This window comes from Anomaloglossus baeobatrachus, chromosome 5 (assembly GCF_048569485.1).
Source record: "Anomaloglossus baeobatrachus isolate aAnoBae1 chromosome 5, aAnoBae1.hap1, whole genome shotgun sequence".
NCBI lineage: Eukaryota > Metazoa > Chordata > Amphibia > Anura > Aromobatidae > Anomaloglossus > Anomaloglossus baeobatrachus.
Window position 1 is genome coordinate 409,572,963 of NC_134357.1, and position 136,006 is coordinate 409,708,968.

The 136,006-nt window shown below is 51.0% G+C and overlaps 1 protein-coding gene across 5 annotated transcripts; it reads right to left on the minus strand.

Moving 5' to 3' along the window:
• Positions 1-2,654: 2,654 nt before the first annotated feature.
• Positions 2,655-104,348, minus strand: KAT7 (lysine acetyltransferase 7). Of its 5 annotated transcripts, none has more exons than XM_075350223.1 (15): positions 104,212-104,348; positions 102,091-102,238; positions 97,587-97,763; positions 97,172-97,411; positions 96,324-96,406; positions 96,053-96,142; positions 95,643-95,741; positions 95,449-95,559; positions 44,692-44,883; positions 12,059-12,148; positions 11,789-11,929; positions 11,323-11,416; positions 11,096-11,242; positions 10,818-10,924; positions 2,655-8,383 (listed from the first exon to the last, which is right to left on the minus strand). In XM_075350223.1, exons 1-15 carry the CDS (start codon positions 104,224-104,226, stop codon positions 8,282-8,284), a joined length of 1,836 nt encoding a protein of 611 aa, XP_075206338.1. In that variant the 5' UTR covers positions 104,227-104,348; the 3' UTR covers positions 2,655-8,281. The 5 variants fall into 5 exon arrangements, with proteins under 5 accessions (XP_075206338.1, XP_075206337.1, XP_075206339.1 ...); XM_075350222.1 differs by having other exon boundaries at positions 96,053-96,160; XM_075350224.1 differs by having other exon boundaries at positions 96,053-96,160; positions 102,091-102,250.
• Positions 104,349-136,006: the final 31,658 nt, after the last annotated feature.

Sequence of the window (136,006 nt, forward strand, 5' to 3'; positions counted from 1 at the left end):
AATCTCGTGCGTGCTTACCATTCTCGCCGCCTCATCCTAGTGTATATGTCTCGGCTTCTGACGCGCACTGCGCATGCTCAGAAAACGCCTGTGGTTCTGGTCATGTGCAGTGCGCGTCAGAAGCCAAGAAGCAAGCGTCACAACGAGAAGGCGACGAGAATGGTAAGCACGCACGCGAGATTCTGAAGGAGCAGATGTGACGTCGCGCATGTAAATCCATCATATCACACCCACTGGGGCGTGATACCCTGAAAAGCATGTAGACGCCCACAGGGCGGTGAGACGCCCAGGGGGCTAGAGACCTGTGCTATTTACATAGGACATATGAAAGTAATAAAACATATTTTATTACTTTCATATTACACAATATAACAGCACAGGGGTGGGTAGGAAGGGGTTACTAGCACACAGGCTCCTGTTTGTAGGTTACAACGCTTTTTTAAACTGACAGGTTCCTTTTAAGAAAATAAAATGCAATTATTAAAACTTTGACAAAAGTTTTTTGTTTTTTTTTTTTTTAAACTACTTCTTGCCCATTCTACTCTATGGGTAAGCTGCCATATATGTCTGCGGTTTTTGCAATAAGGCTGTATACATTGAGTGGAAGGCACTCTATAAACATTCATACATCTGTTTTTTGCTCAGACAACACACTGACCCAAAGTTTTATTGTTCCATACATACAATGCTATAAAATATGGTTCCAGTCTCCAGCCAACCAGTATCGGGCAGGTCCTATTCTCATCCAGTTTGCAGAGCAGATTCCACCATTAATGTTTATAGAAATCCTTGCAACAAGTTACAGACTGTAGTGCAAGTAAGGAAAAGAAAGTAGCGTCTGAAAAAGTGAGTGAGAGTTTGTGGGGAACCTCCCCCAAGGACCTTTTTCCGATTCCCAGGGACCTTAGTGTTCGGGCCGGCGGATCAGTTTTTACACACATCGGCCCTTTAATTGCTTCTTGCATTGATTGAATGGTGCAGCACATATAATGAAAGATTACGTAGCGATGCTGGCCATTGCCACCAATATTAATGATGGCGTCACACGGTACGATCCATCATGTGATCGCACGAGCGATCGTACCCATCCCCATCGTTTGTGCGATACGGGCAATTAGTTGCCCGTGTCACACAAAGTCATTAACCCGTCATACACACTTACCTCCCGGACGACGTCGCCGAACATCCTCTTCCTGAAGGGGGAGGGACGTTCGGCGTCACAGCGATGTCACAAAGCAGCCGGCCAATAGAAGCGGAGGGGCGGAGATGAGCAGGACGTAAACATCCCGCCCACCTCCATCCTTCCGCATTGCCGGCGGGACGCAGGTAAGCTGCAGTTCATCGTTCCCGGGGTGTCACACGGAGCGATGTGTGCTGCCTCGGGAACGACGAACAACCGGAGCACAGAAGGAGGACCGACATTTTGAAAATGACGGGACAATCTATCGTGCGATCGCGCAAGCGATCGTACCCGCCCCCGTCGTTTGTGCGTCACGGGCAACTAGTTGCCCGTGGCGCACAAAGTCGTTAACCCCGTCACACGTACTTACCTCCCGGACGATGTCGCTGTGGGCGGCGAACATCCTCTTTCTGAAGGGGGAGGGACATTCGGCGTCACAGCGACTTCACACGGCAGCCAGCCAATAGAAGCGGAGGGGCCGAGATGAGCGGGAAGTAAACATCCCGCCCACCTCCATCCTTCCGCATTGACGGCGGGACGCAGGTAAGCTGTGTTAGTCGTTCCCGAGGTGTCACACGGAGCGACGTGTGCTGCCACGGGAACGACAAACAACCAGAGCACGGAAGGACCAACATTTTGAAAATGAACGACGTGTTAACGAGCAACGATAAGGTGAGTATTTTTGCTTGTTCAGTCATTCGGAGGTGTCACATGCTACGTTATCTCTGACGATGCCGGATGTGCGTCACTAAAGACGTGACCCCGACGACATATCGCCCGATATATCGTACCGTTGACGTCGGCATTAGAGTCAAAGGATAAACAATAGTTCAGTTTTTAAACACATAAGAGGGAGGGAAAAAAAAAACAAAAACTAATGAAGTCTTGCTACAAAACACATGACACTAGAGGAAAATGTTCCATTTTACATAATGTGGAAATTGACCCAAAATGTGAGAATGTAGATTTACAGGAAAGAGCTAAAATGGAGTACCTGGACCCCCTCTATCAGATTCTGTTCATCTAAAGGATGAGGAAAAAAAAAATCCACAGTGGCGAATTTGTTTCTGTAGAAACGTGTACCCCAAAGTAATGCAAATACAATACAGCTCCTCCTACCTAGAACTGTGCAACTACTTTAATGGAGGGACAAAAAATTAATGTTTAAAATACATAAATGCTTGTGTCAATTGGATCCTCTGATTCACCAACGCCATGTGGTTATCCAGGTGTATGGATATTATGACCTATATATAATTGGGTATTTTCTACCTTTTGGTCATTAATCATTATATTGGAAGGTTTGTTTAAAATAGGTTGGATCTCTATTTGGTTTGTTTGGATTGCACCTGTTACACCTTATTCAGTGTGGTGTGGCTATTGCACATTTTGTGTGTGTGTTTTTAATATTTGTACTAATAAAATTTCTATTTTGGGAATCTTTGTGACTAAATAAAGACTGGCACAGGAAACAGTCAGCAAGAAGAGTGCATGCTTTATTGAGTAGGCGATATACAGCTATCATATTAACAGAGATTTCACGTAACGGCCTACAGCAGAGAACATAAATAAAGTCTATTATCCAGTGCAAGTAATCGGCAAAGCTGCACATCGGGGGTCTTTGCCAGAACGGGTGGAGATCCTGTTACCTATCGGGCAGACAGAGGAGGCAGGACTGCAGTCTCCTGGTCAGGTATCACTGGAAGTACAGGCTATTATAGTACATGGCATTGTATACAGCAATGGGCACTGGTGTCATGAGCGCAGAACATGGTGGGAGTACATCCTAACACGGACTTCAGAGGACCGAATAGTCCATAAGACTGTGAAAGCCCCTAGAATCTATAGAGCAAAGGACAGGAAATCTGAGCAGCAGCATGGTGATAAAGGGGTTAATAATAATGACGCAAAGCACTGCCATATTCCCTTTTTGTATAAGCTGGAAATAAACAGCACCGCTCTGCTTCATGGACTCGTGTGGCAGCTGCAGTGCCAGACAGCCCATATGTGTGAGTGGTGCTGCGTGTGAGGAGCAGAGAAAGCACAAATGCCAGCAAATATGTCAAACCAAACTTGTCACTTAAAGGGACTGCCGCACATTCAGCGCAGTCTGATCTGCAGGCAGCATGTTAGAGCCGACAGTCCTACTCCATGATTACCCGCCTTACATGAAGGACTTTGCATAGAGCTGTCAATCACCATTTGCCTACCGGACTCCTAATCATAGAAAAGGCAGCCATGTAAATAAATATAATACAACTTATAATTAATAGTTTCCCATAAAACAGTACATGGCCCTGCTCAGCTCCTCCGGCTCTAGAACATGCTGTCTGCACATCACACTCACAAGTAAAGGTTGCCCTTTAAGCCCTCACACTATCTAGGAAGGTTACGGGATGGGAATCGGATGGCGCTATAAAAGATCCAAATGACCGCTCCGGACGCTATATTGGGAGCGCTGATACACAAGTGTCACTTTTCAGGAGGTAAAAGGAATCTAATCTGCAACATAACTAGTAATTCATGAAACCCTCTGCTTATTCTGGGATTAGTAATCCAGTGGGCAGTCCTAATCCACAATTAGGAGATAACCTCTTTATAAATGCTTACAAAGATATCAATCAAAACTATAGGACGGCCCCCTGGACTCCGGACCCCAAAACAGAGGTTACTTTGGGTTTCCCAGCTTCGCGCTGTATACCTTTATACCTCGCTGCCCGCAGATTGGCCTGCATTGTCCACATGACAGATTCTCTTTAAAGCGATACTTTAGCTAAAAGGATGATTTTTTTTTCATACTGATCTTGGGACTTTTTGGTTTCTCATCAGCAGCAGCAAAAAAAAAAAAAAAATACAAAAGGAAAATCTCTGATGCCGATTGAGCTTTCTGTCTGTTGGAAGCTTATCTAGACTGACAAAAGAGAAAAGAAAAAAAAAATATCATCAACTTCACAACTTGCTCTAAATCCAGTGGGTATGCTGGCAAGTAATAATATGATGTGGCTCAGTGTGGACATATCCAAATTATCCACTGACACTGTCCTTTCAGTAAGGCTAGGGTCACACTGGCGTATGACTCGCATGAGTGCAATGTGAGATAATCTCACATTGCACTTGGCTCCATTTAAAAAACAATGGTGCAGCTCAGATCTACGAGTTTTTTGAGGGGGAAAAAAAAAAAAAAAAAAAAAAGGTTCCAGCATGCTGTGATTGTCTGTGAGAGTCGTGTCACTCATGCCCATACAAGTCTATGGGTGCCAGCAGACTGCATTCGGATGACATCTGAGAACAGTGTGATATACTCACAGGCTGACAATGAAGGAGATTTAGAGATCACTCCCTCCCTCTCCTCTGCAGCTGTGATCCAATCCCAGTTACATGACACTCAGCTCACACTCGCTGCAGAGCAGAAGCCGAGGGTCATTAGTATATCGCATCCGATGCTATACGCTAATGTGACAGGAACCCAAGAGAGGATGAAGTGTTCAAACACCTCTGGCTTCGCTTATCACACTGGAAAACGCCGAAAATCCAACAAGTTGATGACTTAGGAATATCAGTGAGACTGCGTCATACCAATATCTGCTAATGCCACAATGGAACGTACATGAGAGAAAATACTTAGGTTGTGCGTTCCCTTTTGGTTTTGTAAAATGTTATTTTTGAAAAATCTTATTAAAAATATTTAATAAAAAAAAAAATACTCAGATTATCACCCAGCACTGCTGTACAAATAGTACACTGCTCTACAAGAAGGACACCATGTAAAAAAAACGTAAGGGGAGGGGGGGGGGGGGAATAGGCACATGAAAGATTTCACCTGGCATCAGGTTGCTTCACATTGACATTTCAATAAAATTGTCAAAGGTATTTGAAAAAATATTTTTTTTCTCCAAGAAACAATGCACCTGTAGTCGGAGCCAATTATGATATAGCAGCTTACCTCCAATATGAATGGTGTTGAATGACAACTAGAAACAGCCTGAACTCCACTTAATATAATTTGTATTATTTAATAAGATACACTGTCCCTACTGCCTTTCTTCTGAAATTCTCCCTCCAGTATGTTTCTGTGCCTCCTGTATGGGTGACCAAAGGCTATAATAATAATAATAATATTATATATATATATATATATATATATATATATATATATATATATATATATGCGCTTTTCACATGGCTCTTTAGGCTTAATCTGACCACCTGCAGTACTATGGGAATGTTTTGTCATAGCATATGGCCCAAATATTATCTAAGTGGTTGATATCTGTGGTCACTGATCGTTGTTCTGTGCCCAAGAAAAGAGCAGCCTATGATACAGCCAGAAATGGTGCACGGGCGTTGTACAACTTGTGACCGGACGATAGGGGTAGAGAAGGGTTGGATGATACTATGAAGAAAAGGGTTTCTTCTACTACTCAAACTCAACTAATGCAGACTGCTGACCCTAATCCATCACTATGGAGCCGCCCGTGATAAGGAGAGGTTTATATAAAAATAAATCAGCACTATGTCCAGACACCGCACTACTAAGCTCTATGGGCTGGGGCTGGTATTGCAGCTCAGTCACATTCATGCCAACTACAAGTAGCCGTCCCAGACACGGCCCATATTTCTGATAAAAAGACCTACATTTGCTCACTTCAAACAATCCTCATGGAAAAAAAAAAAAAAGCTGTTGGACAAACGTGACTTAGTAGCCAACACAGCCTCTTTGTGCAATTTAAGGTTACATTTTTTAAAATATTTTCCAGTCATTATACTTTAAAAAATAATTTTTTTTGGCAAGTAAAAGGGATTTTGGGCTCCCCTCGCCCCGGTAGTCTGATCGCTCCTCCTCTCCTCACTGTAGTATGTGGAATTAGAAGATACACTCCTGCTACCACTGCATTTACACAGAATGGACACAGCCGTGTGCGGTTTTCTCTCTGGGACATCACACTGACCCCATAAAGGGTCATTGGTTCATACACCCATCCGGTCCGTGGGACTCACAGCGTCCTATTCTCATCCGTTCTGCAGATAAGACTCAGACATTAAGTCTATGGGGATCCATTATATGAGGATGACACACAGGACAGACTTTAGTGCAGAGTTCCATCCATATTTCATCCGTTTTCAACTGATGCATTGTTAATATTCAATGAATACATAAAAGATCCAACAGTCGACCTGTGTCAGTTTTAAACATCGGATAAAGGGAAAAAAACGCAATACGGAGATAAAACGAATCATAGATGAGAGGGAAAACGGCTTTACATGCATGTAAACACAGACTCGGATGTGTGAATGCTAAAGCAGGATACCAGTGGATTCAGCCGGTCCATGCAGAGAGGTGACAGGACCAGAGAGTGTGCGGTGTAGTTCCCCTTTTGGGGGAGGAACAATCAGATGTTATGGAGAACCCCTTAAAATCACATTATACTATATGTATGTACAACTCATATATGCACACACACTATATACAGTACTGTGAAAAGGCATATGTGGGAAAAAAATACTGCAAGTCAGAAAATGTTTAAAAAAAATGCATATACACACACTAATTTATATCTATATATATGTTTGCAGTTTGTTAATTTATAAAAAGAAAAAACTAATTGAACAGAAAAGAAAAGTCTGAATCATCAATATTTGGTGTGCCGGCAGCTCTTTGCCTTCAACACAGAATCAATTGTTTTAAGTACATATGCATACAGTTTGTGAAGGATCTCTGCAGGAAAATTGTGCCAAACATCTTAGAGAACTAACCACAGACCTTATGTGGATGTAGGCAGATAAGCAGGGAGGCATCAGATGGTCCCCAAATTTATTCTACAGCAGGAGAAGGACCTCAAACAGACAGAACCAATGTTATTAAGAAAGATAATCAGCTTGAACATCAAGATGTCCCTGAGGCAATTACATGTCTCCCCCACAGAGCGCTGATCTCAATATCAACAAATCTGTCCGGGATTACAGAAAGAAGCGACATCCATAGAAGATCTGTGGTTAGTTCTCCAAGATGTTGGGAACCATCTCCCTCCTGAGTGCAAGTGTACCTAGAAGAATTGATGTTTTGAAAGTAAAGCGTGGGGAGTCGGGACATCAAAAATTGACTTGATTTAGGTTTCTCTTTTGTTCATTCACTTTCCATTTTGTTAACTGATAAAAATAAACTATTAACTTTGATAGTATTCTTAGCTGACAGCATTTTTTTCCCACACCTTCCAAAAACATATGCACAGTGCTGTATATATAGCTGGAATTTGGTACCTATGGACAGTCTTTAGGATGCTCCCAACATAAGCTGATCTGAGTTGCCCCCTAACTGCAATCTGTGAAGGAATTCAGTCATGAATGGTTTATTATTTCACAATTCTCATTGAAATCAATGGCCTGTCCATGTAAAAATATAGACCTACTGGCTCCTACAAATGGAGAGCCGCTCTTTGCTCCAGGTATCTGCTCCTGGCTATAGATATGGACCCTTTAAACCTATATGTATGTAGTGGATTTGGAGTTCTGTATTGGAAAAATCAGACCAACAGTCTATTGTGTGTAGGGGAAGTTGATTACCCCAGATTGCACTTCAAGATGATTTGCCATTAATGCTGACAGCATGTGATTATCCAGAAACAGAGGCACGTGCTTGGCACATACATCCCTGCACAGACTATAAATGTGAAGAGCAATGTACATCGAGCTCCCATTGACTACGGTTCTGCTCTGCCGGTGTACACTGTACCCAGCACCGAATTCATTACCCATACATAGCTAACAATACTCAGCCTCTTCATTTCCCTTACACATTTAATTCTTGAAGATGGAAACGTTGAAATGACACTTGATGGCTCCAAGATGGCATTAGGAGAACACATCTCTTAAGTGGAAATGAATACAAATTCTGAATGCCCTTGTTCGTCCCGGCATACATCCACAAGCTGAATGCAGACAGTGGTCTGATGAGGGATGAAGAGGACCCCAGGGGTGGAGTGTGGTTTACCAGAAGAACTAGAGCTTGGTGGGAGAAACCAGTTGTGTGTCATTTCATATTAAATATACATAGATGACGAAGGAGACTGCAGACTGTGGGGCTGGAATATTAAAAGAAAGTGTTCATGTTCCTTTGGGGGGTGTCCATTTCAGGCACGTCGGGTCCATTGCCTTATTGCTGTTGCTTCTCTTGGCTTCTTTTGCTGCCCATTCATCAATCAAATCCTTTGTAGAAAAAAAATGAATTGAGAATTACATTCAAGAACTGAGAAGGGTATTCCCATCAATCTCTGGGGCCCCCACGAATCCTGAGAATGGGGGGGCTCCAGCGCTGGTATAGCATTGCAACCCCTATGTTTTTCTCTACACAGTAGACCCAGAGAACACTCAGGGAACCGTGACCAGAAACATTCACTCGATTGAGGTGGTGTTACAGGTATCAGCAGAGGGTTGCTTCCCACTCATTTTCAGGACTTAGGGACCTATGATAAAAGGACTATCACTAGGATAGGGGAGGAATAAAAATGCGGTAAACACAGGTGAAGACGCCCTCTGTTGTCAAATATTGGTGATATTAGTAGGTCTGAATGACCCCCAATATGGTGGCCTTTACTGCACCCAGTTGTCACAATGCTTGCACAAACCATCAAAACTAGGTTCTAGTGACACAGGTGCGTTCTTTATGGGTAAGCAGCATTTTACTCTCGTGGTCTTTTCATACAGCACCTTCACCGTTTTGCCTCTCCTCGTACATGTATAGCACTTCTGCAATATTCAATCACACTATGTGCTATGTTCCTATAAGTGTATTTGGGGGACATCTAGTGGCGATATAATGTACAGTCACTAAGCTTGAAATAAAATATTTTGACTGTCAGGCTATGTGCGCACGTTACGTACTGTCCCTGCAGAAATTTCTGCAGCGATTTGAACAGCACACGTGCGCTTCAAATCGCTGCAGAAAATGTCCGTAGTGAAAAAGAAAAAAGCCGATTTCATGCGCTCTGACTGCAGCCCCTCCCATAGACAGGGTGCAGGCAGAGCGCACGGAAGAAGTGACATGTCACTACTTAGAACACGCGCTTCGGGCAGCAGCCAAAGCGCTACGCTCTAATATGCCACGTGCGCACGGCTCCTGCACAATCTCCATAGATTATGCTGGGGACGCAGGACGCATGCAGTTACGCTGCGGTGCAGATCGCAGCATAACTGCATGCAAATACGCAACGTGCGCACATAGCCTTAACCATGCTATTGTAACCCATTGCTACCCATTTCCTTATGTCCTCCCCATTGACCCAATACTATATTTTTACATGTTTCTTGATATATTGTACCAATCTTGTTACCAATAAAATTATTTATTTTTAGGTTTTCCTAAATCATTTCTGAACATATTTGCCATTGTTTTGGTCTTTTTTCCATTTAACATTGCTCACTGGGTTTTCCCATTTCTTTGGGGACTATAATCCTCCCTACTGGTCTGCATTCAGGTTTACTATATCTAACTATCAAAACATGCCTGTCTGTAAATGTGGCAGTGGAATACTATACGACTGAGCACATTTCTCATTAAGGTGCCTGTAATACTAGCTTTTCATGAAATAGCAGAATTTGTTTTATCCTAGCCCCCCTCCTCCATATATGATTGGAGAGGTCATATATACCCTATAAGTGTATGTTCACACAACAATTTTTCCAGTTGGCCAAAAATCTCTGATTTCAAAATGGAGACACTTCAGGAAACTCCTTTTCGCTGGCATTTTGTAAATCTGAAGCAAACTCGTTAAGCATTCTTGGTTGTTTCCCAGAATGCTTTTTTGGTAGTCTGTTTTTGGAGCACCGGCATTCCTAAGAACTTAGTCATGACAGGGGTCATCAGTTGACCCCTCGGCTGTCATGATAACCTATTGGCACCCAGTGATTGCGTCACAGGGCCACGGATGGGTAATGACGCACTCCCTGCTGGCAAGTGTAAGTGCGATCTAACTAGTTAACAGGCATGGGTGGATCGCTGAATCACCAGCGCCTGTTAGCTGCACATGTCATCTGATCTGGATAGCTGACATGTGCAGGGAAAAATGTGAGTTCAGCACGTCAGCTCACGTCAAAGACACATAGGTACATCCTTGGCTGTGAAGGGGTTAAAGGAATCGGTGAGAAGTTTTTTACTTCCTCATCTGAGAGCAGCATGATGTAGGCAGAGATCCTGAATGCAAAGATGTATCACTTAGATTACTGGGTGCAGACATTCGGACCCATTCAGAATTTTTAGCTGTAGCCATGTAGCAGAGCTGAATGAGCTTCCCTACCCACACCAAGCTCTGATAAGACATTGTACATTGACAGCGAGGAGTCAGAGGAGGGGGTGTGCAGCTCTGCTATGCGCATGACATGACTTTGTAGTCCAAGCAATAAGGGTCCTGCTGCTTAAATATAGCAAATAAACCACTGATATAGTGACAAGACACACATCCCTGCATTTTCATGTTAACCCTTGCAGCATGCTGACTTCCACTTACATAGCAAAAACCTGCTGACACATTCCCTTTAAGATTCAGCACAATGAGGAATGATGAGACGGAGTTTAAAGACTTGATTTGTAAGATATCATCATGCAGGACATGAATAGATCATTCTCTCTAGATGGATTCGTTACCTGTCTCTTCAGTACGAGATGCTTTCCCTTCCAATACTTCAACATCTGTAAGGCCTGCAGGGTGCTTACAATATCGACAGGGTTTACAGCCGTTTCTTGGCTAATTTCTAATAAAAACAAAAACAAGAATTCCCCAATAAATACGATTTGCAGTTTTTCAGGAGGCTTGTATAAGGCCTATAAAGCATCAGATCTTGTCAGCGAACACGGGCTCCAAAAGCAAGACCATAGGAGTTAAATCTATTGCTCCTAATATGCAGGGTAAGGTACAATCCTACCTTTAATAGAGATCTCCTTGCCCTGGAAGGTGTGTAGGTATCGTAACAGAACCTCCTTCCAGTAACTACGGTAGCTAATCAGGCCAAGGTCTGAGAGAGGCCGCTCCGGAGAGCCCACCTTTTCCTCTACCTTGGATAGTAAGTAACCTGGAAGAAGCCAGACACAGAGTGAGTTCTTGCCTTGTCTGATGAAGTCCAGGAGTGATACACGTAGCCCAGACACTTACTGAAATCTATGAGCATCTTCCCATAGCCCTGTCTCATGTACTGCGGCATAGTCAGGATACAGGACACATTGTAGTTCAGGAAAGAGTTCTTCTCCTGCAAAAGGAATGGCAAGAATAAGGCTACCGCCTACATAAGACACATTTAGACTTTTGAATAAAAAGGTTTATGACAATAAAAGGTGGTCCGTAAACAGATTTATAGTCCTACGGTGGCTGGAGTCAAGATGGCACAGAGGCCTCCATGCCATAAACACAGGGAGTTGCTCAGCAGAAAACATATTCTAATCTAAACTGATCATTGTCATGGTCACAACAATCAGGTGACGTTTCTCATCCACCCACATGTATCCTAGTACCTGGACTGTGTGGTCACATGATAGAATCACAGGACTTCCGCAATGTCAAGTCCTTGCTTTGGAACGCATAACCCATAATCATAACAAAAAAACCCCATAAGAAATCCTACCTTTGAGAAATAACCTATGAGATGGCAGCCGGTGTTGTCTGCTTCAGTCATGACATAAAACAGAAAAGGCTCAACATCGTAATAAAGGGTTTTGTGGTCTAAGAAAAGCTTGGCGAGGAGGCACAGGTTCTGGCAGTAAATCTGGAAGAATTGTTACAGCGACATCATTAGTCATCCAACAGCAATGAGATTTGCATAGAAGTTCATTAATGGCAGCCTATGTTTAACGCGAGGGTTAAATGACAAAGTCAAATCGGCTCTAATGCCAACCTTGTTCTTCTTGCCATCTACTTCAAAAACAGAGATGGATCCCTTGCGGTAGATCTCGTCTCCAGGTGGATGCTTCCAAACACACTTCGCCTGCAGAAAAAAGAAAGAGTTGGCCAGGAGTTGGGAGACATAAGTAGGAAACCCTGACAAACCTCCTGCCCTGAGGCTTTTAAGAATAAGCGAGTGACAAAGCGTTGCACTTCCCAAACACAGCAAGGCATAGAACTTCAGATTTAGTTTCACACATTGCCAACAAGAACATTTGGATACTCACAATAGAAAAAGAACATTTTCTTTCTTGGAGCCTTCCTTGGGGAACACAGGAAACGAAGGGAATTTTGTTTACTTACCGTAAATTCCTTTTCTTCTAGCTCCAATTGGGAGAAGAAAATGGGTGTAGGCTGCTGCCACTAAGAGGCTGACACTATGCAAAAAAAGGTAGCTCCTCACTGGCAGTGTACACCCACCAACCGGCTCACAGCTAAATCAGTGAGAAAGCAACATAGTAGAAAACAACATAATTGAATCTATACATAAAACCGGGTGCTGTGTCCCCCAATGAATTCTTCAAGAAAGAATTTTACGGAGAGCACCCCAAATCTTTTTTCTTTATCACTGCATCAGGGGACACAGGAAACCATGGGACGTCCTATAGCAGTCCCGAAGGTGGGCAGAAGACAAAACCCATCAAATTTGTTCTCGGGCCACTGCGGCTTACAGGACCGAGGTTTGCATCTGATGAAGCATAGATGGATAACCCTAGAGAACTTTGCAAAGGTATGAATAAAAGACCAGGTAGCAGCTCTGCAGAGTAGTGTCACAGAGGCCTGATGACGGACAGACCAGGAGGCCGCCACTGCACAATTTGAGTGAGCCGTGACCCCAAGTAGGAATGTTCTGTCTGTTAGGCCGGGGCCACACGGGGCACTAGTGCGATGCTCGCATGACACTCGGCTCGCGCTGGCAGCACAGCAGGAGCCGAGTGTCATGCTAGTGTCCCTGCGACTGCGGTCTGACCGTGCAAGCGGACCTCAGCTGCAGGGGGCGGTCTGGCTCTCGGGAGGGGCGGGCCAGCGCTGAGGAGGGGCGGGCCGGTGCTGCGGAGGGGAGGGAGGGATTTCTCTTCCTCTCTCCTCCGTAGTCGGTTATTGCGATTCCCGCTCTGCACGCACGGTACACCGGAGTACCGCGAGTGCAGTGGGATTTTTCTCTCGCCCCATTCACTTGAATGAGTGCGAGAGAAATTAGTCTCGCATTACACCTGCAGCATGCTGCGATTGTTTTCTCGGTCCAATTAGGGCTGAGAAAATCGCTCATGTGCGCTGACACACAGGCTAGAATTGGTCTGAGTGGAATGCGATGTTACAGTGCCTACAAGTAGTATTCAACCCCCTGCAGATTTAGCAGGTTTACACATTCGGAATTAACTTGGCATTGTGACATTTGGACTGTAGATCAGCCTGGAAGTGTGAAATGCACTGCAGCAAAAAAGAATGTTATTTCTTTTTTTATTTTTTTTTTTTAAATTGTGAAAAGTTTATTCAGAGGGTCATTTATTATTCAACCCCTCAAACCACAAGAATTCTGTTTGGTTCCCCTAAAGTATTAAGAAGTATTTCAGGCACAAAGAACAATGAGCTTCACATGTTTGGATTAATTATCTCTTTTTCCAGCCTTTTCTGACTAATTAAGACCCTCCCCAAACTTGTGAACAGCACTCATACTTGGTCAACATGGGAAAGACAAAGGAGCATTCCAAGGCCATCAGAGACAAGATCGTGGAGGGTCACAAGGCTGGCAAGGGGTACAAAACCCTTTCCAAGGAGTTGGGCCTACCTGTCTCCACTGCTGGGAGCATCATCCGGAAGTGGAAGGCTTATGGAACTACTGTTAGCCTTCCACGGCCTGGACAGCCTTTGAAAGTTTCCTCCCGTGCAGAGGCCAGGCTTGTCCGAAGAGTCAAGGCTAACCCAAGGACAACAAGGAAGGAGCTCCGGGAAGATCTCATGGCAGTGGGGACATTTGTTTCAGTCAATACCATAAGTAACGTACTCCACCGCAATGGTCTCCGTTCCAGACGAGCCCATAAGGTACCTTTACTTTCAAAGCGTCATGTCAAGGCTCGTCTACAGTTTGCTCATGATCACTTGCAGGACTCTGAGACAGACTGGTTCAAAGTTCTCTGGTCTGATGAGACCAAGATCGAGATCTTTGGTGCCAACCACACACGTGACGTTTGGAGACTGGATGGCACTGCATACGACCCCAAGAATACCATCCCTACAGTCAAGCATGGTAGTGGCATCATGCTGTGGGTCTGTTTCTCAGCCAAGGGGCCTGGCGATCTGGTCCGCATCCATGGGAAGATGGATAGCACGGCCTACCTGGAGATTTTGGCCAAGAACCTCCACTCCTCCATCAAGGATCTTAAGATGGGTCGTCATTTCATCTTCCAACAAGACAACGACCCAAAGCACACAGCCAAGAAAACCAAGGCCTGGTTCAAGAGGGAAAAATCAAGGTGTTGCAGTGGCCTAGTCAGTCTCCTGACCTTAACCCAATTGAAAACTTGTGGAAGGAGCTCAAGATTAAAGTCCACATGAGACACCCAAAGAACCTAGATAACTTGGAGAAGATCTGCATGGAGGAGTGGGCCAAGATAACTCCAGAGACCTGTGCCGGCCTGATCAGGTCTTATAAAAGACGATTATTAGCTGTAATTGCAAACAAGGGTTATTCCACAAAATATTAAACCTAGGGGTTGAATAATAATTGACCCACACTTTTATGTTGAAAATTTATTAAAATTTAACTGAGCAACATAACTTGTTGGTTTGTAAGATTTATGCATCTGTTAATAAATCCTGCTCTTGTTTGAAGTTTGCAGGCTCTAACTTATTTACATCTTATCAAACCTGCTAAATCTGCAGGGGGTTGAATACTACTTGTAGGCACTGTATATTGCACTCCACTCGCACCGATTTTCTCGCCGTGTGGCTTAGGCCTTACTCTATAAGCTTCCAGAATGGCAGACTGAATCCAGTGAGAGCTTGTGGCTTTGGAGGCAAGAAGGCCTCTGTGATGACCGTCCGAGATCACAAACCATAGAAACAGCACAACTGAAAGGAGCCGTCCTGGAGCGTTAGAGACGTAGTGCTCTCACGAGGTCCAGTTTGCTCAGACACCTGTCCCGAGGAGAAAAAAGGGAGACTAACAAACCAAGGACAGTACATTATTTTTGTTAGGGTGAAAAAAGGAAACCACCTTAATAAGAAAGGACTGAATCAGACACAGAACCACCTTGTCCTGGTGGAACACCAAATAGGAAGAGCGGCAAATTCGAACACTTGTATGATAAAAGTGCTAGCTATAAGAAAAGGTAACATTCAAGGAAAGGAAGGCTAGAGATTTCTTACAGCAGTTTGAATAGAGTTCTGAAGAACGTAAAGATTGAGGTCTAAGGGATCTACTGTGGGCCAGTAAGGAGGAGCAGAATGAGCTACTGCCTGAAGGATAGTTTTGATCTCAGGAGAGACACAAGATGTTTTTGAAAAAGTCATGAGGACTTCTGGTTGGGATCGCACCAGCGGAAGAAGGCTTTCCATATACAATGGTAAATGCAAGAGGATGAAGGCTTTCTTGCTTTAATCATTCTTTAGCTGACCTTAATATCGCAACTTCAATATCCATAAAAATAAATTGAGCGACTAATAATTCTGGTGGAAGAGGGGGCACTGCAAGAGAGCATATAGAAAGCTTCCACGGGATGTCCGCATAGAATGTTGATGCTCTCCGCATACCAAGGTCTTCCTGGCCAGTTGGGTACTCTTTCTGCTTTGATCTTCTTGATCAGCTTGGGGATCAGTGGTAAAGGAAAAGAAGGGAATTTTGTTTACTTACCGTAAATTCCTTTTCTTCTAGCTCCTATTGGGAGACCCAGACAATTGGTGTATAGCTTCTGCCTCCGGAGGCCACACAAAGTATTACACTTTAAAAATGTAACCCCTCCCCTCTGCCTATACACCCTCCCGTGCATCACGGGCTCCTCAGTTTTGGTGCAAAAGCAGGAAGGAGGAAACTTATAAATTGGTCTAAGGTAAATTCAATCCGAAGGATGTTCGGAGTACTGAATCATGAACCAAAAGAACAATTCAACATGAACAACATGTGTACACAAAAGAACAACCAGCCCGAAGGGCACAGGGGCGGGTGCTGGGTCTCCCAATAGGAGCTAGAAGAAAAGGAATTTACGGTAAGTAAACAAAATTCCCTTCTTCTTTGTCGCTCCATTGGGAGACCCAGACAATTGGGACGTCCAAAAGCAGTCCCTGGGTGGGTAAAAGAATACCTCGATAAAAAGAGCCGAAACGGCCCCCTCTTACAGGTGGGCAACCGCCGCCTGAAGGACTCGACTACCTAGACTGGCGTCTGCCGAAGCATAAGTATGCACCTGATAGTGTTTCGGGAAAGTGTGCAGACTAGACCAGGTAGCTGCCTGACACACCTGCTGAGCCGTAGCCCGGTGCCGCAATGCCCAGGACGCACCCACGGCTCTGGTAGAATGGGCTTTTAGCCCTGAAGGAAGCGGAAGCCCAGAAGAACGGTAGGCTTCAAGAATCGGTTCCTTGATCCACCGAGCCAAGGTTGACTTGGAAGCCTGCGAACTCTTACGCTGGCCAGCGACAAGGACAAAGAGCGCATCTGAACGACGCAGGGGCGCCGTGCGAGACACGTAGAACCGGAGTGCTCTCGCCAGATCCAAAGAGTGCAAATCCTTTTCACATTGGTGAATTGGATTAGGGCAAAATGAAGGTAAGGAGATATCCTGATTGAGATAAAAAGGGGATACCACCTTAGGGAGAAATTCCGGGACAGGACGCAGAACCACCTTATCCTGGTGAAAAACCAGGAAGGGGGCTTTGCTTGACAGCGCTGCAAGCTCCGACACTCTTCGGAGTGATGTAATCCTGAAGACGCTAGGAGCCAGGACTCAATGGCCACACAGTCAGGTTGAGGGCCACAGAAATCAGATGGAAAAACGGCCCTTGTGACAGCAAGTCTGGGCGGTCTGGGAGCGCCCACGGTTGACCCACCGTGAGATGCCACAGATCCGGGTACCACGATCGCCTCGGCCAATCTGGAGCGACGAGAATGGCGCGACGACAGTCGGACCTGATCTTGCGTAACACTCTGGGCAGCATCGCCAGAGGAGGAAATACATAAGGCAGTCGAAACTGCGACCAATCCTGAACTAATGCGTCCGCCGCCAGAACTCTGTGATCCTGAGACCGTGCCATGAAGGCCGGGACCTTGTTGTTGTGTCGTGACGCCATGAGATCGACGTCCGGCGTTCCCCAGCGGCGACAGATCTCTCGAAACACGTCTGGGTGCAGAGACCATTCCCCCGCGTCCATGCCCTGACGACTGAGAAAATCTGCTTCCCAGTTTTCTATGCCCGGGATGTAAACTGCGGAGATCGTGGAGGCTGTGGCTTCAACCCACTGCAGAATCCGCCTGACTTCCTGGAAGGCCTGACGACTGCGCGTGCCGCCCTGATGGTTGATGTATGCGACGGCAGTGGCGTTGTCCGACTGTATACGGATCTGTCTGCCCTCCAGCCACCGATGGAAGGCCAATAGGGCTAGATACACTGCCCTTATCTCCAGAACATTGATCTGAAGGGAGGACTCTACCGGAGTCCAGGTTCCCTGAGCCCTGTGGTGGAGGAAAACCGCTCCCCACCCTGACAGGCTCGCGTCCGTGGTGACCACAGCCCAGGTTGGGGGTAGGAAGGATCTTCCTTGCGATAGAGAATTGGGAAGGAGCCACCACTGAAGAGACGTCTTGGTTGCAAGGGACAGAGAGACGTTCCTGTCTAGGGAAGTCGACCTCCTGTCCCATTTGCGGAGAATGTCCCATTGGAGTGGCCGCAGATGGAATTGCGCGAACGGCACTGCCTCCATCGCTGCCACCATCTTCCCCAGGAAGTGCATGAGGCGCCTCAAGGGGTATGACTGACCCCGAAGAAGAGATTGCACCCCTGCCTGCAGGGAAAGCTGTTTGTCCAGCGGTAGCTTGACTACCGCTGACTGTGTATGAAACTCCATCCCGAGGTAAGTCAGTGATTGGGTCGGTGTCAACTGGGATTTTGGGAAGTTGATTATCCACCCGAACTGCTGGAGAGTCGCTAGAGCGACTGTAAGGCTGTGTTGACACGCCACCCGAGAAGGTGCCCTGACTAGGAGATCGTCTAAGTAGGGAATCACCGAGTGGCCCTGAGAGTGCAGGACCGCCACAACGGATGCCATGACTTTGGTGAACACCCGTGGGGCTGTCGCCAGGCCGAAAGGCAATGCCACGAACTGAAGGTGTTCGTCCCCGATGGCGAAACGCAAGAAGCGTTGATGTTCGGGTGCGATCGGCACATGGAGATAAGCATCCTTGATGTCGATCGATGCTAGGAAGTCTCCTTGTGACATCGAGGCGATGACCGAGCGGAGAGATTCCATCCGAAACAGTCTGGTGCTCACATGTCTGTTGAGCAGTTTGAGGTCCAGAACGGGACGGAATGATCCGTCCTTCTTTGGCACCACGAACAAGTTGGAGTAAAAGCCGCGACCATGTTCCTGAGGGGGAACAGGGATCACAACTCCCTCTGTCTTCAGAGTGACCACTGCCTGAAAAAGTGCGTCGGCCCGAGCGGGGGGCGGAGAGGTTCTGAAGAAACGAGTCTGAGGACGAGAGCTGAACTCTATCCTGTAACCGTGAGACAGAATGTCTCTCACCCATCGGTCTTGAACATGTGGCCACCAGGCGTCGCAAAAGCGGGAGAGCCTGCCACCGACCGAGGATGCGGTTCGGGGATGCCGAGAGTCATGAGGAGGCCGCCTTGGAGACAGCGCCTCCGGCGGCCTTTTGGGGGCGTGACTTAGACCGCCACGCATAGGAGTTCCTCTGGCCTTTCTCCGACCTGCTGGACGAAGCGGATTGGGACTTGGCGGAGGGACGAAAGGACCGAAACCTCGATTGAATTTTCCGTTGCTGAGGTCTCTTAGGTTTGGACTGGGGTAAGGAGGAGTCCTTTCCCTTGGATTCCTTAATAATCTCATCCAATCGTTCGCCAAACAATCGGTCGCCAGAAAACGGCAAACCGGTTAAGAACCTCTTGGAGGCCGAGTCTGCCTTCCATTCGCGCAGCCACATGGCCCTGCGGACTGCCACAGAATTAGCGGATGCCACCGCTGTACTGCTAGCAGAATCTAGGACTGCGTTCATGGCGTAGGAAGAAAAAGCTGATGCCTGAGAGGTCAAAGACGCAACCTGCGGAGCAGAATTACGTGTAACCGCATTAATCTCAGCCAGACAAGCTGAGATAGCTTGTAGTGCCCACACGGCTGCAAAGGCCGGGGCAAAAGACGCGCCCGTGGCTTCATAGATGGATTTCACCAGGAGCTCTCTCTGCCTGTCAGTGGCATCCTTTAGCGATGAGCCATCTGCCACTGATACCACAGATCTAGCCGCCAATCTAGAGACTGGAGGATCCACCTTGGGACACTGAGCCCAACCCTTAACTACGTCAGAGGGGAAGGGGTAACGTGTGTCAGTGAGGCGCTTAGTAAAGCGCTTGTCCGGAACCGCTCTGGGCTTCTGGACAGCATCTCTGAAGTTAGAGTGATCGAAAAACGCACTCCGTGTACGTTTGGGGAACCGAAACTGGTGTTTCTCCTGCTGAGAAGCAGACTCCTCTACAGGTGGAGGCGGGGGAGACAGATCTAACACCTGGTTGATGGACGAGATAAGATCATTCACTAAGGCGTCCCCTTCAGGTGTATCAAGGTTAAGGGCGACGTCAGGGTCATAGCCCTGAGCTGCGACGTCCGCCTTGTCCTCCAGAGAGTCCTCGAGCTGGGAACCCAAGCAGCGTGAAGAAGTCGGGGAAGATTCCCAGCGGGCCCGCTTAGTCGGTCTGGGACTGAGGTCCGGGCAGGAGTCCTCCGCGTGGGACCTAGGGCCCAACCTGGGAGCGCGCTGCGGCGCGGACCGAGAGGGGCCTGGAGGCGACGAGCTAACGGGGACCGGGGCCTGTGTAAGGACCAGTCTGGACTGCAAAGCTTCTCGCAGCTTGGCAGACCATTTGTCCATAGACTGAGCCATGGATTGTGAAAGTGACTCAGAGTTTCTCAGCAAACGCAGCAAACTCTGTCCCTGCCAACTGGACAGGGGGAGCAGGGGGGTCTACATGAGCCGAGGGGCCCACTAGTGACCGAGGCTCCGGCTGAGCAAGCGAAACAGGGGTCGAGCATTGCTCACAGTGAGGGTAGGTGGAACCCGCAGGTAACATAGCCGCACAAGAGGTACAGGTCGCAAAAAAAACCTGTGCCTTAGCACCTTTGCTCCTTGTGGACGACATGCTGTTGTCTCCTAGGAGAGTGATCACTGAGGGTATATGGGAAGGGGTATACAGCCCGACCGAACAGAAATATGTATATAAATACGTATCTATTCCGGCACCCTGGGGGGGGGGGGGACCAGCACCGGGTGACCGGTGTGGCTGACCGACCGCTAAAAAGCGGAGTGTGTGTCCTCCAGATTCCCTGCCTTATGTCTCCCAGAGCTGCAGAGCTCTTCTCTGATAATCCTCCACCGGCAGAATGCCAAAAACATGGCTGCCGGAGCTCTCAGGGGAGGAGTGGAGCCGTGGGCGGTGCTAGAAAAGTGCGGGAATCTGGGGTCCCCACAGTGATCAGTGAGGGGGGAGGAAACATACAGGATGCTCCGGCCCTCAAAGCAGACGTCAGGCCGGCCGTCCCGCCCTCACCCCTGACAGGCAGGCCCGGGGGCGGGATTTTTGCTACTAGGCCGCGATGAAGCCGGGGACTAAATTTAAGACCGCGGCCGACAAGCAGGCGCGGAAGTCCGCCGGTCTTCACAAATCAGCAGCTGCTGCAGCGTCCGGGAAGAAGGCGCTCCATGCACAATCCCCATGGGGACACAGAGTACCTTATAGATGCAGGGCCCGGTCCCTGAGGATGAATAGACTCCTGTCCAGCAGATTCCCACAGGGGCTGCGGAGGGAGTCCGGTCCCAGTGAATGGATGACCGGTCAGGATCCCACTTCTCCCAGAGCCACTAAGGGATGGTGAAGGAAAAGAAGGGAATTTTGTTTACTTACCGTAAATTCCTTTTCTTCTAGCTCCTATTGGGAGACCCAGACAATTGGGTGTATAGCTACTGCCTCCGGAGGCCACACAAAGTATTACACTTTAAAAAGTGTAACCCTTCCCCTCTGCCTATACACCCCCCCGTGCATCACGGGCTCCTCAGTTTTGGTGCAAAAGCAGGAAGGAGGAAACTTATTAGGTAAATTCAATCCGAAGGATGTTCGGAGAACTGAAAACCATGAACCAAAAGAACAAGTCAACATGAACAACATGTGTACACAAAAGAATAAACAGCCCGAAGGGAACAGGGGCGGGTGCTGGGTCTCCCAATAGGAGCTAGAAGAAAAGGAATTTACGGTAAGTAAACAAAATTCCCTTCTTCTTTGTCGCTCCATTGGGAGACCCAGACAATTGGGAAGTCCAAAAGCAGTCCCTGGGTGGGTAAAAAGAATACCCCGATAAAAAGAGCCGACAACGGCTCTCCTCTTACAGGTGGGAACCGCCGCCTGAAGAACTCGCCTACCTAGACTGGCATCCGCCAAAGCATAGGTATGCACCTGATAGTGTTTCGTGAAAGTGTGCAGACTAGACCAGGTAGCCGCCTGACACACCTGCTGAGCCGTAGCCCAGTGTCTCAATGCCCAAGACGCCCCTACGGCTCTGGTAGAATGGGCTTTCAGCCCTGAAGGAATCGGAAGCCCTGAAGAACGGTAGGCTTCAACAATCGGTTCCTTGATCCACCGAGCCAAGGTTGACTTGGAAGCCTGCGACCTCTTACGCTGGCCAGCGACAAGGACAAAGAGCGCCTCAGAACGGCGCAGTGGCGCCGTGCGAGACACGTAGATCCGGATTGCTCTCACTAGATCTAACAAATGCAAATCCTTTTCACATTGGTGAATTGGATGAGGGCAAAAAGAAGGTAAGGAGATCTCCTGATTGAGATGAAAAAGGGGACACCACCTTAGGGAGAAAGTCCGGGACCGGACGCAGAACCACCTTATCCTGGTGAAATACCAGGAAGGGGACTTTGCATGACAACGCTGCAAGCTCTGACACTCTTTGGAGTGATGTAACTGCCACTAGAAATGCCACCTTCTGCGAAAGACGTGATAGAGAGACATCCCGCAGCGGCTCAAAGGTGGTCTCTGAAGAGCCCGTAGAACCCTGTTGAGATCCCAGGGTTCCAGCGGCCGCTTGTAAGGTGGGACTATGTGGCAAACTCCCTGCAGGAACGTGCGGACCTGCGGAAACCTGGCTAGACGCTTTTGAAAAAACACGGAAAGCGCCGATACTTGTCCCTTGAGAGAGCCGAGAGACAAACCCTTGTCCCTTCCGGATTGAAGGAAGGAATGAGACGTGGGTAAGGCAAACGGCCGGGGGGTAAACCCCTTATCAGGGCACCAGGCTAAGGAGATCCTCCAAGTCCTGTGATAGATCTTGGCTGACGTTGGTTTCCTGCCCTGTCTCATAGTGGTAATGACCTCTTGAGATAACCCTGAGGACGCTAGGAGCCGGGACTCAATGGCCACACAGTCAGGTTGAGGGCCGCAGAATTCAGATGGAAAAAATGGCCCTTGAGACAGCAAGTCTGGTCTGCCTGGGAGCGCCCACGGTTGACCCACCGTGAGGTGCCACAGGTCCGGGAACCACGACCTCCTCGGCCAGTCTATAGCGACGAGGATGGCGTGGCGGCAGCCGGACCTGATCTTGCGCAACACTCTGGGCAGAATTGCCAGAGGAACGCCTTTAGGGCTAGATACACTGCCCTTATCTCCAGACCATTGATCTGAAGGGAGGACTCTGTCGGAGTCCAGGTTCCCTGAGCCTTGTGGTGGAGAACAACCGCTCCCCACCCTGACAGACTCGCGTCCGTCGTGACCACAGCCCAGGATGGGGGCAGGAAAGATTTTCCCTTCGACAGAGAAGAGGGAAGAAGCCACCACTGAAGAGAGGTCTTGGCTGCCAGAGAAAGAGAGACGTTCCTATCTAAGGATGTCGACCTCTTGTCTCATTTGCGGAGAATGTCCCATTGGAGTGGATGCAGATGAAACTGCGCAAAGGGAACTGCCTCCATTGCTGCCACCATCTTCCCCAGGAAGTGCATGAGGCGCCTGAAGGGGTGTGACTGGGCCCGAAGGAGAGATTGCACCCCTGTTTGCAGCGAACGCTGTTTGTCCAGCGGTAGCTTGACTATCGCTGAGAGAGTATGAAACTCCATCCCGAGGCAATTCAGTGATTGGGTCGGATTCCACTTTGGGAAATTGCTGATCCACCCGAACCTCTGGAGAGTCTCCAGAGCAACGGTCAGACTGTGTTGACATGCCACCCGGGAGGGTGCCTTGACTAGTAGATCGTCTAAGTACGGGATCACCGAATGGCCCTGAGAGTGTAGGACTGCCACAACGGATGCCTTGACCTTGGTGAAGACCCGTGGGGCTGTCGCCAGGCCGAAAGGCAGTGCCACAACTGAAGGTGTTCGTCCAATGGCGAAACGCAGGAAGCGTTGATGCTCTGGAGCGATCGGCACATGGAGATAGGCATCCCTGATGTTGATTGATGCTAGGAAGTCTCCTTGAGACATCGAAGCGATGACAGAGCGGAGGGATTCCATGCGAAACCGCCTGGTTCTCACATGTCTGTTGAGCAATTTGAGGTCCAAAACGGGACGGAATGAACCGTCCTTTTTTGTTGGCACCACGAACAGGTTGGAGTAAAAATCGCGACCACGTTCCTGAAGGGGAACGGGGATCACAACTCCTTCTGTCTTCAGAGTGTCCACCGCCTGAAAAAGTGCAACGGTTCGCTCGGGGGGCGGAGATGTTCTGAAAGAAACGAGTCGGAGGACGAGAGCTGAACTCTATCCTGTAACCGTGAGACAGAATGTCTCCTCACCCATCGGTCTTGGACATGTGGCCACCAGGCGACGCAAAAGCGGGAGAGCCTGCCACCGACCGAGGATGCGGTTTGGGGAGGCCGAAAGACATGAGGAGGCCGCCTTGGAGCCGGTGCCTCCGGCGGTCTTTGGACATGACTTAGACCGACATGCAGAAGAGTTTCTCTGGCTCTTCTGTGGCCTGTTGGACGAGAAGGATTGGGATCTGGCTGAGGCTGAAAGGACCGAAACCTCGCTTGAATTTTTCATTGCTGAGGTCTCTTTGGTTTTGGCTGGGGTAAGGACGAGTCCTTTCCCTTGGATCCAATTGCTCGCCCAACAATCGGTCGCCAGAAAAAGGCAAACCGGTCAAGAACTTCTTGGAAGCAGAGTCTGCCTTCCATTCGCGTAGCCATATGGCCCTGCTGACTGCCACCGAATTGGCGGATGCTACCGCTGTACGGCTAGTCGAGCGGAGCGGAGGTACGGGTGACCGCATTAATCTCAGACCGACAAGTTGAGATAGCCTGGAGTGCCCACACTGCTGCAAAGGCTGGGGCAAAGAACGCGCCTATGGCTTCATAGATGGATTTCATCATGAGCTCTATTTGCCTGTCAGTGGCATCCTTGAGCGATGAACCATCTGCCACTGATACTACGGATCTAGCCGCCAGTCTAGAGACTGGAGGATCCACCTTGGGACATTGAGCCCAACCCTTAACTACGTCAGAAGGGAAGGGGTAACGTGTGTCATTAAGGCGTTTAGTAAAGCGCTTGTCCGGAAAAGCTCTCTGCTTCTGGTCAGCATCTCTGAAGTTAGAGTGATCGAAGAAAGCACTCAGAGTACGTTTGGGAAACCTAAACTGGTGCTTCTCCTGCTGTGAAGCCGACTCCTCTATAGGTGGAGTTGGGGGAGAAAGATCTAGCACCTGTTTGATGGACGCTATAAGGTCATTTACTATGGCGTCCCCTTCAGGTGTATCAAGATTGAGAGCAACGTCAGGATCAGAGTCCTGGGCTGCGACCTCCGCCTCATCCTCTAGAGGGTCCTCAAGCTGAGACCCCGAACAGTGTGATGAAGTCGGGGAAGATTCAAAGCGAGCCCGCTTAGCCGGTCTGGGACTGCGGTCCGTGCCGGAGTCCTCCACGTAATAACTAGAGGCCACCCCAGGAGCACGCTTCGTCGCAGACCGAGAGGGGCCTGGGGGCAATCCCGCAGTGCCCGGGGCCTGTGTAAGGCCCGGTCTGGACTGTAAGGCTTCTAGTATCTTAGCAGACCATTTGTTCATAGAGACTGAGCCATGGATTGTGACAGTGACTCAGAGTTTCTCAGCTAAAACTGCAAACTCTGTCCCTGCCACCTGGACGAGGAAAGCCTGCGATTCTACCTGGGCCGAGGGTACCACCAGTGCCCCAGGCTCCGGCTGAGCGAGTGCCACCGGGCCCGAGCATTGCTCACAATGAGGGTAGGTGGAACATGCAGGTAGCATAGCCGCACAAGAGGTACAGGTTGCAAAATAACCCTGTGTCTTGGCACACTTGCTCCATGTGAACGACATGCTGTTGTCTCCCAGGAGAGTGATCACTGAGGGATATATAGCCACAAGCTAACAGTACAGCCGAACCGAGAAAAAGTATACTAATATAATATATATATATATATATATATATACACACACACACACACACACACACACAGTTCAGCACTCTAGGGGGACCAGCACCGACCGCTCAAGCAGTGTGTGGCCACCAGATTCCCTGCCTCTGGCCTTCCAGGGCTGCAGCCAGAAGTCCTCCACCGGCAGAATGTGCTTAAAACATGGCTGTCGGCGTTCACAGGGGAGGAGGGAGCCGTGGGCGTAACTAAAAAAGTGCGGGAAACTGGTGCCCCAGAGTGATTAGTGAGGGGGGAGGAGGACAGCTAAGTGTGCTCCAGCCCTCACTGTCGGCGTCAGACCGACCGTCCCGCCCTTACCCCTGACTGGCAGGCCCGGGGTCGGGAGTTTAAGGCACTAGGCCGCAAAAGCCGGGGACTAAAGTTAAAACCGCGGCCGGCAAGCAGGCGCGGTCGGCGCGGTAGTCCCGGTCTCATACCAACACCGCAGTCGCTGCAGCGTCTGAGGCCAAAGTGCTCCATGCACCGTCCCCAAGGGGACACAGAGTACCTGTAGATGCAGGGCCCTGTCCCTGATGATACTCAGTCTCCTGTCCGTCAGATTCCCCCAGGGGCTGCGGAGGGAGCCCGGTCCCAGTGCATGGTGACCGGTTAGGATCCCACTTCTCCCAGAGCCCCTAAGGGATGGGGAAGGAAAATGGCATGTGGCTCCAGCCTGTGTACCCGCAATGGGTACCTCAACCTTAACAGCACCGCCGACTTAGTGGGGTGAGAAGGGAGCATGCCGGGGGCCCTGTTATGGGCCATCTTTTCTTCCATCCGATATAATCAGCAGCTGCTGCTGACTAAAATGGGAGCATGAGTGAATGTGTGCCTCCTTCAACACAAAGCATAAAAACTGAGGAGCCCGTGATGCACGGGGGGGTGTATAGGCAGAGGGGAAGGGTTACACTTTTTAAAGTGTAATACTTTGTGTGGCCTCCGGAGGCAGTAGCTATACACCCAATTGTCTGGGTCTCCCAATGGAGCGACAAAGAAACGGCATGAGGCTCCGGCCTTTGTACCCGCAATGGGTACCTCAACCTTAACAGCACCGCCGACATAGTGGGGTGAGAAGGGAACATGCCGGGGGCCCCGTGGGGGCCATCTTTTCTTCCAACCGACAAAACTAAGTTGAGAATGCATGAGTGGATGTGTGCCTCCTTCCACACAAAGCATAAAACTGAGGAGCCCGTGATGCACGGGAGGGTGTATAGGCAGAGGGGAGGGGTTACACTTTTAAAGTGTAATACTTTGTGTGGCCTCCGGAGGCAGAAGCTATACACCAATTGTCTGGGTCTCCCAATGGAGCGACAAAGAAAAAGAGGTAAAGACGGGTGAACTGTGACCAGGGAACCCCCAAAGCGTTGGCGCTGATCACGAGATCTGGATACAAGGTGAGGAACCTTGTGATCCAGCCTAGACGCCATCAAATCATCATCAGGAGTTCTGCATCAGAGTCAGATTTGGCCGAAGACTGTCAGATTCGGGGATTACTCGCCTGCAACGAGGCCCTCACAGCTGAGAAAGTTGGTGGTCCACTCCAGTGATGTGTCTGCTGAAATTGACTGAACATTTTGTTCTGCCCAAGACAGAAACCAGGGGACCTCTAACATCGCTGCCTGACTTAGAGCACCTCCTTGGTGGTTGATGTATGTTTTAACCGTAGTATTGTCGTATTGGACACAAATTGGACATTCAAAAGAGAAGATCCTTCCAGTGAAGGAAAGCCAAGAAGATCGCCCTACGTTCCAGAATGTTGATGGGCTCTACAAAACCGCTCCCCAACCTAGGAGGCTGGTCACAGTCGTAACGATCTTCCATCATATCGGCAGGATAGATCTTCCCCGTTGAACAGAGGTGGGGGCGTGCCTCAACCCAATCCATGGACTTCTTGACCTGTGCAGGAAGTGAAAGAGGCTGGTCCAGGGAATGACTCAATTTGTCCCATCTTAATAGGAGAAGGAGCTGAAGGGATCGAGTGTAGAACTATGCAAATGGAACCGCCTCCAATGCAGCTACCGCCTTTCCCAGATCGCCCATGCAAAAATGAAGCGAGCAGGGGAAGGGACGTTTAAGAGAATGGATCATGCACAACAGAGCAAAGTACTTTTCTTTGGGTAGAACAATGCTTGTGCGTGCAGTATCGAATACCATACCCAGGAAAGAAAGTTATGCACTGAGCCAAGAATAGAGACTACGTTAACTTGTTGACAAACCATAAGAGATGGTGAAGCGTGCTCACAGCGATTTGAGGGATCTTAAAGCATTCAGAACAGGAATGAACATTGACTGAAAGGTCATCGAAACAGAGGAAGACCAGAATTCCCCTGGTCCAAAGAATGGTCATGACCGCTGCCATTATCTTCATGAAAACCCTGGGTCCTGTGGCAAGACTGAAGGGCAGCGCTGTGGATTGGAAATGGAATTCCTGTATTGTAAAGCAGAGAAATCTCTGATGATGCAGAAAAGAAGGGAATTTTGTTACTTACCGTAAATTCCTTTTCTTCTAGCTCCTATTGGGAGACCCAGACGATTGGGTGTATAGCTACTGCCTCCGGAGGCCACACAAAGCATTACACTAAAAAGTGTAAGGCCCCTCCCCTTCTGGCTATACACCCCCAGTGGGATCACTGGCTCACCAGTTTTAGTGCAAAAGCAAGAAGGAGGAAAGCCAATAACTTGGTTAAACAAATTCACTCCGAGTAACATCGGAGAACTGAAAAACCGTTCAACATGAACAACATGTGTACCCGAAAAAACCCAAAAATCCCGAAGGACAACAGGGCGGGTGCTGGGTCTCCCAATAGGAGCTAGAAGAAAAGGAATTTACGGTAAGTAACAAAATTCCCTTCTTCTTCGGCGCTCCATTGGGAGACCCAGACGATTGGGACGTCCAAAAGCTGTCCCTGGGTGGGTAAAGAAATACCTCATATTAGAGCTGCGAAGACAGCCCTCCCCTACGGGGAGGCAACTGCCGCCTGCAGGACTCTTCTACCTAGGCTGGCGTCCGCCGAAGCATAGGTATGCACCTGATAATGTTTGGTGAAAGTGTGCAGACTCGACCAGGTAGCTGCCTGGCACACCTGTTGAGCCGTAGCCTGGTGTCGCAATGCCCAGGACGCCCCCACGGCTCTGGTAGAATGGGCCTTCAGCCCTGATGGAACCGGAAGCCCAGCAGAACGGTAGGCTTCAAGAATTGGTTCTTTGATCCATCGAGCCAGGGTGGCCTTAGAAGCCTGCGACCCTTTGCGCTTACCAGCGACAAGGACAAAGAGTGCATCCGAACGGCGCAGGGGCGCCGTGCGGGAAATGTAGATTCTGAGTGCTCTCACCAGATCTAACAAATGTAAATCCTTCTCATACCGATGAACTGCATGAGGACAAAACGAAGGCAAAGAGATATCCTGATTAAGATGAAAAGAGGATACCACCTTCGGGAGAAACTCCTGAATGGGGCGCAGCACTACCTTGTCCTGGTGGAAGACCAGGAAGGGAGCCTTGGAAGACAGCGCTGCTAGCTCAGACACTCTCCGAAGAGATGTGAGCGCTACCAGAAAAGCCACTTTCTGTGATAGTCTAGAAAGTGAAACCTCCCTCAGAGGCTCGAAGGGCGGCTTCTGGAGGGCAACTAGTACCCTGTTCAGATCCCATGGATCTAACGGCCGCTTGTACGGGGGTACAATATGACAAACCCCCTGCAGGAACGTGCGCACCTTAGGAAGTCGTGCTAGACGCTTCTGAAAAAAGACGGATAGCGCCGAGACTTGCCCTTTAAGGGAGCCGAGCGACAAACCTTTTTCTAACCCAGATTGCAGGAAAGAAAGAAAGGTAGGCAATGCAAATGGCCAGGGAGACACTCCCTGAGCAGAGCACCAGGATAAGAATATCCTCCACGTTCTGTGGTAGATCTTAGCGGACGTGGGCTTCCTAGCCTGTCTCATGATGGCAACGACCCCTTGGGATAATCCTGAAGACCCTAGGATCCAGGACTCAATGGCCACACAGTCAGGTTCAGGGCCGCAGAATTCCGATGGAAAAACGGCCCTTGGGACAGCAAGTCTGGTCGGTCTGGTAGTGCCCACGGTTGGCCGACCGTGAGATGCCACAGATCCGGATACCACGCCCTCCTTGGCCAGTCTGGGGCGACGAGTATGACGCGGCTGCAGTCGGATCTGATCTTGCGTAGCACTCTGGGCAAGAGTGCCAGAGGTGGAAACACATAAGGGAGCCGGAACTGCGACCAATCTTGCACTAAGGCGTCTGCCGCCAGAGCTCTGTGATCGCGGGACCGTGCTATGAAGGTTGGGACCTTGTTGTTGTGCCTGGACGCCATTAGGTCGACGTCCGGCCTTCCCCAGCGGCTACAGATTTCCTGAAACACGTCCGGGTGAAGGGACCATTCCCCTGCGTCCATGCCCTGGCGGCTGAGGAAGTCTGCTTCCCAGTTTTCTACGCCGGGGATGTGAACTGCGGATACGGTGGAGGCCGTGGCTTCCACCCACATCATAATCCGCCGGACTTCCTGGAAGGCTTGCCGACCTTGGTGATTGATGTATGCCACCGCTGTGGAGTTGTCCGATTGAATTCGGATCTGCTTCCCTTCCAGCCACTGTTGGAAGGCTAGTAGGGCAAGATACACTGCTCTGATTTCCAGAACATTGATCTGAAGGGTGGACTCCTGCTGAGTCCACGTACCCTGAGCCCTGTGGTGGAGAAACACTGCTCCCCACCCTGACAGACTCGCGTCTGTCGTGACTACCGCCCAAGACGGTGGTAGGAAGGATCTTCCCTGTGATAATGAGGTGGGAAGAGGCCACCATTGCAGAGAGTCCTTGGCCGTCTGTGAAAGGGATACTTTCCTGTTCAGGGATGTTGACTTCCCGTCCCATTGGCGGAGAATGTCCCAATAAAGAGGACGCAGATGAAACTGCGCAAACGGAACCGCCTCCATTGCCGCCACCATCTTCCCGAGGAAGTGCATGAGGCGTCTTAAGGAGTGCGACTGACCGTGACGGAGAGTCTGCATCCCGGTCTGTAGTGACCGCTGCTTGTCCAGCGGAAGCTTCACTAGCGCTGAGAGGGTATGAAACTCCATGCCAAGATACGTTAGTGATTGGGTCGGTGACAGGTTTGACTTTGAGAAGTTGATGATCCACCCGAACGTCTGGAGAGTCTCCAGCGCAACATTCAGGCTGAGTTGGCATGCCTCTTGAGAGGGTGCCTTGACAAGTAGATCGTCCAAGTAAGGGATCACAGAGTGTCCCTGTGAGTGCAAGACTGCTACCACTGCCGCCATGACCTTGGTGAACACCCGTGGGGCTGTCGCCAGACCAAATGGCAGAGCTACGAACTGGAGATGTTCGTCTCCTATCACAAAACGTAGAAAACGTTGGTGCTCTGTAGCAATCGGCACGTGGAGATAAGCATCTTTGATGTCTATTGATGCTAGGAAATTTCCTTGAGACATTGAGGCAATGACGGAGCGGAGGGTTTCATCCGGAACCGCCTGGCCTCCACGTGCTTGTTGAGCAGTTTTGGGTCCAGAACGGAACGGAAAAAGCCGTCCTTTTTTGGCACCACAACCAGATTGGAGGAAAACCGTGTCTTGTTCCTGAAGAGGAACAGGGATTACCACTCCTTCTGCCTGCAGAAGAGCATCGGCTCGGTGGGGAGGTGGGGACGTTCTGAAGAATCGAGTCGGAGGACGAGAACAGAACTCTGTCCTGTGCACGTGGGCACAATGTCCCTCACCCACCGGTCTGTGACCTGTGGCAGCTAAATGTCGCCAAAGGCGAGCGAGTCTGCCATCAACCGCGGATGCGGAGAGATGAGAGAGCTGAGAGTCATGAGGAGACCGCCTTGGTAGCGGTTCCTCCGGCTGCCTTCCTTGGGCGTGATTGAGCCCCCGGAAGCTGAGCCCCTCTGAGGCTTTTCAGCTCTTTTGGACGAGGACAATTGGGACCTGCCCGAGCTTGGGAAGGACCGAAACCTCGACTGTCCTTCCAGGACAGCATTAATAGGGTAAGTCGCAATGCAGACATTGCGAGGTTACGGACGCCCCTGCGGCACAAATGTACATATGCTCAAGACCAGCTGTGCAAGAACAGCTGAAAAGCTTAGGGTGCCCATACGGCTGTAAATGCCGGAGCAACCGACACGCCGATAGCCTCATAGACAGATTTCAACCAGAGTCCATCTGTCTAGCATCTTTAAGTGAAGTCCCATCTCCACTGCAACTATGCTCTAGCCGCAAGCCTGGAGATTGGAGAATCCACCTTTGGACCCTGGGTCCCGTGCTTGACCACGTCAGGGGGAAAAGGATAACGTGTATCCTTAATACGTTTGGAGAAAACGCTTATCTGGTAAGCGTGGTGTTCCTGGACTGCTTCTCTGAAGTCAGCGTGGCCAGAAAAATACTCAATATACGTTTGAGCTACTGAAATGGGACTTCTCCTGCTGTGAAGCTGACACCTCCGCTGGGGGAGCTGAGGGAGAAAGATCCAACATTCCATTGATGGACGCTATAGGATCATTCCTTATGGCGTCACCATCCGGTGTATCCGGATTGAGAGCGGTGTCAGGATCAAAGTCCTGATGAGCTACGTCTGCCTCATCATACAGAGAGCCTCCTGGGACCCCCCCCGGAGCACCGATTTTATTCCAAATGAGGGTGGCCAGGGAGCAATGATCCAGATTGCCCATGGCCTGTCCGGACTGCAAGTCTCTATCCCATTGCAACTCCATCCCTGTCCTTGGACAGGGTTGACAGGTGGTTCCTTTGGCCACGTCTAGTAGAGACCCCGGCTGACCAAGTGCTACAGGGGAGCATTGCACACAATGGGGTTCAGTGCCGTGGAACAGTATCACATGCAGCAAAAACAGCATCGAAAGCCTGTGTTGCTTATATGCTGCTGCCGGCTAGCCATCTAGGATATAGAGCCAAGAATGGCGACCGTACAGTGCAATGTATAGCATACAAGCATAAAGTACAAATGAACACTGCAGCACATGCAATACAAGCAGCATAGAAAGCCTGTGCCTTGGCACCCCTGCTTTTCTGCTGCTGTAGACTAGCCATCTAGGGGAATATAGCCCAGAATAGCGACCATACAGTGCAATGTATAGCATACAAGCATAAGTACAAATGAACACTGCAACCCCTGCAATACAAGCAGCATAGAAAAAAACCTGTGCCTCAGCACCCTTGCTTTTCTGCTGCTGTAGTCTAGTCATTCTAGGCGAAAATAGCCCAGACTAGCGACCGTACAGTGCAGTGTATAGCATACAAGCATAAATACACATGAACACTTCAGTACATGCAATACAAGCAGCATGGAAAGCCTGTGCCTTAGCACCCCTGCTTTCCTGCTGCTGATGTGTCGCCATCTAAGAGGGCATATAGCCAAAAATAGCGACCTATGCAGTGTAAGCATAAAATACAAATGGACAACTGCGGTATTTAGTGGGGTCAGCACTTCAGGTGCCGCTTACCGCCCGCCTATAAGCGGGTGTGTGGTCGCCCTAGTCCTGTGCCTGGTTGCCCAGAGTCCGATCTCTCAGCTCGGACTGCAGGAATGGCTGCCGGCGTCCTTCTCCAGCTCGTGTGGGTAGGGGCGGGCCGTGGGCGTGCCCCCAAGTCAGAGCGGGAAACCGGCGTCCCACAGTGTCCAGTGAGAGGGCTGGAGCATGTAAATAAGGCTCCAGCCCTCGGCGCTGCTGATTGTACAGCGTCTCTCCCCTACCCTGATTGACAGGGTGGGGGCGGGAACGAAGCGGAGTTAGGCCGCAAAAGCCGGGGACTGGATTTATAAGCGCCGCCGCCGTAAAAGCGCGTTCGGCGCTAAGTCCCCGGCGCACTACAAGTCCCAGCCGCGCCGCCGCTCCCGGAGCGTCCGGCGCGGTAGTTCCCAATACATAAAGTCACTCAGCTAGGCTGCAGTGACTGTAACCCTTTACTGTCCCCGGCGCACTAGCACACCCAGCAAGTCTGGAGTGTGCTGTGCCTGTGTGTACGGGGACACAGAGTACCTGAATGGTGCAGGGCCATGTCCCTGAACGGTACCCAGCTCCGTATCCAGCAGGTTCAATGGGTCTGTGGATGGAGCCCGGCCTCAGGGCTTTGGGGCCGGTAAGATCCCACTTCCTCAGAGCCCCTCAGGGAGATGGGGAAGGAAAACAGCATGTGGGCTCCAGCCGCCGTACCAGCAATAGGTACCTCAACCTTACAAACCACAAGCGGGGTGAGAAGGGAGCATGCTGGGGGCCCTATATGGGCCCTCTTTTCTTCCATCCGATATAGTCAGCAGCTACTGCTGACTAAACAGTGGAGCTATGCGTGGATGTCTGACCTCCTTCGCACAAAGCAGAAAACTGGTGAGCCAGTGATCCCACTGGGGGTGTATAGCCAGAAGGGGAGGGGCCTTACACTTTTTAGTGTAATGCTTTGTGTGGCCTCCGGAGGCAGTAGCTATACACCCAATCGTCTGGGTCTCCCAATGGAGCGCCGAAGAAATGGGAATGTGTAGATGGCTCTGTGGACATCCAGAATGCCTGAGAAATTCCTCGGATTCCATGGAAGCTAAAAACAGACAGAAGGGACCACATCCTGAAGTGAAGAAGGTGGACGCGTTAGTTCACCAACTTGAGGTCCAGAAAGAGATGAACCGAGCTGTCCTTCTTTGAGACCACAAACAGGTTTGAATAAAGACCTGAAAAACATTCTTGAGTGGAGCAGGAATGAAGACGCCTGATTTGTTATGGAAATAAATAGTCCGGGGATGAAAGTGGGGTTCTTTGGTGGGTGAGACTGAAAGAAACTAGAGTAAAATAGGCTGGAAAATTCTATTTTGTAGCCGAAAGAAATGATATGTCGGACCCAAGCATTTTCGCCAGACGAAAACCACTTTTCCTAGAAAGCTAGGTGGCAGCCACCAAACCTGGGAAGATCCCCAGAGGATACGCCCAGTTATGTGGAGGTGAATGTGTAAGGCTATGTCCGCACGTTGCTTTTTACCTGCTTTTTTGCTGCTTTTTCAACTGCAGCGTTTAATGCCAAAATGGTTGTGTTCTGCTTTTCAAGCAAAGTCTATGGGAATTTGGGTTTCTTGTCCGCACTATGCAGTTCAAACTGCAGCCTTTTTGTTGCAGAACTTTGGTCAAAAACTCAGCTTTGCAGTGCAAAACCCAAATGGCAAAAACAAATTGACATGTCAATTGTTTTTGCCATTTGGGTTTTGCACTGCAAAGCTGAGTTTTTGACCAAAGTTCTGCAACAAAAAGGCTGCAGTTTGAACTGCATAGTGCGGACAAGAAACCCAAATTCCCATAGACTTTGCTTGAAAAGCAGAACACAACCATTTTGGCATTAAACGCTGCAGTTGAAAAAGCAGCAAAAAAAGCAGGTAAAAAGCAACGTGCGCACATAGCCTTAGACCTTAATCTAAACGATCGGCTCTGTTGGCCTTGTGGTCGACAGGAAGGTGTCGGCTTGAAAGAGGATCTGTTCCTTTCTTGACTGAAGGCTCCTGCTCTCATTGCGGACAGTGGGGGGTGTTGCGAGTGGGCGGGACTCCCTGGGGTTAGGCATGAAAACAAGAAAAGAACGAACAAGTGCCTAGGCCAAGAGAAAAGAAGGAGACTACAGAAGCTCAGACTGGAGTTGCATCGATCCATAAAATAAAACATTCCTATTTTATCCAACCCTTTTCTGTATCCTCTTTATTTTCCCCTGATCAGGAGCGCCCCCACTATCTGCTGGAACCTAGGGAAAATGGAATACCAGTCATGAAGGCCCCAGAATCCACTTTGCAGACTGGAGGTGGAAGACTAATATCAGACGTCTTACACATTGTCAAGAGCTCAAAAATGTACTGGTTCAGTCAGTCGACCCTGCACATCAAGCTTTGGGTGGCGAGCAGACAGGGGAAGAGAGGCAAGGACCATCATCTGGAGCCCCAAACACTCTTCATGTGTTAAAGAGAATCTGTCACCAGATTTTTCCACCTAATCTGAGACCAGCATAAAGTAGGGCAGAGATCCAGATTCCAGCGATGTTTCACTTACTGGTCTGCTTAGAATAGTTTTGATAAAAATCACTGTTTAATCAGCGGGAGTATATCATTAGAGGACTACTTTGTGTGCTGTGAGATAGTCCAGCATATCTGCAGCAGAGAAAAGATTGATTTCATCAAAACGACAGCAAACAGCTCAGTAAGGGACAAATCACTGCAATCAGGGTCTCTGTCTACATTATGCTGCTCTTAGATGGGGGGGGCAAAAACGTGGTGACAGATTTCCTTTAAAGGGGGTTAAAGTCCTGACGGACAGACCAGAGTTAACCGTAGTGACACAACTCAACACTGTTCTTGGCCTCTAGGTGGAGTGACAACTCCACTCTGTTGCCAAATCACAAGCTGCATCTGAATGAAAGAAAGAAATCATAAAAATATATTTAAACGGTAAAAACGGGGCAAATGCAACCTGGTGTCTGCCCACTACTTACATTAACCTTAAAAAGATTTAGCTGTGTGCCAGTTGGTGGGTGTAGACCGCTAGGGAGGAGCTAACTTTTTTTGCATAGTGTCAGTAGCATATACCATGGTTTCCCATGTCTCCCAATGAAGAAAAATTGTTGTCCTATTTGGATGTATAGACCCTCTGGATCATCTACCTAGGGTACCTCTATCGATGGATCTCGCCCGACAATGCAGTCATGGCAGGCTGTTAACACCTTCCAAAAGAAATGAATCACCAAACCCCAACAATAACAAGGTGAAAGGGGTGATATGTTAAAGGGGTTGTCCAGGTTTAGGATGAAAGTCTGCATTTACTGTTAAGCTGGGTTCACACATAGCGACAGCGACAACGACATCGCTGTTATGTCACCATTTTCTGTGACGTAACAGCGACCTTGTAAGTCGCTGTTATGATCGCTGCTTAGCTGTCAAACACAGTGACGCAGCAGCGATCATAACGTCGCTACATGTGCAGAAAGCAGGGAGCCGCGCACACTGCTTAGCGCTGGCTCCTTGCTCTCCTAGCTACAGTACACATCGGGTTAATTAACCCAATGCGTACTGCAGCTACATGTGCACAGAGCAGGAGCCGGCACTCGCAGCGAGAGCGGCGGACGCTGGTAACGAAGGTAAATATTGGGTAACCAGGGAAAGGTCTTCCCTTGGTTACCCGATGTTTACGCTGGTTACAGCTTACTGCACCTGCCAGACGCCGGCTCCTGCTCCCTGCTCGCTTCATTTCGTCGCTCTCTCGCTGTCACACACAGCGATGTGTGCGTCACAGCAGGAGAGCGACGACGAAAAAATGAAGCAGGACATTCAGCAACGACCGGCGACCTCACAGCAGGGGCCAGCTCGTTGCTGGATGTCACACACAGCGACAGCGACGTCGCTGCAACGTCACAGAAAATGGTGACGTAGCAGCAACATTGTTGTCGTCGTCGCTGTCTGTGACACCACCTTTACACTGTCAGGATTCTCCAGTCCCGGCAGTGAGATTAGAGGAGAGGGGGAAGGGGGGTGTCATATGACCACTGGAATGCAATAGGTTTACTTCCAGCAACATATCGACTAGACATGTGCGGCCTCCTTCAATACAAGTCACTAAAGCGAGGCTGAGCACGTCTAGTCAGCATGTGACTGCATTTATGGCATAACTTAGGCTAGTTTCACACCTGCGTTGGACGGGATCCGTAGCATTGCGTTGTGTGACGCATGCAACGGATGCGTTGCATATAGTGGCACAACGCAATGCTACGGATCGTACAAAATATCGCAATCCGCCTGGTGATCAGCTGATCACTCAGAGTAGCCGGTCGCCGGGTGATCGCCGACAATGTGTGCGGGGGCCGGGGTCGGTGTGCGAAGTAGGTGGAGCCGAGCGGGGCCATGGTGAGGACGTCAGTGCCGCGGGGACTGCATCGCTGGGGGATAGGTGAGTGTGTGTGTGTGCGTGTGTGTGTGTGCGTGTGTGTGTGTGTGCGTGCGTGTGTATACACATACGGAGTGCGGGAGGGGGCAGAGCCGAGCGGCGAAGTGTCGGGCTCCCGGCACACGTAACCAGGGTTCCTTGGTTACCAGATGTGTACCCTGGTTACGGGTGGAGGGAGCCAGAGAGAGCATGCGCAGTGGAATCCAGAGGATTCCGCTGCTCAAAAAAACGTTACATGCTGCGTTCCTTCCGCCCGACGCAGCGTCAATATAACGACGCTGCGTCGTCCAGCGGATGCAACGCAGACACTTGCGTTACAGTGCGTTGTCCATACAAGTCTATGGAGAATAGCGCAGTGCGTTAACGGACTGCGCTATTCTCCATAGTGACGGACTCCGCTGAACGCAAGTGTGAAACTAGCCTTACAGAAAATCCTGATGGCGTGCAAAGTGGACGCTGTGAGGATTCAGGGGTCGGAAGTCACATAGTAACTGCTGGCTTGCATGCCAAACTTGGGACAACCCCTTTTATAGATGAGACCATCATTAAGGAGCATTTGTTACATAGGTTGAAGACCTAGGTCCATCTAGTTCAACCTTCCTCCACCAATTATACATTTTGTCATTAAATGATTTATAACCAAAAATGCTGTGTGTACTGAGGAAATCATCCAGCCCTTCATTTGTTACCTACTTCAGACCACTGATATATCATGTGATGGAATTTCTGCAGTCATTAATGGAGTTCTAGGATACAAATCATAGGCTGGGGGCACTGGATCACTGCATGCACCCCCTGCTGTGAACAGGAATTTTAAGCCCGTTATCTGATGGAAGGCAGACATGGAGTCTGTATAATGAGTAATTAACAAGCAGCTGACAGTTGCTGAAAAGGGGAAACTTTAGACTGTGTATCCTAATTACTAAATGCAAGATGAAGATTCTGGCCACTTAAGCCGCCGTCACATTTAACGACTTACCAGCGATCCCGAAAACGATGTGACCTGATAAGGATTGCTGGTAAGTCGCTGGGAGGTCGCTGGTGAGAGGTGACACAGTAAGGCCTTATCAACGACGCAGCAACGATGAGCGACCTGTATAGGAGGTCGTTGGTAGGTGTCAAACACAGCGATGCATCCTGCCCAGCAGAACATCACCTTTGAAGAAAATGGTCCGGACCCTTTTGGCAACGACTAGCGATCTCACAGCAGGGGCCTGATCACTAGTAGGTGTCACACATAACGAGATCACTGGCAAGATCGTTGCTGCGTCACAGAAACGGTGACTCAGCAACGATCTTGTTAGCGATCTCGTTGTGTGTGACGGGACCTTAAAGGTAGATGATGCTGGTCCATATCTGATAATGTAGACGATGCTGGTCCATATCTGATAAGCTAGACGATGCGGGTCCATATCTGATAAGCTAGACGATGCGGTTCCATATCTGATAAGGTAGACGATGCGGTTCCATATCTGATAAGGTAGACGATGCGGTTCCATATCTGATAAGGTAGACGATGCGGTTCCATATCTGATAAGGTAGACGATGCGGTTCCATATCTGATAAGGTAGACGATGCGGGTCCATATCTGATAAGGTAGACGATGCGGGTCCATATCTGATAAGGTAGACGATGCGGGTCCATATCTGATAAGGTAGACGATGCGGTTCCATATCTGATAAGGTAGACGATGCGGTTCCATATCTGATAAGGTAGACGATGCGGGTCCATATCTGATAAGGCAGACGATGCGGTTCCATATCTGATAAGGCAGACGATGCGGGTCCATATCTGATAAGGTAGACGATGCGGGCCCATATCTGATAAGGTAGACGATGCGGGTCCATATCTGATAAGGTAGACGATGCGGGTCCATATCTGATAAAGGTAGACGATGCGGGTCCATATCTGATAAGGTAGACGATGCGGGTCCATATCTGATAATGTAGACAATGCGGGTCCATATCTGATAATGTAGACAATGCGGGTCCATATCTGATAATGTAGACAATGCGGGTCCATATCTGATAAGGTAGACAATGCGGGTCCATATCTGATAAGGTAGACGATGCGGGTCCATATCTGATAAGCTAGACGATGCGGTTCCATATCTGATAAGGTAGATGATGCGGGTCCATATCTGATAAGGTAGACGATGCGGGTCCATATCTGATAAGGTAGACGATGCGGGTCCATATCTGATAAGGTAGACGATGCGGGTCCATATCTGATAAGGTAGACGATGCGGGTCCATATCTGATAAGGAAACGATGCGGGTCCATATCTGAGGCCTCACATGACAATGTGCACTTTAATTTACATGCAATACCTATAAAATAATACTGACACAATTCATGGATATAGCCATGATCAGGGAACATATTGGCATCTGTAGATAAAATTGCAACATTTTTGGTAGCTTGCGACCCACAGAAGTGCAATATCTCCCTGAATTATGAATATATCATAGAATGTACAAAATGCTTAAAGGAAATTTGTCACCAGGTTTGTTACTTCATCTGAAAACAGCATGTTGTAGTCAAAGAGATTCAGAAAGTAATGACGTTTATCTGTTGTGCCATTATTCAGTGTATTAGAGCAGGAAGCCCACCCACACCAGGCTCTCAATAGATTGACACCTCAGTCCATGCACAATCACAGCAGGGGGTGTGGCTGACTGGTCTGCAGGAGTCACAGCAATGTTAATCACACCGCAATAAACCCTTTAGTATGAGTAAACAATAGGTCAGCAAAGGCAAGGGCAGTTTTAGGCTATGTGCGCACTAGGCGTTTTTTTCACGCTGCGTTTTTATGTGCGTTTTTGTCTAAAAAACGCACCCGCGGCTAAAAAAACGCGGCAAAAACGCATGCGTTTTTGCCGCGATTTGGTGCGTTTTTTGCTGCGTTTTTGCTCACTGCGTTTTTAATCAGTGCACAATGCCATTAAAGATTGTTGATGAAAAAAAAAAAAAAAAAGGTCTGATGTCATTTCCTTCTTCAAAATGTTCATTGTATGCAGGAGAGCAGACAGCAGCTGCAGAACTACAAGTCTCAGCATCCTCCATTCACTAGTGTATGCAGGAGAGCAGACAGCAGCTGTAGAACTACAAGTCTCAGCATCCTCCATTCACTAGTGTATGCAGGAGAGCAGACAGCAGCTGCAGAACTACAAGTCTCAGCATCCTCCATTCACTAGTGTATGCAGGAGAGCAGGCAGCAGCTGCAGAACTACAAGTCTCAGCATCCTCCATTCACTAGTGTATGCAGGAGAGCAGACAGAAGCTGCAGAACTACAAGGCTCAGCAGCCTCCATCCAGGACTGTATGCAGTTTTTTGCCCAAAAAGAAAAAAAAATGACATGGGCTTCGCCATATTTTTCTATGCTAGCCGGGTACAGCAGGCAGATACGGGCTGCCCCCAACCCCCAGCTGCCTATTTGTACCCGGCTGGGAACCAAAAATATAGAGAAGCCCTTTTTTTTTAATTATTTCATGAAATAATTAAAAAAAAAAAAATGACGTGGGCTTCGCCTAATTTTTGAGTCCAGCCGGGTACAACTAGGCAGCTGGGGATTGGAATCCACAGTGCAGGGTGCCCATGCTTTCTGGGCACCCCCACTGCGAATTGCAGTCCGCAGCCACCCCAGAAAATGGCGCTTTCATAGAAGCGCCATCTTCTGGCGCTGTATCCAACTCTTCTAGCTGCCCTGATGCCGGGTGGCTAGCTAGGTAATAATGGAGTTAGGGCTAGCTGTATATTATCAGCTAGCCCTAAGCCCGAAATTCATGGTGTCACGCCAATATTAGACATGGCCACCATGAATTTCTAGTAATGATAAAAAAAAAAACACAACACACAGAAAAATATTTTTATTAGAAATAAAACACAACACAATTAGTGACTCCATCTTTATTGAAATAAACCCCCCTCCGCAGTAATCCTGGGTCAGGGTCCCACGCCGTCCAATCAGGATCCAATATCATCTGATCGGTTTGCTGGAAGGCAAAGTGATCAGATGATGTGTCAGGTTCAAGTGCCTGAATCCCATCACACATCAGCTGATTGTATAAAAGCCGATTATACAATCAGCTGATGCATCAGTAGAAAAAAAAAAAAAAAAATAATACTTATGTGCTGTGGTGATTACCGGCAGCTCCTGGAGCGATCGATTGGACAGGAGTCTGATCCCGTCCGATCGCAGCAGGAGCTGCCGGTAATCAGCTGATCCAGCTGATGAAGTCCCCTGACGGCAGGATCAGCTGATAGCCGGCCGGGCAGGAAAAAGCCGGCGACACCGCGATCAGCTGATGCGTCAGGTGACTGCATCAGGTGATCAGCGCCAGGTCCTGCAAGCAAGGTCCTGCCGGCCGGGGAGACTGCACACAGCCAGAGCGGCGGGACCGGGAGGAGCTGGGAGCGGGCATGGCACCGGGACCCTGCGGACAGGTGAGTATATGACATTTTTTTTTTTCTACTGTTCACTTTGGTTTTCGCCGCTGCCTCCACCTCCCGCCCAGACATGGCGCCGCACGGAGCTGACATGCACAGGACGGGAGGTGGAGGCAGCGGTGACGGTACCGGGAGGATTCCTGCTTCTGTGTTTACCAACAGAAGGAATCCTCTTCCTGTACACGTCACTGTAGTACCCACCCCTTGCGTTTATAGCTGCGTTTTTAGTCATAGAAACGCGGCTATATGCGTTATTCATTGCGTTTTTAACATCTCATTGAATTCAATGAGTGAAAAACGCAGTGGAAAACGCAGAAATAATTGACATGCTGCGTTTTTGTGGTCACCACAAAAACGCAGCTAAAAAAAAACGCTGTGTGAGGACAGCACTTCTGAAAACCCATTGACATTGCTGGGGAAGCAATGTCACTGCGTTTTCAGCACAAAAACGCGGTAAAAAACGCCGCTAAAAACGCGGCAAAAACGCCTAGTGCGCACATAGCCTAACACATCCGGCTTTTTGCTGAATTGGCAGATCCGATGCACTCCAGTACAGTGTGATACAGTAAAATGGCAGTACGGCAACTTCTAAGTCACATGCTCCGGTCACATGACAGCATGTGGCTGGAGTTTCTCGCGCTGCCATTGTACTGCATCACACTGTACTGGAGTGCGCAGAATCCGGCAATCCGACGAAAAGCTCTAAGAAATCTGGTAAGACCCTTTATAAACATGTAATTCAAGAAGTATTATACAGTATAGCTTGGTTGTGTTACCCTGTGTATGTCGGGTGCGCAAGAAGTCTGGGTGGCATGTGTACTAGTATGTGACCAAGTGCGGGTGTCTCGCTTGCCTATCAAAACGGCAGAATGGTGGCAGCGAAGTGCACTGTGGATGTGAGAACTGGCAGTGGGGTGCACTTAGCCCACTGTCAGCTTATTGTGAATGGACTCCTAGACCCTACATACATACTTCTGCAGCACAGATGCTATTGTCGCGGGCGGAGGAGGGGACGCTGCGCTCTCCCACTGCTCGGGTCCGGCCGCTGCTGCTCGGTGGTGGTTCGAGCGGTGGGCCGGATCCCGGGGACTCCAGCGGCGCTCCTCGCCCGTGAGTGAAAAGGGTGGGGATTGATTGTGGGGATTTGAGATTGTCCGTGACGCCACCCACGGTTGTGGTGAGGTTGTGACACCACCGCTGCTCTGGACGGGGATCGCGGGAGCGATGACAGGGAGCAGCCTGGGTGTTAGTTCTCCCCTCCGTGGGTAGGGGGTTGGTTGTCCCGGGGCCCGGTGATGGGGTAGGGATGGATTGCAGGCGGGTTACGGGGCCTGGCGAGGTGCAGGGTCGCGGGGGCAGCGCTGTGCTGCACGGCACGGTGGTACTCACTCAGCCAATGATGTACACAGAGTCTCCGGTAAAACAAACGGCTGGATGGACGGGTCCCACAGACGGCTGCGGTGTTTCTCCTCCAGCCATGTTGATGGTGACTGCCTTTCCCTGCACCTGTGTAGTGTGTACGGTTCCAATGGGTTCCCACCGGTAACCCGCTCCCCAGCTTGAAGGTTGCTGAAGAAGCCCTTTTTGCCCGCAGGCTCTGGCCCTGGGAACTTTAGCCTTGGCGGTGACTGTGTTTCCCTCTCTCGGTTGGACTGTTGCCTTCTGTCGGGACTTGGCTGCTGGGAAACCCAGGAGGTTCCCTTCGCTAACGGATTTGGCAAATTCACGGCGACTCCTAGCCTTGCCGGGGTCCGTAAGCCCCTGCCGGATGGTGCTGGCTTCTCTTTGCGTACCGGTCTGGTACCGCCGGGCCACCGCCCGTCCACGGTCCTTACGGCTAGCTCCAATAGGCCACTCCTGCAGACGGTCACCACCGTCTGCCAACCTTGCTGATCCGTCCGGGCCACACACCCGGACCGACTTCAGTCTGCTCCTCTCTCACTTTCCTTACTCTCACTTTGACTTCCAAACTCTGCCTGCCTTTCCCGCCTCCAGGACTGTGAACTCCTCGGTGGGCGGGGCCAACCGCCTGGCCCACCCCCTGGTGTGAACATCAGCCCCTGGAGGAAGGCAACAAGGGTTTTTGTCTGACTTTGGTGTGCCTGACCGGGAGTGTGGGGTGTGTTGGTGTTGTTCTGTGACGACCTGGCTTGTCCAGGGCGCCACACTATCAGATGATATCCACTACTAAGCAAAGGTGAACATGATCAGCCAAAGCCAGCGCTAAAACTATCAGCCAGGAAAATGTTTAGAGGTGCTCATACACATTAGATGGTCGGCATCTCTCCAGATGGCAGATGTTGAGGGGAGAGAAAGGAGGATTGAGTGTTGGGAATATTGGCTTGCACTGAACGATACCTTTCTGCTCAGAGGTGTGTGGCAGCAGCTTATCGCCCTCTGCCTCAGAACTCAGGTACACTAGGGTCAAGTAGAGTAAGCACATGTATGATGCGTTAGGAGGAATAGCCTGTTACTACAGTATTTCAGCAGCCTATAAGAGATACACAAGGAATGAATGATGTACATGTGATGCTCCATCCCCACTCACCATGTGCCTGCGCAGGATTGTTTGACTCTTCATATACTTCAGACAAAACTCGCACATATACAGCCGCCCTAGCCGGGCATACTCCTCCGGGTACGGCGAGTGGTACCAGGTGTCCAGCTCGTACCTGCCGAACACGATTGTCTTTATCATGTTGCTTCCTTCTGTGATCTGACCCTGCAACCGAAGTTTCTCCTGCAAAGACATGAGTGGGTTCATTAAACTAGGGGTGCCAAAAAAAAAAATTCAGTCACACACACACACACACACACACACACACACACACACACACACACTAGAAGTGCATATAAAGTCTGTGCTTTCTGCAGTGCGGACTCAACCTTCCCCATCAGGGCAGCTGTACACAATACATATCATGAAAAGTCTGCAATAGACTAAATTCTCATATCTGCCTAACATGGTTCGTGCTTGGACTGCAATACATGGCCCGACCACCAGTCTCCTGACCCGAAAGAACACGCTCATCTAAACCTATGTGCCTGTAAATTCTGCTGCAATTTTCATATGTCGCTAAGGTCAAAACCACCTTCACATATTACATTAAATTCTATAGCCTCACACACACACACCACTAAATACAAAACAATTGTATTTTTGTGGTTTATGTTTTTGTTTTTTTTTTAATTAAAAAAAAACAAAGAAAATGTTTTAGCCCCTTCATAATCAAGCCTGTTTTCACTTTCCTATCCAGGCCAAATGTTGAGCTTTCGCCAGTGTCACTGTGTAGTAATAACACAGAACCCTTCAACTTAGAGACAATTGTAATGTTTTGTGACACGTACTTCATGTTAGTGGTAAATTTAGGTCAATATATGAGATATTTATATATGAAAACATCAAAAACTTAAACAAAAAAAAAAGAGAATTTTGTTACTTACCGTAAATTCTTTTTCTTATAGTTCCGTATTAGGAGACCCAGACCATGGGTGTTTAGCTTCTGCCTCCGGAGGACACACAAAGTACTACACTTAAAAGTGTAGCTCCTCCCTCTGAGCTTATACACCCCCTGGTAGCCAGTCCTAGCCAGTTTAGTGCAAAAGCTGAAGGAGAATAGCCACCCACAAGTAGAACCGAGTAAGAACCGGAACAACCGGAGACTCTGTCCATGACAACAGCCGGTGATAACACACGGAACAAGAAAATTGCCAACAGGCAACAGGGAGGGTGCTGGGTCTCCCAATACGGAACTATAGGAAAAAGAATTTACGGTAAGTAACAAAATTCTCTTTTTCTTTAACGTTCCTTTGGGAGACCCAGACCATGGGACGTTCCAAAGCTGTCCATGGGTGGGCATAAACAGAAAAACTGAGAAGTAGGCGGAGTCTAACTTCACAAGTGGGCGACAGCCGCCTGAAGTATGCGTCTGCCCAAGCTCGCATCTGCCGAAGCATGAGCATGCACTTTGTAGTGCTTCGAAAAGGTATGCAGGCTAGCCCAAGTGGCAGCCTGACGAAGGGAATTTTGTTACTTACCGTAAATTCCTTTTCTTCTAGCTCTTATTGGGAGACCCAGACGATTGGGGTATAGCTACTGCCCTCTGGAGGCCACACAAAGCACTACATCAAAAGTGCAAGGCCCCTCCCCCTCTGGCTATACCCCCCCCGTGATATCACGGGTTCTCCAGTTTTAGTGCCAAAGCAAGAAGGAGGAAGCCAATAACTGGTTTAAACAAATTAACTCCGAATAACATCGGAGAACTGAAAAACCGTTCAACATGAACAACATGTGTACCCGCAAACAACAAAAAAACATCCCGAAGGACAACAGGGCGGGTGCTGGGTCTCCCAATAAGAGCTAGAAGAAAAGGAATTTACGGTAAGTAACAAAATTCCCTTCTTCTTCAGCGCTCTATTGGGAGACCCAGACGATTGGGACGTCCAAAAGCTGTCCCTGGGTGGGTAAAGAAATACCTCATGTTAGAGCTGCAAAACAGCCCTCCCCTACGGGGGTGTCACTGCCGCCTGCAGGACTCTTCTACCTAAGCTGGCATCCGCCGAAGCATAGGTATGCACCTGATAATGCTTGGTGAAAGTGTGCAGACTGGACCAGGTAGCTGCCTGGCACACCTGTTGAGCCGAAGCCTGGTGACGAAATGCCCAGGACGCACCCACGGCTCTGGTTGAGTGGGCTTTTAGCCCTGAAGGAACCGGAAGCCCCGCAGAACGGTAGGCCTCTAGAATTGGTTCTTTGATCCATCGAGCCAGGGTGGCTTTAGAAGCCTGCAACCCCTTGCGCGGACCAGCGACAAGGACAAAAAGTGCATCGGCACGGCGCATGGGCGCCGTGCGAGAAATGTAGATTCTGAGTGCTCTCACCAGATCTAGGAAACGTAAGTCCTTTTCATACCGGTGAACCGGATGAGGACAAAAAGAAGGCAAGGATATATCCTGATTAAGATGAAAAGAGGATACGACCTTAGGGAGAAACTCCGGAATAGGGCGCAGCACTACCTTGTCCTGGTGGAACACCAGGAAGGGAGCCTTGGATGACAGAGCTGCCAGCTCAGACACTCGCCGAAGCGATGTGATCGCAACAAGAAACGCCACTTTCTGTGACAGCCGAGAAAAGGAAACTTCCTTCAGAGGCTCGAAGGGCGGCTTCTGGAGAGCAACTAGTACCCTGTTCAGATCCCATGGATCTAACGGCCGCTTGTACGGGGGCACAATATGACAGACCCCCTGCAGGAACGTGCGCACCTTAGAAAGACGTGCTAGACGCTTCTGAAAAAACACGGATAGTGCCGAAACTTGCCCTTTAAGGGAGCTGAGCGACAAGCCCTTTTCTAACCCCGATTGCAGGAAGGAAAGAAACTTGGGCAATGCAAATGGCCAGGGAGACACTCCCTGAGCAGAGCACCAGGATAAGAAAATCTTCCACGTTCTGTGGTAGATCTTAGCCGAATTCGACTTTCTAGCTTGTCTCATTGTGGCAACGACTCCTTGAGATAATCCTGCAGATGCTAGGATCCAGGACTCAATGGCCACACAGTCAGGTTCAGGGCCGCAGAATTCTGATGGAAAAACGGCCCTTGGGACAGTAAGTCTGGTCGGTCTGGCAGTGACCACGGTCGACCGATCGTGAGATGCCACAGATCCGGATACCACGACCTCCTCGGCCAGTCTGGAGCGACGAGTATGATGCGGCTGCACTCGGATCTGATCTTGCGTAGCACTCTGGGCAAGAGCGCCAGAGGCGGAAACACGTATGGGAGCTGAAACTGCGACCAATCTTGAACCAAGGCGTCTGCCGCCAGAGCTCTTTGATCGCGCGACCTCGCCATGAATGCCGGGACCTTGTTGTTGTGCCGGGATGCCATTAGGTCGACGTCCGGCACTCCCCAGCGGCGACAGATTTCCTGAAACACGTCCGGGTGAAGGGACCATTCCCCTGCGTCCATGCCCTGGCGACTGAGGAAGTCTGCTTCCCAGTTTTCTACGCCTGGGATGTGAACCGCGGATATGGTGGATGCTGTGTCCTCCACCCACATTAGAATGCGCCGGACTTCTTGGAAGGCTTGCCGACTGCGCGTCCCTCCTTGGTGGTTGATGTATGCCACCGCTGTGGAGTTGTCCGATTGGATTCGGATCTGCTTCCCTTCCAGCCACTGTTGGAAGGCCAGTAGAGCAAGATACACTGCTCTGATCTCCAGAACATTGATCTGAAGGGTGGACTCCTGCGGAGTCCACGTCCCCTGAGCCCTGTGGTGGAGAAATACCGCTCCCCACCCTGACAGACTCGCATCTGTCGTGACTACTGCCCAGGATGGGGGCAGGAAGGATCTTCCCTGAGACAATGAGGTGGGAAGGAGCCACCATTGTAGGGAGTCCTTGGCCGTCTGGGAAAGCGAGACTTTCCTGTCCAGTGACGTTGACTTCCCGTCCCATTGGCGGAGAATGTCCCATTGAAGTGGGCGCAGATGAAATTGCGCAAAGGGAACTGCTTCCATGGCTGCCACCATCTTCCCTAGGAAATGCATGAGGCGCCGCAAGGGATGCAACTGGCCCTGCAGAAGAGATTGCACCCCTGTCTGTAGTGACCGCTGCTTGTTCAGCGGAAGCTTCACTATCGCTGCTAGAGTATGAAACTCCATGCCAAGATACGTTAGTGATTGAGTCGGTGATAGGATCGACTTTGGAAAGTTGATGATCCATCCGAAAGACTGTAGGGTCTCCAGCGTAGCATTCAGGCTGTGCTGACATGCCTCTTGAGAGGGAGCTTTGACCAATAAATCGTCTAGGTAAGGGATCACCGAGTGTCCCTGAGAGTGCAAGACTGCTACCACCGCCGCCATGACCTTGGTGAAGACCCGTGGGGCTGTCGCCAGACCAAATGGCAGAGCTACGAACTGAAAATGGTCGTCTCCTATCACAAAACGTAGAAAACGTTGATGTTTTGTAGCAATTGGCACGTGGAGATAAGCATCTTTGATGTCTATTGAGGCAAGGAAGTCTCCTCTGGACATTGAGGCAATGACAGAACGCAGGGTTTCCATCCGGAACTTCCTGGCGTGCACATGTTTGTTGAGCCGTTTTAGGTCCAGAACAGGACGGAACGAGCCGTCCTTTTTTGGAACCACAAAGAGATTGGAGTAAAACCCTTGCCCTTGTTCCTGAGGAGGGACTGGGATCACCACTCCTTCCGCTCTTAGGGAGTCCACCGCCTGCAGCAGAGCATCTGCTCGGTCTGGATGTGGGGAGGTTCTGAAGAACCGAGCTGGAGGACGAGAATTGAACTCGATTCTGTACCCGCGAGACAAAATGTCCGTCACCCACCGGTCTTTGACCTGTGACATCCAAATGCCGGAAAAGCGGGAGAGCCTGCCCCCGACCGGCGATGCGGAGGGAGGGGGCTGGAAGTCATGAGGTAGCCGCTTTGGAAGCGGTACCTCCATTTGCTTTCTTGGGGCGCGTGTGAGCCCGCCACGAATCTGAGTTTCTTTGCGTCCTCTGAGTCCCTTTGGACGAGGTAAATGGTGTCTTGCCCGAACCTCGAAAGGACTGAAACCTCTGCTGCCACTTTTTCTGCTGAGGTTTGGTTGTTCTGGGTTGTGGTAAAGAGGAGTCTTTACCCTTGGACTGCTTAATAATATCAGCCAATGGCTCGCCAAACAGTCTATCTCTAGATAAAGGCAAACTGGTTAAACATTTTTTGGAACCAGCATCTGCTTTCCAGTCCTTTAACCACAAGGCTCTGCGCAAAACTACCGAATTGGCGGACGCCATTGAGGTGCGACTGGTAGATTCTAGGACCGCATTGATAGCGTAAGACGCAAACGCCGACATCTGCGTGGTAAGATGCGCCACTTGCGGCACTGCTGGATGTATGATAGCATCCACTTTTGCTAAGCCAGCTGAAATAGCCTGGAGTGCCCATACGGCTGCGAATGCCGGAGCAAACGACGCGCCGATAGCTTCATAGACAGATTTTAACCAAAGGTCCATCTGTCTGTCATTGGCATCTTTAAGTGAAGCGCCATCCTCCACTGCAACTATGGACCTAGCTGCGAGTTTGGAAATCGGGGGGTCTACCTTTGGACACTGTGTCCAGCGCTTGACCACCTCAGGGGGGAAAGGGAAACGCGTATCTTTAGATCGTTTAGAGAAACGCCTTTCTGGGTGAGCGTCGTGCTTCTGGATTGATTCTCTGAAGTCAGAGTGATCCAAGAAAGCACTCAATTTACGCTTGGGATAAAGGAAACGAAACTTCTCCTGCTCTGCCGCTGCCTCTTCTGCTGAAGGGGCTGGGGGAGAAATATCCAACAGCCTATTGATGGCTGAGATAAGGTCGTTTACCATGGCATCCCCATCAGGGGTATCCAGGTTGAGAGGGGTTCCAGGAATGGATTCCTGATCACTCTCATCAGACACATCACAGGGAGACTGATTGCGCTGAGACCCTGAGCAGTGTGATGACGTCGAGGGTCTTTCCCAGCGAGCTCGCTTAGGGTGGCTGGGGCTATCATCTGAGTCATAATCCTCGGCCTGTGAAGCCGGGGACCCCCCTGTGGGCTGGATTAATTCCAAGTGAGGGGGACCTGAGGACAGAGGCCTCGCCGTGCCCAAAGACTGAGCCCCATGCATAGATTGCAAGGTTTCAAGGATTTTTGCCATAGACAGAGACATATTATCAGCAAAAACTGCAAAGTCTGTCCCTGTCACCGGGGCAGAACTTACAAGCGTCTCAGCCTGGGTCACTACCTCTCCTGACTCCGGCTGGCGAAGCAGCACCGGGTCGGAGCATTGCACACAATGGGAGCCTGCTGGTAGATCAGCCCCACATGCAGCACACGCAGTACACACAGCCCTGGCCTTGGCAGCCTTGCGTTTTGAGGATGGCATGTTGCTGCTTCCACAGAGTGATCTGGGAGAGCAGCCAGAAGCGACCTCACAGTGCAAGAAAAACAATATCTATATATCTGTACACAGTACACCGATACACCGTGAGGCACTAGAGGGACCAGCACAGAAAAAAATCGCTTACCGCCCGCTTAAAAAGCGGGTGTGTGGTCGCCAGATAGCCCCTAGTCCAGGTCTCCCAGAGCCTTGCGTCCTTCCTCCAGCCAGACTGCATGTAATGGCTGCCGGCGTCCTGAGAGGAAGGGGGGCGGGCCCTGGGCGTTCCTGGCTAAGAGCGGGAAGCCTGCTTCCCTCTGTGCCTAGTGTGAGGGCTGGAGCATGTAAATCAGGCTCCAGCCCTCGTCGCTGCTAGCGAACAGCGTCTCTCCCCTACCCTGAATGACAGGGTGGGGGCGGGAACGAATCGGAGCTGCCGGCGTCCTAGGCCCAAAAAGCCGGGGACTCAATTTATAACCGCCGCCGCCGTAAAAGCGCGGACGGCGGATCCCCGGCGCACCACAAGTCACAGCAGCGCCGCCCGGTCCAGAGGGGGTCGGCGCTGCGTTCCCATACACAAAAAATCCCCCAGTAATCTGTAGGGACACTAACTCCAACGTTGCGGTCCCCGGCGCACTACAACACCCAGCCAGCCCGGAGTGTGTCTGTGCCTGCCGGGGACACAGAGTACCTGTATGATGCAGGGCCTGTCCCTGATCGTACTCCTGCTCCGTCTCCATCAGGTTCTAATGGGTCTGTGGATGGAGCCCGGCGTCAGAGCTGAGAGGCCGGCAGGATCCCACTTCCACAGAGCCCTACAAGGGGATGTGGAAGGAAAACAGCATGTGGGGCTCCAGCCCTGTACCAGCAATAGGTACCTCAACCTTACAACACCATCCAGGGGTGAGAAGGGAGCATGCTGGGGACACTATATGTGTCCTCTTTTCTTCCATCCGAAATAGTCAGCAGCTACTGCTGACTAAAATCTGTGGAGCTATGCATGGAATGTCTGACCTCCTTCGCACACAAAGCTAAAACTGGAGAACCCGTGATATCACGGGGGGGGTATAGCCAGAGGGGGAGGGGCCTTGCACTTTTGATGTAGTGCTTTGTGTGGCCTCCAGAGGGCAGTAGCTATACCCCAATCGTCTGGGTCTCCCAATAGAGCGCTGAAGAAAGACTTGTTGAGCCGTAGCCTGGTGCCTAAAAGCCCAAGAGGCACCGACAGCTCTGGTCGAGTGTGCTTTGATCCCCGGCGGGGGAGGCACCTGAGTACTCTGGTAGGCGTCCCAAATGGTCGATCTAATCACACGGGCCAAGGTCGGCTTAGAAGCAGAGAGACCCTTGCGCCGCCCTGTGGTTAGCACAAAAAGAGAGGTGCACCGCCTAAGCGCAGCGGTGCGAGCCACATAAATCCGGAGAGCACGCACCAGATCTAGAGTATGCAGCGCTTTCTCAAAGCGATGAACAGGGGCCGGACAGAAGGAAGGCAAGGAAATGAAGGGAATTTTGTTACTTACCGTAAATTCCTTTTCTTCTAGCTCCTATTGGGAGACCCAGACGATTGGGTGTATAGCTACTGCCTCCGGAGGCCACACAAAGCATTACACTAAAAAGTGTAAGGCCCCTCCCCTTCTGGCTATACACCCCCAGTGGGATCACTGGCTCACCAGTTTTAGTGCAAAAGCAAGAAGGAGGAGAGCCAATTACTGGTTTAAACAAATTCACTCCGAAGTAACATCGGAGAACTGAAAACCATTTAACATGAACAACATGTGTGCCCGAAAAACAACCAAAAATCCCGAAGGACAACAGGGCGGGTGCTGGGTCTCCCAATAGGAGCTAGAAGAAAAGGAATTTACGGTAAGTAACAAAATTCCCTTCTTCTTCGGCGCTCCATTGGGAGACCCAGACGATTGGGACGTCCAAAAGCTGTCCCTGGGTGGGTAAAGAATACCTCATGTTAGAGCTGCGAAGACAGCCCTCCCCTACGGGGAGGCAACTGCCGCCTGCAGGACTCTTCTACCTAGGCTGGCGTCCGCCGAAGCATAGGTATGCACCTGATAATGTTTGGTGAAAGTGTGCAGACTCGACCAGGTAGCTGCCTGGCACACCTGTTGAGCCGTAGCCTGGTGTCGTAATGCCCAGGACGCACCCACGGCTCTGGTAGAATGGGCCTTCAGCCCTGATGGAACCGGAAGCCCAGCAGAACGGTAGGCTTCAAGAATTGGTTCTTTGATCCATCGAGCCAGGGTGGCCTTAGAAGCCTGCGACCCTTTGCGCTTACCAGCGACAAGGACAAAAAGTGCATCCGAACGGCGCAGGGGCGCCGTGCGGGAAATGTAGATTCTGAGTGCTCTCACCAGATCTAACAAATGTAAATCCTTCTCATACCGATGAACTGCATGAGGACAAAAAGAAGGCAAAGAGATATCCTGATTAAGATGAAAAGAGGATACCACCTTCGGGAGAAACTCCTGAATGGGGCGCAGCACTACCTTGTCCTGGTGGAAGACCAGGAAGGGAGCCTTGGATGACAGCGCTGCTAGCTCAGACACTCTCCGAAGAGATGTGATCGCTACCAGAAAAGCCACTTTCTGTGATAGTCTAGAAAGTGAAACCTCCCTCAGAGGCTCGAAGGGCGGCTTCTGGAGGGCAACTAGTACCCTGTTCAGATCCCATGGATCTAACGGCCGCTTGTACGGGGGTACGATATGACAAACCCCCTGCAGGAACGTGCGTACCTTAGAAAGTCGTGCTAGACGCTTCTAAAAAAGACGGATAGCGCCGAGACTTGCCCTTTAAGGGAGCCGAGCGACAAACCTTTTTCTAACCCAGATTGCAGGAAAGAAAGAAATGTAGGCAATGCAAATGGCCAGGGAGACACTCCCTGAGCAGAGCACCAGGATAAGAATATCCTCCACGTTCTGTGGTAGATCTTAGCGGACGTGGGCTTCCTAGCCTGTCTCATGGTGGCAACGACCCCTTGGGATAATCCTGAAGACGCTAGGATCCAGGACTCAATGGCCACACAGTCAGGTTCAGGGCCGCAGAATTCCGATGGAAAAACGGCCCTTGGGACAGCAAGTCTGGTCGGTCTGGTAGTGCCCACGGTTGGCCGACCGTGAGATGCCACAGATCCGGATACCACGCCCTCCTTGGCCAGTCTGGGGCGACGAGTATGACGCGGCTGCAATCGGATCTGATCTTGCGTAGCACTCTGGGCAAGAGTGCCAGAGGTGGAAACACATAAGGGAGCCGGAACTGCGACCAATCTTGCACTAAGGCGTCTGCCGCCAGAGCTCTGTGATCGCGAGACCGTGCCATGAAGGTTGGGACCTTGTTGTTGTGCCGGGACGCCATTAGGTCGACGTCCGGCCATCCCCAGCGGCGACAGATTTCCTGAAACACGTCCGGGTGAAGGGACCATTCCCCTGCGTCCATGCCCTGGCGACTGAGGAAGTCTGCTTCCCAGTTTTCTACGCCGGGGATGTGAACTGCGGATATGGTGGAGGCCGTGGCTTCCACCCACATCAGAATCCGCCGGACTTCCTGGAAGGCTTGCCGACTGCGTGTCCCCCCTTGGTGGTTGATGTATGCCACCGCTGTGGAGTTGTCCGACTGAATTCGGATCTGCCTTCCTTCCAGCCACTGCTGGAAGGCTAGTAGGGCAAGATACACTGCTCTGATCTCCAGAACATTGATCTGACGGGTGGACTCTTGCTGAGTCCACGTACCCTGAGCCCTGTGGTGGAGAAAAACTGCTCCCCACCCTGACAGACTCGCGTCTGTCGTGACCACCGCCCAGGACGGTGGTAGGAAGGATCTTCCCTGTGATAATGAGGTGGGAAGAAGCCACCACTGCAGAGAGTCCTTGGCCGTCTGGGAAAGGGAGACTTTCCTGTCCAGGGATGTTGACTTCCCGTCCCATTGGCGGAGAATGTCCCACTGAAGTGGGCGCAGATGAAACTGCGCAAACGGAACCGCCTCCATTGCCGCCACCATCTTCCCGAGGAAGTGCATGAGGCGTCTTAAGGAGTGCGACTGACTTTGAAGGAGAGCCTGCACCCCAGTCTGTAGTGACCGCTGCTTGTCCAGCGGAAGCTTCACTATCGCTGAGAGAGTATGAAACTCCATGCCAAGATACGTCAGTGATTGGGTCGGTGACAGAGTTGACTTCGGGAAGTTGATGATCCACCCGAACGTCTGGAGAGTCTCCAGTGCAACATTCAGGCTGAGTCGGCATGCCTCCTGAGAGGGTGCCTTGACAAGTAGATCGTCCAAGTAAGGGATCACAGAGTGTCCCTGAGAGTGCAAGACTGCTACCACTGCCGCCATGACCTTGGTGAACACCCGTGGGGCTGTCGCCAGACCAAATGGCAGAGCTACGAACTGAAGATGGTCGTCTCCTATCACAAAGCGTAGAAAGCGTTGGTGCTCGGTAGCAATCGGCACGTGGAGATAAGCATCTTTGATGTCTATTGATGCTAGGAAATCTCCTTGAGACATTGAGGCAATGACTGAGCGGAGGGATTCCATCCGGAACCGCCTGGCGTTCACATGCTTGTTGAGCAGTTTTAGGTCCAGAACAGGACGGAATGAGCCGTCCTTTTTTGGCACCACAGAGAGATTGGAGTAAAAACCTTGTCCTTGTTCCCGAAGAGGAACAGGGACCACCACTCCTTCTGCTCTTAGAGAATGCACCGCCTGCAGAAGGGCATCTGCTCGGTCGGGATGTGGGGAAGTTCTGAAGAACCGAGGCGGAGGACGAGAACTGAACTCTATCCTGTACCCGTGAGACAAAATGTCTGTTACCCACCGGTCTTTGACCTGTGGCAGCCAAATGTCGCAAAAGCGGGAGAGCCTGCCACCGACCGAGGATGCGGAGGGAGGCGGCCGAAAGTCATGAGGCAGCCGCCTTGGAAGCGGTACCTCCGGTTGCTTTCTTGGGGCGTGAGTGAGTCCGCCAGGAATCAGAGTTCCTTTGCTCTTTCTGAGTCCCTTTGGACGAGGAGAATTGGGGCTTGCCCGAGCCTCGAAAGGACCGAAACTTTGACTGCCACTTCCTCTGTTGAGGTTTGCTTGATCTGGGCTGGGGTAAGGAAGAGTCCTTACCTTTGGACTGTTTAATGATTTCCGCCAATTGCTCACCAAACAGTCTGTCTCCAGATAATGGCAAGCTGGTTAAACATTTTTTTAGAAGCAGAATCTGCTTTCCATTCTTTTAACCACAAGGCTCTGCGCAAAACTACAGAGTTGGCGGATGCCATTGAGGTACGGCTCGTAGAGTCCAGTACCGCATTGATAGCGTAGGTCGCAAACGCAGTCATTTGCGTAGTTAAGGACGCCACTTGCGGCACCGCTGGACGTATGAAAGAGTCCACCTGTGCCAGACCAGCTGAAAAAGCTTGGAGCGCCCACACGGCCGCGAATGCTGGAGCAAACGACGCGCCAATAGCTTCATAGACAGATTTCAACCAAAGGTCCATCTGTCTGTCATTGGCATCTTTAAGTGAAGCCCCATCCTCCACTGCAACTATGGATCTAGCTGCAAGCCTGGATATTGGAGGGTCCACTTTTGGACACTGGGTCCAGCGTTTGACCACGTCAGGGGGAAAGGGATAACGTGTATCCTTAAGACGTTTGGAAAAAACGCTTGTCCGGATAAGCATGGTGTTTCTGGATTGATTCTCTGAAGTCAGAGTGGTCCAGAAAAGTACTCAATTTACGCTTGGGATACAGGAAATGGAATTTCTCCTGCTGGGCTGCTGCCTCCTCTGCTGAAGGGGCTGGGGGAGAAATGTCCAACAGCCTATTGATGGCCGCTATAAGGTCATTTACCGTGGCGTCACCATCTGGCGTATCCAAATTGAGTGCGGTGTCAGGACCAGACTCCTGATCACCCACCTCTGTCTCATCATATAGAGACCCTTCCCGCTGAGACCCTGACCCACGTGATGACGTGGAGGGTCTCTCCCAGCGAGCTCGCTTAGGCGGCCTGGGACTGTCATCAGAGTCAGAGCCCTCAGCCTGTGATGCCTGGGACCCCCTTGAAGTACGGATTAGTTCCAACTGAGGGGGACCGGGGAACATAGACACAGCAGTGTCCATGGTCTGAGCAACTGGCCTGGACTGCAAGGTCTCCAGGATTTTTGTCATAGTCACAGACATTTTATCAGCAAAGACTGCAAATTCTGTCCCCGTCACCGGGGCAGGGTTCACAGGCGTCTCTGCCTGGGCTACCACCACCATAGGCTCTGGCTGACGAAGTGCCACTGGGACTGAACATTGCACACAATGAGAGTCGTTGGAGCCTGCTGGTAGATTAGCCCCACATGCTGTACAAGCAGTGTATACAGCCCGTGCCTTGGCACCCTTGCGTTTTGTGGATGACATGTTGCTGTCTCCTCAGAGCAATATAGGGTATACAGCCAAGAAGCGACCTTACAGTGCAGAATATATATATATATATATATATCTGGTACAGGAAAAAGTACACCAATACAACACTGTGGCACTAGTGGGGCCAGCACTAATGTGCTGCTTACCGCCCGCTAAACGCGGGTGTGTGGTCGCCAGAAATCCCTAGTCCGGGTCTCCCAGAGCCTGTGTCCGTCCTCCAGCCAGACTGCATGCAGGAATGGCTGCCGGCGTCCTGTGGAGGGGGGGGGGGGGTGGGCCCTGGGCGTGCTCAGACCAAAAGCGGGAAACTGCGTCCCACTGTGCCTAGTGAGAGGGCTGGAGCATGTAAATAAGGCTCCAGCCCTCGGCGCTGACGATTGCACAGCGTCTGTCCCATTCCCTGATTGACAGGGAGGGGGCGGGAACGAAGCGGAGCTAGGCCGCAAAAGCCGGGGACTAAATTTATAAGCGCCGCCGCCGTAAAAGCGCGGTCGGCGCTAAGTCCCCGGCGCACTACAAGTCCCAGCCGCGCCGCCGCTCCGAGAGCGGCCGGCGCGGTAGTTCCCAGCACATGAAGTCACACAGCTAAGCTGCTGTGACTCAAACCCCAGCGTGCAGCGCTACTGTCCCCGGCGCACTAACACACCCAGCAAGCCTGGCGTGTGCGTGCCTGTCTGTACGGGGACACAGAGTACCTGAAAGTTGCAGGGCCTTGTCCCTGAACGGTACCCAGCTCCGTATCCAGCAGGTTCACTGGGTCTGTGGATGGAGCCCGGCCTCAGGGCTTGGGGGCCGGTAAGATCCCACTTCCTCAGAGCCCCTCAGGGGGATGGGGAAGGAAAACAGCATGTGGGCTCCAGCCTCTGTACCCGCAATGGGTACCTCAACCTTACAAACCACAAGTGGGGTGAGAAGGGAGCATGCTGGGGGCCCCATATGGGCCCTCTTTTCTTCCATCCGACATAGTCAGCAGCTACTGCTGACTAAACAGTGGAGCTATGCGTGGATGTCTGACCTCCTTCGCACAAAGCAGAAAACTGGTGAGCCAGTGATCCCACTGGGGGTGTATAGCCAGAAGGGGAGGGGCCTTACACTTTTTAGTGTAATGCTTTGTGTGGCCTCCGGAGGCAGTAGCTATACACCCAATCGTCTGGGTCTCCCAATGGAGCGCCGAAGAAATCTTGGTTAAAGGTGGAAGGGAGATACCACCTTAGGAAGAAAGTCTGGGGTCGGACGGAGAACTACCTTGTCTTGGTGAAAAACCAAAAAAGGTGACTCCGAGGAGAGCGCAGCCAAATCAGAGACTCTCCTGAGAGAAGTTATGGCAACTAGAAAGGCCACCTTTTGAGAAAGACGATACAAAGAAACCTCCCCAAGAGGCTCAAAAGAGGGGTTTCGGCAATACCGTGAGGACCAAGTTAAGGTCCCAGGGATCCAAGGGCCGCCGATAAGGCGGAATGATGCGAGAAGCACCTTGCATGAAGGTGCGGACCTGAGCCAGCCGGGCGAGACGCCGCTGGAACAGCACTGAAAGAGCTGAGACTTGTCCCTTGAGAGAGTTGAGGGACAGTCCTAGCTGCAGACCGGACTGTAAAAAAGACAGAAGGGTCGGCAACGAGAATGGCCAAGGAGAATGGCTGGAAGAGCGACACCAGGACAGGAAAATCTTCCAAGTCCTGTGATAGATCTTGACGGAGGAAGACTTACGGGCCCGAGTCATAGTGGAGATGACTTCAGGAGGAATACCAGAAGCCGTCAAAATCCAGGACTCAAGAGCCACGCCGTCAATTTGAGTGCCGCAGAATTCGGGCGGAAAAACGGACCTTGCGAGAGCAGGTCTGGACGGTCCGGAAGATGCCACGGCATTTCCACGGACAGATGGAGCAGGTCCGGATACCAAGCTCGCCTGGGCCAGTCCAGTGCAATGAGGATGACTCGACGGCCCTCCATTCTGATCTTGCGCAGGACTCTGGGCAAGAGAGCTAGAGGGGGAAAACACGTAGGACAGACGAAACTGGGACCAGTCTTGAACCAGAGCGTCCACGGCGAAGGCCTGAGGATCGTGGGAGCGAGCCACGCAAACCGGAACCTTGTTGTTGTGACGGGATGCCATTAGGTTCACGTCCAGAGTGCCCCACTTCCAGCAGATTGACTGAAACACTGCCGGGTGCAGGGACCACTTGCCCCCGTCCACGGATTGACGGCTGAGATAATCTGCCTCCCAGTTTTCTACGCCAGGGATGTGGACTGCGGATATGGTGGACTTGGGAGTCCTCCGCCCACTGAAGAATGCGTTGGACCTCCAACATTGCCAGGCGGCTGCGTGTCCCGCCTTGGTGATTGATGTAGGCAACCGCTGTCGCGTTGTCTGACTGGACTCGAATGTGCCTGGCCGCCAACAGGTGGTGAAAGGCTAGGAGAGCTAGAAGCACAGCTCTGGTTTCCAGCACATTGATTGAAAAGGCTGACTCGGACGGAGTCCAAGTGCCCTGAGCTCTGTGGTGGAGATGTACCGCTCCCCAGCCGGATAGGCTGACATCCGTGGTGAGAATCACCCAGGACGGAGCCAGGAAGGAGCGCCCTTGGGACAGGGAGAGGGGTCGAAGCCACCACTGAAGAGAGCTCCTGGTCCGTGGCGACAGAGCCACTAACCTCTGTAAGGAGGAAGACCGCTTGTCCCAACAGCGGAGAATGTCCAGCTGCAAAGGACGCAGATGGAACTGGGCAAAGGGAATCGCCTCCATGGAAGCCACCATTTGACCCAGGACCTGCATCAGGCGCCTGAGGGAATAACGGCGGGGCCTCAGGAGAGAGCGCACCGCTAGCCGGAGAGACTGCTGTTTTATTAAGGGCAACTTCACAAGTGCCGGCAAAGTCTCGAACTGCATCCCTAGGTACGTGAGACTCTGGGTCGGAGTCAGAGTGGATTTGGGAAGATTGACAATCCACTCGAATTGGGCTAGGGTGGCGAGAGTGAGCGAAACACTCCGCTGACAGTCTGCGCTGGATGGACCCTTGACCAGAAGGTCGTCCAGATAAGGAAGCACTGCTAACCCCTGGAGGTGCAGGACCGCAATCACAGCCGCCATGACCTTGGTGAATACCCGAGGGGCAGTGGGTAACCCGAAGGGGAGAGCCACGAATTGGAAATGATCCTCTCCTATCGCAAAACGTAACCAACGCTGATGTGACACTGCGATTGGCACATGGAGATAGGCATCTCTGATGTCGATGGACGCCAGGAACTCCCCTTGGGTCATAGAGGCAATGACTGATCGCAGAGACTCCATGCGAAAATGCCGCACCCGGACATGCTTGTTGAGAAGCTTGAGATCCAGGATGGGCCGGAAGGTACCGTCCTTTTTTGGAACTAGGAAGAGATTTGAGTAAAAACCTCTGAACCGTTCCTGAGCGGGGACAATCACTCAGTTTGCCTACAAGGACGCCACGGCCTGCGAGAAAACGGCGGCCTTGGAGCAGGGGGGAGTTGAGAGAAAAAATCTGTTTGGAGGGCTGGAAGAGAATTCTATCCTGTAGCCGTGAGATATGATGTCTCTCACCCACTGATCGGAGACTTGCTTTAACCAAGCGTCGCCAAAGTGGGAGAGCCTGCCACCGACTAAGGACGTGGCTGGAGCGGGCCGAGAGTCATGAGGAAGCTGCCTTAGTCGCAGAACCTCCTGCGGTCTTCTGCGGACGCGCTTTTGGGCGCCAGTTGGATTTCTGATCCTTGGCTGAGTTAGCGGACGAGGCGGAAGGCTTAGAAGAATGACCAGTTGGAGGAACAAAAGAAACGAAACCTCGATTGATTCTTACCCTGGGCGGGTTTCCTGGTCTTGGTTTGTGGCATGGAAGTACTCTTCCCGCCAGTAGCTTCCTTAATGATTTCATCCAGCTGTTCACCAAACAGCCGTGAACCAGCAAAAGGGAGCCCAGCAAGAAACTTCTTGGAAGAAGCATCTGCCTTCCACTCTCGAAGCCACAAAATCCTGCGGATAACAAGAGAATTAGCTGAAGCCACCGCAGTGCGGTGAGCAGCCTCTAACATGGCAGACATGGCATAAGATGAAAAGGCTGAAGCCTGAGCAGTTAAAGTAACCATCTCAGGCATAGATTCCGTGGTGAGGGAATGCATCTCCTCTAGAGAAGCAGAGATGGCTTTGAGAGCCCACACTGCTGCAAAAGTCGGGGAAAACGCGGCCCCCGCAGCTTCATACACAGATTTGGCCAAAAGGTCAATCTGACGGTCAGTGGAATCCATAAGTGAGGTGCCGTCAGCCATTGACACAACGGTCCGGGCTGAGAGCCTAGACACCGGAGGGTCTACCTTTGGGGAGTGAGACCACTCCTTGACCACCTCAGGTGGAAATGGAAACCGGTCATCAGAACCACGCTTTGGAAAGCGTTTGTCAGGGCAGGCCCTGGGTTTGGTCACAGCGGTCTGAAAACTGGAGTGGTTAAAGAACACACTCTTCACTCTCTTAGGCGAGGTAAACTGATGTTTTTCTTCCAAAGAGAGTTGCTCCTCTGACACTGGCGGATTGAGATCCAGCACCGAATTAATAGAAGCAATCAAATCACTAAGATCTGAGTCACCCTCAGAGAAATCGATGGGATACATAGCCTCCGAGCCCCCAGTGAGGGTATCCTCCTCATCTTAAGAGTCAGCTCTTGAGACAGAGCCGTGGGATGGGGAGGGGGAGGGAACCCTGCGCCTTCACTTAGAAGGACAGGGTCTGGGATCAGATGATGAATCCTCCGTGAGCTCTGATGGACGGAGGTCAGAGGATAGGAGTCCTCTGTCAAGTGTATTAGAGGCACCCTGTGAGGGGGGCTGCTGCATATTCAAAGTCCTGGACAAAAGTCCCATGGACTCAGCAAATGACTGGGATATGGACCTAGAAAAGAACTCTACCCAGGCCGGGGGTTCAATCACAGGTGCAGCAGCAGCCTGAGAGACCACTGGGGGTGAGACTCCAGGCTGTGGCACCGCCAAGTTAGAGCAACCATCACAGTGTGGATAAATGCTCGGCTCAGGCAGCAGGAGCTTACATGCAGTGCATGCAGAATAAAGCTTTGGAGCCTTGCTCCTTGTGTGAGACATGCTGCTGGAGTGGGGGCTTTGCAGAGAATGAACCCCAGGGAGAATATACAGAGGTCCACAACTGGAGACCGGCTGTGGCTTACCAGATCGCTGAGCGCGGTTTTGTGTGCCCTCCAGATCCCGAAGCCCGGTCCCCCAGAGCGCAGCACCTCAGCAGAGATGCAGAATGCAGGATGTCCCAGAGCAGAGTGAACTCTGCCTGAGAAATGGCCGCCGGAGCGAACAGAGGGGGCGGGACTAGGGGCGTTCCTATAAAAGAGCGGGAACTGGAGGGCTATAGAGACCTGCCGGGAAGGAGGGACGCCCCAGCAGTGGGGAGTGTCCCTCCCCTGTGTAGAACGGCCGCCGGGAGGAGCCGAACCTGTCCCTCTGCATGAGTGACATGCGAGGGCAGGAAAACGAAACTAGGCCTCCGGCGAAGCCGGGGCCTAAATTTAAGCGGCGAGGCCGACAAGCAGGCACCATCGGCGCGGTTCTCAGGCAAAAGCTGGAGAACCTGCCGGAAAAGTTAAAAACAAACAATCACATACAGCATACTCTCCCCTTACAATAAAGGACCGGGACCCCCTACATAAACGTCTCAGGTACTTAGCTGCTGAGACGCAGGGCCATGTCCCTGGGGATGAGTGCTCCGGTCCAACAGAATCCTCAAGGGGCTGTGGATGGAGACCGGACTCCTGCCAGGCATGGAGACCGTGCTGGCTCCCACTTCAAGCCAGAGCCCAGAAGGGATGGTGAAGGAGCGCGGCATGTAAGGCTTCAGCCTTGTAAATCAACCTTAACAACACCGCCGACACAGTGGGGTGAGAAGGGACATGCCGGGAGTCCAGACATGGACCCGCTTTTCTTCAAACTCTTTCCAAAAGTCAAACAATCAGATGAGAATGCATGTGTGGATGTATGACCTCCTGAACACAAAGCGATAAACTGGCTAGGACTGGCTACCAGGGGGTGTATAAGCTCAGAGGGAGGAGCTACACTTAAGTGTAGTACTTTGTGTGTCCTCCGGAGGCAGAAGCTAAACACCCATGGTCTGGGTCTCCCAAAGGAACGTTAAAGAAATATACAGTACAGACCAAAAGTTTGGACAAACCTTCTCAAAGAGTTTTCTTTTTTTTCAGGACTCTGAAAATTGTAGATTCACATTGAAGGCATCAAAACTATGAATTAACACATATGGAATGAAATACTTAAAAAGTGTGAAACAACTGAAAATATGTCTTATATTCTAGGTTCTTCAAAGTAGCCACCTTTTTCTTTGATTACTGCTTTGCACACTCTTTGCACATTCTCTTGAGCTTCAAGAGGTAGTCAACGGAAATCGTCTTCCAACAATATTGAAGGAGTTCCCAGAGATGCTTAGTACTTGTTGGCTCTTTTGCCTTCACTCTGCGGTCCAGCTCACCCCAAACCATCTTGATTGGGTTCAGGTCTGGTGACTGGAGGCCAGGTAAGATGCTGTGGTAGCCATGCTGGTCCAGTATGCCTTCAATTTTGAATAAATCCCCAACAGTGTCACCAGCAAAGCACCCCCGCACCATCACACCTCCTCCTCCATGCTTCACGGTGGGAACCAGGCATAAAGAGTCCATCTGTTCACCTTTTCTACAAAGACACGGTGGTTGGATCCAAAGATCTCAAATTTGGACTCAGACCAAAGCACAGATTTCCACTGGTCTAATGTCCATTCCTTGTGTTCTTTAGCCAAAACAAGTCTCTTCTGCTTGTTGCCTGTCCTTAGCAGTGGTTTCCTAGCAGCTACTTTACCATGAAGGCCTGCTGCACAAAGTCTCCTCTTAACAGTTGTTCTAGAGATGAGAAGGTGTGTCCAAACTTTTGGTTTGTACTGTAAATGAAGGGAATTTTGTTACTTACCGTAAATTCCTTTTCTTCTAGCTCTTATTGGGAGACCCAGACGATTGGGGTATAGCTACTGCCTCCGGAGGCCACACAAAGCACTACACTAAAAAGTGCTAGGCCCCTCCCCTTCTGGCTATACCCCCCCGTGGTATCACGGGTTCTCCAGTTTTAGTGCCAAAGCAAGAAGGAGGAAAGCCAATAACTGGTTTAAACAAATTAACTCCGAGTAACATCGGAGAACTGAAAAACCGTTCAACATGAACAACATGTGTACCCGCAAACAACAAAAAAATCCCGAAGGACAACAGGGCGGGTGCTGGGTCTCCCAATAAGAGCTAGAAGAAAAGGAATTTACGGTAAGTAACAAAATTCCCTTCTTCAGCGCTCTATTGGGAGACCCAGACGATTGGGACGTCCAAAAGCTGTCCCTGGGTGGGTAAAGAAATACCGCATGTTAGAGCTGCAAAACAGCCCTCCCCTACGGGGGTGTCACTGCCGCCTGCAGGACTCTTCTACCTAAGCTGGCGTCCGCCGAAGCATAGGTATGCACCTGATAATGCTTGGTGAAAGTGTGCAGACTGGACCAGGTAGCTGCCTGGCACACTTGTTGAGCCGAAGCCTGGTGTCGTAATGCCCAGGACGCACCCACGGCTCTGGGTGAGTGGGCTTTTAGCCCTGAAGGAACCGGAAGCCCCGCAGAACGGTAGGCCTCTAGAATTGGTTCTTTGATCCATCGAGCCAGGGTGGCTTTAGAAACCTGCAACCCCTTGCGCGGACCAGCGACAAAGACAAAAAAATGCATCGGAACGGCGCATGGGCGCCGTGCGGGAAATGTAGATTCTGAGTGCTCTCACCAGATCTAACAAACGTAAGTCCTTTCCATACCGGTGAACCGGATGAGGACAAAAGGAAGGCAAGGATATATCCTGATTACGATGAAATGAGGATACGACCTTAGGGAGAAACTCCGGAATGGGGCGCAGCACTACCTTGTCCTGGTGGAACACCAGGAAGGGAGCCTTGGATGACAGAGCTGCCAGCTCAGACACTCGCCGAAGCGATGTGATCGCAACGAGAAACGCCACCCTCTGTGACAGGCGAGAAAATGAAACTTCCTTCAGAGGCTCGAAAGGCGGCTTCTGGAGAGCAACTAGTACCCTGTTGAGATCCCATGGATCTAACGGCCGCTTGTACGGGGGAACGATATGACAGACCCCCTGTAGGAACGTGCGCACCTTAGAAAGACGTGCTAGACGCTTCTGAAAAAAACACGGATAGTGCCGAGACTTGCCCCTTAAGGGAGCCGAGCGACAAGCCCTTTTCTAACTCCTATTGTAGGAAGGAAAGAAAGATAGGCAATGCAAATGGCCAGGGAGACCCTCCCTGAGCCGAGCACCAGGTTAAGAAAATCTTCCACGTTCTGTGGTAGATCTTAGCAGAAGTGGACTTCCTAGCCTGTTTCATGGTGGCAACGACCCCTTGGGATAATCCTGAAGACGCTAGGATCCAGGACTCAATGGCCACACAGTCAGGTTCAGGGCCGCAGAATTCCGCTGGAAAAACGGCCCTTGGGACAGTAAGTCTGGCCGGCCTGGTAGTGACCACGGTCGGCCGACCGTGAGATGCCACAGATCCGGGTACCACGATCTCCTCGGCCAGTCTGGGGCGACGAGTATGACGCGGCTGCAATCGGATCTGATTTTTGCGCAGTACTCTGGGCAAGATTGCCAGAGGTGGAAACACATGTGGGAGCCGGAACTGCGACCAATCTTGCACTAAGGCGTCTGCCGCCAGAGCTCTGTGATCGCGCGATCGTGCCATAAATGCCGGGACCTTGTTGTTGTGCCGAGACGCCATTAGGTCGACGTCCGGCACCCCCCAGCGGCGACAGATTTCCTGAAACACGTCCGGGTGAAGGGACCATTCCCCTGCGTCCATACCCTGGCGACTGAGGAAGTCTGCTTCCCAGTTTTCTACGCCCGGGATGTGAACTGCGGATATGGTGGATGCTGTGTCCTCCGCCCACATGAGGATTCGCCGGACTTCCTGGAAGGCTTGCCGACTGCGCGTCTCTCCTTGGTGGTTGATGTATGCCACCACTGTGGAGTTGTCCGACTGGATTCGGATCTGCTCTCTTTCTAGCCACTGCTGGAAAGCTAGTAGGGCAAGATACCCTGCCCTGATTTCCAGAACATTGATCTGAAGGGTGGACTCCTGCTGAGTCCACGTCCCCTGAGCCCTGTGGCGGAGACAAACTGCTCCCCACCCTGACAGACTCGTATCTGTCGTGACTACTGCCCAGGATGGGGGTAGGAAGGATCTTCACTGTGACAATGAGGTGGAAATACGCCCCCATTGCAGAGAGTCCTTGGCCGTCTGGGAAAAGGAGACTTTCCTGTCCAGGGAGGTTGACTGCCCGTCCCATTGGCGGAGAATGTCCCATTGAAGTTGGCGCAGATGAAACTGCGCAAAGGGAACTGCCTCCATGGCTGCCACCATCTTCCCTAGGAAGTGCATGAGGCGCCTTAAGGGGTGCGACTGGCCTTGAAGGAGAGACTGCACCTCTGTCTGCAGTGAACGCTGCTTGTTCAGCGGAAGCTTCACTATCGCTGATAGAGTGTGAAACTCCATGCCGAGATACGTTAGTGATTGAGTCGGTGACAGATTTGACCTTGCCAAATTGATGATCCACCCGAAAGTCTGGAGAGTCTCCAGCGTAACATTCAGGCTGCGTTGGCATGCCTCGAGGGAGGGTGCTTTGACGAGTAGATCGTCCAAGTAAGGGATCACCGAGTGTCCCTGAGAGTGCAAGACTGCTACCACTGCTGCCATGACCTTGGTGAACACCCGTGGGGCTGTCGCCAGACCGAATGGCAGAGCTACGAACTGAAGATGGTCGTCTCCTATCACAAAACGTAGAAAACGTTGGTGCTCCGTAGCAATTGGCACGTGGAGATAGGCATCTTTGATGTCTGTTGAGGCAAGGAAGTCTCCTCGAGACATTGAGGTAATGACGGATCGGAGGGATTCCATCCGGAACCGCCTGGCGTGCACATGATTGTTGAGCAGTTTTAGGTCCAGAACAGGACGGAAGGAGCCGTCCTGTTTTGGAGCCACAAAGAGATTGGAGTACAAACCCTCGCCCTCGTTCCTGAGGGGGGACAGGGATCACCACTCCTTCTGCTCTTAGAGCGTCCACCGCCTGCAGCAGGGCATCTGCTCGGTGGGGAGGTGGGGCCGTTCTGAAGAATGGAGTCGGAGGACGAGAACAGAACACTGTCCTGTGCACGTGAGCACAATGTCCGTCACCCACCGGTCTGTGACCTGTGGCAGCTAAATGTCGCCAAAGGCGGGGGAGTCTGCCATCAACCGCGGATGCGGAGAGAGAGAGAGAGAGCTGAGAGTCATGAGGAGACCGCCTTGGTAGCGGTTCCTCCGGCTGCCTTCCTTGGGCGTGATTGAGCCCGGCCGGAATCTGAGCCCGTCTGAGGTTTTGTAGCCCTTTTGCACGAGGACAATTGGGACCTGCCCGAGCTTGGGAAGGACCGAAACCTCGACTGTACTTTTAGGACAGCTTTAATAGGGTAAGTCGCAGTGCAAACATTGCGGGGTTACGGACGCCTCTGCGGTACAGATGTACATGTGCTCAAGGCCAGCTGCGCAAGAACAGCTGAACAGGTTAGGATGCCTATACGGCTGTGAATGCCGGAGCAACCGACACGCCGAAAGCCTCCTAGACAGATTTCAACCAGAGTCCATCTGTCTGTGAATGGCAACTTTAAGTGAAGCCCCATCTCCAGTGCAACTATGTCTCTAGACGCAAGCCTGGAGATTGGAGAATCCACCTTTGGACCCTGGGTCCAGCGCTTGACCACGTCAGGGGAAAAGGGATAACGTGTATCTTTAAAAAACGTTTGGAGAAAACGCTTATCTGGTAAGCGTGGTGTTTCTGGACTGCTTCTCTGAAGTCAGCGTGGCCAGAAAAGAAGGGAATTTTGTTACTTACCGTAAATTCCTTTTCTTCTAGCTCTTATTGGGAGACCCAGACGATTGGGGTATAGCTACTGCCTCCGGAGGCCACACAAAGCACTACACTAAAAAGTGCAAGGCCCCTCCCCTTCTGGCTATACCCCCCCGTGGTATCACGGGTTCTCCAGTTTTAGTGCCAAAGCAAGAAGGAGGAAAGCCAATAACTGGTTTAAACAAATTAACTCCGAGTAACATCGGAGAACTGAAAAACCGTTCAACATGAACAACATGTGTACCCGCAAACAACAAAAAACATCCCGAAGGACAACAGGGCGGGTGCTGGGTCTCCCAATAAGAGCTAGAAGAAAAGGAATTTACGGTAAGTAACAAAATTCCCTTCTTCTTCAGCGCTCTATTGGGAGACCCAGACGATTGGGACGTCCAAAAGCTGTCCCTGGGTGGGGAAAGAAATACCTCATGTTAGGGCTGCAAAACAGCCCTCCCCTACGGGGGTGTCACTGCCGCCTGCAGGACTCTTCTACCTAAGCTGGCATCCGCCGAAGCATAGGTATGCACCTGATAATGCTTGGTGAAAGTGTGCAGACTGGACCAGGTAGCTGCCTGGTACACTTGTTGAGCCGAAGCCTGGTGTCGTAATGCCCAGGACGCACCCACGGCTCTGGTTGAGTGGGCTTTTAGCCCTGAAGGAACCGGAAGCCCCGCAGAACGGTAGGCCTCTAGAATTGGTTCTTTGATCCATCGAGCCAGGGTGGCTTTAGAAGCCTGCAACCCCTTGCGCGGACCAGCGACAAGGACAAAAAGTGCATCGGAACGGCGCATGGGCGCCGTGCGGGAAATGTAGAGTCTGAGTGCTCTCACCAGATCTAACAAACGTGAAGGGAATTTTGTTACTTACCGTAAATTCCTTTTCTTCTAGCTCTTATTGGGAGACCCAGACGATTGGGGTATAGCTACTGCCCTCTGGAGGCCACACAAAGCACTACCTTAAAAGTGCAAGGCCCCTCCCCCTCTGGCTATACCCCCCCCGTGGTATCACGGGTTCTCCAGTTTTAGTGCCAAAGCAAGAAGGAGGAAGCCAATAACTGGTTTAAACAAATTAACTCCGAATAACATCGGAGAACTGAAAAACCGTTCAACATGAACAACATGTGTACCCGCAAACAACAAAAAAACATCCCGAAGGACGACAGGGCGGGTGCTGGGTCTCCCAATAAGAGCTAGAAGAAAAGGAATTTACGGTAAGTAACAAAATTCCCTTCTTCTTCAGCGCTCTATTGGGAGACCCAGACGATTGGGACGTCCAAAAGCTGTCCCTGGGTGGGTAAAGAAATACCTCATGTTAGAGCTGCAAAACAGCCCTCCCCTACGGGGGTGTCACTGCCGCCTGCAGGACTCTTCTACCTAAGCTGGCATCCGCCGAAGCATAGGTATGCACCTGATAATGCTTGGTGAAAGTGTGCAGACTGGACCAGGTAGTTGCCTGGCACACCTGTTGAGCCGAAGCCTGGTGACGTAATGCCCAGGACGCACCCACGGCTCTGGTTGAGTGGGCTTTTAGCCCTGAAGGAACCAGAAGCCCCGCAGAACGGTAGGCCTCTAGAATTGGTTCTTTGAGCCATCGAGCCAGGGTGGCTTTAGAAGCCTGCAACCCCTTGCGCGGACCAGCGACAAGGACAAAAAGTGCATCGGCACGGCGCATGGGCGCCGTGCGGGAAATGTAGATTCTGAGTGCTCTCACCAGATCTAGCAAACGTAAGTCCTTTTCATACCGGTGAACCGGATGAGGACAAAAAGAAGGCAAGGATATATCCTGATTAAGATGAAAAGAGGATACGACCTTAGGGAGAAACTCCGGAATAGGGCGCAGCACTACCTTGTCCTGGTGGAACACCAGGAAGGGAGCCTTGGATGACAGAGCTGCCAGCTCAGACACTCGCCGAAGCGATGTGATCGCAACAAGAAACGCCACTTTCTGTGACAGCCGAGAAAAGGAAACTTCCTTCAGAGGCTCGAAGGGCGGCTTCTGGAGAGCAACTAGTACCCTGTTCAGATCCCATGGATCTAACGGCCGCTTGTACGGGGGCACAATATGACAGACCCCCTGCAGGAACGTGCGCACCTTAGAAAGACGTGCTAGACGCTTCTGAAAAAACACGGATAGTGCCGAAACTTGCCCTTTAAGGGAGCTGAGCGACAAGCCCTTTTCTAACCCCGATTGCAGGAAGGAAAGAAACTTGGGCAATGCAAATGGCCAGGGAGACACTCCCTGAGCAGAGCACCAGGATAAGAAAATCTTCCACGTTCTGTGGTAGATCTTAGCCGAATTCGACTTTCTAGCTTGTCTCATTGTGGCAACGACTCCTTGAGATAATCCTGCAGATGCTAGGATCCAGGACTCAATGGCCACACAGTCAGGTTCAGGGCCGCAGAATTCTGATGGAAAAACGGCCCTTGGGACAGTAAGTCTGGTCGGTCTGGCAGTGACCACGGTCGACCGATCGTGAGATGCCACAGATCCGGATACCACGACCTCCTCGGCCAGTCTGGAGCGACGAGTATGATGCGGCTGCACTCGGATCTGATCTTGCGTAGCACTCTGGGCAAGAGCGCCAGAGGCGGAAACACGTATGGGAGCTGAAACTGCGACCAATCTTGAACCAAGGCGTCTGCCGCCAGAGCTCTTTGATCGCGCGACCTCGCCATGAATGCCGGGACCTTGTTGTTGTGCCGGGATGCCATTAGGTCGACGTCCGGCACTCCCCAGCGGCGACAGATTTCCTGAAACACGTCCGGGTGAAGGGACCATTCCCCTGCGTCCATGCCCTGGCGACTGAGGAAGTCTGCTTCCCAGTTTTCTACGCCTGGGATGTGAACCGCGGATATGGTGGATGCTCTGTCCTCCACCCACATTAGAATGCGCCGGACTTCTTGGAAGGCTTGCCGACTGCGCGTCCCTCCTTGGTGGTTGATGTATGCCACCGCTGTGGAGTTGTCCGATTGGATTCGGATCTGCTTTCCTTCCAGCCACTGTTGGAAGGCCAGTAGAGCAAGATACACTGCTCTGATCTCCAGAACATTGATCTGAAGGGTGGACTCCTGCGGAGTCCACGTCCCCTGAGCCCTGTGGTGGAGAAATACTGCTCCCCACCCTGACAGACTCGCATCTGTCGTGACTACTGCCCAGGATGGGGGCAGGAAGGATCTTCCCTGAGACAATGAGGTGGGAAGGAGCCACCATTGTAGGGAGTCCTTGGCCGTCTGGGAAAGCGAGACTTTCCTGTCCAGGGACGTTGACTTCCCGTCCCATTGGCGGAGAATGTCCCATTGAAGTGGGCGCAGATGAAACTGCGCAAAGGGAACTGCTTCCATGGCTGCCACCATCTTCCCTAGGAAATGCATGAGGCGCCGCAAGGGATGCAACTGGCCCTGCAGAAGAGATTGCACCCCTGTCTGTAGTGACCGCTGCTTGTTCAGCGGAAGCTTCACTATCGCTGCTAGAGTATGAAACTCCATGCCAAGATACGTTAGTGATTGAGTCGGTGATAGGATCGACTTTGGAAAGTTGATGATCCATCCGAAAGACTGTAGGGTCTCCAGCGTAGCATTCAGGCTGCGCTGACATGCCTCTTGAGAGGGAGCTTTGACCAATAAATCGTCTAGGTAAGGGATCACCGAGTGTCCCTGAGAGTGCAAGACTGCTACCACCGCCGCCATGACCTTGGTGAAGACCCGTGGGGCTGTCGCCAGACCAAATGGCAGAGCTACGAACTGAAAATGGTCGTCTCCTATCACAAAACGTAGAAAACGTTGATGTTCTGTAGCAATTGGCACGTGGAGATAAGCATCTTTGATGTCTATTGAGGCAAGGAAGTCTCCTCTGGACATTGAGGCAATGACAGAACGCAGGGTTTCCATCCGGAACTTCCTGGCGTGCACATGTTTGTTGAGCCGTTTTAGGTCCAGAACAGGACGGAACGAGCCGTCCTTTTTTGGAACCACAAAGAGATTGGAGTAAAACCCTTGCCCTTGTTCCTGAGGAGGGACTGGGATCACCACTCCTTCCGCTCTTAGGGAGTCCACCGCCTGCAGCAGAGCATCTGCTCGGTCTGGATGTGGGGAGGTTCTGAAGAACCGAGCTGGAGGACGAGAATTGAACTCGATTCTGTACCCGCGAGACAAAATGTCCGTCACCCACCGGTCTTTGACCTGTGACATCCAAATGCCGGAAAAGCGGGAGAGCCTGCCCCCGACCGGCGATGCGGAGGGAGGGGGCTGGAAGTCATGAGGTAGCCGCTTTGGAAGTGGTACCTCCATTTGCTTTCTTGGGGCGCGTGTGAGCCCGCCACGAATCTGAGTTTCTTTGCGTCCTCTGAGTCCCTTTGGACGAGGTAAACGGTGTCTTGCCCGAACCTCGAAAGGACTGAAACCTCTGCTGCCACTTTTTCTGCTGAGGTTTGGTTGTTCTGGGTTGTGGTAAAGAGGAGTCTTTACCCTTGGACTGCTTAATGATATCAGCCAATGGCTCGCCAAACAGTCTATCTCTAGATAAAGGCAAACTGGTTAAACATTTTTTGGAACCAGCATCTGCTTTCCAGTCCTTTAACCACAAGGCTCTGCGCAAAACTACCGAATTGGCGGACGCCATTGAGGTGCGACTGGTAGATTCTAGGACCGCATTGATAGCGTAAGACGCAAACGCCGACATCTGCGTGGTAAGGTGCGCCACTTGCGGCACTGCTGGATGTATGATAGCATCCACTTTTGCTAAGCCAGCTGAAATAGCCTGGAGTGCCCATACGGCTGCGAATGCCGGAGCAAACGACGCGCCGATAGCTTCATAGACAGATTTTAACCAAAGGTCCATCTGTCTGTCATTGGCATCTTTAAGTGAAGCGCCATCCTCCACTGCAACTATGGACCTAGCTGCGAGTTTGGAAATCGGGGGGTCTACCTTTGGACACTGGGTCCAGCGCTTGACCACCTCAGGGGGGAAAGGGAAACGCGTATCTTTAGATCGTTTAGAGAAACGCCTTTCTGGGTGAGCGTCGTGCTTCTGGATTGATTCTCTGAAGTCAGCGTGATCCAACAAAGCACTCAATTTACGCTTGGGATAAAGGAAACGAAACTTCTCCTGCTCCGCAGCCGCCTCTTCTGCTGAAGGGGCTGGGGGAGAAATATCCAACAGCCTATTGATGGCTGAGATAAGGTCGTTTACCATGGCGTCCCCATCAGGGGTATCCAGGTTGAGAGGGGTTCCAGGAATGGATTCCTGATCACTCTCATCAGACACATCACAGGGAGACTGATTGCGCTGAGACCCTGAGCAGTGTGATGACGTCGAGGGTCTTTCCCAGCGAGCTCGCTTAGGGTGGCTGGGGCTATCATCTGAGTCATAATCCTCGGCCTGTGAAGCCGGGGACCCCCCTGTGGGCTGGATTAATTCCAAGTGAGGGGGACCTGAGGACAGAGGCCTCGCCGTGCCCAAAGACTGAGCCCCATGCATAGATTGCAAGGTTTCAAGGATTTTTGCCATAGACACAGACATATTATCAGCAAAAACTGCAAAGTCTGTCCCTGTCACCGGGGCAGAACTTACAAGCGACTCAGCCTGGGTCACTACCTCTCCTGACTCCGGCTGGCGAAGCAGCACCGGGTCGGAGCATTGCACACAATGGGGGTCATCGGAGCCTGCTGGTAGATTAGCCCCACATGCAGCACACGCAGTATACACAGCCCTAGCCTTGGCAGCCTGCGTTTTGAGGATGGCATGTTGTTGCTTCCACAGAGGGATCTGGGAGATGCAGCCAGAAGCGACCTCACAGTGCAAGAAATACAATCTCTCTATATCCTACACAGTACACCGATACACCGTGAGGCACTAGAGGGACCAGCACAGAAAAATCGCTTACCGCCCGCTTAAAAAGCGGGTGTGTGGTCGCCAGATAGCCCCTAGTCCAGGTCTCCCAGAGCCTTGCGTCCTTCCTCCAGCCAGACTGCATGTAATGGCTGCCGGCGTCCTGAGAGAGAAGGGGGGCGGGCCCTGGGCGTTCCTGGCTAAGAGCGGGAAGCCTGCTTCCCTCTGTGCCTAGTGTGAGGGCTGGAGCATGTAAATCAGGCTCCAGCCCTCGTCGCTGCTAGCGAACAGCGTCTCTCCCCTACCCTGAATGACAGGGTGGGGGCGGGAACGAATCGGAGCTGCCGGCGTCCTAGGCCCAAAAAGCCGGGGACTCAATTTATAACCGCCGCCGCCGTAAAAGCGCGGACGGCGGATCCCCGGCGCACCACAAGTCACAGCAGCGCCGCCCGGTCCAGAGGGGGTCGGCGCTGCGTTCCCATACACAAAAAATCCCCCAGTAATCTGTAGGGACACTAACTCCAACGTTGCGGTCCCCGGCGCACTACAACACCCAGCCAGCCCGGAGTGTGTCTGTGCCTGCCGGGGACACAGAGTACCTGTATGATGCAGGGCCTGTCCCTGATCGTACTCCTGCTCCGTCTCCATCAGGTTCTAATGGGTCTGTGGATGGAGCCCGGCGTCAGAGCTGAGAGGCCGGCAGGATCCCACTTCCACAGAGCCCTACCAGGGGATGTGGAAGGAAAACAGCATGTCAGGCTCCAGCCCTGTACCAGCAATAGGTACCTCAACCTTACAACACCATCCAGGGGTGAGAAGGGAGCATGCTGGGGACACTATATGTGTCCTCTTTTCTTCCATCCGAAATAGTCAGCAGCTACTGCTGACTAAAATCTGTGGAGCTATGCATGGAATGTCTGACCTCCTTCGCACACAAAGCTAAAACTGGAGAACCCGTGATACCACGGGGGGGGTATAGCCAGAGGGGGAGGGGCCTTGCACTTTTAAGGTAGTGCTTTGTGTGGCCTCCAGAGGGCAGTAGCTATACCCCAATCGTCTGGGTCTCCCAATAGAGCGCTGAAGAAAAGTCCTTTTCATACCGGTGAACCGGATGAGGACAAAAGGAAGGCAAGGATATATCCTGATTAAGATGAAATGAGGATACGACCTTAGGGAGAAACTCCGGAATGGGGCGCAGCACTACCTTGTCCTGGTGGAACACCAGGAAGGGAGCCTTGGATGACAGAGCTGCCAGCTCAGACACTCGCCGAAGCGATGTGATCGCAACGAGAAACGCCACCTTCTGTGACAGGCGAGAAAGGAAACTTCCTTCAGAGGCTCGAAAGGCGGCTTCTGGAGAGCAACTAATACCCTGTTGAGATCCCATGGATCTAACGGCCGCTTGTACGGGGGTACGATATGACAGACCCCCTGTAGGAACGTGCGCACCTTAGAAAGACGTGCTAGACGCTTCTGAAAAAACACGGATAGTGCCGAGACTTCCCCCTCAAGGAAGCCGAGCGACAAGCCCTTTTCTAACCCCGATTGCAGGAAGGAAAGAAAAGTAGGCAATGCAAATGGCCAGGGAGACACTCCCTGAGCCGAGCACCAAGTTAAGAAAATCTTCCACGTTCTGTGGTAGATCTTAGCAGAGGTGGACTTCCTAGCCTGTTTCATGGTGGCAACGACCCCTTGGGATAATCCTGAAGACGCTAGGATCCAGGACTCAATGGCCACACAGTCAGGTTCAGGGCCGCAGAATTCCGATGGAAAAACGGCCCTTGGGACAGTAAGTCTGGCCAGCCTGGTAGTGACCACGGTCGGCCGACCGTGAGATGCCACAGATCCGGGTACCACGATCTCCTCGGCCAGTCTGGGGCGACGAGTATGACGCGGCTGCAATCGGATCTGATTTTTTGCGCAGTACTCTGGGCAAGAGTTCCAGAGGTGGAAACACATATGTGAGCCGGAACTGCGACCAATCTTGCACTAAGGCGTCTGCCGCCAGAGCTCTGTGATCGCGCGATCGTGCCATAAATGCCGGGACCTTGTTGTTGTGCCGAGACGCCATTAGGTCGACGTCCGGCACCCCCCAGCGGCGACAGATTTCCTGAAACACGTCCGGGTGAAGGGACCATTCCCCTGCGTCCATACCCTGGCGACTGAGGAAGTCTGCTTCCCAGTTTTCTACGCCCGGGATGTGAACTGCGGATATGGTGGATGCTGTGTCCTCCACCCACATGAGGATTCGCCGGACTTCCTGGAAGGCTTGCCGACTGCGCGTCCCTCCTTGGTGGTTGATGTATGCCACCGCTGTGGAGTTGTCCGACTGGATTCGGATCTGCTCTCTTTCTAGCCACTGCTGGAAAGCTAGTAGGGTAAGATACCCTGCCCCGATTTCCAGAACATTGATCTGAAGGGTGGACTCCTGCTGAGTCCACGTCCCCTGAGCCCTGTGGCGGAGACAAACTGCTCCCCACCCTGACAGACTTGTATCTGTCGTGACCACTGCCCAGGATGGGGGTAGGAAGGATCTTCACTGTGACAATGAGGTGGGAATAAGCCACCATTGCAGAGAGTCCTTGGCCGTCTGGGAAAGGGAGACTTTCCTGTCCAGGGAGGTTGACTGCCCGTCCCATTGGCGGAGAATGTCCCCTTGCAGTTGGCGCAGATGAAACTGCGCAAAGGGAACTGCCTCCATGGCTGCCACCATCTTCCCTAGGAAGTGCATGAGGCGCCTTAAGGGGTGCGACTGGCCTTGAAGGAGAGACTGCACCTCTGTTTGCAGTGAACGCTGCTTGTTCAGCGGAAGCTTCACTATCGCTGATAGAGTGTGAACTCCATGCCGAGATACGTTAGTGATTGAGTCGGTGACCGATTTGACCTTGCCAAATTGATGATCCACCCGAAAGTCTGGAGAGTCTCCAGCGTAACATTCAGGCTGCGTTGTCATGCCTCGAGGGAGGGTGCTTTGACGAGTAGATCGTCCAAGTAAGGGATCACCGGGTGTCCCTGAGAGTGCAAGACTGCTACCACTGCTGCCATGACCTTGGTGAACACCCGTGGGGCTGTCGCCAGACCGAATGGCAGAGCTACGAACTGAAGATGGTCGTCTCCTATCACAAAACGTAGAAAACGTTGGTGCTCCGTAGCAATTGGCACGTGGAGATAGGCATCTTTGATGTCTGTTGAGGCAAGGAAGTCTCCTCGAGACATTGAGGTAATGACGGATCGGAGGGATTCCATCCGGAACCGCCTGGCGTTCGCATGCTTATTGAGCAGTTTTAGGTCCAGAACAGGACGGAAGGAGCCGTCCTTTTTTGGAGCCACAAAGAGATTGGAGTACAAACCCTCGCCCTCGTTCCTGAGGGGGGACAGGGATCACCACTCCTTCTGCTCTTAGAGCGTCCACCGCCTGCAGCAGGGCATCTGCTCGGTGGGGAGGTGGGGCCGTTCTGAAGAATGGAGTCGGAGGACGAGAACAGAACACTGTCCTGTGCACGTGAGCACAATGTCCGTCACCCACCGGTCTGTGACCTGTGGCAGCTAAATGTCGCCAAAGGCGGGGGAGTCTGCCATCAACCGCGGATGCGGAGAGAGAGAGAGAGCTGAGAGTCATGAGGAGACCGCCTTGGTAGCGGTTCCTCCGGCTGCCTTCCTTGGGCGTGATTGAGCCCGGCCGGAATCTGAGCCCGTCTGAGGTTTTGTAGCCCTTTTGCACGAGGACAATTGGGACCTACCCGAGCTTGGGAAGGACCGAAACCTCGACTGTACTTTTAGGACAGCATTAATAGGGTAAGTCGCAGTGCAGACATTGCGGAGTTACGGACGCCTCTGCGGTACAGATGTACATGTGCTCAAGGCCAGCTGCGCAAGAACAGCTGAAAAGGTTAGGTTGCCTATACGGCTGTGAATGCCGGAGCAACCGACACGCCGATAGCCTCCTAGACAGATTTCAACCAGAGTCCATCTGTCTGTGAATGGCATCTTTAAGTGAAGCCCCATCTCCAGTGCAACTATGGCTCTAGACGCAAGCCTGGAGATTGGAGAATCCACCTTTGGACCCTGGGTCCAGCGCTTGACCACGTCAGGGGAAAAGGGATAACGTGTATCTTAAAAAACGTTTGGAGAAGACGCTTATCTGGTAAGCGTGGTGTTTCTGGACTGCTTCTCTGAAGTCAGCGTGGCCAGAAAAATACTCAATATCCGTTTGAGATACTGAAAAGGGACTTCTCCTGCTGTGAAGCTGACTCCTCCACTGGGGGAGCTGAGGGAGAAAGATCCAACCTTCCATTGATGGACGCTATAGGATCATTCCGTATGGCGTTACCATCCGGTGTATCCGGATTGATAGCGATGTCAGGATCAAAGTCCTGGAGAGCCGCCTTATCATACAGAGAGTCCTCCTGGGACCCCCCCGTTCCAAATGAGGTTGGTCAGGAAGATTGCCCATGGCCTGTCTGGACTGCAAGTCTCTATCTTATGACAATATATCTGTCGAAACTGCAACTCCGTCCCTGTCCTTGGACAGGGATGACAGGTGGTTTCTTTGGCCACGACTAGTAGAGACCCCGGCAGACGAAGTGCTAGAGACCCCGGCAGACGAAGTGCTACAGGGGAGCATGCACACAATGGGACGGTGTCATGAACAGCATCCCATGTAGTAAAAACAGCACTGAAAATCTGTGTTGCTTTTTTGCCGCTGCCGACTAGCCATCTAGAAGTATATAGCCAAGATTGGTGACCGTACAGTGCAATGTATAGCATACAAGCATAAAGTACAAATGAACACTGCAGCACAAGCAATACAAGCAGCATAGAAGCCTGTGCCCTGGCACCTCTGCTCTTCTGCTGCTGTAGACTAGTCATCTAGGGGAATATAGCCCAGAAGAGTGACCATACAGTGCAATGTATAGCATACAAGCACAAGTACAAATGCACACTGCAGCCCATGCAATACAAGCAGCATAGAAAAAAACCTGTGCCCCAGCACCCTTGGTTTTCTGCTGCTGTAGTCTAGCCATTCCAGGAGAATATAGCTAAGACTAGCGACTGTACAGTGCAGTGTATAGCATACAAGCATAAACACAAATGAACACTTCAGTACGTGCAATACAAGCAGCCTAGAAAGCCTGTGCCTTAGCACACCTGCTTTCCTGCTGCTGATGTGTCGCTCTCCAAGCGGGCATATAGCGACCTATGCAGTTAAAATACACATGTACACACTGCAGTATATCTTGGGGTCAGCACTATGTGTGCCGCTTACCGCCCGCCTATAAGCGGGTGTATGGTCGCCACCGTCCTGCCTGGTTGCCGAAAGTCCGAGCTCGGACTGCAGTAATGGCTGCCGGCGTCTTCCCCAGCTCGTGTGAGGAGGGGCGGGCCGTGGGCGTGCCCCAAGTCAGAGCGGGAATCCGGCGTCCGACAGTGTGCAGTGAGAGGGCTGGAGCATGTAAATAAGGCTCCAGCCCTCGGCGCTGCTGATTGCTCAGCGTCTGTCCCCTTCCCTGAGTGACAGGGAGGGGGCGGGAACGAAGCGGCACTAGGCCGCAGAAGCCGGGGACTGGATTTATAAGCGCCGCCGCCGTAAAAGCGCGGTCGGCGCCCAGTCCCCGGCGAACTACAAGTCCCAGCCGCGCCGCCGCTCCCGGAGCGTCCGGCGCGGTAGTTCCCAATACACAAAGTCACTCAGCAAAGCTGCAGTGACTGTAACCCTTTACTGTCCCCGGCGCACTAGCACACCCAGCAAGTCTGGAGTGTGCTGTGCCTGTGTGTACGGGGACACAGAGTACCTGTAATGGTGCAGGGCCATGTCCCTGAACGGTACTCCAGCTCCGTATCCAGCAGGTTCAAATGGGTCTGTGGATGGAGCCCGGCGTCAGAGCTTTGAGGCCGGCAGGATCCCACTTCCTCAGAGCCCCCCAGGGGGATGTGGAAGGAAAGCAGCATGTGGGCTCCAGCCTCCGTACCATCAATAGGTACCTCAACCTTACAACACCATCAACGGGTGAGAAGGGAGCATGCTGGGGGCCCTATATGGGCCCTCTTTTCTTCCATCCGAAATAGTCAGCAGCTACTGCTGACTAAAATCTGTGGAGCTATGCATGGATGTCTGACCTCCTTCGCACAAAGCTTGAAAACAGGAGAACCCGTGATACCACGGGGGGGTATAGCCAGAAGGGGAGGGGCCTTGCACTTTTTAGTGTAGTGCTTTGTGTGGCCTCCGGAGGCAGTAGCTATACCCCAATCGTCTGGGTCTCCCAATAGAGCGCTGAAGAAATACTCCATATCCGTTTGAGATACTGAAAAGGGACTTCTCCTGCTGTGAAGCTGACTCCTCCACTGGGGGAGCTGAGGGAGAAAGATCCAACCTTCCATTGATGGACGCTATAGGATCATTCCGTATGGCGTTACCATCCGGTGTATCCGGATTGAGAGCGATGTCAGGATCAAAGTCCTGGAGAGCTGCCTTATCATACAGAGAGTCCTCCTGGGACCCCCCCGTTCCAAATGAGGTTGGTCAGGACGGATGCCCATGGCCTGTCTGGACTGCAAGTCTCTATCTTATGGCAATATATCTGTCGAAACTGCAACTCCGTCCCTGTCCTTGGACAGGGTTGACAGGTGGTTTCTTTGGCCACGACTAGTAGAGACCCCGGCAGACGAAGTGCTAGAGACCCCGGCAGACGAAGTGCTACAGGGGAGCATGCCCACAATGGGACGTTGTCATGAATAGCATCCCATGTAGTAAAAACAGCACTGAAAATCTGTGTTGCTTTTTTGCCGCTGCCGACTAGCCATCTAGAAGTATATAGCCAAGAATGGTGACCGTACAGTGCAATGTATAGCATACAAGCATAAAGTACAAATGAACACTGCAGCACAAGCAATACAAGCAGCATAGAAGCCTATGCCCTGGCACCCCTGCTCTTCTGCTGCTGTAGACTAGTCATCTAGGGGAATATAGCCCAGAAGAGTGACCATACAGTGCGATGCATAGCATACAAGCACAAGTACAAATGCACACTGCAGCCCATGCAATACAAGCAGCATAGAAAAAAACCTGTGCCCCAGCACCCTTTGTTTTCTGCTGCTGTAGTCTAGCCATTCCAGGAGAATATGGCTAAGACTAGCGACTGTACAGTGCAATGTATAGCATACAAGCATAAATACAAATGAACACTTCAGTACGTGCAATACAAGCAGCATAGAAAGCCTGTGCCTTAGCACACCTGCTTTCCTGCTGCTGATGTGTCGCTCTCCAAGCGGGCATATAGCGACCTATGCAGTTAAAATACACATGTACACACTGCAGTATATATTGGGGTCAGCACTATGTGTGCCGCTTACCGCCCGCCTATAAGCGGGTGTATGGTCGCCATAGTCCTGCCTGGTTGCCGAAAGTCCGAGCTCGGACTGCAGTAATGGCTGCCGGCGTCTTCCCCAGCTCGTGTGAGGAGGGGCGGGCCGTGGGCGTGCCCCAAGTCAGAGCGGGAATCCGGCGTCCGACAGTGTGCAGTGAGAGGGCTGGAGCATGTAAATAAGGCTCCAGCCCTCGGCGCTGCTGATTGCTCAGCGCCTGTCCCCTTCCCTGAGTGACAGGGAGGGGGCGGGAACGAAGCGGCACTAGGCCGCAGAAGCCGGGGACTGGATTTATAAGCGCCGCCGCCGTAAAAGCGCGGTCGGCGCCCAGTCCCCGGCGAACTACAAGTCCCAGCCGCGCCGCCGCTCCCGGAGCGTCCGGCGCGGTAGTTCCCAATACACAAAGTCACTCAGCAAAGCTGCAGTGACTGTAACCCTTTACTGTCCCCGGCGCACTAGCACACCCAGCAAGTCTGGAGTGTGCTGTGTCTGTGTGTCCGGGGACACAGAGTACCTGTAATGGTGCAGGGCCATGTCCCTGAACGGTACTCCAGCTCCGTATCCAGCAGGTTCAAATGGGTCTGTGGATGGAGCCCGGCGTCAGAGCTTTGAGGCCGGCAGGATCCCACTTCCTCAGAGCCCCTCAGGGGGATGTGGAAGGAAAACAGCATGTGGGCTCCAGCCTCCGTACCAGCAATAGGTACCTCAACCTTACAACACCATCAACGGGTGAGAAGGGAGCATGCTGGGGGCCCTATATGGGCCCTCTTTTCTTCCATCCGAAATAGTCAGCAGCTACTGCTGACTAAAATCTGTGGAGCTATGCATGGATGTCTGACCTCCTTCGCACAAAGCTTGAAAACTGGAGAACCCGTGATACCACGGGGGGGTATAGCCAGAAGGGGAGGGGCCTAGCACTTTTTAGTGTAGTGCTTTGTGTGGCCTCCGGAGGCAGTAGCTATACCCCAATCGTCTGGGTCTCCCAATAGAGCGCTGAAGAAATATATTTTTTTCTTCTTTATTACAATATGAGGTATTTATAAATGAAATTAAAAAAAAGAGAATTTTGTTACTTACCGTAAATTCTTTTTCTTATAGTTCCGACATGGGAGACCCAGACCATGGGGTGTATAGCTTCTGCCTCCGGAGGACACACAAAGTACTACACTCAAACGTGTAGCTCCTCCCTCCTAGCATATACACCCCCTAGTAGCCAGTCCTAGCCAGTTTAGTGCAAAAGCTGAAGGAGGACATCCACCCACAAGTAGAGACAGAGCAAAACCCGGAACAACCGGAACCTCTGTCTACAACAACAGCCGGTGATCACACACGGAACAAGAAACCTGCCAACAGGCAACAGGGAGGGTGCTGGGTCTCCCATGTCGGAACTATAAGAAAAAGAATTTACGGTAAGTAACAAAATTCTCTTTTTCTTCATCGTTCCTTATGGGAGACCCAGACCATGGGATGTTCTAAAGCAGTCCATGGGTGGGAATAAACAGAAAAACTGAGGAGTAGGCGAAACCTAACTTCACAAATGGGCGACAGCCGCCTGAAGGATGCGTCTGCCCAAGCTCGCATCTGCCGAAGCAAGAGCATGCACTTGGTAGTGCTTCGAAAAGGTATGCAGACTAGTCCAAGTGGCAGTCTGACAGACCTGCTGAGCCGTAGCCTGGGCCTGAAAGCCTAAGAGGCACCGACAGCTCTGGTCAAGTGTGCCTTGATCCCCGGCGGGAGAGGCACTTGAGTACACTGGTAGGTATCGGAAAAGGCCGACCTAAACCAACGAGCCAGGGTCGGCTTAAATGCCGAAAGGCCCTTACGCTGACCAGCGGTCAGCACAAAAGAAGGGAATTTTGTTACTTACCGTAAATTCCTTTTCTTCTAGCTCTTATTGGGAGACCCAGACGATTGGGGTATAGCTACTGCCCTCCGGAGGCCACACAAAGCACTACACTAAAAAGTGCAAGGCCCCTCCCCTTCTGGCTATACCCCCCCGTGGTATCACGGGTTCTCCAGTTTTAGTGCCAAAGCAAGAAGGAGGAAGCCAATAACTGGTTTAAACAAATTAACTCCGAATAACGTCGGAGAACTGAAAAACCGTTCAACATGAACAACATGTGTACCCGCAAACAACAAAAAAATCCCGAAGGACAACAGGGCGGGTGCTGGGTCTCCCAATAAGAGCTAGAAGAAAAGGAATTTACGGTAAGTAACAAAATTCCCTTCTTCTTCAGCGCTCTATTGGGAGACCCAGACGATTGGGACGTCCAAAAGCTGTCCCTGGGTGGGTAAAGAGATACCTCATGTTAGAGCTGCAAAACAGCCCTCCCCTACGGGGATGTCACTGCCGCCTGCAGGACTCTTCTACCTAAGCTGGCATCCGCCGAAGCATAGGTATGCACCTGATAATGTTTGGTGAAAGTGTGCAGACTCGACCAGGTAGCTGCCTGGCACACCTGTTGAGCCGAAGCCTGGTGTCGCAAAGCCCAGGACGCACCCACAGCTCTGGTTGAGTGGGCTTTCAGCCCTGAAGGAACCGGAAGCCCAGCAGAACGGTAGGCTTCCAGAATTGGTTCTTTGATCCATCGAGCCAGGGTGGCTTTAGAAGCCTGCGACCCCTTGCGCTGGCCAGCGACAAGGACAAAAAGTGCATCTGAACGGCGGATAGGCGCCGTGCGAGAAATATATATTCTGAGTGCTCTCACCAGATCTAGCAAACGTAAGTCTTTCTCATACCGGTGAACCGGCTGAGGACAAAAGGAAGGCAAGGATATATCCTGATTAAGATGAAACGAGGATACGACCTTAGGGAGAAACTCCGGAATGGGGCGCAGCACTACCTTGTCCTGGTGGAACACCAGGAAGGGAGCCTTGGATGACAGAGCTGCCAGCTCAGACACTCGCCGAAGCGATGTGATCGCAACAAGAAACGCCACTTTCTGTGACAGGCGAGAAAAGGAAACGTCCTTTAGAGGCTCGAAGGGCGGCTTTTGCAGAGCAACTAGTACTCTGTTCAGATCCCATGGATCTAACGGCCGCTTGTACGGGGGCACAATATGACAGACCCCCTGTAGGAACGTGCGCACCTTAGGAAGACGTGCTAGACGCTTCTGAAAAAACACAGATAGTGCCGAGACTTGCCCTTTAAGGGAGCTGAGCGACAAGCCCTTTTCCAACCCCGATTGCAGGAAGGAAAGAAAGGTGGGCAATGCAAATGGCCAAGGGGATACTCTCTGTGCAGAGCACCAGGATAAGAAAATCTTCCACGTTCTGTGGTAGATCTTAGCAGACGTTGACTTCCTAGCTTGTCTCATTGTGGCTACGACTCCTTGAGATAATCCTGCGCACGCTAGGATCCAGGACTCAATGGCCACACAGTCAGGTTCAGGGCCGCAGAATTCTGATGGAAAAACGGCCCTTGGGACAGAAAGTCTGGTCGGTCTGGCAGTGACCACGGTCGACCGACCGGGAGATGCCACAGATCCGGATACCACGATCTCCTCGGCTAGTCTGGGGCGACGAGTATGACGCGGCTGCAATCGGATCTGATCTTGCGTAACACTCTGGGCAAGAGTGCCAGAGGTGGGAAGACGTATGGGAGCAGGAACTGCGACCAATCTTGAACTAATGCGTCTGCCGCCAGAGCTCTTTGATCGCGCGACCTCGCCATGAATGCCGGGACCTTGTTGTTGTGCCGGGACGCCATTAGGTCGACGTCCGGCACTCCCCATCGGCGACAGATTTCCTGAAACACGTCCGGGTGAAGGGACCACTCCCCTGCGTCCATGCCCTGGCGACTGAGGAAGTCTGCTTCCCAATTTTCTACGCCTGGGATGTGAACCGCGGATATGGTGGATGCTGTGTCCTCCACCCACATTAGAATGCGCCGGACTTCTTGGAATGCTTGCCGACTGCGCGTCCCTCCTTGGTGGTTGATGTATGCCACCGCTGTGGAGTTGTCCGACTGGATTCGGATCTGCTTTCCTTCCAGCCACTGTTGGAAGGCCAGTAGGGCAAGATACACTGCCCTGATTTCCAGAACATTGATCTGAAGGGTGGACTCCTGCGGAGTCCACGTCCCCTGGGCCCTGTGGTGGAGAAACACTGCTCCCCACCCTGACAGACTCGCATCTGTCGTGACCACTGCCCAGGATGGGGGCAGGAAGGATCTTCCCTGAGACAATGAGGTGGGAAGGAGCCACCATTGTAGAGAGTCCTTGGCCGTCTGGGAAAGAGAGACTTTCCTGTCCAGGGACGTTGACTTCCCGTCCCATTGGCGGAGAATGTCCCATTGAAGTGGGCGCAGATGGAACTGCGCAAAGGGAACTGCTTCCATGGCTGCCACCATCTTCCCGAGGAAGTGCATGAGGCGCCGTAAGGGGTGCGACTGGCCTTGAAGGAGGGATTGCACCCCTGTCTGTAGGGACCGCTGCTTGTTCAGCGGAAGCTTCACTCTCGCTGCTCGAGTATGAAACTCCATGCCAAGATACGTTAGCGACTGTGACGGTGACAGATTCGACTTTGGAAAGTTGATGATCCATCCGAACGTCTGTAGAGTCTCCAGCGTAGCATGTAGACTGAGTTGGCATGCCTCTTGAGAGGGTGCCTTGACAAGTAGATCGTCTAGGTAAGGGATCACCGAGTGTCCCTGAGAGTGCAAGACTGCTACCACCGCCGCCATGACCTTGGTGAAGACCCGGGGGGCTGTCGCCAGACCGAATGGCAGAGCTACGAACTGAAGATGGTCGTTTCCTATCACAAAACGTAGAAAACGTTGATGTTCTGTAGCAATTGGCACGTGGAGATAAGCATCTTTGATGTCTATTGAGGCAAGGAAGTCTCCTTGAGACATTGAGGCAACGACAGAGCGGAGGGTTTCCATCCGGAACCGTCTGGCGTGCACATGTTTGTTGAGCAGCTTTAGATCCAGAACAGGACGGAACGAGCCGTCCTTTTTTGGAACCACAAAGAGATTGGAGTAAAACCCTCGCCCTTGTTCCTGAGGCGGTACAGGAACCACTACTCCTTCCGCTCTTAGGGAGTCCGCCGCCTGCAGCAGGGCATCTGCTCGGTCTGGATGTGGGGAGGTTCTGAAGAACCGAGCTGGAGGACGAGAACTGAACTCGATTCTGTACCCGCGAGACAAAATGTTTGTCACCCACCGGTCTTTGACCTGTGACATCCAAATGTCGGAAAAGCGGGAGAGCCTGCCCCCGACCGGAGATGCGGAGGGGGGGGGGCTGGAAGTCATGAGGTAGCCGCTTTGGAAGCGGTTCCTCCATTTGCTTTCTTGGGGCGTGCGTGAGCCCGCCAGGAATCTGAGACTCTTTGCGTCCTCTGAGTCCCTTTGGACGAGGAGAATTGTGTCTTGCCCGAACCTCGAAAGGACTGAAACCTCTGCTGCCATTTTTTCTGCTGAGGTTTGCTTGATCTGGGCTGGGGTAAGGAAGAGTCTTTACCCTTGGACTGTTTAATGATGTCAGCCAATGGCTCGCCAAACAGTCTATCTCTAGATAAAGGCAAGCTGGTTAAACATTTTTTGGAACCAGCATCTGCTTTCCAGTCCTTTAACCACAAGGCTCTGCGCAAAACTACCGAATTGGCGGACGCCATTGAGGTGCAGCTGGTAGATTCTAGGACCGCATTGATAGCGTAAGACGCAAACGCAGACATCTGCGAGGTAAGGGACGCCACTTGCGGCACCGCTGGATGTATGATAGCATCCACTTTTGCTAAACCAGCTGAAATAGCCTGGAGAGCCCATACGGCTGCGAATGCTGGAGCAAACGACGCGCCGATAGCTTCATAGACAGATTTTAACCAAAGGTCCATCTGTCTGTCATTGGCATCCTTAAGTGAAGCGCCATCCGCCACTGCAACTATGGATCTAGCTGCAAGTTTGGAAATCGGGGGGTCTACTTTTGGACACTGGGTCCAGCGCTTGACCACATCAGGGGGGAAAGGAAAACGTGTATCCTTAGAACGTTTAGAGAAACGCCTTTCTGGATGAGCGTCGTGTTTCTGGATTGACTCTCTGAAGTCAGAGTGATCCAAGAAAGCACTCAATTTACGCTTGGGATAGAGGAAACGAAACTTCTCCTGCTCTGCAGCTGCCTCCTCTGCAGAAGGAGCTGGGGGAGAAATATCCAACAGTCTATTGATGGCTGAGATAAGCTCGTTTACCATGGCGTCCCCATCCGGGGTATCCAGATTGAGAGGGGTTCCAGGATAAGACTCCTGATCACTCTCTTCAGACGCATCACAGGGCGACTGATTGCGCTGAGACCCTGAGCAGTGTGATGACGTTGAGGGTCTTTCCCAGCGAGCTCGCTTAGGGTGGCTGGGGCTATCATCTGAGTCATAATACTCAGCCTGGGAAGCCGGGGACCCCCTTGCAGTCTGGATTAATTCCAACTGAGGGGGGATTAGAGGACAGAGACCTCGCCGTGTCCATAGACTGAGCCCCAGTCATGGATTGCAAAGTTTCAAGGATTTTTGCCATAGTCACAGACATTCCATCAGCAAAAACTGCAAAGTCTGTCCCTGACACCGGGGCAGGACTTACAAGCGTCTCAGCCTGGGTCACTACCCCTCCGGACTCCGGCTGGCGAAGCAGCACCGGATCTGAGCATTGCACACAATGGGGGTCTTTGGAACCTGCTGGTAGAGCAGCCCCACATGCAGCACACGCAGTGTACACAGCCCTAGCCTTGGCAGCCTTGCGTTTTGTGGATGACATGTTGCTGCTTCCTCAGAGCGATCTGGGGTATCCAGCCAGGAAGCGACCTCACAGTGCAAGAAATAAATAAATATATATATCTGGTGACACAGTACACCAATACACACTGAGGCACTAGAGGGGCCAGCTGAAATGCCGCTTACCGCCCGCTTAAGAGCGGGTGTGTGGTCGCCAAAAGCCCCCTAGTCCAGGTCTCCCAGAGCCTTGCGTCCTTCCTCCAGCCAGACTGCATGTAATGGCTGCCGGCGTCCTGGGAGAGGAGGGGGGGCGGGCCCTGGGCGTTCCTGACTAAGAGCGGGAAGCCTGCTTCCCTCTGTGCCTAGTGAGAGGGCTGGAGCATGTAAATCAGGCTCCAGCCCTCGTCGCTGCTGCGAAACAGCGTCTCTCCCCTACCCTGATTGACAGGGTGGGGGCGGGAACGAAGCGGAGCTAGGCCGCAAAAGCCGGGGACTGGATTTATAAACGCCGCCGCCGTAAAAGCGCGGTCGGCGTGTCCCCGGCGCACTACAAGTCACAGCAGCGCCGCCGGTCCAGTGGGGGTCGGCGCTGCGTTCCCACAACACAAAAGTCCCCCAGTAAACTGCAGGAACACCAACTCAATCGTTACGGTCCCCGGCGCACTACAACACCCAGCCAGCCCGGAGTGTGTCTGTGCCTGCCGGGGACACAGAGTACCTGTATGATGCAGGGCCTTGTCCCTGATTGTACTCCTGCTCCGTATCCATCAGGTGCTATGGGTCTGTGGATGGAGCCCGGCGTCAGAGCTTAGAGGCCGGCAGGATCCCACTTCCACAGAGCCCTACAAGGGGATGTGGAAGGAAAACAGCATGTGGGGCTCCAGCCCCTGTACCAGCAATAGGTACCTCAACCTTACAACACCATCCACGGGTGAGAAGGGAGCATGCTGGGGGCCCTATATGGGCCCTCTTTTCTTCCATCCGAAATAGTCAGCAGCTACTGCTGACTAAAATCTGTGGAGCCATGCGTGGATGTCTGACCTCCTTCGCACAAAGCTTGAAAACTGGAGAACCCGTGATACCACGGGGGGGTATAGCCAGAAGGGGAGGGGCCTTGCACTTTTTAGTGTAGTGCTTTGTGTGGCCTCCGGAGGGCAGTAGCTATACCCCAATCGTCTGGGTCTCCCAATAGAGCGCTGAAGAAAAGAGAGGTGCACCGCCTAAGAACAGCGGTGCGAGACACATAGATCCGGAGCGCCCGCACCAGATCCAGAGTATGCAACGCCCTTTCAAAGCGATGAACAGGAGCCGGACAAAAGGAAGGCAGGGAAAATGCCCCGGTTAAGGTGGAAACAGCAACCACCTTAGGGAGAAAGTCCGGAGTCGGACGGAGAACCACCTTGTCTTGATGAAGGGAGGACTCCGAAGAGAGTGCAGCCAAAACAGAGACTCTCTTGAGGGAGGTTATGGCCACTAGAAAGACCACTTTCTGTGAAAGACTAAACAAAGAAACCTCCCTAAGAGGCTCAAAGGGGGGTTTCCGGAAGCAGTGAGGACCGAATTAAGGTCCCAGGGCTCCAAGGGCCGCCGGTAAGGCGGAATGATGTGAGATGCGCCCTGCATGAAGGAGCGCACCTGGGCCAGCCGGGCGATACGCCGCTGGCACAACACTGACAGAGCCGAGACCTGTCCCTTAAGGGAATTGAGGGATAGTCCTAGCTGCAGACCGGACTGTAGAAGGGACAGGAGGGTCGGCAAGGCCAAAAGGCCAAAGGATACTTCCGAGCTCGAGTCACAGTGGAGATGACTTCAGGAGGGATACCAGAAGTCGTCAAGATCCATGACTCAAACGCCACGCCGTCAATCTGAGAGCCGCAGGTTCTGGCGGAAGGACGGACTTCGTGAGAGAAGGTCTGGACAGTCCGGGAGATGCTATGGCACCTCTACGGACAGACGGAGCAGGTCAGGGTACCAAGCTTGCCTGGGTCAGTCTGGAGTAATGAGAATAACCCGACGGCCCTCCTTTCTGATCTTGCGCAGGACTCTGGGCAAGAACTAGAGGGTGAAACACGTAAGACAGACGAAGCTGGAACCAAACTTGAACCAGTGCGTCTGCCGCAAAAACCTGAGGATCGTGGAGCCACGGTTTGACGGCTGAGACAATCTGCCTCCCAGTTTTCCACGTCTGGGATGTGGGCTGCGGATATGGTGGACTAGGAGTCCTCCGTCCACTGAAGAATGCGATGAACCTCCAACATTGCCAGGCGGCTGAGTGTCCCGCCCTAGAGGTTGATGTAGGCAAACGCTGTAGCGTTGTCTGACTGGACTCGAATGTGCCTGGCCGCCAACAGATGGTGAAAGGCTTAGAGAGCTAGAGACACAGCTCTGATTTCCAGCACATTGATCCAGAGGGCTGATTCGGACAGAGTCCAAGTGCCCTGCGCTCCATGGTGGAGATATACTGCTCCCCAGCCGGATAGACTAGCATCTTGGTGAGGATCACCCGGGACCGAGCCAGGAAGGAGCGTCCCTGAGACAGAGGGGGACGAAGCCATCACTGAAACGAGCCCCTGGTCTGTGGCGAAGCCACCGCCCCGTGGAAGGAGGAAGTCCGCTTGTTCCAACAGCGGAAAATATCCAGCCGCAGAGGACGCAGATGGAACTGGGAAAGGGAATCGCTTCCATTGACACCACCATCTGATCCAGCACCTGAATTAGGTGCCTGATGGAACGACGTCGACCGCCAGCGGAGGGACTGCTGTTTGACTAAGGGCAGCTTCACAAGTGCCGACAGAGTCTCGAATTGCATCCCTGGGTATGTGAACTTCTGGGTCGAAGTCAGAGTGGACTTGGACAGAATGACAAACCACCCGAATTGGTTAGAGTGGCGAGAGTGAGCGAGGCACTCCGCTAACAGTCTGCACTGGATGAAGCCCAGACTAGAAGGCTGTCCAGGACAAAAGGATCACTGCCAACCCCTAGAGGTGCAGGACCGCAATCACAGCTGCCCCGACCTTGAGAATACTCGAGGGGCCGTGGCTAACCCCAAGGGAAGAGCCACGAATTGGACCACTCTGATTGCAAAACGTAGCCAACGCTGGTGTGAAACTGCGATTGGCACATGCAGATAGGCATCTCTGATGTCGATGGATGCTAGGGAATCTCCTTGGGTCATTGATTGATCGCAGAGACTCTATGCGAAACTGCCGCACCTGAACATGCTTGAGAAGCTTGAGATCCAGGTCGGAAGGCACCGCCCTCCTCGGGTACTAGGAATAGATTTAAGCAGAAATCTCAGAACCGTTCCCAGTCGGGAACCGGTACAATTACTCCAGTGGCCTGCAAGAATGCCACAGCCTGTGAGAAGGCGGCGGCCTTGGAGCAGGGGGGAGTTGACAGAAAAAATCTGTTTGGCGGGCTGGATAGAATTCTATCCTGTAGCCGTGGGAGATGGTATCTCGCACCCACTGATCGGAGACGTGTTAAAACCATACGTCGCCAAAGTGGGAGAGCCTGCCACCGACCAAGGACGTTGCTGGCGTGGCCAGATAGCCAGGAGGAGGCTGACTTAGTGGCAGCATCTCCTGCGGTCTTCTCGTGCGCCATTTGGGTTTACGATCCTTGGCTGAGCCAGTGGACGAGGCCGAGGGCTTAGAGAACGATCAGATGGAGGAACAAAAAGAACGAAACCTCGACTGATTCCTGCCCTGGACAGGTTTCCTGGTTTAGGTTTGTGGCATGGAAGAAACTCTTCCCGCCAAGAGCTTCCTTAATAATTTCATCCAGTTGTTCCCGAATAGTCTGGTCCCAGCAAAAGGGAGCCCAGCAAGGAACTTCTTTAGAAGCATCCGCCTTCCACTTCCGAAGCCACAGGAGCCTGCGGATAGCGAGGAAATTAGCCGAGGCCACCGCAGTGCGGTGAGAGTCTCCAGCATGGCAGACATGGCATAGGATGAAAAGACTGAAGTCTGGAAGTTAAGGCAACCATTTCGGGCAAAGAGTCCCTGTGAGGGAATGCATCTCCTCTAGAGAAGCAGTGATGGCTTTGAAAGCCGCACTGCTGCAAAAGCTGGGGAGAACGAGGCCCCTGCCGCCTCCATACAGATTTGGCCAGAAGGACAACCTGGCGGACAGCAAAGCCGTAAGTGAGGAGCCATCAGCCACTGATACAACGTCCGGGCTGAGAGTCTAAACACCGGAGGGACCACCTTTGGTGAATGAGCCCACTCCTTGACCACCTCTGGTGGAAGGGGAAAACTGTCATCAGAACCACGCTTTGGGAAGCGTTTGCCAGACCAGACCCTGGGCTTGGTCACAGTGGCCTGAAAACTGGAGTGGTTAAGGAACACACTCCTTGTTCTCTTAGGCAAGGTAAACTGGTGCCTTTTTGCCAGAGAGGGTTGCTCCTCTGATACTGGCGGATTGAGGTCCAGTACAGAATTAATGTACAGTGGGATCCTTAGAGAGGTGCCGTCAGCCACTGATACAACTATCCGGGCTGAAATACTAGACACCGGAGGGACCACCCTTGGTGAATGAGCGCACTACTTGACCACCTCTGGTGGAAGGGGGAAACAGTCATCAGAACCACGCTTTGGGAGCGTCTGTCAGGACAGGCTCTGGGCTTGGTCACCGTGGGCTGAAAAACTGGAGTGGTTAAGGAACACACTCCTTGTTCTCTTTAAGGTATACTGATGCCTTTCTACCAGAGGGGGATACTCCCCTGATACAGGCGGATTGAGGTCCAGTACAAATATAATGGACGCAATCAAATCATTAGCATCTGCATCACCTTCGGACAGATCAATGGTACATTAAGTAGCATCTGAGCCCCCAGTAAAGACATCCTCCTCGTCCAGTGAGTCAGCTCGTGAATCAGAGCTGCGGGACGGGGAAGGACAGGGGACCCTGCGTCTCCATTTTAGGAGGACGGGGTCTGAGACCAGATGAAGAGTCCTCTGAGAGCTTTGCTGAGCGAGCCGTAGCAGCAGAAGCGCCCTGAGAAGGGGGCTAATGCATGCTCAGCACCACCGGAGCAGCTGGAGGGACCACTGACGACCCTCCAGGCTGAGGGACCACTGTGTTTATGTGCTCAGTACAGGCAGTACGAGTCTACATGCAGTGCATATTAAGAACAGCCTTGCAGCCTTGCTCTGATGTGAGACATGCTGCAGAAGTGGGGGCTCTGTGAGGGAATGCATCTCCAGAATGACCCCCAGCAGAGTATATAAACAGAGAATATAAGCAGCTGCACAACTGGAGGTTGTGGCTTGCCAGACCGTTTAACATACATTTCTGTGCCCTCCAGTCCCCCAGCCCAGGCCCCCATTTGTCACAATGTGGTATCTCTGTGCCTATGCAGACATTGAGAACGCTGAGAAAATGGCGACCGGAGCGAGGAGAGGGGGCGGGGCCTACTCTGAGAGCGGGCAAATGAGGTATACAGGGGAGGGAATCTTTCCTCAGTGAGGAGTGTCCGTTCCCTGTGCTGAACAGCCGCTGGGCGGAGCCGCACTGTCCCACTGCATGACTAACATGCAGGGGCAGTGAAACCGAAACTAGGCCTCAGGCGAAGCCGGGGCCTAGATTTAAACATGCGGCCAGCGTGCAGGCACCATCGGCGCGGTTCTCCAGTTAAAACTGGAGAACCGGCCGGAAATGTTACCACAGTCATATAACACACTCCCCCCAATAAATAAAGTACAAGGGACCCCTGGAAAGACCACATTCTGTGGTAAAAACGTCTCAATACTTAGCTTTTGAGACGCAGGGCCCAGGTCCCTGGGGGGGGTTAAACGCTCCGTCCGGCAGGATCCTGAAAAAGGGCTGCGGATGGAGACCGGTCTCCTGCAAAGCAGTGAGAACCGTGATGGCTCCCACTTCAAGCCAGAGCCCCAGGGAATGGTGAAGGAGCGCGGCATGTGAAGGCACCAGCCCTGTAAAATCAACCTTAACAGCACCGCCGACACAGTGGGGTGAGAAGGGACATGCCGGGAGTCCAGATTGGACCCGCTTTTCTTCCAAATCTTTGAAATCCAAAAAATCAAAAATCAAAGAATGCATGTGTGTGACCTCCTGAACACAAAGCATTGAAACTGGCTAGGACTGGCTACCAGGGGGTGTATATGGTAGGAGGGAGGAGCTACACGTTTGAGTGTAGTACTTTGTGTGTCCTCCGGAGGCAGAAGCTATACACCCCATGGTCTGGGTCTCCCATAAGGAACGATGAAGAAAAAAAAAAAAAAAAATTTTTTTTCTTTATTTGGGGTGAAAACTTTTCCAACTTAATTTTTGTGCCCTTAACCCCTTAATCACAGGGCAATTTTTTTTATTTTCTCCTCCCCCTCTTCTGAGAGCCATATGCTTTTTATTTATCCATTAATATTGCCATTTGGTGGCTTATTTTTTGCACGACAAGAACACCATTCATTTTACCATATCGTGTACTGGATAACGGTAGAAAAATTCCAATTGTGTAGAAATCGTGAAAAAAGTGACATTATTCAGAATTGAATAGACAATTACAGTACAGTGATTGTTGTTGTGGGGATAGGGGCAGCAGAAACCGCCCTCCCCCTCCCGGCGAGGAATACAGGTATCTTTACTCTATTACAGTGTCTGAAGAAACTGTGACCGGCGATTCCCGTGACAGAACCGTGGGAACTGCCTTCCTGATCGTGACATAGTTATGTCAAGAGTCATGAAGAGGTTAGAATAGCCACTAGAAGAGGAAAAAAAAAAAAAAAAAAAAAGTGTGTGAAGGAGACATTAGGATCTGCTCACACAGTGTCTTATAGCAGAAGACACTTCAGACCGCCAGTGTATTTCTTGAAGCGCCTTCTTTGTAGTCTTCTTCATCATTTGTGCAGTGGCTTTTTATTTAATACATAACAAGCCACCTGAAGAGTGGTCAGGTCGCTTCTTTTAATTGCTTCACGATTTTCAAAACCTCAAGTCGGTACAAGAAGTGAAAGAAGATGGAACATGTGCAGCACAGCAAGTTGTTTTGTTATTGCTGTGCAGACGGTCATTATTTTTAATGTTTACTGATCACTTTTTCAGGCAGAAGCCACCTGAAAAAGAAGCCGTGTGCACATACCCTTAGTATTACAGTCATGTTGCCTCAAATTCCTTACCAAATCCTCAGATGCCCTGGCCTGAGCCCTTCGGAAAAGCTCAAGGTCATACTCGCTGGTAAGGTTCTCCAGCAGCGGCTCCCTGGTGTTGCCATATGTCTGTCTATGCTCCTGTGAGTACAGATGCACTGGATTAGACTAGATAGCGGGTTTTTATGTATAAGTTGCACACTTTTTCAGTTTTCTAGCATTACCATATACTTCTCCTTCTGTTCTTTGGTTAAGCCAGAATTGCGTTTCTTCCTCATTTCGGTGACTTTCTCTTTATAACGTAGCTGACGTTCCGTGGGCGCCTGTAAAGATAAGATAACCATCAGCTTCATGTGTAACACAACCACACAATAGAATAGTCTAGAAATACGGAGAATGACTAGAAAACGTTTATACTGAGCGTTAACAGGAGATATAGCTCTACATCTCTCAATATGGTATGGGCACTTAGGTTGGCACTTCGGGATATTTAAGTACAGCACCCATAATCACTTTCTAATATTGGGGATACCTTTGCCATAGTAAAGGCAATGTGCGAGATACAAATGGCATCTCTTGCATAAGGGCCGAGTACCATCATGCCTAGAAATTATTTTTAAAAAAAAATGTGTACCTGGTGCCGTGTAGCATGCCTGTTATTTTCATCCTGCCTGTGGGACAGCATTCTGTCTTCTACCTGTTTGTCACGACTCTGTCCTCTTACCTGAAATTCATCACAATTCTGTAAATGTAAGCAATCATGGATGGGTCAGGTCAGCCTTCTTTAGGAAAACACACACACACACACACACACAAAAAGAAAAGAATAAAAAAAAAAAAAAACAAACAACTCGCCCCTTCACAGAGCTGTGAGTAATGGGGTGTTGAAGAAAATAAAGGGTTACCTTGCACTCATCCGCAGAGAGATTGTGGTATAGCGGACAGCCGGAGATTGAAAAGTGCCTCTCGTGTTTTCCAGTGAGGTGTCCTGAAATACAAAGCAGACAGTACACAATGCATAAAGCCTGGAGTGCAGCACATCTATAGCCTCCCAGAGATATAGCCAAGCCTCCACTAACGGCACCATTACACAAGATGCACTGCAAGGCTGCCAAACCCGCTGATTTTACAATGACTGGGTGACCATCTGGTGTGTGTGTAGTGGATAGAGATACACACACACACACACACACACACACACACACCTTCCTGGAAACGCCAATGTATAGCCACAGAACAAAGTCCAAACTGACCTGTATGGGTGAGCATGTGCTCCATGGATGCATTTACAATATGGGTCTCATTTTAAATGGGTTGTCCGGTCTAAAATCATAAGTCTGTAGTCAATTGATGTATCACTATGCGACTGCATATTTATGAATCCTCCGAGAGCACAACTTTGCCAGTTTCTGAGCTGTGACCGCAACAGTGCGATATGCTTGTTCCTGGCCAAAACCCGACTAGCGGGTGTGGCCTCACTCAAGAGAAGTGTATTGGACAAGGCCACGCCCACAAGACAGCCACACCTTCTAGCTGGACACGCCCACTTCATACATTTGTGTTGAGGTGGGTTCTGGACGGGAGCCAGCATATCGCACAATTGCAGTCACGTGACCACCTTTCCCGGCTTAGACACCGGCGAATCCTCGAAGTGCATAGTGCATGCACTGGGAGGATTCAGACGTCTGCAGTCAGAGTGACTGCAGGCTAATTTTACTCCGGACAACTCCTTTAAACAGACAAGACTCCTTACCTAGCGAGTTGCAGCCGGGCGTCGGACACTTCATATTGAAGTTGTAGCTTTCGTGGAACCGTCTTCGTTTGGGTCTGTGTGACAGGTCACTGCCGGAGTCCTTCATGGACAAGTCCTTTGCAATGCTCTCATCGTGAGATACGTTGGGGCTTGAAATGTCTATGTCAGATTCTGATGAGGGTGCATTTCCAGTAGGTGTGCGAGGTGGGGATTCGTCGTGATCCCCGGTGTTTTTAGCATCTGCGACAAACGGAATAAATAGTTTACCACCATCCAAAACAATTGCATTTGGCAGAAAGCACACAGAGGAGTCTACTCTACAGGGTCACAGCTAAACAGACAGCCAGCGTGCATCTACTATGACATGAGAGAGAGCGCGTCCGGCAGTAGTGGAAGCTCGGCTGCACCCCCGTACCTCTGTCACAAAAGTCCACCGCCTGCTCGGTTTCCGATCCCGATGAGCGGGTCTGTCGGAGCGGGTATTTTTTCGGAGTCACGGGGGTGGGCTGCTGCTGGCTGCGGGTCACCCTCCGAGTGGAGTAGGCCGGCTCCTCTGCACCAAACGATTGCAGATTGCCAACCGGACTGGAATCTGGTTTAATACAAACCACAATTTCACTAGCCGACACGGTCAACCATGAAGTGACCTGCCCTGTGATTACAGCTTCCTAACCATGGCTACATGGCAAAAGGAAACAAAACCATCTTTACCCTGAATAAAACAGGAGGAAGAATGGGGCCATGTCCAGAGATGGGCAACTTCTAGCCACAAGCCTCAAAGTGAAGGCAGCCATTCATGGTGTACAGTGACTATCAGGCTGAACATTGCCCATGCCTGGCCTAATTACTAAAAATCAAGAGCAATGCCATGAGATGCACACAGGACCAGCTCTAGTAACACTGAAGAAGGTGACGCCACTAAACATGTGCATTCTGGGGGACATTTATCAAAATTGGTCCAATAAAGTAGTAACCCATAAAGCATTTCTCATCACAAATTTGGGAAAAATAACTGCAGCAATCTGATTGGTTGCTACAAACAACTGCTTCACTTTCCCTTCTGCACTAGCTTTGCCCAATGTTGCCCAAGGGTTAGATGACTCCTGTCAGATCATGGCTAGCCATCAAACACCTGGCAGGGCTTTAGTAACGGAAGTCATCGTCCAGCCCACCTTCAATTACGGAAATGATGGCAGAAACGCGTCTGACAAAGTAGTATCAAAAGACTTGGTCCATGCAGTGCTCCTAATTGCCAAACTCTGTAGATAGATGCAGACTAGAGTGGTGGCATATTAGGATGCCAGAAATGTCTAATGTATGGAGTTGGTAGAACCTGCCCTCTGTTATACCAAAGGAGAAAGTCGTGCCCATGCACATTCATACAGCAATAGTAAAGCGTATTTTCAAGGGGTCGTCCCATTAACAGCATATATCACTTAGCCACAGATGGAGTATAAATATGTATACATGTGTGATAAATGTGTGATCATTAGTGGTCCAGCTGCTGTGACCACCACCCTAAAGTCCAGTGTGTGAACAAAGCAGCAATGGCCACTGCTCCAGCTATGGTCTGTAGTATTGGTGGTCGCACGTGCTTACTGCTGCTCCATTTACATGGGAGGCATGCCACATCTGGGGAAGGGGGGGGTGTGAAATCAGTGGGGGTCTCACTTATCCTGTGGACAGAGAAGTGTTTTAAGCGCTATTCATTTTGGTTTTGTATTATTTCCATGCTCCAGTGATGTTGCTAATGTAATATCCCTGCACCTAGCATTATACTCAGCATCTGCCGCGTTCAGCTGTTCCTGGCACCGCTCCAGTCCCATGCCACCATCATGTAACAGCAACTTCTGACTAATCAAAAGTCAGAGGTTATAGTCACAAGTTCTCAATGAAAGTATGAGAGCTTTGCTTTGGCTCCTATAGACTTGCATTGAATTGTGACTTCCAGATCATGCCAGCAAATACTGGAGCAATTCCACAACCTGTTGGAAACCGCGTCAGTTAGTGAATAGCAAAGTGCAGGGACATTACATAAACAGCAGCGCCCCAGCACTACAAGAATAATATAAATAAAAAAAAAAAAAAAAAAAAAAAAAAAAACACAGCCTCTGGTGTGGTACAACCAGGGTTCGGTTTCCATTTTAATATCACCACGAGACAAAGTAGAGAGGATGTACAGAATTTGTGCACATTTAGTAGCGTCACCTTCAATATACAGAGGTCATCATCACCAATCACTGCAGATCTGGTCTGAACACAGCCGCTGCCTGTACATCTAATACACAGCTTCCCTACCTGACCTCAGTATATGGGCCTGAACCATGTTAGAGCAAAAACTGGAAGTAAAAAGAGCAGCAAGTAAGGAATCGGAAGCAAAGATTGTGACATGCACCAAAGAGAGATGTATTTACCAGTGTAACATTAGGGATGTCAGATGTGTTCCCATCCCCACAGACCAGGCAGGGATACAAGTACCAGCTCACCACAGCTTGTGTCCCGAGAAGCAAGACGTGTTATATACTACACAGAGATTGCAGGAGGCAAGGAGAGCAATGATCGGAAAATGCCCATCATATGTGCGAGCACTACGAGGTCTATCTGTCCAGGTACCTATGAGGCAGCACAGTCATCCGTGCATACATATGATATCTGAATGGGGGACAGTTCAATGCAGAACCTCTTGGTATTCCTAAAGACTGTGCACAGACATTGTTCCTCTAAGAATAAAGTCAGGGAAGACTTGTCAATATGACCCAATCAGGACGTGGCTTTCATTTTCTAAAGAGGCTCTGAAAAGTGAAAGGCTGGATCCAAGTAGTTGCTATTGCTAACTACTCCATTTTTTCTGCTTTGCATTAGCTTTTCTCCCCCATGGTTTCCTGATGCTATACATAAAAAGAAATAAAGGTCACTGACAAGAGATCCTGCAGAGCACCTGACCTACACCATATAATATCCGTCATTTACTCCATAAAGAACAATGTAATAGTATTACCCATAGAAGACTGCTAAGAAATACTCCCTGCGTTCAGATGTACCGTCTGTCAGAGATCACGTGATCTATAACCTGATGGGGACCACCATTACCCTGCTAGCATTCACCAATGAGACCCTCAACACCGTGACAATCTAATAGGTTCTGATTCAGACCCATACAATGTGATGCAATATTAAGGCACAGATAGCACCTTAACCCTATACTGTGCCTGGCAGGTCACATTCAATCTGACCTGTACTGGTGCCATCACATACTGACAAAGTGAGGAAATATGATACTGGTTGGATATAAAGAGGGGAAATAGAAAGGAGACGCACACATCTGACCAGGGGTATGGGGGGAGCAGTTATGGGAGCGGCTGTGCCATGCAAACCATTCATGTGTGTACAATACATCCACATGACAAGGAAAGGTTGCCACGTTTGCTTGAAGCCAGGTAAAGGCCTGTGATGGCTCAGTTGATGCTTTAGTTTTCCTATATCATTTCTAGACTGATTACCAGAACAATTATTCATGTTCAGGGACATTATTTGAGTTTCAATTTCTAAACATTTTCAAGATCTCTGCTTGCTGTCAAGGAAAACAGACAGCCGCTGTTTACATCAAGTCACGTCTCACTGACAGAGGCCAAGTCGCACCAATCAGGTCTCAGATCCTTCCCAGGGTACCATATCCGCTCAGCCAATCCAAGAATACACACCGCTGACTGCGAAACAAAAAGCACCAATCAGATCTCAGATCCTTCCCAGGGTACCATGTCCACTCAGCCAATCCAAGAATACACACCGCTGACTGTGAAACAAAAAGCACCAATCAGCTCTCAGATCCTTCCCAGGGTACCATGTCCGCTCAGCCAATCCAAGAATACACACCGCTGACTGTGAAACAAAAAGCACCAATCAGCTCTCAGATCCTTCCCAGGGTACCATGTCCGCTCAGCCAATCCAAGAATACACACCGCTGACTGTGAAACAAAAAGCACCAATCAGCTCTCAGATCCTTCCCAGGGTACCATGTCCGCTCAGCCAATCCAAGAATACACACCGCTGACTGTGAAACAAAAAGCACCAATCAGCTCTCAGATCCTTCCCAGGGTACCATGTCCGCTCAGCCAATCCAAGAATACACACCGCTGGCTCCAATCATCCTGGTGTTTGTTGGACACGATCACTCAGGTTTTATGGGTGTGAAATAAAATGTTGTTTGTGCTCGGCGTCAGTGAATGGATCTTGGACAGAAATTGAAACTCAGACCGTCCTATTATATACATAATTCTATTGACTAATATTGTACCAGAATCTGTAGAGACCCAGCATCATTTATTTGGTGCTTCCTTGCCCCAAGCAAAAACAGGCATACTAGGAGTTATAGCAGAAGCGAGAGGCTGATAAAATGAAGAGATAGTGAAAAGAGCAGCATTAAAGTTACCGAGGCACTTTTATAGCTGAGGTTCATCATCTAGGACGGAACTAATAAAAATCAATGGAGCAGCTATAACCGCGGGCGCTCAGCAAATCTACTAATGAACGCTGGTAATACCGAGTGCACTTATATAACACATTCAGCTACAATTCCTATCCGCTCAGGTATACGGCTACAATCTAATACTGCAGGGTCAGGATCGTGGAGAATAAGCACAAATCATGAAATCCCCTCCAAGCTAACTCATTAGTTGGACTTTAGCAGCCATGCACCTCTGCTCTGTAACCAAGAAAGATTAAAAAAAAATAAAGGTTAGAAATCAGAACAAAAACCGTGATTGCAATGAAACATCTGAAGAGAGCCATAACAAGGTTACCAAGTCCAGAAAGCCTTCCTGGGCCGTCACCAGTGCTCGGTGCAGTGAGCTCTGGTACTCCAGCACCAGCTGGGGCTCATCGATGAGGGTCAGTAAGCAGGCGCAGTGTGGGGCACGTACCTTGTGAGCTCTGGCTGAGCCTCGCCGTGGATCGGGTGATACGAGCAGGCCCTCGGGAGTTGGCGTCACTTTCAGAACTGTCTGTGTGCTCCATGTCTGTAGAGAAATCGGAATCTTCTGTCCCATCCGAACTGCTTCCAGCATTCCTCTATGGAACAGGCTGTGATTAGGATTGCCAGTCATACTGCTCAATGATGTGAGCGGCCCATACAAGGTATATATACGGCAGCGAGACTAACGGCCAGGAACACAGAGATGAGAAAATGGGGGAGGGGCAGAGAACGCAGATTTAAGTGGATAAAAAGCCGATGGCATCACTACCAAGACTAGTGCACTGTGCCACTTCCAGAACAGCCACAGCCTTTACAGGAAAACTGTCAGCCTTTTCATGGGGGGGGGGGGGGGGGGGGGTCACCCAAAAAGGCTGAAAGATTCCATCGGCTATCACAGTGGTATGTGGCTGATCTGATGAGTACTGCCATTTACCAGGCAGGCGCCGTGAGAGACTTTTCTTTACATCACGTGCGCATCAGGCCACAACAATGCTAAGTCGATTTGCACCAACCCTTAGGCTATGTGCGCACACGTGCGCTCTGCACCGCACCTAAAAGGTGCGCTTCAGAACGCAGCTGAAAAGCTCCGTTCTGAAGCGCATGGTGCCGGCAGAGAACGTGCGCTCTGCATGCTGCCTCTCCCTATAGACAGCATGCAGAACGCACGGAAGAAAAGACATGTCACTTCTTAGAACGCAGTGATTCGGGCAGCAGCCGAATCGCTGCGTTCTAATATGCAACGTGCGCACGGCTCCTGCACAATCTCCATAGATTGTGCAGGGGACGCAGGACGCATGCAGTTACACTGCGCTGCAGATCGCAGCGTAATTGCATGTAATACGCACACATGCGCACATAGCCTTAAAGGGAATCTGTCACCAGCATAATGTAGGGTCAGAGATCCTGATGCCAGTGATGTGTTACTTACTGGGCTGCTTAGAATAGTTTTCATAAAATCACTGTTTAATCAGCAGGAGATTATCATTAGAGGACTACTTGGCGTACTGCCAGATATACAGAGATCATGAATATGCTGGACTAACTGCTAGATCTGCAGCAGAGAAAAAATTGATTTTATCAAAATGACAGCAAACAGCTCAGTAAGTGACATAGCTGGAATCAGGGTCTCTGTCTCTACATCATGCTGCTCTCAGATGCGGGAGCAAAAACCTGGTGACAGATTCCCTATAAGGACTCAGCAGTAGTAATTGTGATATGTTGCAGCAGATCAGGCTTTAGGACATTTTACAGTCAAACAAGACAATCCCTTTAAATGGAACAACAGGTGCATTTTCGGTGGATAACTAAGGCAGCGGGGACTCTGATTACAATGTCCAACAAAAAGTCCCTGCCCCGTGTAAGACTTGTCTTACTGTGGGCCCTGTATCCGGGGGCATCCTGCACTGTACAGCCCAGTAACGGGGGCCCCGTGCACTGTACGGCCTGTATCCGGGCACAGACCCTAAGCTCAGCAGCACAGAACAGCTCCAGACCGAGCATGTGACGATCTGATACTGGTTTGTTATGACCACGCCTAAAGAACCAGCTATTGGCTGAAGACTCATCGAGGCGGCTATGGACCAATCAGAATACAGGTGGGTGTGACAAACAGTTGACAAACAGCATAGTCAGCCTATAATAGATTGAGACCCGTCACAACAGCCAATCAGGAAACAGAAGCAACGGGATTTCATGTGATTGGCGCCACAGCGTATCAATGAGCTCAAAACCACACGCGAGGCGCCAGCTATGACTGACAAAGTCTCCAGCCAATAGAAAACCGAATCATTAGTGCGTCACCCAATCAGTGTGCTTCTTCACTGCCTAACACCCAATTAGCAAAGAACATGAGAAAACCTACAGAGGCCTTGTTTTGACTGCATTTCTCACACTGTGGCCTTCACGTCTAAGCCGAGGCCGACAAAACTACAGTCTTGCTGTAACGGACCAGAGCTCGGGTGCTCTCTCACTGCGCTGAGGCTGCCGGCCATAGGGAGCGCTGCCCTTCTCGCATTTTCCATGCTGACGCCTACAACCAAGCCCGAGTCTTACGTCACCTATCCCTTACCTTCCTCCGGGGCATAGCTCGGCCCTCCCTCTCACTGCGACGCTGGGCTCCCGTTTATGCGGTTACCTCAGCACAAGAATCCGTTCGGCGCCGTCTCCGGGTAACGGGAGAGTGGGCGCATGCGCACACACGCCCACCTTTTCGCACATAGCCCCGCCCACGGGATCAGCGTTTAGAGAGCGGCAACTGGGACTCCGCCCTGACCACAAAGGCACGATCGCCGCCTGGTGGCGGCTTGTGCGCAGTGCAGGAACGGTAGGGCGGAACTAACCCTTTCATGTCTGGCACAACATGGGCGTAGAAATTCCACACTATCTTTTCTGATCGCTATTTGTCTTCCTGGTTTGATGGGCAGAAAAGTAGAAAATGAAGGTTTCCATATTTTTTTTTTCCTGTGCTATCCTAACCCTTTCACCCGTGGGTGATTTTTTTTGTTTTTTTTTAATTTTGTGGCATATATCATGTTTCGATCGCCTGTTATTACATTTTTTCCTGTTGTTATGGCGACCAAAAAACTGTCATTTTGGCGTTTTATTTTTTTTCATACTCAGTTTACTGATCAAATGAATTCTAGATATTGATAGATTATTATTTATTATTATAGCGCCATTTATTCAATGGTGCTTTACAAGTGAAAAGAGTATACATAGAAACAAGTACAATAATCATGAACAATACAAGGCACAGACTGGTACAGGAGGAGAGAGGACCCTGCCCACTAAAGGTGATGGGTGAGGATGCAGTAGGTGAGGACAGAGCTGGTTGCGCAGTGGTGTACTGGACTGAGGACTATTGTAGGTTGTAGGCTTGTTGGAAGAGGTGGGTCTTCAGGTTCCTTCTGAAGCTTTCCACGGTAGGGGAGAGTCTGATGTTCTGAGGTAGAGCGTTCCAGAGTATGGGGGAGGCACGGGAGAAATCTTGTACGCGATTGTGGGAAGAGGAGATGAGAGGGGAGTAGAGAAGGAGATCTTGTGAGGATCTGAGGTTGCGTGCAGATAGGTACCGAGAGACCAGGTCACATATATAAGGAGAAGACAGGTTGTGGATGGTTTTGTATGTCATGGTTAGTGTTTTGAACTGGAGTCTTTGGGCAATGGGAAGCCAGTGAAGGGATTGGCAGAGTGGCGAGGCTGGGGAATAGAGGGGGGACAGGTGGATTAGTCGGGCTGCAGAGTTTAGGATAGGTTGGAGGGGTGCAAGAGTGTTGGAAGGGAGGCTACAGAGCAGGAGGTTACAGTAGTCAAGGCGGGAGAGGATGAGGGCATGCACTAGTGTTTTTGCTGATTCTTGGTTAAAAAATGCATAAATCCGGGAGATATTTTTGAGTTGTAGTCTGCATGAGGTGAAGAGGGCTTGGATGTGTGGCTTGCAGGATAGAGCAGAGTCGAGGATTAGTCCGAGGCAACGAGCTTGCGAGACTGGGAAGAGTGAGCAGTCATCAACTTTGATGGATAGGCTTGTTGGGGTGTTGAGAGAGGAGGAAAGACAATGAACTCTGTTTTTTCCATGTTAAGTTTTAGGAAGTGCAAAGAGAAGAATGATGAAATAGCGGTCAGACATTGTGGGATTCTGGTTAGTAGAGAGGTGATGTCAGGTCCAGAGAGGTAGATCTGCATATCTTCAGCTTAGAGGTGATACTGAAAGCCGTGGGACTATGAGCTGTCCCAGGCCGAAGGTGTAAATGGAAAAGAGGATTGGTCAAAGAACTGAGTATTGGGGGACACCGGCAGATAGGGGGCGAGATGAGGAGGTGGTGTGAGAATGGGAGACGCTGAATATCCGGTCTGTTAGGTATGAAGAGATCCAAGAAAGGGTCAAGTCTGTGATGCCCAGACAAGCTTTTCTGAACGCAGGAATGCCAAATATGTGTATTTTTAATTGTTTTCATTGTAATGGATAAAAAGAGGGTAAATTGAGCTTGTTTTTCTTATTTTTTTCATATTTTTAAAACTTTTTTTTATTTTTTTACTGTACTTAAAGGGAACCTGTCACCACTTTTTCGGCCTATAAGCTGTGGCCACCACCAACGGGCTCTTATATACAGCATTCTAACATGCTGTATATAAGAGCCCAGGCCACTGTGAGAACATAAAAAACGCTTTATAATACTTACCTAACGGTCACGTGGTTGGCCATATGGGTGTCTCCATTCTCCGGTGCCAGCGCCGCCTCTTTCTCTAGTCCCTTCCACGACAGCATAGGAGGTTGTCTCTCCACGCCCTAATTGGGACAGGAAGTTCAAGAGGTTTAAAAGGACCCTCCCACCTCCCACAGCCAGTGTCTTTCCTGTCCCCATGGGGCATGGAGAGGTTTTGTTTTTTCTCCTATGCTGTGGTGGCCGGCGAACTACAGTATATATTTTTTTTTTTTTTCTTTTTCCTTCTTCCCCTGTTACCTTAAGCCGGACAGCATCGGTCGGGCCTTCACCGCTCCTCCCTTGCTTTTCCCTCACGCTGTGGGGGACCGCTGCTCCAGCCTTCCGGATCCTCCTGAGGGGTGATGCAGGCTGTTGAGCTCCCCGGCCGGCGTCCTCCCTGAGCCGCCGGCCGCTTCCCGCATGCACGCTGCCGGAGCGATCCGGAGGTGCTCCCGGGGGCGGGACTTCCGGTCTTGCGGACTTCCGGTCGAGCGCTTCCGGTTTGCGGAGGCAGCGTGGAGGCACGCCGACGGTGACACGGCCTGCCCAGGACCGGATGCGGGAGGCGGGGAACGTGCACCGTCACTGGGGGGGCAGGCCCTTTTGCATAAGGGCTGCCACGAAGACATCAGATCATGGTAAGCAACCGTGCTCCCTGTCATGTCTTCCGCTGCAGCTGCATCTGCAGAACCCAGTGTGCCCCCTGCTACTGTGAGTATGGAGGGGAATGGTCCCTCGGACATAGGTCTCATCAGATGATTTATGGCTCTATGGTCTGTGTTTTCTAGGAGGACAAGGCCACCAAGAAAACTGACAGAAATGAAAAATCAGAGAAGCCTGAGAAGTCAGAAAAAGCTGACAAGTCCGATAAGCCTGATAGACCTGACAGAGTGGAAAAAATTAAAAAATGTCCTATCTGTATAAAGAAGCTCCCTGCAGTATGGGATAAAAAGCTTTGCCAGCAATGTACGGACCAGATTATTAGGGCCGAACAACCATCTCTGATAGATGAGTTGCGGTCCATGATGAAACAGGAGATTAGGGTCTCTCTGGCCTCCCTTCCTGTTCCTGGCCCTGCTCCTGGCCCTGCTCCTGGCCCTGCTCCTGGACCCTCTCCTCCAAAAAAGAGGAGACTCCTGTCGACCCCATCTGATCAGGAGGACGCTGATTCCACCTCTGAGGGTCCTGATGAAGGATTTCCATCTGGGGGGTCTGACCAGTCCTTTCTATTTCACTCGGAAGAGTTGGGGGATCTTATTGGGGCAGTTCGGAGCACTATGGGTTTAGAGGAAGTGCAGTCTCTTCCTTCAATCCAGGACGAAATGTTTGCTGGCCTGAAGTCAGTCAAACAGTTGGGATTCCCAGTTCATGCCAATGTTTTGGATATTGTCTCTCAGGAATGGGAATTTCCTGAGAGGCGGGTACGGAGCGACCTTAGACGCCGGTTTCCTCTGGAACCTTCGGGACTACATTGGGAGGTCCCAAGAGTAGACGTTCAGGTGGCTAGGGTGGCTAAGCAAACGGCTCTTCCCTTTGAGGATACTTCCCAACTGAAGGATCAGATGGATAGGAAGGTAGAGGGCCTGATGAAGCGGTCCTGGGAGGCATCGTCTTCCTCTATTCAAGCCAACATTGCCTCCACCTGCGTATCCAGGTCCCTAATTAGGTGGTTAGACCAGTTGGAGGCTCATATTTCCCAAGGGACCCCTAGGGAGGAATTACTGGAATCCCTTCCCTTGCTTAGGAAGGCTACCTGTTTTCTGGCAGATACCTCGGTGGAATCTGTCCGCCTGGCAGCCAGGACCTCGGTGCTTTCTAACTCTGCCCGACGTGCCCTCTGGCTTAAGGCCTGGAGCGGAGACTCCACCTCCAAAATGAGGCTTTGTTCACTTCCGTTTAAAGGGGATTTAGTGTTTGGGCCTGCCCTGGATGATATCCTGGACAAGGCGACCGATCGTAAGGCCTTGCCCGATCCTAGATCTAACAGGAAGCGGTCCTTTCGTCCCTCGATGCCTCAGGCCTCCCAGCCCAGAGGGAAAGGGAAGGCTGGCAGGTGGAGCTATCCCAAAGGTAGAGGGAGAAACATCCTCATCCCTCCCCATCAGCAACGTCCTCAGCAGGACAAACAGTGACTCGGCCCGGGTGGGGGGAAGACTCTCAGCGTTTCTTCCCCAGTGGCAGTCCATAACCACTTGCCAATGGGTTCTGAAGATCATCTCGGACGGTCTTCTCATAGAATTCCTTCCCCCCCCTCTTCCGGGTCTCCGAGTCACGGCGCTGGCGTCACCGGGTTCACAGGCTCTGTTGTACACAAAGATTATAGAGCTAGTGCACTCGGGGGTCGTTTCCCCAGTCCCGAGTCAGGAAGAAGGGGTAGGACACTACTCCCGTCTCTTCCTGGTCAAGAAGCCATCCGGCGACGTCCGTATAATTATCAATTTAAAACGTCTAAACTGTCAGGTCAGGTACCGGCGGTTCAAGATGGAGTCGGTGAAATCAGCTATTCCCCTGATAGGTCTACACCATCAGATGGCCTCTATAGATCTGAAAGACGCCTACTTCCATGTACCCGTCCATCCGGGACACAGGCAATACCTCAGGTTTGCGGTGCTTCACGGGGAGGAAGTACTTCATTTCCAATTCAATGTACTTCCCTTCGGGATCTCCTCAGCTCCAAGGATCTTTTCCAAGATCATGGCAGAGGTGGTCGCCTTCATAAGGTCGCAGGGTATCTGTCTGGTTCCATATTTGGACGACTTTCTTCTCATGGCTCCATCTGCTCCAACCCTCCGGAGCCATGTGGAAAGGTCTTTGGGAATCCTTCGGTCTCTGGGATGGATTCCCAATCTCAAAAAATCACAGTTAACCCCCTCCTCCACTCGGCAGTTTCTCGGAGTGCTGCTGGACTCCGACAGACAGGCATCTTTTCTCCCAGAGGGCCACAGGATAGCTCTGTTAGCCAAAATATCAAAGCTTCGCAGGCAGGCTCGCCCGAAGCTTCGAGCGGCTATGTCAGCTCTGGGTTCCATGACATCCTGCATTCCTTCAGTCAGGTGGGCTCAGGCCCATTCTCGGTGTCTCCAGGATCATATCCTGGCACATTGGGACAGACTCCCGTCATCCCTAAACAGAAGGTTTCGCCTCTCGGAGTCCGTCTCCTCATCCCTTCTCTGGTGGCTGAGTCCCGCCAACCTGCAGGTGGGGGTTGCCTGGACTCAGAAACCCCTGGTTACACTGACCACAGATGCCAGCCTACGAGGATGGGGGGCAATGGTGGCAAATTCCCCATTTCAAGGGGTCTGGAGTCCTTACGTCAGCTCCCAATCCTCCAACTACAGGGAGCTCAGGGCAGTCAGGGAAGCCCTCCTTGCGGCTCTGGACCTCGTCCGGGACTCTCACGTCCTGGTATATTCAGACAATGTCACAACAGTGGCACATCTCCGCCATCAGGGCAGTACACGCTCAGGCGCCCTGAAGTCAGTATCCTCCCGAATCTTTCAATGGGCAGAACAATCTCTGCTCTCCCTTTCTGCGGTCCATCTGAAGGGCTCCCTCAATCTTCAGGCGGATTTCCTGAGTCGTCGGGATGTTCATCCAGGGGAATGGAGCCTGGATCAGGCGGTGTTCTGCTCTCTAGTGGCAAGGTGGGGTGCACCAGAGGTGGACCTCTTTGCCTCGGCAGGGAATCACAAGGTCGCAACATATTTCTCCCTGAACCCAAGGGACGAGGCGTTAGGGGTAGACGCTTTCTGCCACAGTTGGTCCTTTCGCCTCGCTTACGCGTCCCCCCCTCTTCCTCTTCTCGCACGGGCCCTGAGGAAGATCAGAGACGAGGGGGTTCCAACTATACTGGTAGCCCCTCTGTGGCCCCGGAGGAGTTGGTACAGCCTGGTCATGACGCTAGGAATCGACGGCCCAGTCCTCTTAGGTTCGGACCCCAGCTTACTGTCCCAGGGTCCGATTTTCCATCCGGCTCCCCAGAAACTCAACTTGGCTGCCTGGCTTCTGAGGCCCGGGCACTGAAGGCCCAAGGGCTTTCTGACAAAGTTGTGGCTACGCTACAGAAGAACCGTAAACCTGTGACTAATAGTATATACAACAAAATCTGGAAGAGATTTTCCTCCTGGTGTGGTTCTCGGCCTCCTGACCCTCTTCGGCCTAATATTGCGCAGATTCTGGACTTTCTCCAGAGTGGTTTAGACTTAGGTCTTAGGCCTAGCACCCTGAAAGTTCAGGTGTCAGCACTCAGTGCAGTCTTTGACACGGCTCTGGCAGATCATCGTTGGATCCGTCGGTTCTTTGTGTCCGCTAGTAGACTCTGTCCACGTCAGAGGGTCCTGACGCCTCGCTGGGATCTCAATGTGGTCCTTACAGGACTATCTCAGTCTCCGTTTGAACCTCTGTGCTCTTGTAACATTCGTTCCCTTTCTCACAAGACTGCTTTTCTTGTGGCTATTACATCTGCTCGCAGAGTCGGCGAACTTCAGGCTTTGTCTGTTAGGGAACCTTACCTGACCATCAGAGATGACAGCATTGTTTTTCAGCTGGACCCTTCCTTCCTTCCCAAGGTGGTTTCGGATTTTCACCGTTCGCAGTCCATCGTCCTGCCTTCCTTCTGTCAGAATCCTCGGACTCCGGGTGAGGAAGTGTTTCATTCTTTGGATGTCCGTCGGATAGTGTTGCACTACCTAGAGGTTACTGCTTCTTGGCGCCTTGATTCTAACCTGTTCATCCAGCCCTTTGGCCGCAATAAGGGCAAGAAGGTGGCTAAGAGTACCGCCGCCAACTGGATTGTGCGGGCAATTAGAGATGCATACCTCGCTCAGCATCTCTCTCCACCTACTGGATTCACGGCGCACTCCACCAGGGCTACCTCTGTCTCCTGGGCCGAACGGGCAGGGGCCTCCCCTGAGCAGATCTGCAAGGCGGCTACGTGGTCTTCGCTCCATACTTTCACGAAGCATTATCGTCTGGATCTGGATTCCAACAGGGATTTGGCCTTTGGCAGGAAAGTCCTGCAGGCTGTGGTCCCCCCCTAGGTATCAATTCTTTGGTATTCCTCCTATGCTGTCGTGGAAGGGACTAGAGAAATAAGAATTATTCTTACCGATAATTCGGTTTCTAGGACCTTCCACGACAGCAGGTAATTCCCTCCCCTATGTATTCATATATTCCTGAATGTGTAGTACTTCTCATATGCTATGGATTCTTTGTAAGACACTGGCTGTGGGAGGTGGGAGGGTCCTTTTAAACCTCTTGAACTTCCTGTCCCAATTAGGGCGTGGAGAGACAACCTCCTATGCTGTCGTGGAAGGTCCTAGAAACCGAATTATCGGTAAGAATAATTCTTATTTCGGCCATCTTCGTCCTTCTTCTGAATCCTGGGTGCATTACGCGTCTACGTCATACACACTCGCCGATCCTGCGCAGGTGTGACGCCCTGGCCTATCAAGTCGTCACAGGGTATTATGCAATCTGCCCTTCTGTGCAATATCTACCTCCTCCTTGGTTACGGGTCCCTAACCAAATGGTGTTGCCAAAGACCAGCTAATCAAAATCCTAGGAACACTCTGCACCACACCCACCAGACACACCAGTGGACGGCCTGAGTGGAATAGGGTCACCCATTTGGGTGGTTGGTTAAGGGGAGGTCAGGAGTGTCAGGGGAGTTGAAGTTGGAGGTGAAAGTGAGAGGAGGTCAGGAGCTGGGCTCCGTAAAGTACTAGGTAGCAGACATAAGTCTGGGCCTGGTAGGAGCTGGACCCCCGGTCAAAGGGGATCGTGACAAGGGGAACGGCATTGTTGTGGAGGACAGCCGGCGGCCTTGTACCATCACCGGGCTAGGACCAGGGCACAACAGGGTACGTGGACCCTAGGTCAGTGAGAAGCTTCAAGCAACCTGACAATTTACCCGATGAGAACGGAGCCTTCAAGATCCGCTCTCCACCCACTCCAAAATCGGGGTACTAGCGCAATGAGGGGGATAGGACTTTCCACACATACGGTCCAAGAAATCCGAAGCGTGAACCCTGAGAGCAAACTCCCTCAGTTAGCCATACTGGGGAGCGGGACCCGACTAGTTTCAGGCTACAGGGACCAACCAGAGAGAAACAAGGTGCCAAGGAAAAGGTCACAGATTAATAGGCAATGGCAACGGGACCCAGGCGTGCTCCCCCTCACCGGCAATGGTGTCCAGAACTTTGGTTTACTACAGTTGTCGCTGTCAGCGTTATTGGACTGAGTGAGTACACAACTGACCCTTACCTCCCCAACAGCATCTCCCTGTCACCATCACCGAGTCCCGGGGCATTCCTCCTACCCGTAGAGGGGTTAAACACCTGGCTGCCCACTCCATCGCCACCGGGTAATCCCAGCCTCAGCAGTGGTACTCCACCTTAGTACACACTACGGGTGGCGTCACAAACTTTTCCATACAATACTCCCCTGTAAATACCCCCATTTTCGATTCGAGTGGCCCCCAGGTCCGGACGCCCCTCGAGTCAACGCGGCTCTGGATCCTAGCAGCCCCCGCTGCTGACACGGGGGTGGAACACAGGCGCACTACAATACTTTGATCTGCCCTACTCAGGACCTGAATACCGGCGAGTGTGGATGACGTCAGACGTGTTATGCACCGCAGCTAGAGAAGAAGGACGAAGATGACCGAAAGAGGCGACGCAGGCACCAGAGAATGGAGACGCCCATAGGGCCATAATGCACGTCCGTTAGGTAAGTATTATAAAGTGATTTTTATGTTCTCACAGTGGCCTGGGCTCTTATATACAGCATGTTAGAATGCTGTATATAAGAGCCCGTTGGTGATGGCCGCAGCTTATAGGCCGAAAAAGTGGTGACACGTTCCCCTTAATAGTCTTAGTGGACTTGAAGCTGCAATCGTCTGATCGCCTGTGCTGCACATAGCAGCAGTACTGCCACGGGCCGGCGTTCACAGAAGTATCATAATGGCGGGCACGGGGATCATCAGCTGACCCTCAGCTGTTATGAAAATCCATCAGCATCATGGGAGCGACAATGGGCAGGCGGAAGGACGCGCCTCCCTGCCAGCGCATGCTAAATATCGCTGTCAGAGAGTGACAATGGGCTTTATTGGTTACAGCCACGGGCAGAGCTCCACCCGCGACTGTTCAAGGGAACTTGTCAGGTCCCCTATGCCCTCTAACCTATCAGCAGGCACATGTATGGGCCAAAATTCCCTGCCAAACAGCCCTGTATAATGCCATTGTGTAAAAGCAGTGTTTAAAAAAATGTTTTAGGAAATTTGGTTTCTCTATGCTAATTAGGGCGGGACTAGTCGGGACTAGTCATAGGGGAGCTGATTATCCTGACTAGTCTGCCGTCTTTCCCTGTTATCATGCCCCTGTGATTGCCGATCATGCACAGTTTTAGCAATTTTGGCCCACACGTGCCTACTGCTAGGTTAGAGGGTATAAGGGACCTGACAGTTTCCTTGTAAAGGCAAATAATGGCTGATTAAATCAGCCATCATATCCAATGAAAGATGCAGGCTCAGCTTGTGAGTGTCCATCAAAAGCAGCAGGGGCGTAACGACCGCGGTCGCAGCGGTCGCCACTGCGACCGGGCCCGCAGGGTTTTAGGGGCCCGGCAGCCGCTCTGCACAGCCGGCTCCTCTCTGTAACAGAGGAGATGTGCTGTGTAGTGGCCGACTACGCGACCGCCAGGGGGCCGGCCTGTGAGTCAGGGGGCCCGGTGTCAGCAGGGGGCAGAGGGGCCCCCTGACCTGGAGAGACCCACCAGGCGTTTCTGAGCTGCGGCAGAGCAGAAGCGCTCCTGCACAGCAGACGAAATCCATCCTTCCAGGACCTGCGATGATGTCATGCCCATGTGAGTGTGTGGGAGGAGACACAGGATTGCCGGGCAGAAAGCATCAGAAGATACGGATTCCTGAAGGAGACATGGACACATGATGACTGGTAATGAGAAAAGAGGGGGCACGAGGGGGAGGGGAGTGCAGGGTGAGTGGCATATGAGGGCTGCAGACTGTGACAGAAGGATGTGAAGGGGTGCAGAGTGTTTGAGAGGGGTAAGTTGGGGTACAGGCAGGGTGAGATATGTGGGGCAGGGTGTGTGACATATGGGGGTGTAGTGTGTGTGCTATGGGGGGTGCAGGCTGTATGGGGAGCAGTGTGTGTGACATATGGGGGCAGGGTCATAACTACCGTGGTTGCAGGGGTCAAAAGGAGAAGAGAGGTACTTGTTTTTTTATTTTGCTGCCTCCATGACACATGGAGGCCTGGAGGGGCCTTGCTGCATGACACATGGAGGCCTGGAGGGGCCTTGCTGCATGACACATGGAGGCCTGGAGGGGCCTTGCTGCATGACACATGGAGGCCTGGAGGGGCCTTGCTGCATGACACATGGAGGCCTGGAGGGGCCTGGCTGCATGACATGGAGGCCTGGAGGGTCCTGGCTGCATGACATGGAGGCCTGGGGGCCTGGCTGCATGACACATGGAGGGCCTGGGGTGGCTGGCTGCATGACACATGGAGGCCCTGGGGTGGCTGGCTGCATGACACATGGAGGCCTGGAGGGGCCTGGCTGCATGACACATGGAGGCCTGGAGGGGCCTGGCTGCATGACACATGGAGGCCTGGAGGGGCCTGGCTGCATGACACATGGAGGCCTGGAGGGGCCTGGCTGCATGACACATGGAGGCCTGGAGGGGCCTGGCTGCATTACACATGGATGCCTGGAGGGTCCTGGCTGCATGACATGGAGGCCTGAGGGCCTGGCTGCATGACACATGGAGGCCCTGGAGGGGCCTGGCTGCATGACACATGGAGGCCCTGGGGTGGCTGGCTGCATGACACATGGAGGTCTATGGGACTGCATAAAAAACATGAAGGACACCTTATACATGGACTAGGGGTACATTATACATGGAGGAGTATGGGGCTGCATAATACAATATGAAAATTGATGGGGCTGGATTATAATACATATAGGACTATGGGGGCTGCATTATAATATATGGAGGACTATGGAGGCTACCTTATACATGGACTATGGGAGTGCATTATAAAACATGGAGGACTATGTGGTGCAGTATAATATATGGAGAACTATGGGGTGAATTTTAATACATGGAGAACTATGGGAAATGCATTATAATTGAAGGGCTACTTTATACATGGAGGATTATGGGGGTGCATTATAATATATGGAGGGCTATGTATCTGCATTCTAATATATGAAGGGTTATGTGAGACCCTTTATACAATTATTTGGAAGGCTATGTGGGGGCTGTTATAGTATTTTGAGAACTTTATACAGGGGGGACAAAGATACAAGTATGGGATGGAAATGTTTTGTGCTGAGGGAAAAAGGCTCTTTCCCTCAGCAGCCAACTTTCCCATGCTCTGCTATACATCTCTCAGCACCCAGCTTTCCCATGTTCTGATATACATCTCTCAGCACCCAGCTTTCCCATGTTCTGATATACATCTCTCAGCACCCAGCTTTCTCATGCTCTGATATGGGAAAGCTGGGTGCTGAGGACAAGATAAATATCAGAACATAGGAAAGCTGGGTGCTGATAGAGGGATTTCAGGGTGCTGTGGGTGAGAGCCAAGTGTCAGCGTCATTATCCTGTACCCCGAGTGTCAGTGTCATTATCCCTTACCCCATACCTCCCAACCGTCCCGGATACAGCGGGACTTTCACGCTTTACGTTGTTTGTCCCGTTGCCACGATCGGGACGGCCGGCTCCCGGGCTCCGCCCACCCACTCTCTCTCCGCCTCCCTGCTTTTCCCTCCTACCATCCCAGTAGACGTGGCATAACAGAGAGGAGCGCTGCCTGTGCTGCTGCTGGTACAGTAAAATCTCCCCAGCGCTGATTTCCCTCCCTCCCCCCCCCCTCACCCCCGGCCGGAGCCTCTCTGTGCGGTCGGCCGGCCGCCTGCCTTTCTGTGCGGGCGCCCCCCGGCCGCCTGTCTGTGCGGGCGCCCCCCGGCTGCCTGTCTGTGTGGGCGCCCCCCGGCCGCCTGTCTGTGCGGGCGCCCCCCTGCCGCCTGTCTGTGCGGGCGCCCCCCTGCCGCCTGTCTGTGCGGGCGCCCCCCTGCCGCCTGTCTGTGAAGGCGACCGGCCACCTCACTGTGTGGGCGACCGGCCGCCTCACTGTGGCTCCCTGCGTGTCCATGCTGGAGGCCCGCCGGCTGCCTGCGTGTCCATGCTGGAGGCCCGCCGGCTGCCTGCGTGTCCATGCTGGAGGCCCGCCGGCTGCCTGCGTGTCCATGCTGAATGGGTGTGGATGGGGAGTGGATATGGGCGTGACTGTGAAATGGGTGTGGTTAGGGGGCGTGGCCTAAAAATTTGCCGCCGCAAACTTTGTCCTTCTTTTCCTTCTTTAAAAGTTGGGAGGTATGCCTTACCCCAAGTGTCTGTGTATGTGGAGGGGGGGCCCAGGTCTAAACTTTGCACCGGGGCCCATCCAACTCTAGTTACGCCACTGAAAAGCAGGGACATGGCTTTTGACGTAATACTGACAACTCAGCATGCCCCTGCCTCTGAATGGACGGCTGAACTGTCCATCACCATACTGACAACTCAGCATGCCCCTGCCTCTGATTGAACGGCTGAACTGTCCATCACCATACTGACAGCTCAGCATACCTGTGCCTCTGATTGGATGGCTGAACTGTCCATCACCTGACAGCTCAGCATGCCCCTGTCTCTGATTGGACAGCTGTGTACAGACACACCACTTGGTGGAATCATTACTGTAGTGGGGTGGCACAAAAGTAGAACTGGAGGGAAGGTCAAGATGCATACAATGACAAACCACTGTATGTATTGGATGGTTACAGTGGGCTAAAGAGGAGCTAAAAAACAAAAATAAAGGCAATGAGAGTTTGGGCACTTATGACAGGGACAAGATCATTATTTGCAAAAAAAATGTGTGCCTAGAAACCCCTGTCTGACTAGTCTCTCATGTGTCTGTCTCTGGTGGCTAATAACTAATGTTTTTCTCTGAAATCCCTGAACATTTCACAGGTAAAGCACCACTCACCATTTTTTTTTTTATTTTAACACTGGAGTGGTTCTTCTAATCGAAGTTCACTGTCCGTGCTTTTATACTTACCCGCCGCCATCTTCACCTTCTATCTCGTTGGTCTCTGGCAATGTGTGACCTGCCTGATCTCTTCTGTGTTTCATGGAGCAAGCCGGAGGTCAGTTTTAAATACAAGTCTATGGGAGCCTCGTTCTGGCTCTCATAGACATGCATTGGGAGCTTATGATGTAACTGATGATTTCCGGCCAGTTAGAAGTTGTGGTCACAAGACGGCACTGAGGGACTGGAGAAAAAACAAGAAAAAGTGAAGACTCCGGAAGGGTAGTATAGCCATAGAGACATAAAATCACTACTCCACTGCTGAAAGAAAAACGCTGGAGTGGTGCTTTAAATACATATGGCCGAGATTATGCAGCCACGGTTTGAGAAATGTTGACTGTGGATTGGCAGCATATATTAATGTTAGGTTCCCTTTAAACTGGGTGTAACATCATATTAATGATGCACTTGCACTTCTGGTCATGTGCAGGGCTTCACAGATGTCCCAAGCACAATTATACTTAAAGGGGTTATCCAGGTTAGGATTCTCTGGTGCTGGAGGCAAGACTGAGCAGCCATGTCACCACAAGTATGCGATATTCACACTTCAACCAACATTCCCACTAGACTTGTGCCCGTCACTCAATTCACTTGTTTTGAGCAAGGCCACACACGTCTAGTCAGAATGTAGCCGGGAGCATGTATATCATATACTTGCCGCTCACAACATCGTAGAGTCTTGAGTAGTTTGTTTTGTTTTTTTATACCTGCCGTACAAATTCACAGACTTGGGCCCTTTTTTTTTAATGCTAACGGTCATGGTCTTTATAATGAGGCGTATCGCACAGGATTCTTTGGGGACTAGAGATGAGCGGACCCGAACAGTAAAGATTGGGGTTCAGACCGAACACGGAGTTTACAAAAAGAATCCGTGTTCGGAGATTGGGTACAAACCACTCAATCTAGCATCGGTGGTCAGCCCAGTGCAAGCAGCTTGCAGTTTCTGAATGGCTCAGACTGGGGGTAACATCAGCATTATTTAATGTAGTGTGCACAAGAAAAAAATAAATAAAATGTCCTTGACCTCCTTTCTCCAGAAGTGATCTGTTTATGGCTGGCTGCATGTGCGCAGAGACCCAAATTGCCCAATCAGTGACTTCCAATCGGGTTCAGGTCAAGTCCGGGTCCAGAACTTTATATAAAGTCGGGCTGAACCTGCCAAACCGAACTTCAATGGGTCCGCTCATCTCTACTGGGGACATGGCTTGGCTGCTCTGTATTAGGCTTCCTTTACACATTCATGCAAAACATCAACATTTTGCACAGTACGTGGTGCAAATCCATATGTGTGTTCCGTGTGCTGTCCCTGTGCTATCCGTGTGACATCCGGATAGCACACAGACAGCATGAGCTGGTATACTTACCTGTCCCCGGCAGTGCTGTCTGCAGTACTGCTGTTACTTCCAGGTCCGCAGGCAGAGACAGCAGCGCTGAAGACAGGTAAGTAGAAAAATTCTTTATTTTTATGTGTCCTGTGTTTTCTCCGGTACGTGTCACACTGATGTCACAGGGATCATAACAATGTGTAGTCCGTGTGACATCTGTGCTGTCGGCAGAAAACAGATTAAACTTTGCAAAGGACGTGTGAATCAAGCCGCATACAAGGTTATCCTGGAAAAACAGTTGCTTCCTTCTGCTCAGGCAATGTTCCCCAACTCTGAGGACTGATTTTTCCAGCAGAAAAATGCGCCATGCCATACAGCTAGGTCAATCAATGTATGGATGAAGGACCACCACATCAAAATCCTGTCATGGCCAGCCCAATCTCCTGACCTGAACCCCATTGAAAACCTCTGGAATGTAATCAAGAGGAAGATGGATAGTCACAAGCCATCAAACAAAGAAGAACTGCTTACATTTTTGCACTGTAGTGGGGGAGACAAGATAGGCGCAATAGGGTTTTACCCGGTTTACAGAGTGAAAGAGGATAAAAACAGTGCACTCACCTGGCCGGGTTGTGCCAGTCACAACCCCTTTATTAGCATGGATGAGCGCTTGGGTGGTTCTGCAGCGGCCCCGTTATAGAGCAGATTTTGAATATGAAGGACTGGAGAAAACGGGTTTATTGCCGCGCTAAAAACCACGAGCATGTATAAGTCAAAATATTCTCTTTATTTAGATCATTCCTACGCGTTTCTGAGGCTCATCTGCCTCCTTCCTCAGGGAAAAAGACTGAGGAAGGAGGCAGATGAGCCTCAGAAACGCGTAGGAATGATCTAAATAAAGAGAATATTTTGACTTATACATGCTCGTGGTTTTTAGCGCGGCAATAAACCCGTTTTCTCCAGTCCTTCATATTCAAAATCTACATTTTTGCACTAGGAGTGGCATAAGGTCACCGAAAAGCAGTGTGAATGCCTGGTGGAAAGCATGCCAAGACGCATGAAAGCTGTGATCAAAAATCGTGGTTATTCCACGAAATATTGATTTCTGAACTCTTCATGAGTTAAACATTATTAGCATTGTTGTTTTTAAATGATTATCAACTTGTTTTCTTGGCATTATTTGAGATCTGAAAGCAATGCATTATTTTGTAATTTTGACAATTTCTCATTTTCAGAAAATAAATACAAAATGTATTGCTTGGAAATTCGGAGACATGTTGTCAGTAGTTTATAGAACAATTTACATTTTCCTCAAAAATATACTTATAAAGAGAAAAATCAGAAAAACTGAAAATTTTGCAGTGGTCTCTTAATTTCTGCCAGAGCTGATTTGACTTATAGCGAGTGGGGAGCCTGATCACAGTAGTGTATGCCGCGATTCTTTACATGGAGACCATCGATCCATGTGTAAAAACCCTCCTGTGATCTATCATTTAATTTGCGTTGATCAGTGTGCTGTCCCTATGCTATCAGTTTTGCATACAGTCAGCATATGGACGTTTAACCCTTTCCAGCCGTGGCCAATTTCCCTTTTTTCCTCCCCTTATTCCAAGAGCCATAACTTTTTTGGTTATAGATCTGAATTTTCTGGACATAGTGATACCACATATGTGTACTTTTTTACATTTTTATTATATTTCTTTTTTTTTTACTGTATTTATTACAGAAGTCTTCTACTTAGAGGACTTGACACTGTGATCGTCTGATCGCTTGTGCTGTACAATGCCACATTATTGCTGCATATAGTTAAAATAACAGGAGGCCTCTGGAAGGGCTTTAAAGGAGCTGAATGGGAAGCACCGAAATCTTCTATACATTTTGACAGTGGCAGGATAACAGTCGCAGGCAGGACGGAGCTGTTAGAGGCCATTACCTACCATGTATAGGGTAACCTTACCCAACGTGCCCGCTCCATACAGCCGCTAAGTATGGCGGATATCAGTACGGGTTAAGGACAGGCTCACATGAGCGTATGTAAAACAGTCCATCACACATCTAGAAAAAAATGCTAATTTTTGTTCCATGCAGTCATTTGGATGCCATCTGCCTGTCGGCTTTTTCACGTCCATGTGTCCATTTTGTTCATCTGCATGGCAACCATTTCTGACATGAACTATTTAATCTAATATATAAACGGGTGTGTGTGTGTGTGTCCGCTAAAGGAATCTGCAACGTTGCATTTATAATCATGAAATTTTGCACAGACGCCCCATGTGACTCAGGGAACGTCATAGACTATGTTTTCAAGAGAAATTTTACTGTTATTTGACAAAATAGCTTTGGATGTGTGAGGTGATATATTGGCTGTTTTGACAGTTAGCCTGGATATTTATCAGGTGGCCTATAGATACCAATCACAGCTCTGCTTCTATTTTGCTACATGTCATTAATAGGAGCTCTGATTGGTTGCTATGGGCAGCAAAGGAAATGCTTAGTATAAGACAACTTATGTGTCAGGTAATATGATCTTGGTGGTTTGAGACACAGAGAGGGAGAGAGGGAGAGAGACAAACCGGGAGAGTGGGACAAAGAAAGAGTGAGAGAGGGAGAGTGGGTGAGAGACAAACCGGGAGAGTGGGACAAAGAAAGAGTGGGAGAGAGACAAACCGGGAGAGTGGGACAAAGAAAGAGTAAGAGAGAGGGAGAGTGGGAGAGAGACAAACCGGGAGAGTGGGACAAAGAAAGAGTAAGAGAGAGGGAGAGTGGGAGAGAGACAAACCGGGAGAGTGGGACAAAGAAAGAGTGGGAGAGAGACAAACCGGGAGAGTGGGACAAAGAAAGAGTGAGAGAGGGAGAGTGGGTGAGAGACAAACCGGGAGAGTGGGACAAAGAAAGAGTGGGAGAGAGACAAACCGGGAGAGTGGGACAAAGAAAGAGTAAGAGAGAGGGAGAGTGGGAGAGAGACAAACCGGGAGAGTGGGACAAAGAAAGAGTAAGAGAGAGGGAGAGTGGGAGAGAGACAAACCGGGAGAGTGGGACAAAGAAAGAGTGGGAGAGAGACAAACCGGGAGAGTGGGACAAAGAAAGAGTGAGAGAGGGAGAGTGGGTGAGAGACAAACCGGGAGAGTGGGACAAAGAAAGAGTGGGAGAGAGACAAACCGGGAGAGTGGGACAAAGAAAGAGTAAGAGAGAGGGAGAGTGGGAGAGAGACAAACCGGGAGAGTGGGACAAAGAAAGAGTAAGAGAGAGGGAGAGTGGGAGAGAGACAAACCGGGAGAGTGGGACAAAGAAAGAGTGGGAGAGAGACAAACCGGGAGAGTGGGACAAAGAAAGAGTAAGAGAGAGGGAGAGTGGGAGAGAGACAAACCGGGAGAGTGGGGCAAAGAAAGAGTAAGAGAGAGGGAGAGTGGGAGAGAGACAAACTGGTAGAGTGGGACAAAGAAAGAGTGGGAGAGAGACAAACCGGGAGAGTGGGACAAAGAAAGAGTGGGGGAGAGGGAGAGTGGGAGAGAGACAAACCGGGAGAGTGGGACAAAGAAAGAGTGGGAGAGAGACAAACCGGGAGAGTGGGACAAAGAAAGAGTAAGAGAGAGGGAGAGTGGGAGAGAGACAAACCGGGAGAGTGGGACAAAGAAAGAGTAAGAGAGAGGGAGAGTGGGAGAGAGACAAACCGGGAGAGTGGGACAAAGAAAGAGTGGGAGAGAGACAAACCGGGAGAGTGGGACAAAGAAAGAGTGGGGGAGAGGGCGAGTGGGAGAGAGACAAACCGGGAGAGTGGGACAAAGAAAGAGTGGGAGAGAGACAAACCGGGAGAGTGGGAGAGAGAAAAACCGGGAGAGTGGGACAAAGAAAGAGTGGGAGAGAGGGACAGTGGAAGAGAGACAAACTGGGAGAGTGGGACAAAGAAAGAGTGGGGGATAGGGTGAGTGGGAGAGGGAGAGTGAGAGAGAGACAAAGGCCAGTGTCAAACTTGCGATTGCCTCGCGTGTATCTCGCTCGAGTTTCGTGGTGCATCACCAGTCACGGACTCACACTCTGCTCACGGGAGCGGGTCGGCTGCATAGAGACGCATGCAACCGACCCGCTCCTGTGAGGAGAGTGTGAGTCCGTGCCAGGTGATGCACCATGAAACTCGTGCGAGATACACGCGAGGCAATCGCAAGTGTGACAACGGCCAAACCGGGAGAGTGGGACAGAGAAAGAGTGGGAGAGAGGGAGACTGGGACATAGGGAGAGTGGGAGAGAGACAGAGAAACTAAAGCCTGCTTTACACGTTGCAATTTCGCATACGATATCGTATGCGATTTGCACCGCCCCCATCGTATGTGTGGGACGTTCAATTTGTTGAACGTGCCACACAAACGATTAACCCCCGTCACACGTACTTACCTTCCATACGACCTCGATGTGGGCGGCGAACGTCCACTTCCTGGAGTGGGAGGGACGTTTGGCGTCACATCGACATCATGCGGCAGCCGGCCAATAGAAGCGGAGGGGCGGAGCTGAGCGGGACGTAAACATCCCGCCCACCTCCTTTCTTCCGCATTGTGGGCCGGGAGCCGCAGGACGCAGGTAAGATCTGTTCATCGTTCCCGGGGTGTCACACACTGCAATGTGCGCTACCCCGGGTACGATGAACAATCTGACGTGCAATTCTAGAGAAAGGTACGATGTGTATGCGATGAACGGTTTACCGTTCAATCGCAATCGCACGTACCTGTCACACACTACAATGTACCTTACGATGCCGGATGTGCGTCACTTATGACATGACCCTGCCAACACATCGTAAGATACATTGCAGCGTGTAAAGCAGGCTTAAGTTACTATCCCGGGCAATGCCGAGTACTACAGTTAGTAAATAATAAAGGAAAAATACAGTTTCCTACCTTTATAGATGTAAGGAATCCATAAAAAAACAATTATATATTGATGGTAACCAGTAAGTGATCTGTTTTTTTCTCACCAGTCAAGTTAAAGTGAGTGAGTCTGATTTGGAATATGGATCAAAGTAGCACATGTGATTTTTTGCACTTAAGGACGCTACAATAAATCTTACGATGTGTCGGCGGGGTCACGTCGTAAGTGACGCACATCCAGCATCGTAAGTATGATTGTAGCGTGTAAAACCTCCGTGCAATTGCGATTGAATGAAAATCCATTCATTGCATGCATGTCGTTCATTTCTCAAAAATTGAATGTGCGGTTGTGCAATGTTCCCGAGGCAGCACACATCGCAGTGTGTGACACCCCGGGAACATTGAATGACAGCTTACCTCCGTCCACGGCTCCCGCCGACAATGTGAAAGGAAGGAGGTGGGCGGGATGTTTACGTCCCGCTCATCTCCGCCCCTCCGCTTCTATTGGCCGGCTGCCGCGTGACGTCGATGTGATGCCGAACGTCCCTCCCACTCCAGGAAGTGGATGTTCGCCGCACACAGCGAGGTCGTATGGACGGGTAAGTACGTGTGACAGCTTTTAATCGATTGTGCGGCACGGTCAACAAATTGAACGTGCCGCACATACGATGGGGGCGGGTCACATCACATACGATATCGTATGCGAAATTGAAAGGTGTAAAGCAGGCTTTAGACCATCGGTTTGTGTAAAATATCACATTGACTTAGTCCACATACTATTCCTATGTTATCCGCACACAGATTAATAAGTTCGGCAGAAAAAGCCCAAAGTCAGTGGATCACATACTGGTTACCATCCATACGTCATGGGTTTTTAATGGATACATTCCAAGTGTAAAAATAGGAAACTATGTGTGTCTTTTATTATTTATTAAACTGTTCATGTAAATAACAGAGGCCGTATGGATGTACAAAATGGACACACTGATGATGATAAGAAGGATGAAATATCTTCATTTTTTGGGGGATCCAAAATGGACAAATTAGCCTATCCTCATGTGAATCCGGCCTGATGTGTATAGTGTCTGCCCGGGATACCATAACCCTGCAGTCCCTGACATTTGTCAAAATTGTGCAATATTTGTTTTTTTTAGCCCTTGTGTCATATACAAACTGCAGCAATCTGCGAATAAGAAAAATAAGTTGTTAAAATGAGACTTTTTATAATTGCTCCTTGTGTGAATTGTGCTCATCTTAGAAGGAGTCGTCGGGGTGCGTCTCCTCGCACCTATCACCTCCTTTTTCTCCCCCCACTTCTCTAATATTTAGCAGTGTAGCTTGATGGCATGAAAAAGCGTTTCTGCTTCTGGTTTGTTTTTTTAATTTCTCTTCTCTCTTAATTAGTTCGAAAAATACCCAGGGGGCGTCTGCTGTGCTCTGAGACCACTCTTTTGAATGCGGAATGAGTTTGCCGTTTACATAGGGGCCTCTGGGAGCAAAGATTCAATTGAAATTGTAATACAACCTCATGATCTGTGTCTGGCTCAGCTTCCCAGAGAAACACCGCCGCATTACCTGCAATGTCACGTCGGCGGCGGCTCCCTCCAGTTAACTGTTACCTGCACGCACCTCTCTAGTTTAGAATCGGTGATGTTTACAAAGAATTATTCATGAGGATTCAAAGCAGATCCGGTCCAAAATCCACATCCAAAACCAAATCAAATACTCTTCCTTTCAGCGGAAATTGCACTTTGCTTTTTACGCGGTTTTTTTAGCATTTTTTTTTCCGAAGAGGTGTACAAAACATCATCGCAGTGACATGTCACTTTTTTTTAGGGTATTTTCAGAACAGAAACTCTCTGGGGGTGCCGTTTTCAGGTGGATGCCGCAGTGAATCTGCCTAAGGCCTCTTTCACATGTCCGTGAAAAACCACACACGTTTTGAATTGACGTGTAAAAGGTGCATAAGGCCCTCCGTGTGCCGTGATTTTGGCACATGAGTGTTCTCCGTGTGCTATCCGTGATAATACACGGAGAACAGGAAGTTTATACTCACCTGTCCCTGGCACTGCTGTCCATGGTGCTGATGTCTTCCGCTCTGCGGTCTCCGGCTCTGTCGACTCCCTGGTGCTGCTGCTTCTGGTCCTCGGTGCAGTGTATATGCGATGAGTATAATGAGCTGGGGTCGGAAGCAAGTGACAGCAGCGGCAGAGAGAGCAGTGCTGAAAAAGGTGAGTATAGAAATGTATTTTATTTCACAGAAACATGTTTTCTCCAGTACATGTCACACTGATGTCACACGGATCACATCAGTGTGCGGTCCGTGTTACACCCGTGCTGCCAGAGACAAACAGACATGTCTACGTGTGGAGCACAAGGACACAACGTATACTCCACACGGACACACGGTCCATGTAAAAACACGCACCTGTGGGCAAACCCATTGATTTTAATGTGTCTACGTGTGTCAGTGTCTCCTGGTATGTGTGAAAATGGACGTCACACGTACTGGATACACGGACGTTTGAAGGGGGCCTAAAAAAGCACTGAATGGACATAATGCACAGCAATGTCAAAACGACACTGTTGTGCACATGTTGCATCTTATGGTGCTTCTTTTAACTGCTTCAGGGTTCAGAAACCTCAAAGTGTTTAAAAGAAGTGACACACTTATTATTCAGTTGGCTTTCGTTGGGAAACTACCTGCTCCCTATAATCAATAGCATAGAGGGAAAGCTGCCAGAAGCAGAGCCGCAGGAAGAATGATGGCAAATACACCTCAATAAAAGAGCCGTCAGCATTTTCCTGAAGCAGCTTCACCTGGAAAAATTCAGTGGCAGCGGTGGTGGCTAAATGTCTTCATGTGCACGTAACCCAACTCTCCAATAAAAACTCAAGGCTTTTGAACTCCTCATGGTTTTTTGGAAAGTTCCTGCTCCGAAATCTCAGCAGAAGAACTCAATGTGAATGCATCTGACTCGCCCACCCCAGGGCTGTGGGACACCCGGTGCCGGGCCGGACTAGCCCGGTGGTAGTCAGTGGTGGCTGGGCCCGGCTCCGTGGCCCTGGTGGGTGTCAGTAAAATATGTGGCTTGAATAAAAGTTTGTGTTCGTGACGCCACCTGTGGTATGCGGCTAATAAGCCGCCGCTGCTGTATGAGGCCTCCGGGGGATGATATGGCAGCAATGGTGGTACTACTCCCCACAGGTGGAGCAATGCCCCGGGGCACAGTTGGTGCTTGTAAGTGTCTATGCAGATGAAATAACAGAGGCAACTCCAAGGGTGCAGTTTCAAGTTCTTTACTCACAGTTCTTGTCAAGGCCGGCAGGAACCCTTGGACTGCTGGGACCACTGTCAGGGACCTCCGCCATTTCTGGGTGATTCTTGGAGCGAAACCCGGTACCCTTCTCTTAAGTGTCTCTGTCTTCAGCTGTCTCCTTAAACCTTGCCTTTGTAGGATAAACCTGGCTCGGCCTCCACAACAGCCTCCAGGCTGGGGGGTCACCTGTCGGCTGATTACCCCTTTTCTAGAAGTTCTGCTGTGGGCTGTGGCCCGGGGAGTTTACAACATTCCCTGGGCCTCGGTTTTTACTGTTTGAAGATGATTTTGCACTCCTCCGGTTTCTAGGGACCGTCCCCTGCTGCAACTTGATCCCTCCACCGATGTTCCTGTGGAACAGGCCACCGCAGCTCTACAGCTACCCGTGGCCCTGGGATCCCTTCTGTTCTCTGCTTGGTGTCACCTGGACCCTCTGAGTCCCAGGATCTTCACCAGGAAGCGTCTCTTTCCTCTTCTCAGCTCCTGACTGACTTGGAGCTCTCTTTCTACTTCTCCTCCTTGCCTGCCTCCTGCAGACCTCTTCCTCCTTCCCCACTCTCTCTCAGACTTCTGTTGCTTTCTTTGTGCGGACACTCTGAGCTCACAGAGCTCCTTTCTCTTTCACAGCTACATGCTGGCTCCTCACTCTCTCACTCTCTGAGGTAAACTCAAACTAACTTGACCTTCCTTTCTCTATCTGCTCTCTGGTGGCTCCTCCCACCTCCCCAGTTGCTAAGCTACCACCCTATGGGAGCAGGGATGGGTCTTACGGCCCCTCTCAGCATGCAGCATGGGAGGGTTTTCTGCCACTATCCCTGGTCCCAGTGTGTTCCTAGCAATGGGTGTAGTGTGGATTTACCAGGGGACCGGTGTTCACTCCCTTCCTCACCCAGAATGGGGCATCACACCGCTGATGGGGTGCAATGACCTGTGGCGACGGAAGCCTCAGGGGCGCCACACTCCCCCACAGCGAATCCCAGCACGTCCTCGGGCTGAAAAGACAACAAAACATGTGGGAGAAACTGCAGAAACATTTTTGTTATGCATAACATAAAACAATAAAACATTTCTTCCCGTTATGGGAGGCATAGGTACTTGAACTTTGCAAACTTCTTATAAAGAAACATCTAAGTGTGCACTTTCAGTCTATTGCACAGTTTGGGCACATCCCCCATAATTCTGGTAGGGGGCCCAACGGGTGCAACTATTTACATTTCTTGGCTACAACAAGTCCAGTAGCCTGGCAGTTAATTTCTTATCAAACAACAATGGGGCAAATACTCAACCAGCCACTAAGTCCAGTGGCCTGGTTACACAGGACACATAAGACATCACATTCACCGGGGACCACATTCCAGTTCCGTGGCCCGGTACACATACACATGGGGGGTGACTTCTTCAAAAAACACAAGGGGCAGTAAGGCAGGAAAGGGTGTCATCTTCGAAAAGCACATTAGGGCAGCACAAAAGGGACATCTTCACAAAGAATGAGGGGCAGACAGGGGCTATATACAGTTCAGCATCTTCTTACTTCTTTACATGTAGGGATTCTTCTCCGGCTCCCTAAATGGCAGCAGGTAGAAAGCGGTCAGCACAGTCTGCGTCTGCTGGTCTTGGCGGGCCGCGCCTGGCATGGCGGCGGCCTGTATTGGAGTCACTGCTGTGACCGATTCTTGACGGGCCGCACCTGGCGTGGCTGCGGCCTGGGCTTGGCGGGCCACATCTGCGGCGTGGATTAACGTCGCCGCTGCGGCGGGATCTTGCTTGTCCGAGCGGGGTATCGCTGCTGGGGCCTGAGCTGGACGGGCCGGGCTTGGTGTCGCTGCTGCGGTGTGGATGGGCGCCGCCCCGGCGGCGAAATCTTGGCGGGCCGCACCTGGCGTGGCTGCGGCCCGGATCGGCGTCGCCATGCCGGGCGTCCCTCCAGGGACCGCGGGAATGGCAGCGGGGGTTGGGGCACTCGCGCCGGCAGGGGCAGCATGGGACTCACCCAGATCTAGGCCGGAGATGCTCTGCAGCAGGATCGGCATCGCCGGTGTGGACTCTGGACGGACGTGGGCATCACCCCCACGCAGGCCTCGCTGCACAGACTTCTGCAGACTCCTCATGGCCAGCACCATCTCCTTCCCCCACACGGCTGTCTCCCGTCCGCTCTGCTTCTTCATCCCGTCAGCCATCCTTCCGACCTCAGCCTCCAGCTCAGCGGCGGTCACAGGCCTGATCCAGGTGAGCTCCCCCCCCCTGGCCTCCGCTTACAGGAGCCATTTTCTCTCTCTGCTGGTCTGGCATTTAGACTTGTTCTGCCAGCCGGCCAGCTTTTCTAGGCGCCATTTCTTCTTCCGCCTTCCATGGCGGGCACCGCTTCGCGCTCTTTCTGGGCAAGACCAAGGGGGCGGGGCTTCTCTTCGCGCCCTTTCTTCTGGCACGCCCCCCTTCTTCCCGCTCTCTGTAGTGCTAATGTCGGCAGTTTTCACAGTGAAACACGCAGTAACACAGTCTTTTAAGCGCAATTCTTCAGGCGCACAGTACCCGGTGGGACCGGGCACGAAATCCTGTTCGTGACGCCAAAGTTCACTCGCCCACCCCAGGGCTGTGGGACACCCAGTGCCGGGCCGGACTAGTCCGGTGGTAGTCAGTGGTGGCTGGGCCCGGCTCCGTGGCCCTGGTGGGTGTCAGTAAAATATGTGGCTTGAATTAAAGTTTGTGTTCGTGACGCCCCTGTGGTATGCGGCTAATAAGCCGCCGCTGCTGTATGAGGCCTCCGGGGGATGATATGGCAGCAATGGTGGTACTACTCCCCACAGGTGGAGCAATGCCCCGGGGCACAGTTGGTGCTTGTAAGTGTCTATGCAGATGAAATAACAGAGGCAACTCCAAGGGTGCAGTTTCAAGTTCTTTACTCACAGTTCTTGTCAAGGCCGGCAGGAACCCTTGGACTGCTGGGACCACTGTCAGGGACCTCCGCCGTTTCTGGGTGATTCTTGGAGCGAAACCCGGTACCCTTCTCTTAAGTGTCTCTGTCTTCAGCTGTCTCCTTAAACCTTGCCTTTGTAGGATAAACCTGGCTCGGCCTCCACAACAGCCTCCAGGCTGGGGGGTCACCTGTCGGCTGATTACCCCTTTTCTAGAAGTTCTGCTGTGGGCTGTGGCCCGGGGAGTTTACAACATTCCCTGGGCCTCAGTTTTTACTGTTTGGAGATGATTTTGCACTGCTCCGGTTTCTAGGGACCGTCCCCTGCTGCAGCTTGATCCCTCCACCGATGTTCCTGTGGAACAGGCCACCACAGCTCTACAGCTACCCGTGGCCCTGGGATCCCTTCTGTTCTCTGCTTGGTGTCACCTGGACCCTCTGAGTCCCAGGATCTTCACCAGGAAGCGTCTCTTTCCTCTTCTCAGCTCCTGACTGACTTGGAGCTCTCTTTCCTTCTCTCCTCCTTGCCTGCCTCCTGCAGACCTCCTCCTCCTTCCCCACTCTCTCTCAGACTTCTGTTGCTTTCTCTGTGCGGACACTCTGAGCTCACAGAGCTCCTTTCTCTTTCACAGCTACATGCTGGCTCCTCACTCTCTCACTCTCTGAGGTAAACTCAAACTAACTTGACCTTCCTTTCTCTATCTGCTCTCTGGTGGCTCCTCCCACCTCCCCAGTTGCTAAGCTACCACCCTATGGGAGCAGGGATGGGTCTTACGGCCCCTCTCAGCATGCAGCATGGGAGGGTTTTCTGCCACTATCCCTGGTCCCAGTGTGTTCCTAGCAATGGGTGTAGTGTGGATTTACCAGGGGACCGGTGTTCACTCCCTTCCTCACCCAGAATGGGGCATCACACCGCTGATGGGGTGCAATGACCTGTGGCGACGGAAGCCTCAGGGGCGCCACACATCTAATGTGATTCTTGATGGAGTGCCCTTCGAACCTTCAAGTCAAAAGGCTGCAAAGAAATGTGGAGCCCCTGAGGCTTCAGTGGCCACAGGGCATTGCATATCATTTAAGGTGCAATGCTTGGACTCAGGTGATGATGGAGTTAACCACTGGTGTTTGTTTCACTTACACAAAACATCTAGCTATGAGTCACCACTTACACATGAAGCCAGATAGTCTGGGGAATTCCAGGTTACCAGGTCAACAGCCACTAAGAGTCATCCCAAGGGTGGGGGCTGCCAGAGGAAGTGAGCAAATACAAACGGTTTCTAGTGAGTTCAGTCTGGGAGCAGGAGAGAGCAGACAGCCTTAAGAAAGGAAGGAGAGCATGGCTGGTCCTGGGGACAAGAGACTGGAGGACTTTGTCCCAGGACCAGGGGCTACAACACCGCACTGAGTCTGCAGGAATGAGACTGGAATAGGGTGAGAGGTGACCGGTGGAGATGGTGAGACAGAGGAGACATGGTAGCTGAGGTCGAGCCTAACTGTTCCCACAGTGCCAGCCCAGTCAGTGTGCAGAGCCCTCGGGACACTAAACACGGAGAGCTGGGCCCCCAAGTTGCTTCAGACCATGGGGAGCCGTGAATCAGCGCAAGGAGAAAGGTCTCACACATTTCCACAAACACCAGTGATTGCCTCTGATTCACCTGGGTCCAGCTGGAGTCCATCAATGGCGGTGGAAAGCGGCACCTCCAGGGAGCTTTAAGAACTGTGAGTAAAAAAAAGGAAATTTGAACCGCAGCCCCGGTGTTGTCCTTGTCATTGTCACTGCCGCTGCCCTCACTTCGGTGCCATCAGCCGTCCCTGTCACCCTCATCCTCCCTGGGGCTTGCACCACCTGTGGGGAGCTGGACTATTTGGGCTGTGTTAACATCAGCCCCGGAGGAGAGCAACACCTCGCAGTGGCGGCTAATCCCTGGCTGCACACTACGGGTGGCGCTGCAAAGCATCCCCCATTTCCATCCAACACCGCTCCTGGGAGAGGAAAAGTCACAGGAGGGGTCGATGGCGGAGGAGGCCGATACCCCAGTCACTGCTGCAACCGGTGACGCTTCCCAGAGACCCTTCACTCTCCTTCCATCCCCCTGCACCGGACACCTTGCACCTGTCTGTTTGCGGAGGGGCGGAGAGGAGCGGGACGTAAACATCCCGCCCACCTCCTTCCTTCAGCAGTGCCAGCGGCCGCAGGTAGGCTGCAGTTCATCGTTCCTGGGGTGTCACACGGAGCGATGTGTGCTGCCCTGGGTACGATGAACAACAGGACGTGTGATTTTTAGAAAATGAGCGACGTGTCAGCGATGAACGAGAAGGTGAGTATTTCTGCTCGTTCATAGTTGTCACACGCTACAATATCACTAACGATGCCGGATGTGCGTCACTTACGACGTGACCCCGCCGACATCTCGTTAGATATATCGTAGCGTGTAAAGCAGGCTTAACCCCTGAGGCCCCGGGGCGCTACAGAAGCATATGGAAAAAAAGGTTAAAAATACTCATCAAAACTGCTTCAGGGAAAAAAATGTCCCCTAAATCAAAATTGTATGTGAACAAACCCTTAGGGGTTCTGAAAACCTTTTTAGGGCATGTGCACACAAAGTCTTATTGCAGAATTTTCAGAGCAGAAACCATGTTTTTGAGGAGTTTTGAGATTTGAAGAATTTCTGCTCCAAAATTCCTCAAAAAGCTCTACTAATTGAAGCAGTTTTTGATGCTGATTTTGGAGCTGAATACGCTTTAAAATCCTCAGCAAAAAATACCCATAAATGTAACTTCATGCAGACTTTATTTACGCGGATTATGCTTAAAAATCCACATTAAAAAAATGCTTAAACTGCTCGTTGAATAAGCTATTTTTTATTGATGTCCATGGAACACCACAATGATCTTCATACAGCGAGTTATTGCTCCAAGGTTTTATAAAACATGCCAATGAAAAAAAAGTGACAAATCACTCAAATCTGACATAAAAGTCAAAAGCCTGCACAAAAAAAAGTGAAAAAAATTACACTTTCACAACTACATCGAAAAAGTACATGAATTTGTGATATTAATGTCTCTTGAAAATCAAGTAAAATATATCTTTGTACCGTGTTAGCCAGTAGAGATAAAAAAATTGTTTAAAAGAACAGAGAGTCCTCAGTGGTTGATACCTTTTAATGGCTAACTGAAAAGATGGTAATAATTGCAATCATCATGCCTGATGAAGAGACCTGAGTAGTCTCGAAAGCTTGCAATTATTACCATCTTTTCAGTTAGCCATTAAAAGGTATCAACCACTGAGGACTCTCTGTTCTTTTAAACAATTTTTTTATCTTGAAAATCAAGACAGATTTTTTTTTTTTACCTCAAAAAATTCCATGTGAACATACCCTTATAATCCTCATTAGTCCGATTTAGTGTGACCACATGATCAAAACCGCAAGGGCTATATAGCGGCATGTGGTTGTAAATCACTGTATTTTTGAAACACAACTTTGTGCTTTCTTAGGTCTTGGGCACACGCTGAGTATTTGGTGAGATTTTTACCTCAGGATTTGTAGCCCAATCCAGGAGTGGAACAATCAGAGGAAAAGTATAATTGTGCCGCCCCCGTGCCAGCAGCCTGCCGTTGCTCGGGTCCGGACCTTCCAGTGGGTAGCTCGAGGGTCGCCGGACCCGGGGGATCCCGCGGACACTCCAAATGAAAATGGTCGGGGGGTGGTGGACGTATATGTACGGGCTGGGCCGTACTAGGTTCGTGACGCCACCCACGGTATGTGGTGATATTGGACACCACCAATGCAGTTACGGGGCACCCGGGGGAGATGTTGTGCAGCAAGTTGTTAACCCCTCCGTGGGCAGGGATGGTGGCCCTGGGACCCGTTGGGGTTGGTGGTGCAGGGAGATGGGCGACTGCAGGGTGCTGGTGTACTTACTATTAAGGAAACACACGAGTCTCTGGTAAACCAAGGTGATGGTGGTCGGTGCCCGCAGCCGGCTGCGTTCTGGTTCCTCCACCCGGCTCGTGGTCTCTGTCTTTCTCCTGCACCTTTTTTAGAACAGTGGGCTGCCTGTGCTTGCAACTTCAGGAGTCCGCTCCCGGCTGGATGTGGCCTAAGGAGCCGTGCCCGCAGACGCTGGCCCGTGGGATCTCTGAGCCCTGGCGGTGGCCTATTATCCCCCTCGGTGGGCTGTTACCTTCAATCGGGACTTTGGGTGGGAGAGGACCTCTAGTCCTGGCCTCAATCAGTTAATTAACCAGTTCCAGTCGCTTCTGGACCTAGTTTCAGGGTCTGAGTACCCCCCTGTGTGCTACGGTTTCTGAGTCGGTTCCCCGGGTCGGTACTGGCGGGCTACAACCCTGTCCCGGTCCACCTCGGTTCCACTGAGCCGTCTTCCCGGCTCCTGCAGACAGAGACCGCCGACTGCCTCCTAGCCAAAGGCACCAGGTCTCCTACCCTGGTACCTGTCCGTTTTCTTCAGGCCTGAGACACAGGCCTGACCTCCACTCTCCTTGAACTCCACTGTACTGTCGACTGTCTGACTGTTTCCCCGCCCTCGGGCTGTCTAAAACTCCTAGGTGGGCGTCTTCCAAGCGCCTGGTTCCGCCCCCTGGTGTGTCTATCAAGCCCTTAGGGGTGACTAGGGTTTTGAGGTTGACTGATGTCACCTGTGAGGGAAGGGTGTTGTGTGGGGCCCCATTTGTAACTACCTGGCCCAGCCAGGGCGTCACATAATAAAAACACGTCACCACTTCTGTATATATCACCCACTCCTGGTTTTGGCTACAAATACTGAGGTAAAAACTCACCAAATCCTCAATTTCTGCATGTGGCCCTATGGGTTGCTTCTCAGGGATCACCATATGCCCTCTACCACAAATTGCATGTATCGTTTTGTTGGGGAAAAAAAAAAAGGGAAAAGGGGGACCCGTGAAATTTTTTTATGAAAGTAAAAAAAAAATGGCACCTTTTTTGGAGAACCCCTTTAAGATTAGACCCCTGGGATCACACAAACCTCACTGGACGGAGGGATGTATGAGCTCATGGACACTGTGGACCCATACACTGCTGTGTGCATGCTCCTGCTAAATCTCAGTATCAGGACCACCATTGACCAACAGGGCTTCAGAAGGGCTACAACATGTCTAAAACTTTTTGAAAGTTTAATTGAAGTTTAAAGTATGGCTTTTATTCATTTTATAGCAGAAAAGGTCAGGTAGAAGCGGTCATTATGTATCTATCCTTTATCAGTCGGGTCAGCGTGATCCCTGTGTGTGGAGGGAGGTGACACGGGGGACACAGAGCAGCTCCTGGAACACTGTGACTTAAGAGTTTGGAAATGAAATGAACGGGAACAGTGTAACGTCCTGTAAATCCAGAGAAGTACAGACACTCCCTGATATACTGCTCAGGTAAGGCAGGAGGGGGTGCACTGGGGAACAACCATGTCTCATTATAGGCAGGGGGAAGCAATTTTATGCATCGTCTGTGCCGGGCAGCCGGCCAGTCAGAAAATGAAAAAGTTAATAATAGAAAAATTGCTTGTATAACAAAACTTCAGAATTAAATGACTCAAGTCATCTTACCTGTGCCTGTATGTGATGGAAAATTACAAGGTGCAGCATCTAGCTGTAGAACTGGAGATATGTTAGTAGTTATGATCACGGGGTGCAGATATTTATCTGTAATGGTTGAAAATGGGAAATAATAGATTTCAGGTGGATGACAAATGTAGATAGTGTAGATAGAGACAATACTACAGAAAAACCTGTGTATGAAATAGGAGACATATAGCGGTATAGTCAAGACCTCATGTTTTGTACCAATGGCTCTGCACAAAGCAAAGCATATTAAAGGAGTTTCCAACTAAATACATTTCTCACCTATCCTGTGAATGTATTATTACTATGGATCCCAACGTTGGGGTCCCTCGAGCCCAAATGGAACAACAAAACACATACAGCTGCACTCTAAAATGCTAACAATGAATAAGGGAACTCTGGCACTGCATTACTGCTATAGGAATATTTGAAAAAAGAGATAATTCGCTTATGTACTGGCCAGTGCATGTGAGCCCGATAACCAGTGCCAAGGTGTATCTCAATAT

What these genes read in the sequence shown, in the direction of transcription:
- KAT7 (XM_075350222.1), bottom strand. An exon ending in CAATCCTGCGCAGGCACATG is followed by an intron (nt 12,149 to 44,691) that starts GTGAGTGGGGAT and finishes TTTTTTCTGCAG; the next exon opens with GCGAAGTGTGTTTGGAAGCA. An exon ending in ATCTCGTACTGAAGAGACAG is followed by an intron (nt 8,384 to 10,817) that starts GTAACGAATCCA and finishes TTTTCTACAAAG; the next exon opens with GATTTGATTGATGAATGGGC.